The sequence below is a fragment of the Symphodus melops genome (assembly GCF_947650265.1).
Source record: "Symphodus melops genome assembly, chromosome: 22".
Taxonomy (NCBI): Eukaryota; Metazoa; Chordata; class Actinopteri; order Labriformes; family Labridae; genus Symphodus; species Symphodus melops.
Window position 1 is genome coordinate 13918128 of NC_136712.1, and position 121149 is coordinate 14039276.

General features: G+C 39.0%; 2 protein-coding genes across 4 annotated transcripts; both read right to left on the minus strand.

Annotated features, from left to right (window-relative positions):
- Positions 1 to 2038: 2038 nt before the first annotated feature.
- On the minus strand, positions 2039 to 69335 carry LOC306817726 (copine-8). The gene is made up of 20 exons (XM_079334840.1): positions 69151 to 69335; positions 46312 to 46352; positions 45033 to 45079; positions 43860 to 43963; positions 39095 to 39134; positions 32915 to 32991; positions 25309 to 25372; positions 23321 to 23424; positions 22481 to 22585; positions 20865 to 20906; positions 20352 to 20427; positions 19085 to 19138; positions 18885 to 18946; positions 10060 to 10106; positions 9540 to 9721; positions 8453 to 8580; positions 5924 to 6026; positions 4620 to 4677; positions 4415 to 4488; positions 2039 to 3062 (listed from the first exon to the last, which is right to left on the minus strand). The coding sequence occupies exons 1-20, from the start codon at positions 69246 to 69248 to the stop codon at positions 2874 to 2876; spliced, it is 1695 nt and encodes a 564-aa protein (XP_079190966.1). The 5' UTR covers positions 69249 to 69335; the 3' UTR covers positions 2039 to 2873.
- Positions 69336 to 75808: 6473 nt separating this feature from the next.
- LOC306818092 (kinesin-like protein KIF21A) lies at positions 75809 to 117922 on the minus strand. 3 transcript variants are annotated; one of them, XM_079335464.1, is made up of 36 exons: positions 117605 to 117922; positions 104263 to 104485; positions 102297 to 102479; positions 101712 to 101861; positions 101169 to 101303; positions 100932 to 101096; positions 100483 to 100598; positions 99942 to 100137; positions 98940 to 99129; positions 98133 to 98196; positions 97672 to 97872; positions 94372 to 94432; positions 94174 to 94285; positions 93877 to 94065; positions 92746 to 92945; positions 92557 to 92664; positions 92300 to 92368; positions 92032 to 92177; positions 91090 to 91234; positions 90609 to 90803; positions 89728 to 89829; positions 87812 to 87977; positions 87530 to 87550; positions 86672 to 86729; positions 85567 to 85621; positions 85126 to 85337; positions 84755 to 84922; positions 84230 to 84262; positions 83934 to 84070; positions 83146 to 83230; positions 82951 to 83040; positions 82700 to 82858; positions 82495 to 82612; positions 82242 to 82412; positions 76845 to 77041; positions 75809 to 76672 (listed from the first exon to the last, which is right to left on the minus strand). In XM_079335464.1, the coding sequence occupies exons 1-36, from the start codon at positions 117646 to 117648 to the stop codon at positions 76615 to 76617; spliced, it is 4722 nt and encodes a 1573-aa protein (XP_079191590.1). In that variant the 5' UTR covers positions 117649 to 117922; the 3' UTR covers positions 75809 to 76614. The 3 variants fall into 3 exon arrangements, with proteins under 3 accessions (XP_079191590.1, XP_079191592.1, XP_079191591.1); XM_079335466.1 differs by having other exon boundaries at positions 76845 to 77044; XM_079335465.1 differs by lacking the exon at positions 87530 to 87550.
- Between the last annotated feature and the right edge of the window lie 3227 nt (positions 117923 to 121149).

Below are 121149 nucleotides of genomic sequence, written 5' to 3' on the forward strand. Positions count from 1 at the left end.
TCAAGTTAAAAAGAGATGTACAAACAACATAGCACATGCAAGGATAGTACATTTCTTTAACTTTCCCGAGGCAAAAAGTTAAAGATGGTTTAGTTTTTGATCTTTAAGGTGAAATATTTTTACATTTGAAAAAAAGTCTGATTTCACTTACAAATGAAAATGTTAGAAATCCCCTTCATTGATTTAATGCACGCTAGTTGAGTTCTGTGGTTTCTGCTTGACTTGGTCTTATATAACCAGTCGAATGGCTTATTTAGCTGACAGATATTTCTTATAATCAATAGAACCAACAGGTCAGAGTAATAGGTTAGAGAAACTAAATTAAGATCGAAGAAATCTACACTTGTTAGAGCAAATACAGTGTTTCCCCTTTTTTTCCGTTTTATTTAGGAGCCTGCTTTTAATCAGACATGAGCCATTGTTTTAGGACAGTGTGATAATAGGCCTCTTAGTAACTGGTAAAAAAAATGTATTTCTCTATCAGCAAACAACAATATTAGAACAGCTGAGAAAGTATTTACCTAAAATGTTTATAATTTTTTATCTAATTGATAGAAACCAAAATTTCATTCATGAATGCAATTTTGTTTACTACACAAAAAAGACGGTGTCTGCCATATTACAACTTACAAGCTGGTATTAAAAAAAGTATTTAAAATGGAATGTCATGTCATGTTTCTTCTAGTTGAGGACTAACTACGTTCAAATCACTGCAATGTTTTAAATACTCTCTCACTCTTTTGGTGGCTCTTCGAATTTTTCAAACTATCCATAAAATTTAAATATTCCTGTAGACTTCTAGCAACATACAAAATGTCATTCACATTCAACATTTTCACAAATCATTGAAACACAGCCATTACAACACCAGACAGTCCTTCCTAACTAATAACACAAAGTTCCCATTCTTCAAAGAAATACTTAAGACAGCAATCACACATAATCCGTCTACAAATGATTTGCTCACAAAAAATATCCATCACAAATAAATCAACAACAAAAAAGCTTGAGATGTAATACAACACAATGATAACAGAAAATCTATACAAAAAAAACATTGCAAAAGTGTGTTTTTTATCTGCATTTTTGACCACTGGGCTCTTACGTTCAAACACCGTTTTGTTTGAGATCAGCTGCTGTTATATGACACATGTAGGGATACGGTGTCAAAAAGACAACATGAAATGAAATCCTTGGGTATGAGGGCATCTTTATGCCAAGGCAGTTAGGATGAAAATAGAGAAAGAGAGAGATAAAATATATTCCCATTCAGAAGTCAAATGAATACATAAATACAAGAAATACTGGAGATCAGAGATTTGACACATTTGTACACATCTTTGTCATCTCGACAGATAAACTTCTTATTTCTCAAAAGGAAAATAATTGTATGCAGATGTGGATTTAAGCTATACATAATTTTCTTTGGATTATAAAAACGTCTATAGACATGCTGGCAACTCCAGTAAACTGTACATTGGTACAGCAATGCTACCTTATGAGCTTGATGCTACCGCTGGTATTCTTACATGGTTACGTTCAGCAGGTAGATTGATAGATAGGTTGTCATTTGCATTAGCAGCTTTATATGAATATATGCTAAATCTGCTAATTACAGGCAGAAATAATATATGAGGCTGATGAATCTCAATCACTTTTTAGAGATCAAGGATGCTACGCCAATTATTATTATAAATTTTTTTTTACGTTTTTGAGAATTGTTTTTGGTGTATAGTAGTACAAAAGGGGATATTTAATATTTCCTAATAAAACTGTTGATTTGATGAAGTATTTATTAAGCCAATTATATCAACTGGACCAAAGAAAATTCATTAGTTATTATCCACATACTTTAATTAAAGTCTAACCTCTATAGATGAGTATAAAAATAAGATCCAACAAGTATTTTCTGTTCAGCTTGTCAATTACAACTTCAAAATCAATTAAAACAAAAATATAAAATATGGTCAAGGCATTCGAGAAGTAAAAGAGAGACAGCGTGAGAGAGTGAGAAAAAAAAAAGCTGCAGGGAGGCAGATACAGTCGATGGAATCCAAAGGCCTGAGAGCAGTGAGGTGAAGTGACAAACGTAGCTACAGGCAGAATTAACTCAACCCCCCACAGACAGACGCACACACACACTCTGAGTAGATGAGGCAGTGCAGGGCCACTATTTGCATGCACTTGACTGAGGCTACACTCATGCAAAAAGTTAAAACAAACAAAAACGGTACAGTACAGTTCAGTACTGAAGGGCTACCAGGACCTGCACTGTGCTACTTGACTAACTAACCAGGAGAGAGGGGGAGAGAGAGAGAGAGTGAGAGAGAGAGAGAGAGAGAGAGAGAGAGAGAGAGAATATTACAAGCTTCATTTCGAAGCTTTGTGGATATAAAACACATCAACAGTAAAAATCCTTGTTGTTGTTTGCTGTAAACATGAGTTGGAGAGAGACAGAGAAAAGACAGAAGTTAAGTTATATACAGAAAAATAACATGTTTTCTCTGTTTTGTCGGGAGACATTCTCTTTTCCGATTTTTCTAATAGCTGTCCTTCATTTCTTCTTTCCTTACTTTTGCTCTCCGTGCTTCTCTGCCATACTCGACATCCGACCTTTAAAACTCTTTAAAGTCTGCCTTGGTTTCCAAGGCCAAAATATTTCCCAGACAGTAAAAGGAATGCTTGACAGTGGAAGTAAACAGACTCTCATTGGCTTTTCCTGTCCTAAAAACATGTTTCTGTCCCGTCAGACAGCCTTCTGAACACGAGCAAGCTACCTTAATCTACAACGGCAAGGCATGTAGAGCAGCTTTGGGGACATGGAAGTATTTTGCAAGTTCAGCTCAGGTCTGTTAAACCTGTACCCTCTCTCCTCATATCTGGGTTTGTATAGGTTGGCTGGGCGGTGTGTAGGGAGGGGGTGCTGGTGACGGCTTAATCCCACGGGTCCTCATGTAAGACAGGAACTGGTCGGGAATCTCTGCCAAGACGTCTTTGGCGAGTCGTGCCATACTAAGGATGTGGTTTCCTGTCCGGTCGATGTAGTCCCTGAATGGTACAAACTAAAAGGATAAAAGAAAACGACATTGGTTCAAGATACATTTAAAAAAAGGAGAAGGAGTTTGCAAACAGATGTTGAAAGTAAGGAGACACATATCCATAAGAAACAGAAACTGTTACTAAAATCTATGTCACCTAAAATTGATTGCCTAAAGGTGCACTTACACTAGGAAATCTGTACCATGCCCAAGCACGCTTCAGCCCTAAAGTCCAGTTTGTTTGATGAGCACGGTTCCACATCATTATCGAGACATCCTGCAGTGTCATGGCTTTGTCTGACTAAGAATAAGCTAAAACATCAGCAACTAGCCTTCATGTTGTCTGTGTTCTTAAATGTGCAAATGGGAGCTAAAACCTTGAATTTTCAGTTGTTGTTTTTTAACCTGTCTGCCTCTTGATTAGAAAAAAAGCTTAATATGTTGTATTAAAACGTTACGTACAAGAGGTAACTTTTCTCAGGCCTGGTTAGTCCTGGAGCAAAATCGTGCTTGAGCTTAACTTTGCAGAGTGTCAGTGTGTCCTAATGAAATCCTTGCAATCATAACAAGGCGCAGTAAAGCCTGAAAGCTTTCACCTTTATCACTTTCAGTAAACAAATGACATTGTGAGTTCAGTAAGAAAAGAGGAAAGATGAGAAAAATCAAAGAGATGAACAGGCTGAAGATAAAGTAAGCAGAAAAAGTAAATAGAAAATGACGAGTAGAGGAATAAGGGTTATAAGAAGAGTCCCAATTAGAAGAAGCAGATTATCTTTAATAAAAAGCCTGCTGCTCCGCCCCTTTACTTCAATCAAACTCTCTTTTTTTTAGTGAACATAAATAAGATGTGCAGAAAATGTAATGTTAGTTTTAGAATTTCAATAAGATTAAACTCTCTGCATGTTGATCATAGTTAAAGTCATACACGGAGCCTCTATATGACGCTGCTGTAAACTCTGTCTGTGCTGCAATGTATCGAAGATTGATCTTGTGCTGTGACCGTTGTGCCTCGTCTTGTCTCTTGGAAAAGACATCTTATCTATCATGTACATTTTGAGAATAACTTCAAATAAGTGGTCATTATTTTACTGATAATACTCTGAATTTCTCTAAAACATTGGGAATTTGGTGGGAAATATGTGGCTCATGGACTATCAATATTTTCTAAATGAGTTTTATTGTTATCTAGAATAATTCAGAGCAAATTGGCTAACTAGGATATCATTTTAATAAGTAGTGGAATTTTACTTCATTTCTGATTATACACAACAAATAAAAAATAGATTGTTAGGACACTTCATTATCCTGTTTTTCCTTCTAAATAACTGTTTACTTTAAGCAAAACCTGGAAAAATGGTGTCTCGTTGGTTGTGTACCTGAACAATGTCTCTTTCAGCATATCTTCCTCTGGATGAGATTCTGACTTCATCCCCGTCCAACTCAACCATGGCTGATAAAAATGAAAACAAAATATACAATTTAACATTATGTTGTACTGTTGTCTGATTTGAAAACAAATGGACCCACTGTGTAACAATAACAAATAAAACACAAAATTTCAAAGTTTACACGTTATCTTACCATCAAATTCAGCAGGCCCCACTCCAACAATGATGATTGACATGGGGAGACAAGAGGCCTGTATGAAAGAACAGAAACAATGAACCTTTGGTTAACTAAAAAATATGAAAACATGTTTCAATGTATAAATATCTTCACATTACGATTGTTAAGATAAATATGAGCTAAAAAGGGCTTTGAAGACAAGAACAGTTCGACACCAGCTCAAAGCTATGTACCATAATGGAATCAGCAGTCGACTGAGGATCTTTTGAATGAATTGTTGACAACAATTTGGGGTCATCTTACTAACTTATTGCTAACAGTTGGACAGTTATGAAGTTTAAACAAATAACACCTAATAACTGACCACATGGTGGAGCTATGGTATCACTTATTAGTATTTTAAACATAGTACAATTATTGACCATATGAAGCTTGAATACTTAAACACTTTTTGTTTCTGGGATTTCAGGTTTAAACGATTATTTCTTATATTTCAGTTTTTGAAACTTTTCAAAATATTTATCATGACATTCTGAAAAATATCACACCATATTCTGATGGGTTCATGAAGACCGCTAAAAAATGTGTGGAACTTTGACCAAGGATTTAGTAAAAGAGGAAATAATTTGCCGACAGTAATAATGACAGTAACTCATTTACTGTCACTACGGGCACATCGTTTCATGGATCTTCACTGAATCAGATATGTGAGAAGTGGAGTATGTCAACAATGTCTCAATAATCTGGGGGTGTGATTTGAGTCAGGACTTGTATTAAACATTAATCATTATGAACCATATTTGACATTTTGAACATGTGTAGATATAAAGCTATCGACTTTCAAAAAATGCTTTCTGGGATATCAGGTTTAAACAGTTCCTACTAATTCATTCCATTATAGTTTTTAGTATTTCCAAACATAGAAAATCCTCAACAAGATTTATGATATTAGTTGGAACCAAGATCAGAATTTTAACTCAGGATCAATCAATCAATCAATCAATCAGTCAATCAATCTCTATTCATAACAGATGTTATCTCGAGACACTTTACAGAAAGCAGGTAAAGGACCTTAATGTTTGTCTGTTAACATTAACAACAGAGCAGGTAACAAATGGATAAAATACAACCTAAACATTAATCATAAGAAATTAAAGCCAAGTGTGTGTGTGTGTGTGTGTGTGTGTGTGTGTGTGTGTGTGTGTGTGTGTGTGTGTGTGTGTGTGTGTGTGTGTGTGGTGTGCGTTTTCTTAAACACACACTCACGCACACATTAGAATAGGTGACTGTATGTTTGGAGCTGCAGTGGATGGACTCACGTTGACGATGGACTCCTTTGTCTGGGCCATGTCTGAGATGACTCCATCTGTGATGATAAGAAGTATGAAATACTGGGAGCCATCCTTGACTGAAGCAGCATACCTGTACACAAAAACACACCCAAACAACATGTCATGATAATTCATTACTCCAGCATGTTAAGCATCATTCTCTTTGGTCTTTTTTTAAAGAGGAAAAGCCATTGCACATCTTTTGGACTTGAAATAAAACTCCTGACTTCATATCACTCACTGCAAGGCTCTTAATCACTATCACGTATTTCTCTCTGTACATCTCTTTTCTTCTTTCATATTTCAAGCTCAATTACAACTTTCTATTTTTCTAGCAAATGTGACCTTTTCCTCCTATATGAGTATTGCACATTTTTTCATTTATAGACACAGATATATAGAGCTTTGGTCTCTGCTAAGTGTCACCATTTCCATCCCTTGATTTTAACCGATATTTAAGTGTCTCTCACTGCAGTAGATCACAACAAATCAAGTAGAGGCAGATTGAGAAGCAACAAGCAAAGAGTAAAAGAGACAAGAAAACCGTTACTAAGCTGCAAGTGGGAGTGAAGCAAGACATTCTCTATTTTCATAAAGAAAGAAGGAGGAAACATTAGAGAAACATAAGGGTGTAACCTAGTAACATACCTACGCAGAGCTGATACAGAAATGCATGCACATAAATGTACTTTTACAATTGTCCCCGGAGGGCCATGAAGGTTCACCGTTAAGAGAATGTAATGAATTTATACTGTATTCTGTGAATGAAATTGAAGTCAGCCAGGGGGTGTAAGATTTTTAAGAATGTGGCTTTATTATGTTCAATATCTATATTATGGAATAGATTGGACTGTTTGAGACTCTCCCCTCTGGCAAGAGGCTGCAGACCAAAACCTCTCACCACAAAAAAATGTTTCTTCCTCTGAGCTGTCAGCCTCATGAACAATGTCTCTGCCCTCACACTACATACAGTAACACTGACTGATGTTCAGCCCCACAGTCACAAGTCGGATTTTTATGCATTTGCTCTCACTGGACTTTAAACTTACACTTACATATGCACATGTAAGAATTTGAATTTTCACCTACACAGCTCATTAAACCTTTAGTACATATTGTGTTTTCAGATTTTTAAATTCTATTTTGTATTCTTTTGTGAACTGTTTTACACCGAAACACCAACAAAAAGCAATTCCTATTCTTAAAAAAAACCTGTTGGTACCACGAACAGTTCCTCTAATAGTGACAAAACAGATGCAAAAGCTGCATCAGAGAAAGAGGAGATCATCTAAAAATAGAAGACAGAGAAAGAAAACCGAAATCAGGAGTAGTTTTCTATTGAGAACATAATTATTAATACGACTGTCAAATATGAAGCTGCAGCAAAGATAAAGACAGTTGATCTTTAGTTTCAGACTTGGAACAAGTCTAAATCTCCTTTATACAATTTGAACCCTGAATGAGTTGTGATTACACATACACAGTGTTTCTGTGCTTTATACCAAAAATGATATTTCTAATGATGGACTTTCAAAATAGTCACTATTAAACTTGACTCACAGAAGACTCATCGTTTTTTCGAATCCTGGTTTCAGCTCTCTTTCCTTACGGTTGTGCTTAGATTAAACAAATAAATACAAAAAAGTGGTGTGCTTTAGAGGTGATAGAAGCTGCATTTTAAGTCTTGGCAATTGACACCTACAGTAGTTAGCTGTTTATCCCCTTCTTTTAAACATTGTTATCGTTTCTCTTTAGTTTCAGCTCATGAAGGAGAAACATCCTATTTCCAAAAAGTGAAACAAAGAGTTTTAATGTATTCATGGTAGACACAGATATATAGAGCTTTGGTCTCTGCAAGTAGCTCATTGTGAGAATGTGTAAAAAAATAGGATCGAAGTCAATGACGGATGTTCATAGGTTGATGAAAAGGACACGCGTAAGAAAATTAGAAGAGTAGATGAGTAGAGGTCTGTCTCTGTATGGCTGCCTGTTGCTTGACATCGCCTCAGAATTATTCTGCCTCTTCATGTGTAGCAGCATATTTAACAGAAAAGACATTTTCCTTGTTCATCAAGCATGAACTCAGTTTTTTTTTTACTTCAAACTGTTGTCTTAGTCATGTCTGTCTGACCTTTCTGCTGCATAAATGATGTTCTCACTCACACAAAGATGAAGTGAGCTGTCAGGCACTTTCTCTGTTTGTGTATTTCTCTCCCCCTCAAACTCGTGCTACCTGGCAACACTTGTGCACAGCTCTAATTACAGCAAACCTGAGGACACCTGCTAAGTGTTAGTTACAGAGTTATACTGCATGTATCCGTGCTCTTTCATCTAAACTCACATGAGACAATTATTATATCAACATTTACAGCAGATACTCGTGCATAAAACATGTTATATTATTCAAATAGATTTAGAATCAAACCTTAACCAAGGAAATCAATAACTACACAAGGAAAATTAGTAAATAAAAAAACATTTATATTAACTCCAAAAAAGTAGGATTATGTTTGTAACCTGGCCACATGGTTGATGACAGGGGAGAAGTTAGTGGGTCCGTAAAGCTGAACTGACTTCAGACTCTGGTAGTAGGCTTCCATCACTCCTTCAATTCCTGCACAGTAAGGGTTCTGAGGGTTCCCATTCTACGTTAAGGAAAACCAAATGAAAAAAAAGCAGATATAAGAAAAGAGAATCATTTAAAACTCTTAACATTAATTCAGATGCCTTTGCATAAAAAGATGGGGGAAAAAACCAGGGCCTTTTTGTGTGCCTATTTTAATACATATTTTGGAACAATTTAGGAATTGATCCTGTAGATCTTCTCAAAATTGATATGGGTGCAATAGAAGGAGGAACGGTTTGTCTAATTGACAAATAATTAAAAAGAGGGAGGCCTTTTTCTTAAAGAGTAACACGTTTTTGTTTCAACAGAAACAAGAAGTCTTGCAGTGAGGAGTTGCAAGATGGAGTGGAGGTCAATAAATACTGCTATTGATCAATTGTTATACGCTGGCAATTAGGCTTAAACTTGTTATACCTATAAGCTCATTAAGACTCCACTTGGGTAATGTCTGGCTAATTGAGCTCTGTTGGATGGTCAAAGCTAACATGTAAATCTTGTGTTTTGCTCTTATGCTCAGGATTGCAAAAAAAAAAAAAAAAATCTAAGCTCTTTATAATTCCATGTATTTTTTGAACTATTGTATTTATGGCTTTCAAGGATCAGTCACTCTTCATATAGAAGTATTTTATTAAACTAAGTACTTTCTGAGCCAGCAACAGTCGGGCCATTTAATTAGTCTACTTTAATAAGCATGTGCTTATTTCATATCAATTTAATTCTGGCAGAATGAGTAAACTTTAAATAGCCAATATGCCTATTCTTTTTGTTGGGTTGGAATATAATACATGGGGACAATACACATTTTATTAGACATGGTTAAGAATATGTATATACTATACATCTTAAACCTTTTTATGTCAGTGGATGAGATAAACATCAATAGTTCTGCAATATACTAAAAAACAATAACAACAAAGCACTAAACCCCCATTGAGAAAAAGTTCATAAAAAACACTATGATGAACATCTTGATCTTACCAAGGCAAACTCATGCGACACTCGCCCGTCAGGTGGCAGCTTGGCTCCAAATCCAAGCGCAGGAAACATCTTATCACTGTCGTAGTCCTGGATGATTTCTCCAACTGCCTTCAGGGCCATTGCATAGGCATTTAGCTGGTAGGGACTCATGTAGTGAAGTGAGGTGGGCTGGGCAGGGTTACCTGTTTGTGACAAAAAGGAACACAGAGTCAGAGCACAGTGAACAGTAATAAGATTGGGCTACAGACGAGGTGACACGTCGCAGCTTCAAAGTAAACCCACTAAAGTCAGTCTCACACATCCATTAAAGCTAGGTGAATTGTTTCCTTTAATCTCCAGTCAATTATACTTTTTAAAAGAACTAGTAATATAACTGAATATAAAGGCAAGATTGTTTTCCAAATCATGGGTAAAGTGGTTTAAAATAGCTAACTGCTATTTAGCTGCTATTTACACACAAGTACATGGTATTCATTTTGCTTATTGAAACTGCTTTTAATAAACAGCACTTTAGACTCACCGTTGGAAGCTGTGAAATCAATGGCCACGGTAAAGTTAATCTGAGTCCTGAGAAGACAAAAGCACAGAGAGGAAAAATGTCCCCAAGGGGATAATAAAACAATAATGGTTTATTAATCCACAATCCCAAACCCCCCTTCTCATGTTGACCCCCCCTAAAACTCACCTAATATACAAAGAAATATATATTCTAACAAGAAACAAGAAAGATAATGGAACTGCAGACATAATCAACTTGTAGTTTTCTGTCAGCTTATTAAGTCTGTGTTCCTTCTGCCCTTTGGCTGAAACAGTGATAAGAAATGACAATGAGTTTTTAAACATGGCATTGCTCAAAGGACGTACAATTATTGTAAAAGAACACAGCTAGAGTCTCCTTCACATCTGCACACGGCAGGGTTGCATGTATGAACCACACTTTGCTGCAAACTTTTAAATGACTGTAAAACGTCACATAAATAAAAGCCCATCGAATTTAATGCTTAGTCCCTTGTACAAGCCTGGTGTTGCTACACATTATAACAAACAAAGAAAGGTCTCAATTGCAGTATAAGCTCCTGTGCATTTAGTGGTGGTTAGTTTACAGATATGAGCAGTAATCCACCGACAAATCTGTCCAACAAAGACAAAATAATGGTGGCAGCAAGTTGGTATACTGTCATACAAAGTGAGATAAAAGTAATTTATTGTGTTATTATGATAATATGATTATCAATATTCTCATTTTGGAGAAAGCTAAATATTCTTTATGGTGAAAATTAAATGTTTTATTACAGATTTTCCATCATTGCTGTACAATAGATGCATTGGCTAAGCAGTTTGGTTTGTATGTATTAATGGACTGTATCGTATTGAATCCTGAGGTTACTTCATGGACTGAAGCAAATAAAAGCCTGAGCTATTAATTTAAGTTTTTATGGTATATTTAGTATTCTATTGTGATGTGGATCACTTTAAGTGCCCAGCCATTGATATTGTTGTAGACAGCAAGTAAACATTTACAAATACTTAAAGACTGCAAAACAACTCAACGTGCTTTACATTCACCCTTTCAAATACATGCATTCTTCTTTTACAAATCTTTACATCTTCACACACTGATAGCTACAATAGTTGAAGTTCAGGCGTTCGGTAACTTGCCAAAGGACACATCATGACTTACAAAGGCAGACATTTGTCAGTGTCTGATGCTTGATGAAAAAATCTTTTTGTTTAGGAGAGTAGTGCTGGGTAGTGCATACAGAACAAAAAGGACCTTCATATCAAGGATATCTCTAAAAATCCTCAAGAGGCAATTTGTTTTACAGACAGCAGTACCATACAAAATTAACTGGGAAGACAAAATTGCACACACCAGATAACAAACACAACATTGGTTGAATGGACAATGGAAATGAAATAAATATTATAAATAATTATCAAAATGAACTTATATTTAAAAGTCTGAAGGCAATCAGATTGTAATAGCACTTGTAAAAGTATTTAATTATGAATGTAAATTATATCCTGGCACTTTTATTTAACATATTGTTGATAACATAATATGGGCCTGATTTACTAAGATCTCAATCAGACAGTACTTAACACTGTCACAATCACCACAATTTTTGCCTGGCTTGGTAAATCACAATGTGTGTACTAAATTAACTTTGCATTTTCTCCTCCCAGTATTTTGCGCGCTGAGGCAGAAGCGCCTCGTGTTGCATATTCAGGGAAACGTACTATTTGGACAATACGAGTTGTTTTGCTCATATGAAAGACGCAATCCTCACTGCACGCTGTTAGTAGATCAGATAGAAAATTTTTTGCTGGTGGTATCAAGTTTGCACACGTTTTAATACACGCAAACGCTTAGTAAATCAGGCCCTATGACGTCGATAGCTTCTGGACAGGTAGGCATTTCTATATTCACCAGCAGGTGGCAGCGTGAGGTCATTTGTTTCACATGAAAGTGAAACTTAAACAAGTGGCTTGAGTAAACCCTGTGGCCTGGTATTGTGGCGTGGCTGCTGAAGTATGTGCATGGTGCTGACAGCTTCTATGTTTTGCCATCATTTCCTGCAGAGTAATAAAGTGCATGGTTTTTAAACTAAAAGTACCGCTGTGGACTGAGTGATTTAACTGTTCAAACCTTAGACATCACTCGACAGCAAAGCATGAGATAACTATGATATGAATGCAGCCTAACGTTACTTTGCAATCTGTTATGAACAATAATGCTTGCTTGGTCACTCTAATCTTTCTTCTTATTTAAGCTACACTATTATTTCTTTTTCTTTTGTGTAAATGATTTCCATGGAGCCGTATGCACTTCTCTCGAGATGTACTTGGCCTCTGCTAAAGTAACATAGTAAAGTAACCAGGCCATTGGGTGGAGCTATGAACATGGGAGAGCTGTCATTTTCCATTGAAAATTATTGTTACATTTAGGCAGCCATCTACTGTCATTAAAGGAGCAATATGTAACTCTGACACATAGAGTTTAAAATGGGTACTGCAGTCCAAATTAAAAAGAATTGAAGAGAGCTGTTGCCTCCTCCCTTAAGTCGATGTGCATGCAGGTTGCCATGTCGCAGCCACTCAAGCTTCAGTGTTTAACCAGCTCTTCATTGGTCTTAAAACCTTTCTGCTAACTAATGTCTCTCCATTTTTTTCAAAAGCATGTACAATATTTATCCTAGTTTTACCACTTTTCTGGTTGTGGAGCTTTACTGAAAAATTACTGACCTCCTTTATGTCAGTGAGAAGGTCATTTTGTAATTCAATTCAGTAGATATCTTATAAATTTGTTCCTTTAATGTAAATATTAAAGTCAATGTTCGAGCTTCATTTGTCTCTGTAATTAAGGCTGGCCTTACTCGACAAGGATCTGAACACAAACTGCAAAAGTGGCATTGCGTTCCACACTTTTTATTCCGCATTTAGACGAGAGTCTTTGAGTGGAAATCTGCGTGCATACAGTGACGCAAAAGTGTATGAAACAGGATGTAGTATGCATGCTAGGTGGTACTGTGAGCACTACCATACAACACCACCAAGAGTGTTCAGACTTCCTTAACTGGGCTTAACTGCTGAAATGAGTCCTGGATAGATGTTGTTGTTTGCCTGTACTGCCCATGGATGTGACATCAATGCGTACTCGACGAGAGCCAGCATGAGCAGCTCAGAGCACACTTTGATGTTTTTAACCCTTTAGACGGTAATGTGAGCATTTTTAAGATTTCCACTCAGGAGGGTGGGCTTAAAAACTATTTTATTGCATTTTTAAGCCCAAAAACAAGTTCACTGTCTAAACAAAAGTTACATCTGATAAAACAGTTTGACTCTTTCTCCCGGGAGCCGTACTGTGTAAAGCCAGGCTAATATAATAATAATAGTCCTCCCTGTTTTATCGTCATTTTGGTTACTGTTAATGTAAGACTGACCTGACCAGTCTATTATTATACTTTACTGTTGCTGCTAATACAACAAATACTTTAACCATTATTACCGACATTGTAGCTATGAATCAATCTTATGTATGTATTCATTTGTCAAGCTTGACATGTTTGCAGCATGCTCCATTGAAAACAGCGTATTTGAAACGGAGCAGAGCATAGTGGTGCTGTTGGCACACTCTAGGTACAGGCCGGGACATTGCTGTGGAAACAGGAGCAATGACTAGAGTGGCAGTGAACAAGGTGTATGTGGAAACTGGCAGTTAATTTTGCATTCAAATCTTGTTTTTTTTACTCGTAATCATCAAGTCAATTTCATTAAATGTGCTTGTCTCGGGGGACAGTTAGAAGGACAAGGCTGCATGGAAGGTGATTTGAATGAATTCTGGTCCAGTTCCCCACAAGCTTCAGCCAAGCAGCCTAAATTATGAATGCCCTCTGTCTTTCCTTCCAAATTCCTCTCTGTCACGCACATAGACAAAGTTTGAGAGAGGAACTCCAGTTTTGTTCGTGGGAAAGAACAGCACAAGAAACGAGGTGGGGGACAGAGAACATTACAAAAGACAAAAGAAGAGTATAAAGGGAGGGGAGCAGTGCTCAATCAAGCATGTCACTCTGAAATGCCAAGCCAAATGAACAACTATGTTACATTTCATCAGCAGTCTGAATAACGTTCATATAAATGTCAGCAAAAGCAGAAACTGGCAATTACATAATATATCCAGAAATAGTGCCAAGTGGATGAATACTTGTGTTGCACTACTGGTATTGATCAACATTATCAACCTGTGCTGTTTGAACCTCTCAACAGTCTGTACTGTGGCCAACCCTGTTTGACCCCAACAGTCTGGTGTTTGACAAGGTAATTGCTCCATACACTTTCAGTCAACTTTAACAACAGGCTGAGAGCAGAAGCCCTTCGACAAAGCATTACATCAAAAACACTTGTCAATAACACGTTCTGTTTTTTGAAAATCAAAACAGAGGCATTTTTTTCAAATATACCTGCCTTACAATGTGTGCCAGTGATCACAATACCTAATAAGACCCATTTTGTTTTTTGTACCAGGCTGTAAAAATGCTTATTTATGCCATAAAAACTGCCTTTCTGCCAGTCGTGTGTATGTGGAGCCAGACTGAAGTGGACTCTATGAACTGCAGATTTTTGCACTTTCACATTGGATTAATTTTTTTGTTCTGCTTGGGAACAATATAGTGCAGGCTAGGGGGGACTGGGGAGTGGGCACCTGCTCCACAGGCTTTGGAATGACGACTGGACCTAGTGTGGCCCTTAAATTGCAAGCTGGTTGTTGCATTAAAAAGTGAAGATCACCACAAGTGTCTCATGTAGTCATTTAACTCCGGAAAGACAATTTCACTGTAAGTCGTTTTCATGTAAAAACTCCTGAAAATATTTAGATCATTTCAGGAGGACTGCTCTGGATATTCTCTTGATCTTGCCTTGCTCACATATGTTGGAAACTGCCATGTGTTGGTCAAGCCTGGAGTGAAATGAACAAAAGCCCTGCAAAAACGCTTAATCCCAGCATGCCCTGCAGCACCTCACACCTAGGTATGAAGTGTAGGGGGAACCCAGACTCAAGTACCTCTTTTAAGCAGATCTGAAGGATAACAGCAGTGAGTCCCTTGATATAAAAAACTCTGGTTGTTCATTCACTCTCATGTGCTTATCAGAATTAGAGGACCCTTTTCTACTTCCATGGCATGTTTTTTTTTAAGATTTTTGGCACACAGTCCAGCACAGAGAGGTTCTTTCTTTATATTTTCCTTGACATTCTTGAACTCAACTGGACAGCAGTGCTGCAGACAGCACACAGACAATCCTGCTTCCTGAAGAAGAATACACAATAAATCTCATCCTGCAACTAGAAAGGCAATAGAAAATAGCTCCTGTCAAAGATCTGACTCCTGACATTGTCCACTGTTACGGATAGATTCCCAAGGAAACTAGGTCACAGGTTTCATTGCTTGTCAGAAGCTATCGACTGCACCTGCGATGCTCTCCTCACCTAATGGTTGTTGACAATCAGCTGGGCTGGGAGGCTATATACAGTAGGGAGGTGGAAGGCTTCTTTGCTCAGCTGGTTGAGAGTCAACAACATCAATTGGCTTTCTGTGATTTAGCTTTTGAATAAAGCTCCCAGTTGAGGTTTGAAGTTTATACAGTATTTCCCTCTGTTCTTTGACTACTTTTGTTTTGAACTCCAACTGTATGTTTGTCTCTCACTTTGACAGAATTAATGGGTGCTTTGAAGGGTGGTTCCTCTTAAAGAAACCAACACCTGTGATACCTTTTTGTAAAGCAACAAAAATAAACTTCCACATCTGTTGTCTAGGACATCGGTTTTAAAGATAATCTTCTGGAAGGAGATTCTGTGACACGTGGACGATTTTATTTTCGATTTTGTATTTTGTAAGTTTCCCAACTTACGACCTCTGATATTTAGATGTTGGTTACTGTTGTTTTTAAATGGGTGTGTATGTGACGCAGACCCAGACGCATGTGGAATCTTAAGAAACTGCAGTTTGTTGCACTTATGCATTGGGTTCATTTTTCAGCAGATACTTACAAACACTAACAATACATAAAGTAGTTTGAAGGTAAGGATTGTCATAAAAGAATAATCTCCCGAATTTGAGTGAGTAACCCTTTTTGTAACTTGCACATTGGACCTCACGTTTGGGGTGAAGTATACTTTACGGTTCTTTTTATAGTCCCCAACTTTTTCACCTGAAAAGTGAAAATGTTCTATTCAAGACAAAAAGGCATTTCAAAATGTTCCCAAAAAGTCTACTTTCCCCTTATATCTAAGTGCCAGAGGGAAACATGCATCATTGCACTGAGTGGCCTAAAAAAAGCATCACAGGTTGTGCGATGCGACCTCTCCTGATGATATTTAAACAGATGTTGCTGGTTAAATGGTGTCCATCTGGCATAAAGAGAGGAAATGATAAAAAAAAGTAGCAGGGAGTAAATAAACAGATTATATTTGCATTTAGTCTTATTAACAGAAACATTGATATCGGTAATCCTTAGTAATTTGATTTTACCCACAAAGTAAACTGTCTGAGTTTCTATCAGAGATCTTTTTTTTTCTTTTTTTAACAAAGCTTTGCCTGCATTTTGAGGGTTTGCTTCTCTATCAAATGATAACCTCTCAGAAAGATTTCAATACAAGCAGACACCCCTCATGCTTCTATTCTGGTTTCAATACTCAATTCATCGAGCAAACTAAGGGAAAACAATATATGTCAGTATGAGTGACAGGCCTTCCTCTAAAGACTTGTCTAAATATGAAAGATATAGCCACCAATTCTTCATTTCTATTCCAATGTTCATGAATAGAGACTTCTTTGTTGAAACCTATGGGGGGTTCAAATGCTTTGTCAAAGTACTTGAATAGAAAAAAAAAGCAGCAATGCTTGGATTGAGTGGAGGCTTCTCAAATCAGTCATTTATGCTAATGCTGCCTGTGGATCATGTTCTGTGTTAGATTCAAATGAACAATTAGCTGATTGGGTTGAAGCTGCAAAAAGAGCTGTCAATCAGAGAATAAGATAGCAATGAGGAAGTGGGAGAAGCTAAGGTGATGTACTAGCAAATGGAATTTCAAATATACAAAACACCTGTGAGACATTCTACTAAGACGCCATGGATTTCTGGGAAACAGAAAGTAAGAAAGTACCTAGGATGTGTTTGCTTGTGCACGCACTGCTGTGTTAATGTTTTGTTTGCGAGTGTCTCCATTAGTGTGTTTGTGCAAAACTACACAGTCTGCCCATTATGCAATTGGAGTGAGTGCAACTGAACCATTACAGTCCATTTAGGTTTCAAGCAGTGAGACAGCACTTGGCACCTCATTTAGTCACACAAGCGTGTAAGAGCACCCAGCTCACACTCTCAAAGTACTGCAAAAAAAAAAGAAGGGGAAAAACCCTCTCTTCCGGGGAGTTTCCATGTGCTCTCTGACTGACAGTGCAGCTGAGAACTCAGTCTGTATACGTGGACTCATTGGTGGTGATTTTCCATTAGTGAAAATATGCATGGACAAATGGTAAAAATAGATAGTCTCTTAGATATGTTCCCTACCTAGTCATTTGCTATTTCTGATGTTTGTCCAAGGTCAGGTCCTGTACACAAGATTTTAGGAACCTTTACAAAACTGCTGTGCTGTAACTGGTCTACTGAAGGCAGTGACAGCTTACAGCCTAGAACACAACAGTGAGCAGAAAAGATGCTGAATAGCTAATATTTAAAAATCTGATATTTACATTTCAATATTGATTATATCTCGGTGGATCCTCACAAAGATATACAATAAAAATAGATTGTTACTGTTACGCAATAAATCTGTTGTTTGTTTCAAGACAGCAAGACTTAAACCAGGAAACAGTGTTTGATGGTCAATAAATATTAAAAAGATAAAAGTCTAAACTTCTCTTTGAAATAAAATTGTGCTTCAGGTGTGAATTGAGATTTATATGCGTTTCTTTGTACAGACACCATCAACACTTTATTCATCAGTGTATTACAGTAAGGCAGGCTTTTATCTGCCAAGTATCTAGCGCAGCAAGTGTTGTCTTCTTTGATGCACCCTCAGTTAATCTAGCAATTTTGTGCCTGCCTTTTAAACATCTGACAAGAGCAATGCAATTTCAACCCCCCCTGAAAAAGCAACATCCACAACTACAGAGGGATAAAAAAAGGCTTGAAATGGATTGTGTTGCTTATTAGGAGGTTGTTACTGAGGTGAAAATGTAGCTTCTGTGTTTTCATGTCAGAGAGTTGTTTTTGTATTGAGATAAGGGTAAACTTGAATGCCCTTTGTAATACAAGCTGACTTTCGAAACATATACAAGAAAAGTGGTGATTTTTCTTTCTCCAAAGTTGCACACACACACACACACACACACACACACACACACACACGTACAGATTCTCTTTCTCTGACTTGACAGTCTCCCCCTCTGTGAGTTTAATTAAGGCAGAGTGTGTAGGCGAGCAATCGCACCATGCCTGGTAGCACACAGTCAACCCTCCTGAGCAACAAATGTACACAAGCCCATACACACAAGCACACGAGATGGCACATAGCACGAGCAAGTGCTGAGAAACAATTCAAGATAACAAACAGACAAACACAACGCATAGTCAAGGTGTACTTGACTTCATGTCGAGCCACCAGTCACTCTCTCTGCCTTTCACCGCCCTTTTTTTTCTCATACAAATGTACACGTTTCCATCTGATTCACTCACACTGAGGGATCATTATCTTTGGCACATTACAGACACTGTGTCATGGTGGGGTTATTATCAGGAGAGGAGCTCAGCTTATCAGTAAAAAAAAAAGTTGTGGTCTTAACTTACCCTCCTTTGATGTAGTCCAGAAAGGTAACTTCAATATCCACCAGAAATGAAAGCAGCGTTACCTATAAGGGGTAGAGCCACAATCAGCTTAGTGTCAATGATTATGATTTAAACATGTTATTTCTAATGGGACAACTTCACTGAGACAACTGAACACTGACAGGGAGGGGAGAAATAAGTCTGAATTGATGTTTCCTCACCGTTCCAGAGTTGAGGTATTTTTTCTTCTTCCCTTTCTTCTTTGGATTTACAACCTAAAAAGGACAGGATAAATCAATCATTCCTTCGTTTGCTGATTTTGTCAAGGGGTTTAAAGGAACACTTGAATACATCACCACAGCAAATTATAAAAGTCAAGTATTCTTTAATTTTGCAATACCTAATTTTCTCTTACACTTGGGAGTACAGGAAACATTAAATTGGAAAATGACATTTTCTCATGAAGTTATGTTCAAGCTCTGTTTTTCTGTGGTTCTGTCATTGCCCACTCCTGTCTGTTTTAGTAATAGCTTTATAATGTGCACCACCTAACTTCTAACTTTGCTGTAACCAACATTAACCCGTAAATATTGAAAGTTTCGGGGCAGAAATGTATGAACTGTTGTAAATCTTCCTTTACTATGAGAGGATCCCAGTGAAACTAAAACAAGCTTCAGTGAATGCTTAAAGATTGTGTTTTAAAAACACCACTTTTCAGCTTTCTGTTTTCTACAGAGTTCAAAGTTCATCAGAGGAAACAGTTGCTTTTGTAATGTGGGGATCAGCATGAACATTCAACTTTGGCCCAGGTTACAGTTGCTATAGAAACACTCAATGACGGTGAGTTGCAGTGATTGAAACAAGGTACCTACAGTATACCAGAACACTCAGGTTCTTCACCTCTCATGAACAGACAGCTTTAAGTTCAGTCAGTCAGTGTGTGTTTTGTCCACCTCTGGGTGTTTCCCTTATTGTCTGTGACTCTGTTTGCACATTAATGCAAACAGTAACTGTTTAAAATGACAGTTCCCAGCATGCTCTGCTCTCTGTGTTGTTCTCTGTTAATCAAAACGTGTTGACTCTTCCTGGGGAAAGATAAGCCAGTAATCCATCACAACTGCCAGTGTGTCTCTCTCTCTGTGTGTGTGTGTGTATTTGTTTGTGAGGTTTAAAAAAGCTGAAGTTTAGCCTCAAGTTTGGCCTCTTTAATGCATAACTTCTGAGTTTTGGAGCATGCATGTGATACCAAGTTGACCTGATCTGAGTTGACCTGCATACTGTTTGAGAACCATTGTGAATTTAACACAGCTAAACACACGTACACACCAAGACACAGACACAGACACAGACACACACACACACACACACACACACACACACACACACACACACACACACACACACACACACACACACACACACACACACACACACACACACCCACACACACACACACACACACACACACACACACACACATAAACCCACCTCATAGACGTTAAACTGGCTCTGCCCTCTGGATAGTTCTCTGTAGCTGGTGCTGAACTCTCCAATGAAGTCATGACTACAGAAAGAAGCCAGACAGTGAAATAACAAGAAAGGAATGAAAAAGGATTTCCTAATGCATTTCCTTGAATCTCTACTCAATGATCTAAGCCCTGCAAACACTTTTCAGCAGTTGTCAAACAATGCAATGTGTTCTTTTGAAGACATGGTAAATTAACAATCCCATCCTGTATATTAGCTCCACGGAGTGTTCATTAGTAGCTGCCACTTTTTTAAGCTCTCTTATGCTCTCCAATGAGCAAATGAATTAAAGCTATGAATTCAAAGAAAACTGGCTCTAAATAGCCAGAAATAATCAGGTAATTTGTGAAGTAGCTGTTGACTTAGTAAACTTGAAAAACAGATTGATACAGTGTGTGTTTGCAAGCTGTAATCTTACAGGTTGTCTATGAACTCCAAAAGGAAGTGAGTAAGCAAACAAAAGGGAGGAATTACCTGCCATCTCTGTCCCAGTCATATACTTCTACCTTGATTGTTCTGTTGAGAAAGCAATGAGAGGATCAGGTCAATATTCTATTATAGTCTGTACATGAGCTTACTTTGAAGACCATTGATGTTTCTCAGCATAGCAAGCTAATAGATCATCTGACCTGATATTTACAATAGAAGGCAATGTGGTCCACCCTCCTCCAATTTACTGAAGTTAGTTCATATGTTAGAGTGCTTAAGTCTTTTTATTTATTTGTTATAAATGCAATATTATTAGAAATCATACAAAGTTGTTGTGCCTAACACTGTTTTTCAACAGTTGTCATGGAGCTACTCCATTCTGTGGCTTATCTTTATTTGTTGCCTGCTTGTCACTGTATTTGTAACAGTCGCTCTCATCTCCAAACATATCCATTGAGGCATCCCTTCGCTTGCAAGGAGGAAAGAAGGGGTAAAGAGCAGCACCGTCTGCAAGAGGCAGATATGCTGCAGTATCATGCTATCTACCAATGTCTTTAAGAGAGGTGTTATTTATTTCTGATAAAAGTAGGAGAGCAATGAGGTAGAGGGCTGAGGAAAAGGGATAACAGAATAGAATCTAAATTCAAGCAGAGAAAGCAAAAGGCACTTTGCTTGAGAGAACGCTAAAGAGGGAGTAAAAACAGAAAGATTGTGTGAAAAAGAGACAAAAGTGTACATTGCGTGGTTCTTTTTTTGTAGTTTTTGGTAAACATTCCTTCTAAGACGGACATAGTTTATTCATTTAGTTTGACTTACTCATGTAGACACACAAATGGTATCTAATTCATAATAGGAGCTGAAGCTGCACTTTCCCTCACCCCCCCCCCCCCCCCCACACACACACACACACACTCTCTCAATATGAGAGGAAGTGGAGAAGAAAAAGCAACATTAATGGACCTTAAAGCTGCTTATAGAGATGGATGCACATTAGAGGAAAAGATGCAATGAGGATGAAGAGTGGGAAGGGGCTGGCCGCTTGCCAGAGCACCTAGGAGCAGAACTACACGGCTCTCTATTGTTCGTGAGCCTTCTTATCTCCCCTCGCAGGCTGCAGAGACACAATGTGTGAGTGTGTGTTTGTTGCGTGTATACTGTATGTGTGGTCAGCCAGGACTCTCCTCACTCACCAATTGATAAGGCACGGTGTGTGTCTCAACTCAAGCTTATTGGACCAAACTTCAGATCAATGCTGCTGTCTGCTAGATATGCTTAAACAACCCCTCTTTTCTGCTTTTTTATGCAATTTTCACCATGAGATGATATCAACATGCGAGATGACATCAGAGGGACAATTATATACTAATTTTCTTTTGTCCCTCCGACTTTTACTCGAGATTCAAGGCAAACCCTGTTTTGAGCCTCATTCACACATTTTTTCATACAATTCCTTCCACAATTAACATTAAAGAACTAAACATCAACGTATATTCCATTTTACCTGAATTAACCATTTAATGTTCGTGAAATTATGCATTGCCAATGTGATTGCGCCCTTAGTATGCCTGATCCTAAAATAAACCTGGAAATAAAAATTCTAGCTAACGATATACTTTAGTCGTCTCCGTATGTCGAACAGTATGGGCTTGAGAAATACTAACCTGTCGTGATCACCGTTGCAAAGAGTCCGGACAGGAATCTTAAAGGCTTGCCAAACAGGGTTCAATGTGTTTTTTATCACTTCTGTCTTGTGGCAGATGGTGAACCTGCGGAAAAAGAGGAGAAAATACTATTAGCGAAAAAGAGAGGAGGGGGAAAGGATTTGTTGCAGTGAAGAAAGGACAGAAACGTGAATGGGTTAAGAGAAGGCAGACAGTACATCTTAAGGGAATTTAGTTGAAAAATCTATATTCGTAAATAAAGTAAAAATACATCCTGTGAATAGAATTGCAGTGTAGGTGAACAGCTTTGAAAGATGGAGTTCTGGCCCAACACACACACACACACACACACACACACACACACACACACAAAAACCCACGTACACACTACAAAGAGGTAATTTCATTAGTCGCTGGCTAGCAGGTGCACTTGATAATCTTCGGCCCTCAGAGCACAAGGTCTTATCTAACTTGTCACACTGCAGGATGAAAAAGAAATGCTCCGAGTGGTGGATCGAACTCTCTTGTACACACACTCACACTCACACACACACACACTCACACACACACACACACACACACTATTTGAGCATCCCACAGCACTGCACTTGTTAGCGGTATCTTGCTTCAACACACACATTCAGTCAAGAGTTGTGCATATGCCAAGCACAAACATTTCCACGTTATTCAAACACGTGCCGAAAACAGGCAGCCCTGTTTTTGATGTGTGATGAATCAATGAAACCAATTTCCTGTGGATGCAGGGCAGGAATAAACCTAAAACAAGGAGAAAGAAAGACGAAGGAACATAGCACAAAGGAAGAAGAGAGGAGAACTTACGTGCCATCCTCATTGCTCCTGTAGAAGACCATGAAAGGGTCAGACTTTCCAAAGAAATCTTTTTTGTCCAACTTGTTCCCGCAGAACTGCATCATCACTGATTCCTAATAAGCAGAGACAGAGAAAGTGAACTTTTTAAAAGCACATATTTCAAACTATGGTAAAACAAAGGTACATTTACTGTAGCTCACTATCACAACAGAAAAACGTGTATACCTTTGAATGTAAAATTTTGGGAAGGCTCTCTGGTGTGAACAAAGAACATAATGACTAACTCAAGCCACAAGGTTCCTTTTCCATGTTGGATTTATTTATTTATTTGTATACAAACCTGAGACATGCACCGAGTTATGCTGCCAAACACGAAACAATTATATCCCAATCTATTACGAATACTAATGCTGTACTGGGATCAGGGTTTATGTTTGGTCCAGTATCACATGCATGCTCCAACTACCTGTACACACTCGAACCCAGCACGCATCTCTAAATTCAACAGACTTACCTTCTCTTTTACATACCAGGATCTGAGGACTCACACTTACAACATACATACTCCCATTACAATGATAAATTACTTTGATAACTTTTGGAAATTTAATATAATTTAAGTACTCAAATAAAAAATATATAAGATAGGTTTCCCCAATTTTTTTAAGTTAGATATTTTAATGTAAACATTAGCTACTATTCCTTTAACATATTTCATGTCAATAGGCATTTTACTCTTATTTATTTCTTTCATTGCAAATGCTCTGCACACCTCACAAAGAAGACAAAGCCTTAGTAGATATCAGTACATGTGTGATGTACAATCAGAGGAAGAAAGGGATAGACAGAGACTAGTCCCACTTTTAATTATTGTCTAACAAAATGTGCACACATCATTGATGGAAAAGATTTACGCTAGAAAGAATATTGAACTGTGCAGAAAATAGGGTTATGAATAAAACAATTTAATTAAAAATCACTAATTGGATCTTTCTTTGTAAGAAGACCATGGATGCCAACCTGTTGCATTGTCGGAGAAAGAGAAAGGGACCACCGTTTGTATAGTCACTAACGAGTGCTGTGCTGGCCTATGGAGCTGTGCCAACATATTAGAATGTTTTTATTTGTCTAAGCAAGTTATAGTGTTAAAAAGTGTAAATGTTATCGTGATTAAACGTCCCATAAGAGAAGGAAAAAAACATTTGTTTTTGTAATTTCAACATTTATTTCCACTTCTGAAGCCAGCACAAGCAGTTGAGTGCTCCTGGTCTCTCCCGTCGCTCATTTTCTTAAACCAGATCACCATGCAAGAGACTCGGGGAGGAAGTGCTCACATTTTGTGACTATCCATGGACTGTATGTTGAATCACCAGTTAATCTTTAACCTTTTCTTCCTCACTATCGAACGCATACTAGAACTGGAGCTGTCTTTCTTGGAGAGATGTTGAAATAATAAGTTTATCTTTATGATTTGTGCTTCGGTAATTTTTGTCTGACTTTAATATGCAAACTATTTCAACACTAAATGCATTGGTGCGTATAAATGAGTCCAAACAGGCAGCAACGCAAGTGAAAGGGACAAAAGGCCTCAAGTTAGAACAGAATGTTATTCAAAGTAAGAGATAGATAATAAATTACACTCTGTCTAACACACACATAGGCCGAGATACACACTCATGCACAAACAGGGTTCTAGTGACATGCATTAATGGAGAGGTCTCAGAGTGAGGGGGCTGCCCACAGCGAGCGCTCCAGAGCAGTTTTGGGGTTCGGTGCCTTGCTCAGGGGCACCTCGGCAGTGCTCAGGAAATGGACTGGCACCTCTCCAGTTACCAGACCAGTTTCCGGACTTGGTCCGTGCCGGGACTTGAACCGGCGACCCTCCGGTTCCCAACCCAAGTCCCTACAGACTGAGCTACTGCCGCCCGATGATGTAGAACGAGCAGAGCAAGAGCCATTAAAACAATAACATAAAGAAGATTTACACCGATCCTCACCCTGCAGTTGTTCAGCTCCTCAGCTTTCACAATAATGGTCCCACATTTTTTCCCTGGAATGCCTCTGTAAACAAAACACAAAGACTTCTTAGCTGTGGGTTATTCCCAATAGATATTCTATTTGTTGTAAACACATTGTTAACAAAACATGCAATCTGCGTTTAACACAGAAGAGTGAACAGCAGAACAGCGAGTACAAAAGGAACCAATAAAAACAGTGAGCAAGTTCATCTGAAAGTGCCTCGCCACACTGATCATGTACTGCATGTGAAGGTGTCTATTTATTGTGTCACTTCTAAGCAAGTTTATTCAGACCACAAAATCTTTCAGCAATAAGTAAAAAAGGAAAAATTTTTTCCTTCTCACCAACACCCTCAGCACTGTGACATGTTCAGTGATTTATTTATTCAATTCTGGAAGATGATCAAGAGGTCTTCAGAACTCCACCAAATTATTTTGTTGTTTTCATATTTTTGAAAAACTTAAATGTCGTACCTAGTGCCTAGGTAAAAGTAAAATCATATATTGTATTATTTCTCTTAATGGTTAACAAAAAGGCCCTGAAATTTTATTTTGACTGTTTACTTAGACTTGGCACTACTCTGCTGTGTCGATATGGGCTTTGAATTCACCCTTCTGCATATTGTTAAAGCTGTACATGAATCGATTACAGTATAAAATATGCATCGGTCTGGTCATTGTTAAGAATTTAGTGTAATAAAATATTTAACCTTTCAATACAGACAAATTTAGCGAACCTCTTTTCCGTCTTAGAAGACTCTCTTCACAAAAGTGGAGGCATCTGCCATGGCTACAACTCTTTCTCTTCCAACCGCTCCTAAAATAAAGAGCATTTACCTTCTCACCCACACAACACATTTAAAGTTAACTTGTTGGAGACAGGCGCTACAAAGCTCTGCGAGGAAGCATTGAAAGGGCAGTTAGACCCGAACCGAAATAAGTGCTCAAAAGCCCAGTTTTCACCAAGCGGTCTGCCTTCGTTGACATCAGATCTGGTAGGCACCAAACAGCCTAAGAACGGAGGCTGTGGTTCTCTTTGCAGCAGCTGAATGTTAAAATCCGATAACGCCCTTTGCTGCACGTCACCATTCCCTCTCTTCTCCCAACATTTCCTGTCTCTCTTTAGCTGTCTCATCAAATAAAGACAAACAGCCCAAAAATAGTAGACCATAATGGTGTGTGTGTGTGTGTGTGTGTAAGGAATGTCTGAGGGTCTATTGTTTTTAGAATAAATATGCATTTTTACTTACATATTGTGGGTTTGTATTTATAAAGAATTGCCATGAAACAATTAAAATTTGTAAGACAGATCAAGGTTAAAGTTGTGTTAGTTTTTTTTAATTTTTTTTATTAGTTTTCAGAATCCCTTAATTAGTTGGTTTTGGAAAGCTTACCGTGTGTGAGGAAAAGCAGAGCACCATAATTTGAAATGACTTTTGAGAGGCCTTGCATTGTGATAAAGGGGCCTGTCATCTGGTGAGCTCTGATTTGAGAGAGACCCACCTGGCAGAAATCGACTCAGCGCAAACTCATTTAGACAGCAGAGAATTGGGGTCAAGGACCTCAGTGTGAATGCAATTCAAGTCTCCTTTGCTCGAGCACAAGAATGTTTTTAAACTGGCGGAACTATCAAAATGAAATAGATCCTAGAACTGAAACTCTGCATGCGATAGCTGAAAGCTTTAAATGTGTTTTCTTACAAAAGCAATTCTTTTCTCAGAAATCTGAAATGGGAAAACGCTTTAAAAAACCTTGAGTAAGAGGAGACATTCTCTGATCTAAAAGCCTAAACCCACAGCACTGGTTAAGCGCCAATGCTGCAAGTCCAACAGCAGACGTCACCACTGACAAAGTCCGAAGTCTTTTGGAAAGCATTCCCAGGATGGCTGCAGAGATGGGTCTAACTCCATTTGAATTAGTGATGGGAATTCCAGTTCTGTTAGAGCGCTAGATCATTTAGCTCAGCTTAAGACGAGCCTCTTTTGGCTCCCAAACAGCTCTTTGTTTGACCACTTATACCTTTTGCCTGAGGTGTCCGAGGAGCTTGTTTATGGATCCTACTTGATATTACACATTCTGCCTTTGTGTTTTCACAAACAAGCACCATCAGTGCAGAGATCATATCATACAAAAACTTTCCAAAAAATTAAAAACGGCTGGCAGATGGGAGCCGGCTCCTATCATTCAGCTCTTTTCACTGGCCCGTTCGTGACGGGCCAGTTCGTCACTAATTTGAATGTCCTTGGATATAATCTGGTTTCTTTTGACTGTTGCTCATACAGTGTACAACATCAAGGCAGATTTAAAAACGTGGTTAAGTTCTTTCAGTGTCTCTTCCCTATAGTATCCTCACACTTTGTGTTGCAACAATAAGCTAAAAGAAAACTTTAAAGACATGAACTTGTGTCCCCATGACAATCTTTCAAGCTGGGGTCTTATCGTGGAATATTGAATAGGATTTCTCTGCTCATTATTTTCTCAAATGCCAGCTCTCGCTGTTCTATTTTTCATCGAGTCCTGGTCATTATTCTGGCAGAGAAATCTGTCTTAAACTGATATGTGGGTGGTAACCAACAGGGTTGCATAGTTACTGGATGAATAATGTATCTCACAGTTTTACCCCCGTGCATACAGGCACACTATGTGGCAAAGACAAGAAAAGTCAGCTAAAAGCTCAGGAATGTACGTCATACAATGATGATTTCAAAACCCTGCTCTGCAATTTACAGAACATGTATGAGTGCAGTCAAACTTCCTATATAAAAATGTGTATTTCTACTTGCAGTAGAAAAAGAATGAGAGCACATGGGTAATTCAAAACGTTATAGTGTGATCATCATGAATCTTTAGTTTTTTATTGTAGTTAAGCACTTGCATATCAATGTACAATTTAAAGGGATACTTCACCCATTTACATGAAGCTGTGTATCATTAGAAACATGGTAGTAGTGTTGAATGGTTGTGAGTCCAGCCCTTATTTTGCCCTGAGACGAGAAAAATATGTTTTTCTTTACCTGGAAGATTTCTTCATGTGATGCAATATGACACATTTTTGCTTCACATGAAGAAAACTTTCAAGCAAAGAAAAACACATTTTTCTCGTCTCAGGGCAAAATGAGGGCTGGACTCATAACCATTCAACACTACTACCATGTTTCTAATGATACACAGCTTCATGCAAATGGGTGAAGTATCCCTTTAATAATCAATATAGAATAACGTACATCATGATAGTTCTAAAGGTAGCTATGAAATTGGGTCTATAAAAGCAATATTTTCATGTTTGGCTTTAACTGTGTAGTGAATTTGCTGTGCTCTTTTGAATGAAAACTCTTGAAAATGCAGTCTTTATACATAACCCTAACCCTCACTTAAAGGTAAATGGCTCCTAGATTGTTAATGACACAGAAGAGGACTCCAAAGTTGAAAAGCGTCTCACAAATATTTCTGGCTCTGCCTCTGCCTATGTGTCTGTTGTGCACACGTAAAGAAACACTGTGAATCATCTAATCAAGGCACATGGTTTTGCAATCAGTGTCTGGCGAAACGTGTAATTAAGTCTGGGCCACTTCTGGGCTTCTGCCTAACACACATGCACAGATATGGGCTCAAACTACTACGGGAAGAATCTCATGTCCCGCATATACATGTCATTTCAATTTATTGTTTCTTGTTGAAGGAGATCAACAGTCATTACAACCACTGAAACAAAATCACACTTTTTTTTCCCTTCAAAAGAAAAATCCAAACCATAATATTACGAGAGGGACAATGACATCAAATCCATTTCACACATAGTTTGTGCAGAAAAAAATAAAATGACAACGTCTCCACAGATAGAACTGTCACCATACCAACGGTGTGATTTATCCAATCACACAAAAACAGAAGAAAGCGTTCAATAAACACTACTATATTTACAGCTTTAACGTACGGTTGATGGGCGTAGCAGCCATGTTGGATTCTACAACTACATTTTCTCAGACTTTCCGAATAGTAAATACGACTTTGGGATTGTTCCAATTGACACTTCTGACTGGGATCTCAAAATCATCCTCCCCCTCTATGCACCCTCAAAAGCCGCGCCCCTCGCTTACACGAACAAGTGCCATTGGTCCAGAAGTGGACCTCAGCTCATGCTTTGAGATTGTGGGCATGGACTAGAGGACGAGACGTGATTGGTTTATCAACCTTCTTGGCAGACATTGGTCAAAGTTTTTACAGGCTTAACTCACTGTCTTTAACTCAGCGAGTTTTGGGAAAGACAAGGGGGTATGTGTGATGTACAATCAATCTTTAGCAAGTCGACCTGCTGTAATGGAAATGCAAATCTGTGCGATTACAGAGTCAATCCTATCGGGCACGCAGCCTGTCATTGTTGACTTCCTCTGACAGGAGGAGGGGAAGCCCTGTGCTCAGTTAGCATGTCGGACCGTCTTGCTCTGCTCTTAAAGACAGAGCCGAAAAAGCAGTTGTTTTCTGTCACCAAGCACTCTATCTTTATTTACCCGCCACTGTGGCCAGTAGGTTGAGCAAATTCATCTGACACTTCACAAAATCACTCCCATATGTCAGGCGGTGGGTGCTAAATGGTGTATGTGTGTCTTCCTTCTTCATGAACTTGTTTATAAAACTGTAGATGACTTATCTATTTTTAAGTTCACTAGGGCTTCACTCTGACCCTCAAAATGAACAATTACAAGTACCACTTAAACTGCTTGAACCAATAAAGGTTTAATTTGTGTTGTAAAAAAGGTTGTGAGTTTCAGAGAGGTGAAAACAGAAATCCTGATAGGATACAAAGAGAAAGTAACAAAGAAAAAATATAAATAGAGAGAGTGGAATAAAAGGATTGAGTCCCCGCCGACATTGAATAATCAAAGGCCTCTCATAATGAAAACCAGCCTGTGGTGTTCACCTAACCTGACTGTTCTCATGCACGTACAGTATAATCAAAAACATAGTCGGTGCTCATTTATTCATTTTTAAGAAGAGCCCTTAAAAGATGTGTTAGCATAAGGGACACTGAACTGGTGGTTATTTATTGTTTACAGAACTTCCTCTAATTAAAAAAGTTAAATATAAAAACCGACTGTCAATCGAAAGGTTGAGGGTTCGATTACCAGCCCCAGCGAACAACATGTTCGATGTGTCCTCGGGCAAGACACTTGACTTCATTCATGACTGAATCAGTTTCAGGAAGCTTGCTGTCAAAGGATAATCTGAGGATGTGTGACATCTAACGTGTGTTTGAAAGAAAGACGACAGCAAAGGAAACAGTAATTCAAAGTTAATGTGTGAAATAAAACATGCATTGTGGCATAGTTTTCATGCCATTGTTTTGCTGCCTACTGCTGCTCTTAAGTCTCTGTAAACACACACACACACACACACACACACACACACACACACTCCAAAATGCCCACAGGGGTTTGAGGGAACAATGTAATTATCTGTAATTAGCACTCATTAAAACTGTTAAAGATCCCCCCTGCCATTTCAAACTGCAGGTGTGTGTCTACCAAAGTCCTACACACACAAATACACACACTCGCCCCAAACACCACAACTCAAAAATACACATCCTCAGCAAGACAACAACTACAGCAACAGCTGTGGCCTCTCTCCACCTTTGATTTTAATTATTTATGCCAGCATTTCTATTTCTGCAACAAATCACTAATGACAGCTTTAAAAATATGGTCGAGAAATGTTCTGTATCTGTGGTTCTGAGACCCCAAAACAGACCAAAAGTGGATCCTGATTAGATGGCCTATAACCATCTATGAAATTTCCTGTTTCCCCTTGTGTTTCAATTACAATGTTAAAAGTTGGCAGGTTTATACAATTGTCTCTGTATGTAAACTGCTTCGATGAAATAGACTATCTTTCTAAAAGAAACCAATAGAATGTGGTATATGATGGTAAAAAATGGTATGAGAAAAGGCAACTTCTTCAGATAAAAGGCTCAGCCAAAATGTATATCATGGCATTGCATCGGACAAAAACCATCAAGGATATGTGTCAGTCGGTGTGACCGTGTCAAAGACAAAAACTCGACCTGCGTATGAACACATGAGCAGAGCAAAACATGGCTCAGGACAGCGAAACTCATGAAAGATGCCAATGCCCTTCTGTAATAAAACAAATACACACAAATTAAATATATAATAATAGTAATTCCTCCTCACTCACTCCTCATTATTGCACTATTCCTTGTTTGTGTACATATACCTTGCTAACAAAGCTAATTTTAAAATTGTTCATCTGTATTTATATGTGATTACAATTATATGAATAGTGAAAGTCCTCATCATTAAAAAAGACTGACACCTTCTTTATTTAGTACTACTTACTAATCTTTACTTTTGGTAAATAGTAAATAGATTTGAGATTGTAAAGTGCTTACTAGTCTTCTAACTGATCAAAGCAGTTGTACAATCCAGGTAACACCTACCCATTCGCAACACTTTCATAGATTAGATTGCAGAGGCCGCAATGTTTAGTGTCCATCAGTATTGATTAATAAAAACCAACATTCACGTGCTTCGGCTGAAGCAGCAGGAACAACTTGGGTTTAAGCTATTTCTTTTCTTCATGGTGCACTCAGATACAAATTAGGTATGTACACAAAATCCAGATTTCACTTTTTCTAAACGAAGGAACTCTGCAAGCTCACCTCAGAGATTATGTCTGGTTTATTACTCTTTCCATCATTTTTATACACCCATTTGTTTTTACAGGTATTTTGTAGGCCTTTTTGCCTGTATTAGACAGCTGAAGGGTGACAGGTCATCGTGGAATGATTGGTAGCTAATCTGCAGCAAAAAGTAGTGGTCAGATTTGAGCCCATGGGCGATGAAACAAGGACTATAGCCTCTGTTCATCATGGGGCACGCAACATAACCGCTTGATTATGAACGCCTCATTTCCATTCACTCATTACTTAAATCAAAGATTTGTACTTTTTTCCAAATAGGGACACCACTGCCAGTTTCCACATCAACAACAACAAGTAAGTATAATTAGGCTCCGAGCATCACGCCATCATGAAACACCTACAAATACCTGCATAAATTAAAAAATTGACATGTACTGCAGCAAAGACTTGATTGTCTAACAAGCTGTAGAAGACAACCTCTGTAATGGGCCCCTGTGTGTACAGTATGTGTATATCCTGTAATGTGTGTGAGTGTGCACATTCTTTCAAAGGTCTATGAAATGTCTTCCCAGAAACAGAAGTCAGGGATATTTCCTTAGTTCGACTCGAGTTGTTCCAATAACGAAGCTGTGGGTTTCACTTCATACAGACCAAATATATACAAATATATAAATTTTTTTCAGGAATGCTAGACCACTAAAGGGTCCTCATTGAATGAAAAGAAAAACCATTCCTAATGCAACAACTATGTAAAATGCTAGCACGCATGCACTGCTTATTCATTGCCACTCACTAAACAATTGATTATCATTTAAATTCTACTGAGAAATGATTCCAAAATGTCCTGAGAATCATTTGATGTTATTTGCTGTTATCGTCACTAAACATTAGTCAGCTAACTACTTAAACATGAAACCTACTCACCCGAGGGCTTTGTCCAAGCGACTGCCCAATGATCCAACTATCTCTCCGAGAGTACAATGAGCCTGGCCCAGAAAATCCTGCAAAGGTACAGAAAGAGAGATAATGTTTAAATAGGTATAAATGTTCACTTTCTTGACACAAATAGTACAAAACATAATTACATAGTATACATTCAGTTGATACGACCAAAGTGATAAAAAAGAGAAACAAATATGAAGCTTGTCACTGAGCTAGAGAGCATAACATAACATATGAACAGGTAGTCAGGTGAAGTCCCTGAATAGACGCGCATCGTATTTTGATGGGGCAGTGTATTGAATGGGGAAATATAAGCGTGAGAAATGTTAGGTGTGTCTTGTGGTGTGAGAATGGGTCAAATTGCGTGACTGTCACACTCAAAGCGTGACGCTTGGCAGCTCTGCAAACATGACAGGAAATTACATCATACCAGTTAAAACTTTAAATGCCAGAACTCTAAATTAATAGAATGAAAACGATAAATCGTTCAGCCTTACATGATGAAACTCTACAGCTGACACCGACAGGTAGGCAGAAACACAAAGTTAATGGAACATACAAAAGAAAACGTGCATGACAAATTTAGAAAACTAGTAGCCTGCTAAGTATGTTTGCAGGTATTTTTGCAACGTAGAATTTATAGCTGTCTGTCAGATCAAAAGAATATCAATCAGTGTATTTCATGTTCAACACAAAAGAAGAGTAAGTATGTGGTACAACTGTTGTAACACACTTTATTACAACCCACTTCTCTAATTGTGTGAAAGCTATTACACAATGGAGCACTTCATTGAGAGTGTTATGGACAACGTCTCTACCTGACTGAAGCAGCTCCAAGCAGCGCCTATTGTATATATAGTAACGGATACTTTTTGCTTAATTGATTAGCCTTTTATGTTCAACTTTAACCAATTATATCAATCTACCCGCTATAATTTCAATGACATCACTTACATTTTTTATTGACGAATTGAATTAAGCCAAAATCATTTCTTAAATAATACTTAAAAATGATTATTTTCTTTGAATGATGATTCACAGTGTTTGAGGGAGAGTCCATACAGTAAATGTCCCTTGTAACGGAGGTTGTTGTCGAGGGGCATGCTCCGTCGTGCGTGATACAGAGAGCGGAGGCAAGTTGTAAACACAGAAATGACATGACATTCTGTAAATATGATAAAAAAGGGCTATTTTTTTTTTTGTCAATTAAAAAGGACAAGGTATAGCTTATAGGTATATGCCTTCAAGGGGGCTGCCGTTGGCGGGGGAAAACTTCCTTCAGTTTCAGAATTATCTCATCGCCTGTATTTCACCATGAAATACTATAAACTTATGCATCCCTCCTCTCAACACCTTCCACTCTTTTTTTCTTCCACCCTTTCAGACACCATTTCAGTTGCTATGCGCCATATTAAATAGCAACAAGTCCTTGTACCTCCAAAGTGAATATGTTCTGCCACATATTGAGCAGTTGGTCTAAGAGGATATTATGTACCTATTGAGTTCTCTCACATCGTTGCCATTGTTGGTGTAATAAAAGTTGTTTGTTCAGCCTATGTATTTTGTTCAGCTATAAACGCAGAGGGTTTCTCTGTACATAGCTTGCTTCCATTTGTCCACTTTATCTACAACATATACCTCCCTATCTCCTCCACACAGCTGACTGCAGACTCCCCCAACACCTGGCACCCTTCCCCTGATCTTCACAATGGGTATAATGAGGTTTAAGCTTCAGAAACCGCGTCCTGATAGACTGCACATCCTGGGTGGCAGAACCCCTCTAGTGAGTCTTCAACTTGAGTTTACACCTAAAGTAGGCAGTCTAGACAAGAAACATTACTTTAGGCAGGTGGCTTCCACATCACACACCATAAAGACATTGGAACGACTTCTTCTTCGCAGTCTTGGACAACAGGTTGGACCATTTACAGTTTTCATATACCAGCAGCACATTTGAATGGTTGATGCTATGCTTTACATGCTCCACAAGTTTTACTCCCACTTGAAGGAGCTGGGGAGTTATGTGAGGAGCATGTTTTTTAATTTTTTGAACACAACACAATACAACACAACATCATCCGCCCCCCTATTCTAACACACATAGATGGGGGTGGATACCTCCTATCAATCTATCTGTCTGTCTGTCTGTCTGTCTGTCTGTCTGTCTGTCTGTCTGTCTGTCTGTCTGTCTGTCTGTCTGTCTGTCTGTCTGTCTGTCTGTCTGTCTGTCTGTCTGTCTGTCTATCTACACAATTCTCAACTGGAACACGGTTAACTCAAATATGACAGCCTTTCCAGCTCAAGGAGTTCTAAGGTAAATTGACTCTTGCTCCTTCCATTATATTTTCCACTGTAAGTCCAAAGAAGCTCAATTGCATTCATATTCCCTGCTTTCATATTTTGCCTGCCACCCTTTCTTTTGCTCGCAGCAAAAGAAACTTAGGGGTAAAGAAACAAAAATGGAAGTGCTTATAATTAATAGGTTTCACCTCCAATAACTTCTGAACTTTTAATATTATTTTCTTCATACCTTTATATTGTCTTGCCATTATATTTTTTTTGCTTTTTAAATCGGCAGGTGAGTTGCACTTACTGTAAAATCTGGAATAGAAGTTTCACTGGTATATAAGATGCACACAGTGTATTTTTTTAAGGTCTCTCAGAGAGAGAGAGAGAGAGAGAGAGAGAGAAATGTCACGTAAAATATGTGACAGCTAAGTTTGTTTTAACAACAGAAAAACTACGAAAAGAGGGGAATTTGTTAGCTCTGTCATACTCAATTAAAACTGTTTAAATGTATACAGCCATTTGCAAATTCTAAAGCTGCACTTTATTATTTTTGCAGTATTAAACATTTTAATAAAACTTACAATACAAAAATATATGTACCCAAGCTTAACAAAATACATGGAAATAAATATTTAAGATGTGTTGCAAAGAGGTCGCCAGACCTGTATGAATTGAACTGAATTTAGAGTGATATTTAACATTGTTTTTTCTTCATCTCTCGACCTGTCCAGATGAATTCCACGCCCATTCACACCAGTTTCCCAAGTGTGCCTGAAGCCCAATGTCAAAAACACCATAATGGATTGGCTCTCTGGCTTCCCTCCAGAGACCTGCATCAAGGCTGGTACTCTGCCTCCCAGTGTACAGGCCTAGCTTTACTTGTATGAGATTATTGATTGAGGCAAGAGGAGAAAATTGAAAGTGATGGACGGAAATGAGAAATTGAGAGATCAAGACAGAGAGAAAATAAGATGACAAGGATACATGGGTGTAAGAAAGAGAGCAGATTCCATCGTTAGAGGAAAAGAAAAAGGAGGAGAATAAAAAACAAGGAGCCTTTATGCATGCTATAACAGAATGATGGCTTTCATTCAGCGATCTTAAAATTGCATCAAATCATTTGTTTTGACATACAGCCTATTAAAAATGTGGTTTGTTATCAAAAACCAAAAAAGGAAAACCTACCAATATTGTTCCTTTTGCATTAAATTTACCCCAATGCCAACTGCACATCAGTTAACAAAAATGGAATATATCTGCTGTAAAAATTGCTCTTCGTTTCAAAAAGTACACAGAGGTGCCTCTACAGAGGTTATTCAATTATACCTTTTGTATCAACTCCCCAGAAGTTATTAAAAAATTGGTCCACGTGGAAACCTAATAAAGATAAATCAATGAAAATGTTCCCAGTTTCAAGGTTACTTTTGACCAGGTGTAAAGCTTATTAGGCTTCAACCCATACTTACAAGAAACAAGTAAAAGCCAAAGACACAACCTATGTGACACTCATGTAGTCAACTACATTTCCTCTCTAGTCCATTCAAAAAACAAAAGCATCACAGTTTCAAGTAGGTCATGGTGCATTTGAAAAGATCATTCACTTAATAAGCTAATTTAAGCCTATGTAAGCCAATCCACCATTTATCCTTTGTAAACAGCAAATGACATACAGTAGGTAATGCATTAGCATAATTGTGACTTCAGGAAACAATAAAAAGGAAATGTTCTCAATATTACAAACGATTCTATCATTGAAACTAAAATATAAAATTATCCATTTTAATTTCCCAAGGCACCCATTTCCTAGTTCTATTATTTTTCTTCCAGTAATCCCTTCCTCTTTGTATTTGTTTATGACACAACTGACACACTCTCTTTGAAAAATGCGGGCAGACCGGTTGGGTTGGATATGAAAGTGCAAACACTGTTAAGAGCTGGAGTGAGTTGCCTTGAGGCAGAACAACAGTGACTGTCTGCTGCAAAGCTTGAGGAACTTGAGAAAAAAAAAGTCAAGTGGAATTAGTTTTTGCAGACATACAAAGACATACAAACACACAGGCAACTTATATACACACTGATTGCTATTTTCAGCCTGGCGGCAGCCAAGAACTACTGACTAGAGGGAGGAAGCTACACTTTATTGCACTCTGACTATTACTGACACCACAGCTATAAATGTGAGAGTCCAGACAGCACTCACAGTTTATGAGAGAGAAATACAGCAATATCAGACTGTGCATTGGATGGTCACAGACCAGCTTGGTTTTTGCCCTTAACAAAACACCTGCTCAAACATATTACAGATATCAGGGAAAAGCAGATTTGATAAAAAACAAACAAACAAAAAAAAACATCTCCCAAAAAAACATTATAAAGAGTGATTTAAAAGAAACACACATGGTCCAGATCAGTAAATGTCCATTTAATGTCAAAAGTTGCCAATTTGGCAAATAGTCAAAATATTTCTTGCCGAAGTTGGATAAGACAACTGATAGACTTATGTTTGTAGTCTGTAATGAAGTCAATTACAGCTAATCAATAATCAATAGCCAGCTAATTGAGTTAGTATAAAGGCTAGAAACAGGGAAACAAATGTCCAAATTGGTACATATACAGTTTGCTTACATGAACTACATCAGTTTAAAATAGAGGGGGTTATGCTCAGGACTATATACCGCAAAGACCAGCAATCCATTGGACTCCTTAGCTGGTTGTTTGGTCCAGGCCAAGATAGAGATCAGCTAATTATCCCTTTATTGTTGCTTTTATACCAAGATGGAAGAGTTAATTATTTGTTTATATTTGGACAGAACCTGGCTGAACCTTGTCCATCCGGCTAAGATGCTAAGCTAAGTAAATGGTTTTCTGCTTTTGCCATCAAACTCAATAAAGTGTTGTTGTGTCTTGTTTATGTTCAGAGTTTTGAGTTATCTTTTTTAAGTTTTGAATGATTCTTTAGCGGTGATTGTTTCCTTTGTGTGTTAATGTTTCCTAGTGGTGTTTATTCTTTAGTGTTTCCTGTTTTATTGAGTAATTTCTCCCTATGATATGTTCTAGTTACATTCTTGAGTGCTGTGCGTCTTCAGCGTTTCATGATTTGGTTTGTATTTGTCCATAGTCTTTCTGGTCTTGCGTTCGTTCCTTCCTCTCTGTGTTTTCCTCAGTCCTGATTGCCCTGATTGTCTTCACCTGTGTCATTACTTTCACCTGTTGTCTGATTAGCTCCGTGTCGATTTAGTCTCAGCGTTTCTTCCCCTCTGTATCAGTTCTTTGTCTTATGTCCCTGCTCCTGTTAGTTGTGATTCCTTGTGGTTTGTTTATATTTTGACATTTTTATTTTTGAGTAGTAAGATTTTGTTTTGCCTTTTTGGTCAAATAAATTGTTATATCTGCTTACTGCAATTGGGTCCACCTCCTTTTGTTCAAATGCATGAGAGTTTTTAACATGTGATATATTATTAAGTGACTAGATGCTCAGAGCTGCGTTGGAATGCATTTTCAGAAATAATTCTCATGACAAAATACACAGAACGTAGCCATTACTGTTTTAAAACAAAGAACAGTAATCGCACTGTCCAACTACTGTTTTTCCTATCGCTGCAATCAGTGGGGAAAACAAAAGGGGGGGGGGGAATATTCATTTAGTTTGTGAAAGTTATTTTTATAGAAGAAGATGAACACACTAGTAATGTGCAGATTACTGTTTAGTGGCTGAAATGAAGCTAATGTGATGTAATAACAACGAGGACAGCAGCCATGCTCACACAGACACTCACACACAACACGGACACAGCCAAACGAATAAAGTAGACATGAACCTTTATGTTTAAATGTGTAGGCATAAAGGTAATAAAAACCAGTTTTGGTACTTACATGTTTGGACAGGTTGGCACTCTTTGAATCAACATCATACCTGTGTGAAGAGAAAAAGGGAAACAGAAAGCCAGAGTCAGAGCAAAAGAAACTGATGAAGGGTGACAGTCGCTCAGCTGGGAACACATGGAGGAAATCAGAACTGGAGCCAGTTTGTCACCAACAAGCTCACTAAAGGCTCTGGGAATTTTCCTTTCCTGTATCAAGTGTTTACAAGCATCCTCCATGTAGCTGACACATTGTGGACACTATCACTGGTAATGCATGTATTTGGGAGGGGAAGTAATTAGCCACAAAATTAGTTTGCTTATCCCTAAATGAGCAAATTATAGTCTTCTTTTAGTGAACCATATCATGAACTCTTCTTTTTGATCTTTATTATTTCTCCATTTCAGCTGCAGGGGTGTCATATGTACAGTGCTTGCAGCAAGAACAAACTGTCCAAAAAGGACCCTTAAATGAAGAAACTATCAGAAAGAACGAGAGTCAATCACACAAGCCATTCACTCAGCAATTTTGGTCATTTCACAGTTCATTGTCATTTCATCTATAAAGGATTGTCCTTTGCTGGGTTATTATTTGGAGAAGAAATATTGAGCAATTTCTTTACTTGACAAGACTGAACAGTAAAACTGACTAGTAAAATGCAGTCTGCATGTTCCTGTGTAAAGGTTTGTGTGTGTGCATTTTATGTAATTAGGGTGTATGGTAGAGGGTCAATGGACTTGAGCTTGTATAGTGCTTTCAAGTCTTCCGACTACACAAAACACATTCATACACTGCAGGTCACAATTATTCATTCAAAACAAAGCAGTACCTTATAATATATCTACCTCAGACACAATAAATCATTATTTGGAAGCTTGGCAGGCTGATCTAAATATAAAATATACAGATGTTGCCTGTGTCAAAGATTAAGCCATGCGAGTCCAAGTACAGGGATGATACAGTGACACTGCGAATGGCTCATTAAATCAGTTATGGTTTGTTCTACTTAGATTACACTTTTGAAGGTGACTTCTATAATTTCATCTTTGTTTTTTTTAGGGTTCTCCCTCACCCACAGCTTTGAAGTCACATTTAGACTAGCAGCCTTCTCTTCCAGATATATTGTAAAGAATACAGACTTTTGCCAAGACAAATGTTTGTTTGCTTCAGCTCCTTTAAACACTGGTTCAAAGATATGACAATATCTAAATCTAGAAAATACAACACTTTCATTGCAAGGATCTAAGGATAACTTTAATCAAGTTATGGCAACGTTTTATATCCGAGGAGCAGCTATGAGAAAAAGTGTCAAAAATATATACTATAGGGATCATTACTGGGAATCACAAACATATAAAAAGTCTTTTTGTTTTTGCTGTTCATCTTTATTTTTTTCAGTTCCTTGTTTATTTTGTTTTGCTGTCAGTTTTTTATATCGGGGGGGGGGGGGGGGGGGGGGGGGGGTTAAACTGTATATTTGTGACAGAAAAAGTGCTGTGAATTAAAAAGACCTATTAACAACATACAAAGGAACATGCATGTTTCGCTCACATTATTGCGCATAATTGAAAAATAGTAGCAACAACACACACACATCCAGAGTAATAAGCCAATACATTATTGTGGTTTTTCTACAGTACTCTGTAATTCCTCCTTGTATTCAATTTGAATAATGCAGGGGGGAGTAATAGATTTTCACTTGTCAATTACTGAGTGATAATACTTGGTCCCATGGCATATGAGTCGAGCAGAAAGATATGAAAGGTTAAACGCTATTTCTTCCCTCAAGGGAGTCTGTCCACTACTGTACTACACCCACCATCCCCTGCAGCCACGGTTGTTATGGTTACTGTAAGACTGACCTTCTGAGCACTTAAAACCATCTAAGGAGGCAAAATCCAGAATCTGGGAATATATCTTTCATAGGTGTACTTAAATTGAAATTGACAATGCCAATAAAACACAGGACACTTGAATAGCACCAAACCCTTTGACAGAATATGATAATTGGCAGGCAATGCACACAGGCAAAGCGAACCATCAAAAGCTTTTCTTGAGAGTTAGGTTAATCAGCATCAATAAATAATATCTAATGATTTACTTACAGTAATCAAATTAAGAAAACCTAAACAGTTTTTTCGTTTTAAGCAGAGGACTAAGCTCTGCATTAGCCTGTATGTTATGTTTCCACAATTTCCCAGCTTGGGATCAATAAAGTAAATCTCTCTGACTGAGTTTTGGAGGACTCCCTTGAAAAGGAGGTTTTTAACCTTAATGGGACTTTACCTGGAAAAATAAAGGTTAAATGAAAAATAAAATAAATAAATAACAAGGACTTTTTATGCTCAGGTTTTGCCTTATTTTAATTGTCTGACTCTTAGCTATTGTTTTAATAGAGTTTTATGTTATATGTAGCACTTTGAGATGTTCTTTTGACTGTAAGGTGCGTTACAAATAAAATGTGTCATATTTTGGTCCTAAAAGGATTTGAACCAGTGACCCTATGGTTCCCAGCCCAGGTTCCTTCATACAGCTGTAGTCAGAGTGAGGCTGAGACAAACAGGAATACGTCTAATGTTCGCGCCACCATCTAAGTATATTCCATGCGCTACTGTTATTTCATCGAAACAGTCTAAGGGCACAACCCGGTCATCCAGCAGTAAAGGTGTTTAGCACGGCGCAGTTTAGCCAACAGAGACTCATGCATCATATATTTAAAAAAAAAGAAACTTCTGTGTCGACCAAACGAACATACTGCCATAAGGTGAACTAGATTAATGAGAGCTTGCGTCGCAGATTTAACCCCGCACCCCACAATTATTTGTCATTGCAGATCTACATGAATCACACAAATGACCTACTTTAGATTCAAAATGGCAAATTTAGCCAAAAGGTGTTCAGATATCTAGGATATTTGTTACCACTTTGTGTCTTTGTTTATAAAAAAATGTGTAACAAAAGAAAGTTAATTATAGTGTGAATATGCTGCTCAACAGCTATTGTAGTAATTACACAAGACTGATGCTCATATGGCATGAGAATAGAGAAACCCCAAGGCAAATAGGCAACATTTTTAATTACATTGTTGAGCTAAGAAACTATATAGTCGCTTTCTTTTTTTCAATCCTTCATCTTTCAATGGCAACGGCACACTCACACACACACGAAACACAGATAGAAGTTAACTCCTCCTCACAGAGTATAACTTTCAGATCCCATTTGGGTGGTTGGCATAGCTCCCTGGTTTATAGATTATAATGTAATTAGTCTCCATCTAATAAAATAAGCCTCCACAATCCTCTCTGTGATTCAATGAGAAATGTGATCTGAGAGCAAATTAGGAAAGAAAATCCCCTCACCTACACGCAGGCTGGTGGCTTAATAAATCCAAATACCTCTGTCTCCTGATAGCATCAACGGAAACAAATATTAATACCTACAGGTACCCTGAGTAATGCAGAGATCCAAATGTACATAGTCAGAGTTCATTTGAAATGATATAGAGAGGTGAACTTTAAGTAGCAGTAATAAGAGAATGAATGCCAAGTTCCTCCCCTTTAGGAAAGAAAGCAAGGGGTGTATTGATGTCTGTTTTAAAGCCATAAATCAACAGCAATTACATGACATGCCATAACATTAAAATTGTGTATTTAAAATCACTAAACATGTATAGAAGCAAGGCTGTGATTGGAAGAAAAATATACACTCTTGCATTTTTCTGTGGAGACACGTTAGAATTTAACCTATTAAGTATTTTAGTCATTTTAATTTGTGGCTCATTAAGAGGATGCACTTAAGGTCGGCATGCCAGCTTAGCAAGTTGCATTGATCAGCAGTAAAGCTAATATTGGACCATTACTAAGAATACTTTTAAGTAGCTTTAGACTGATATCAACATAACACTAATTTAACGAAATGAATGAAGCTGTCTCAGGGCACGAATCTAAAAAGTCACTTTTAAAGTTTAAAGAGATAGACTGTTTCTCATGTAGAGGAAATGACATGAATATGCGTTACATTGTCTTAAAACATATTTTACATTTTAATAGATAGTTAAATACGGACTTAGGCAATGTGACAGGAACACTTTGTCACATTTTCACACAGATTGAAGCGTATTGAATTAATCAAATGTTTTCTTGATTGGCATGAATGAATTAAACCAACGTGCACATCCACCGTGAAGCCTACATAACCTTCTAGTGATCTACAAAAAATGAGAGTAAAGCAGTGTATAACATTTTAACACAAACCTGTTTTGTATTACACCTCAAATCTATACAACAAAGAAGATAGACAAGAAGATAGATATACAACAAATAAAATAGCTCTTTTTGTCACTCTAGAATAAACCATTTACAAAATCAAATATTTCCCTTTCATCATTAATCCCTGAAACCTCTATAAGGTTTTAAAGTTTCGTCATAGAGACTCTTTGGGTGGCTATGGCGCAGTGGTAGAGTTGTTATCTCACAAAGGTTGGGGGTTCGATCCCCAGCTGCTGCAGCAACATGTACTTGGGCAAGATACTTAACTCTGAACTGCCCTTGCCGCTTTGTCAACAGCGTATGAATGGTAACTAATGGGATTAGTTACATCTGAAGGTCTTACTAAATAGCGTCCACTATTATCAGTGTGTGAGAGTGTAGGTGTGACCTGCTGGGTAAAAGAGCTTTGAGTAGTCCGAAGACTAGAAAAGTGCTGTACAAGTTGAAGTCCATGTAATCTAAACACTGAAATGTGAATGAGATGCTTCTAGATTAAGGTGATAACTTACAAGTCAAACCGGAGGTTCTGTCGCTCTTCAAAGAAGTAGTCCAACATGAATTTCTGGACAAAGTCTGGGTTTAGCGTGTTGTCAATGACCTCTGTTCTCCCAAACTATATCAAATGAAAGCACATAAAAGACAGGAATTAATACATTTTACATGTAAGGCCATCAATGTTGTTCTTGATGTCGTTAGCACTTTCTATTTCACTATGTAGTCACAAAGTTGGTGAAAACAATATCACTTAAAATATTTATTCAACAGAAAAATTGTAAAACTTTTATGAGACATATCACACTCTTTGTGTAGTTGGGTGACTCCTGCAAATAACTCATCACCAGCAAGTTTATAACCTATGAGACATGTCTGGGTAAATGCAAGTTACAATGATTATTTACAGCTTTAGGCTAATGTATGCAGAGCAGCCGACATATCAAGTCAAAGGGGTTCAAGTAGGTTCCAGTTTGGCATTTAACTTAGCATTTTAAAAATGCAAACTGATGACAACGGCAACTCAGAACTATGAATAACTGCACATAATTTGAGCTGTGAGGTTTACCCCTACTACATTAACATTTATGAATGTACATTACATGTGAAACACAGTGGTGATAGAAGTGCAGTCATACATGAGTGCACACATGAGTATCGCAACGAAACTGTTGCAGCTGGTTTACAATCTGTTGTTTATAATCACAATTATCATTATTATTTCAGATTTGTAGAGAAAGAAAATAACAAACTTCAAATGTTCAAATGAATGTATACAATTAATCCTTTTATTTCACTTTACAGAGAGACATAAATAAGACATTGTGTACCGTTTCTAAAATATACAGCTTTAGTAGTAGACAAAATATTTCAGATAAAGTTGCATTACATAACTCAAAATTCAATTAAGTAACTTAACTATAATGCAATGCTGATTGGATTATTTTTACATTAACACTATGCACTTTTTAAGCAGTGTTTTGAAGGAAAAAAGTGTCCAATGCCTTGGTCCAGATTTTTCAATACTGCATCACAATTTGCATCAAAAATTCCTTTTCAAAATTAAAATTCATGCTCGGTGAAAAATAAACCAGTTTCTCACTTTTAACCTCGATGCAGATTGTGATGCAGTTTGAATTGACAACTGCATATTGGGTGATACTCTCTCTCTCTCTGTCTTAACTTCTCACCTCTCTCCACTCCTTGTTGCCCATGCCTTGTGTGTAGAGAACACAAACTGAAAAACAGAAACACACAACGTGATTCCATTACATTAAAGGTCAACGAGTCAAAAGGACGCTCTCAGCAATACAGTTGGCCTGGCTTTTTCCCTGAAGAACTTACTGACCCTGACAACATTGACAATTAAAAGGAAATTTACTGCACTCCCACTTACAACAAGCAATTAAAAAAAGTCATTTGTTACATTGGATAGATCAAAATAGGTCAAAATTGCACAGATTACATATAAACTAATCTACATCAATAGCAACTAGCCCCAACATAAATATTATGTTCCACGTCTTCACATGGTAGAGGACATCATTTTAGCCCATTATGCAATTTCCCAAAACAAGAGATTCACTGAGCTGACTCATCATACACTTCATTACTGGAGGCTTTTGATGTTCTTTTCAGATAAGTGATGGAGAGATATGTGTGCACACTCATCACACACCGTGGGGTTTCTGCACAAACATAAATAACAGACCATAAGACTATTTTCGGCATTTGTATCAAATAGCTTTTTTAATAAAAAAAACTTGGATCACTTGAATAACTGCCCTTTAAGACATTCTATTTTTGTCCTCCTTCATTTAGCTCTGTACTCTTAACCTCATAATGGGGGTTTATATAAGGAGCCAAAAGTCACTTTACTCAGCATAGCTATAAGTTCTACTCAGCACAATAGCAGGTCTACATGTATGGGTTAAGCCTGAGTTCCTTCCAGCTCACCATGTTAATCACTGTCATCCTTGTCATCCTGCCCCTCACTGTCACTTTCATCACCTTGACTCATTTTTATCCCATGCTCTTATTGATGTGCTGACACACTGTGTTTGCCAAGTCTTCAAGTGTGTGTGTGTGCATGCGTGCGTGTGTGTGTGTGTGTGTGTGTGTGTAAGTGTGTAATCATGGCTCCTTATACAGCTAAAGAAGTTTTCCTGATCTTTGGATATTTACAAACACTTTACTGGAAAGACTTTTTTTTTATTCAAGCCTGGTAAATACTTTTTAAATTTACTGAATGAGAATTACTGCATGAAATTCCTTCTTATTGCACTTTTGTTTCACTGTAAATTCCGTTAACATATTCCTATTTCTTCATACTCCCTCCCCGACTTTCTCAATGTGAAACTTAATTATGATAAATAGCAGAGTTTAAATATTTCAGTCCACGATGCACGAAGAGAAACAGAATCCTGTTTACCATGCGTTATATTCAAACAAAAAGGTGGTGACTCTTACTTGGGTCTGATTTAGAGAAAGTGTCCTTGTCTAGCAGGTTTCTGTGGAGACACAAAGAGGTCAGTTGTTAGAAACACAGTTCCCTCGGTGAACCAAAATAATTCATCATCTAACTATGAAGGCAAAACATTTAAAATTGCAGTTACCAACAACTCAATGTGTAAACTGCCGCATTAGCCAATTAAGCGTTTGTACAACTGCTATTCATTAAATAATTAATATTTAAATAAGCAGACAGACTTCTCTGGAGAGTTTTGCTGAAGGAGATAAGATTAGTAATGTCAAATATTTCCGTGGGTTGTCTCTCAACTAGAAAGATGGAGGCCCCTGTAGCCAGATGTTCAATGTGTCCTTGGGCAGCTGTAGGTGACTTTGAATGAAGTTCATTTCATGCCAGAGTTGGAGTGGGGACAGTGCAGTTTAAGAGAGGCCCCTCGATGAAACGTAAGGTCTTTGGTAAGAGTTAGGCTTCTGCCGAAAGCACATTAATTCATCTTAATTCCCAGAGTGAGCAAAAAAAAGAAGCCTGACATTAAAATACCAAATATTGTGTGATCAGGATTCCACATCTTTAATCACTTCAATCCTGAAGCATTTCAAAGTTTACAAAATAAGCAACACAATTCAGACAGTAATCCCCTATCACATCTAAACAGCAGGAGCCAAAACAAGAGTACTGGCAGACTATACATACACTAAAACTCTGGTCTGATGTAACTAAGTAAGGGCTGAGTTATATTCAGAGACCTTTTATAGGGTTGAGAGATTTCATGGCTTCTAATTTCATGCTTGAAAAACACTAGGAGTGAACATTAGAGTCTCTGTGACTGGAGATATATTGTGAGACCCTCTTTCTGAACAAACCACTCAAACGGGGCATAAATAAAACTGTGAGATCTTTATGTTTCACATTGAGAGGATAATAAATGGCCTGATGTGCAAATGGTACCAGACTATCAATTATACTGATTTTTTCAATAATGAGATTAATTACAGTGATGATGACGATGACATCTAATGGTCTAAGAAGAAGTGGAAAGGTCAGAGAGATATAGTATTGCTAACGTATCAATTAGATTAAATCACCTTGGCCTGTTAAATGCCTTGGTCGGAATTTAGATGACCTGGAGAATATCCAGGATGCAAACTGGTTTTTAAGCCTGAGGCACAGAGGTATTCATCATCATCAACCTTTACTTAAGTTCTCGGAAAGATCATTAAGGGCAACCCTCATTTACAATGATGATGAGAAGACAGAAATTAGTTAAAGCTACCACAGGAATAAAAGCAAAAAGACCAATAAAATATATAAAGAAATCATTTAAAAGCTTGAATTACTCTACTTCTATGATTAGTCAACAATTAATATCAAAAAACACTGGAAGCCCTCTGGACTGAATACGGGCACGGGACACTCCCAGTCAAAAAAAATCATATAAAACAGTAACAGTCATGTATTGGGCACTGCAAAAGGATAGTTACAAAGTGTCAAAAATTAATAAAAGTGCTCAGTTTCAGGTCATGTTGTAAACTATTCTAGGAGTTTGCAGCACTAATGCTTAAAGCAGTTTCACATGGTCAATCCTGGCATAAGGAACCTCGACACTCAAGCTAGTTAAAAACTAACCAGGGTTCAGATGTAACAAGGAATTGATATATGATGGTAGCTTTTCCGGTAAGTGCTTTCAAGATAAATAGATGCCAGTGGTTATTGCACCTTTCAGTGAGAGAGCCCCAGCCAGCTTTGTCAGGTGAAATGCAGTGGTGAGTAAGGCTGAACGATTTTAGGAAAAGATTGAATTTCGATTTTTCTGGCAGAAATTGCGATTTCGATTTTTAGCACGATTTTCTTCAAATCAAACTTGTGCAATGTTCTCAATGTACAGTAACATTTACAAACACAGGGCTGCCAGGTTTCAGAAAATGACAAGAGTGAGACTTTAGTGTCATGATATGTTTGGAAAAAATGTGGCCTTTTTTAACATCGATTTATACCTTAAGACTGATGTCCTCACCTCCATGCCAGCGGCTCTCACTGCACTGTGGCCTCCTAATGCTAGTCTTAATTAACCAGAAATTAGAAATGAAAATTGTAAAAAAAAATCACAGGGGTAATAGTCAGGGCCCTTGGGTACCAGGATCCACTTTAATTTTCTCAAAAAGTTATACAGTAAAATCTGCTGAAAACTAGAGGGTTAATATTCAGGTCTATCAGGTACAATGATCCATCGAAAGATCTGTGTCACCTTTCACAGATTTGAAACATTTCAATATGACCAAAATATCATATCTCTCCTTGAAATTTGAAAACTTGAAATATCTCTAAAACTGTTTAGAAAAGTACATATCTCTGTCCAAAGCCATAATAATTGTTGTAATTCAGTTTTTATTTTATTGTCATGTCATATTTCGAAAATAGCGGCCGTTCTCCTGCTTTTTGAGTTCTCCAAGCACCCATACCGTAAGTCCCTGAATAGATGTGCATCATATTTCGATGGGGCGGCTGGCTTGACCGATGTTTTGCAAATGACGGCTCACTTGAACGCAGTGTATTGAATGGGGAAATATAAGCGTGAGAAATGTCAAGTGTGGCGTGTGGTGTGAGAATGGGTCAAATTGCGTGACTGTCACACTCAAAGCGTGACGCTTGGCAGCCCTGCAAACATGACAGGAAATTACATCATACCAGTTAAAACTTTAAATGCCAGAACTCGAAATTAATAGAATGAAAACTAAAGTTAAGAATACATTTTTAAAGTGTTGATATATTTTGTGCCTTTGGGTTAGGTGACTTAGTTCACATAAGTTATGCAACAAGAGAAGCTAACAATGTCTCCATATTTTCTTCTAGCCATACGGCTGAAACATTTGCCTGTGAGCGTAATTTCATGTTCAGGCCTTGCATTGTTTCTTTTGAGTATGTTTAATAAGGTTACAATGTGAGATAACAACAATTGACACATTTGCGATGTTAACCGCTAGCATTCCTATTCAAATTCTCATAGACATTAGCATCAAGCTCGCAGACTTTTCGGTTGTTTAGCATATTATGAGATGAATACCTTATGTTTTGATGTCTGTTAAGTTTTACAGTGCTTCCTTTATTAAAGACTGGACAAAGAAACTTCAGCTTCTTTATTGGAGGAAAACTGTTAGCTATCTGTCGAGCTGTGTATCAGGCTAAAGAAGTCACGCACACACCCAGGGGCAGAATAGACGGCGTGTGTAAATTGACACAACAGCTCCTGGGTCAGTCGGGAGACGCACTGCCAAAAACCGCGGCTTTGGCGATCACGTGATCACGTTTTTTAAAATCGCAATTTCGATCAGAAAACGATAAATCGTTCAGCCTTAGTGGTGAGTAATTTAAAGGTTACCATAAATTTCAAATCTAGCTCTAAAAATAACATATTTAGTTTTCTGATCATTTTAAACCAATTTCATATCATTAAGTGCAACTTTGAGAACATTAAAGGAATGTTGCAGGTTCTCTATGGCAAGCTGAGAAATACTGTATCATCCACATATAAGTGAGCATGTGAATGGCTGCTAGACAAAGATGAAACAATATTATTAATAAAAAGTGTAAAAAAAAATTTTTTTAAAAAGGGCCTAAGATTGAACCTTGTGGAACACCCTAATGATCGTGATAAAGTGGATGGTTCCCAGGTTCACTGATTGCCATTGGTCGCTAAGGTAGTTCAGAAACCCAACACATGCACTTGTACTAAAACCAATAAAAATAAGAATTTGCAGAAGCAATGAATGGTTAACATGTCAAAAGTCTTGGAGAGGTCGACAAAGATGGCAGGACAACGTTTTTTTCCATCCAAGGCATTGACAATATCATTCATTACTAGCGTGACAGCAGAAACAGTGCTGTGCATAGACCTGAACCCAGACAGATGTGGGCTCAAAACAGTCTGCTTAAAGAAATTCTTTGAGTTGATGATTTACGAGAGACTCTAATCTTTTTGCTAAGCAGGGCAATTTGGAGATTTACCAAACTATTATAGTCACTCTTATGAAAAGGGAAAACATAGGCAGTTTTTCATACTTTGGGAATTACACTGGATGAAATAGAACGATTAATTATGTGAGTAATTTGCTCAGCAATCAGAGAAGCTGAGAGACAGAAAGAGAGGATCTAGTTTGTCCACTAAAATAGTGTTAGTAATTTTAGATGAGCACTGTCTAAAGACACCATATTATCATCATTTTAATTTAAAATGCCTTTATGGTTAGAATTAGTGGCGTGCAATATAACGATCTGGGACCCTGAAGAATCTGAACGTGTTGACCTGCCAAATCAGAGAGATTGTAGAACCGGATTAATGTTTATTCCATTATGCAGTCTGTGCCCTTTGCTTTCAAAAAAGTTTATTGAAATAACCAAAAAAATAGTGGTTATTTGATTTTCGTTTTAAATTACAAAAATTTTATTTTCTATTTCATTTGACAAAAACAAAACAAGGCCTGTTTTTTCATATCCTGAGACCGGATGTGCAGCCGACAAATCTGTAGCAACTATGTGATGTTATCATGTCAATTTGGACTAAAATATCTGAGGAATGTTTGCTAAATCTATGCCACCAAGAATTAAGACAATTTTACAGGCAAAAGGTTGTCCCACCAGGTACTAGCAAGACGTACATAATAAAGTGGTCAATGAGTGTATGAGTCCACAGCCCACGTTGTATATAACACACATGTCCCTCCACCTATTTTTGTGTCCATCGTAAACTTTTCTCTAAACGACGTTCAGTGAGGAGCATAACTGGTACATTTATCTGACCGCATGCACAAAACTGTGACACCCACACCGTAACAGTTCAGGTAAATTACAAAAGCCGTTACAGGCCTTTTTGCTACACTCATTTAACAACATGCACTTAATGAAACATTAAGTTATTCTGTTAATCAGCTCTGTTTTGCATGCAGAGTTTAGGATTTTTTCTAGAACCGTTTTGGAAATGCGTTGATGTCAAATGATGAGCTGGTTTAGCATTCTAATATGTTATTCAGGTTGTGTTTCTGCTCTGTAAAAGAAGTGTTAACAGCTGTTTTCTGGCTTTTGTGTTTCCTCGGTCAGATTGCATTTCCCAGAGCAGTGCCCTCTGTGGTAAGAGTTCATTTGCTCAGCATGCAGGTAATCAAACTTGACTCATAGCACATTATCTATTGCCATGGAGAATAATCCTTGTGTAATTCACTAATGTGCTGCACTTTAGCCTCCAAGTCCAAATATAACAAAAGCAATGCATATTACCGCTGGCTACAAAAGTTAATGCTCAGACAGACTAAAAAACATGCAACCATTAATTTGCTTTTGCTACAACATGGTTGATCAATGAACTCCTTGCCAAACTATGACAATCCTAAACACGTCTGATCACAGCTTATAAATGGCTGTCAAACTCGGCATTCTCCTCCCTTTGGGAATTAACCATGTAGTTCACTGTCATCCTGGTAATGCCTCTGATGCATCACCGCTGACAGCTGTCAATCACAGCAACAGGAAGCAAAATCTGACACCACATGGGCAACAAACACATACTGAGAGGCAGACATCCACACTCATTAGGTTTGTAAGATTCCCTTAGAAAGAGTAAATACAAGGGAAACGATGGAACTAAACACTGGCAAAAAAAAGGGTGGGAAAGGAAGAGCAGCATAAAAAGACAGGCAGAGCGATGGTGAGGAAGCATCCTCAGCTGCAATGACATCTCTCTAATTATGTTAAATACCTGTCTGAGCACCAATGTGGGGTCAGGGGGGAGGGAATCTGTCTTTCACTCCTAACAACACACAAACGGAAAGAACACCTCTGCATAGGAGGGAGAGAATCACAATAACAGCAGTAACCATGGCAACTGCTGACAGCCAATTGGGGCCACTTGACTGACTGTTGACTGATGTGTTGTTTTTCCATCTTGACAGGCAGGGATGCCATCAGTGCTGAGGTTTTTGAACGTGTGCTCACCTTTTCATTTCTTTCCTCAGTTCCAGTTTCTTCATCTCCGTCTCTCTGTACCTTGACCCGACCTCACCTTTCCTTTACCATCCTACACTTCCAGTCATCTCATCTCATTATCTTCGCTCTCATCTCTGGTTTACACATTAAGCCTTTCTTTCCTCTCCCTTTGGATTAATGAATTCATTCACTGTGCTTTTTGGACTGGCTCCAGAGGCCAGGTCCCTGAAAGTGTGTAACTTTAATGAGACATCAGCAACAGCATACCAGGACTCTGGCAGCCCACTGAAGACATTTTTGGCCACTGGAGGAGGGTTATGACAGCAACAGGGCAAAAAAAAAAAAAAAAAGTATTTGAGGTGAGAAAATGAGAACAAATCTACAAAAGAAGAGGCAGGGCATAGCAGTGTAATAACAGTGAGTGTAGCTTTTGAATGAGCCTGTGTTAAGACTGTGTGTAAGATTTCTGTCATGTTAGACTCTATTTATTTTAAGTTTATGAGCGGAAGAAATAGAAAGTGCTTTAAAGTCCCAACCTCCAACAAAGACTGGCTGGATGGATAACGTGGCTGAAATAGAATGTATGGATTGAATTGCTTTCTCACTGAATCGGAGGGCCCATATATTCCTGCTGTATTCCTGGAGACTGCAAAGGGAAGGCTGAGGCACAAGGCAGTGATGGGGGCAGTTGCAGTGGGAAGATCAGGCATGGGCACCTTTTCAATGCCCCAGTACAAAAAAGCCCAGGGCAAGGTGAGAAGAAGTGGATAAAACAAGATCAAGCAGGATGAAATGCAGGAGGTAGCGGGGGGCTTGGGTGAGATGGGAGAGTGGGAGGGAACTGAAGCTCTGTTGGACTAAAGCCCCGTTACCACAAAGTGGTCAAATATGGATCAGTACAGTTTGGTACAGTTTGGTTCGGTAAATCCTGATCCTGTTTGCATTTCCACAGCCAACCCTGCCATATTCGGTAGGCGGCGTGTAAGTTGGATGCTGATAGCGCAACACAGTGTACCCCGCTAATAATTTCAACAAGGAAGAAAAATGTGAAACAGTAAACAAAGACCAACATCTAGCAATTCATCTACTTTTTTTTGGGGGGGGGGGGGGTTGACAAATTTATTTAAGGCTTTTTCAGTTATAGAGACAAAGGTAACATACATATATACACAAACATATCAAGTCCTGTAAACAAGCAATTTATCTACTTTGTCATTGGCATGTGGTTCTTTGTTAAAGAAAAATGCAATCCAGCTTTGTGTCAGAGAAGCATGTGAGCCGAGAGGGAAATACATACTGTTTGTCCATCAGTCTGGTATGCTACTTCTGATCATATGCCAACAATTCAGATGATCTTTCAACAGATTCATAGAGGAAACTTCCGCCTCTAAAGTTTGGAAAACCCCAACCGTATATTAAAAAAAAAAAAATCTATCTGTTTCCCTTTACCTGCTGATTTGCATGTTTTGCAGCTTCTAAGCAAACTGTTAATGATGACACAAAATACACACACAATCACACACGCACACAAATAATATACATATCCTAAAGGCTCTCCCACTAGGCAATCAGAACTGTGTCAGACCTTAAGCAATGTACCTGCATCCCAGCTGGGGAACAATCTTGCTTCTGCATGGTATGGGGCGAGTGTCGCAGGGCAAGTCAATTACAAACCTGAGTCCTGTATCTCTGCTCAGAAGAACACGGGTGTTCTCACTGAGAGCCTTCAGCATAATTTCCTCTTCGGTTTGACTACTTTGTTTTACTCCTAACTTTCTCTCTCTCTCTCTCTCTCTCTCTGTTTGACCATGACCTGAATAGACTCTGCAGGGATTAAACCATCTCACTGAACTAGATACAGTAACACACATGTAGACAAATGCAGAACAACATGTTCATGGTCTAATGATTTTCCAGTTCAACTACCCTGTGGTCCACCATATTACATGCACACATACACACATGCAGACACACACCAAAAAAAAATAAAAATAAAAACATGAATTCAGTCTGCCCAAGCAATACGTCTCCTTCAAACAACTGATATGAAATAGTGTATTGCTAGTTAATTTACAATGCTCAGAAGCTAAAAGCTTTACAAACACTGTCGTGTCACTGAAGTAAAAAAAATCATCTAAAATTGAACACAAAGACAATCTCTATGACATACAGTCGGGGTCCGAAATGAATACCTGCCAAGCACCAAATGCGGTTAGATCCTCCGTTTGGCGAATCCATTTCAGAGGGCTATCCGCCAGGAACTACCGTAAATTCCGTACTATTGAGCGCACCTGGATATAAGCCGCACCGGCTAAAAATAAGTAAATAAATGTATTTGTACATATATAAGCCGCACTTGATTATAAGCCGCAGGTGTCCACGCTATAACAAGAGCTATTTACACAGACGTAGGCTACCGGTAACATCCGCAAATACTGTAGCGTCCGTACGGACGTTAAAGGACGACGAGAGCGTTCAAATAATAACTTTTAATAACCCGATCACTGTCGGCCGTGACCACGCCGTTTACAGCAGAGAGCAACACATAACTTGCCGTAACAATCCAACTCTCTCCCCCAGCGTTCTCTCATACAGCCACTCAACACGTTCTCGCTGGTGCATTCACTGACTCTCCACATAATCGGAATTATGAACACATTATCAACTACTGACTTTACAACATGAACCGTTACAATACGAAGCCTAGCCGACGGTGTCTGTAACACGGCTGATGAAAAAGATGACCGTAATATATTTCACAAGAAAAAGTCCATCCATTCACTGCCTCAGAATGACTTCATTACTCACTTCCTCAGTCTCTGTTGTCGCTGTCAGTGTCATCTTAACGTGCAGCAGCTCTGTTAGCTTCTTTGACAGCCAGGTCGATCGCCTTTAACTTGAAAGCTGCATCATATGCATTTCTCTGTGTGTTTTCCATCATGAGGGTGCGTGCATGAAGCGCAAAATGACTGATATTAAGATCCGACGTGACGAAGTCAAATGTTTTTGCGGCAGAAGCTCATTGTCCCCCATAAAAAATCCATGCATTAGCCGCACCGGAGTAGAAGCCGCAGTGCTCGAAGTGTGAGAAAAAAGTAGCGGCTTATAGTCCGGAATTTACGGTACCTCATTTAGAAAATAAAAGCCAGCTAATATTTTTGGGAAATTTCTCAATTTCCTGTTCTGATAAAATAATGACATCTGTGACTTAAATCTGTGATTGATTCAACAGAACATAATGCTTTCTTATTTAAATTGACTAAGTGTATCCAACACAAGTGATGCTGGTAAATCTGTTTCTCGATGAAGCTGATGAAGGCCACGAGTCTAAATTGTTGAATTTGGGGTGATCTTCTTACTTCAAGTGTTGCTGGAGCATTCTGTCCTCTTCTAAGCCGTTCACTCTTTATGAGTTGGTGAAGTTTGCGCCAGAAAATTCTCTGCATCAACAGCTGCTTCCAGCAGGACACAACACTAAACAAAAGTAGCAAGCATACAACAATGTAGTGACTGAGACTAACTCACACGCGCCCTTTCCCCTTGGAGCTGAAATTCTCACTGATAGTCTTTTAAAAAAATATTTGTGCTACTTAATTTGAAAGGTATTTGGCTATTTGGTTCAGTTTTGTATGAAAAAAGGAACAATGTTTATGATTATCTACAAAAACATAAATAAGGTGAGACCTGGCTGGTGAGAAATTGCAAAGGAGAGGGACGTTTCTGATAAGAGAGTGGGCGAGGATAAGATCAGGATGCTGAGAACATACTTGCTGCAGGCTATTATTTACATCAATAATAATAATATCATTTAAAGTTAAGTGCATAAAAATCAGATTCACTGTGAACATATTATCCATTAATGCACTGACTAATGTCACATTCAGCACTGTAGGATTCTTAGCTGTAAAGTGTGAACTGTGTACCCATGCTTAGCAACAGACCAGGAATATTCTTGGTAACGTGGAGCGAGAAGAGACAACTGGGCATGCTCAGATATTCTCAAAACACGTCGCTGAGCACAAGTCTGTGGTACCTGCATGTCTTCATTTTGTCTCATGTGATGTGCTTCCCCATTTATTCTCAAGCAAGTCTTCCCTTACGCGCATTTGATTATCTATCCAATATGCTCATGACCTTTTTTTATATATCTTCAAGAAAAGCATGTTTACCCAAACTCTTTCTCACCTTTACACACACACACACACACACACACACACACACACACACACACACACACACACACACACACACACACACACACACACACACACACACAGTGGATCAGCAGTCTGTATTGTGTGTATTCTGTTTCTACTTCTCTCAGTGAGCTGCCCTAATTCTTCTTGACAATGGCTGAGAGAGGCGAGAGAGCATCTCAGCACACTTAGACACACACGCGCACGCACACACACACACACACACACACACACACACTATGAAATATGTCATGCCACCTTCCATTAACAGACAGACATGCAGAAAATACAAATAAATCTGTGCAAGTGGCATTTTACCTGAACTGCCTTTGTCAACACTGTCACTGCAGTTAAGTCATTCTTTTACACTCCTTTGAAGGTCTTTAATGGCCAAATACGGACAAAATCAGCAAACACAAACAATATACTTCTTCTTGTAAATATGTGAATATAAGTTATGTCTAATCCACACATTTTTACTCGACAATGTTTGCATGCCCAACATTTGCTATGCTCAGATTGGTCAAGCGACCAAATTGTGTTTTTCAGCAGTGCATCAGTGTGTGGCTGGTTTATGATTGGGTCTGCACTCTTAGAATGTGGGTTTGAAGCATGTGCACATGTTTGTGCTGTTTTGATGAGACCAGCCGAGAGGAGAAGGGAGGGAGAAGATTGAGGTGTTTTTTTTCTCCTGACCCCCTCGTACGGTATTAAATGAGTGGTGGCCTTGCACAATGTTATCAGAGGCACACCAACTGTGCATTTGTGCTTGTGAGAGAAAAAGAGCCACACGCTTGGGTGTGCATGGCAGAGACCAGGGGGCTTACACATGAGAGAGAGAGAGAGAGAGAGAGAGAGAGAGAGAGAGAGAGAGAGAGAGAGGCGGCGAGGGAGGCAGCATCCCTGGAGGAATTCAAACAGCCTCTGTGCTATGTGACATGGATGGAGATGACTTCATTAGGCCGACCAGAGTCTCTCTCGCTCCTCTCTGTCTGTCTCTCTTGGCCGTAAAGAGGGCTGTGAAGGTGAATTACTCTATGTCAAGTAATCCTTCAAGTCTAAAAGTACAAATCTGCATCGCACTGACAATTTGAAAGCTAGGTTTTTTACATCGTGTGTGTGTGTGTGTGTGTGTGTGTGTGTGTGTTGCGTGCTGTGCTGAAAATGTCACCTGTTAGACTGAAGGGATGTATAGCAGCAAACATGCACGAGTGTTTAAATGTTTTTTTTTTTATGTATGCATGCACACACAATTGCATGTACAGTAGGTGTATCTACTTCTAGTGTCCTAAAGTTGAATTGCTCTCTGAGTCTTTCAGGTGACCATGTATCTATTGATGAATCCACAAAAGACTTTGGCATGCCTCAGATTGCTTGTTTAGCTTAGCTTTCAAACTTACCCAAGAATTGTGCCTGCAAGACACGTATGATGAAATACTCTCCTTTCACTATGCATGTCAGTGAGAAATCCTCATGATATACACTTACATCTGTTACATCTTTGTGTTAGCAGCACTGACTGCCGTTCTGCAACTGTCCCGCCATCATTACACCTCAGTACACATAGCATCTATAACAGCATGATATTGGTGTCTCAGTGTGTGAATTCACATTGCATTGCAGTGTCTTCAGCTGGTCCAAAATGTTGCAGCTTGTGTACTGACAGCATGGAGGAGAAGAGATCGAATGACTTCTGTGTTGGCTTCTCTGCACTGGCTCTCCATAAAATCAAGAGCAGAATTTAAAATCTTCTCACTTACAAAGCTCTAAATGGCCAGGCACCATCGTATTGCATCTTAAGGAGATAATAGTGCTGCATTACAACTATGGAACACTCCCAGATTGCTGGCCTGCTTGTTTGATCCCCAGCTCCTGCAAGCAACATGTCCAATGTGTCCTTGGGCAAGACACTTAACCCTGAATTGCTCCCCCTGCTGCGTCAGGGGCGTATGAATGTGTGTGATTGGAATTAGTTACTCGGTGGGCCATTTAACCAGCCATCGGTGTCAATGCGTGTGACATGGGTGTTGAGAGGAGTCTGAGAGGAAACCGATTCAGGGGGAAGCTGGTGATCATGTGACGCCATCGTCCACTGAGACATAGGTGACATAGGTGACATAGGTGTAGGTAGGTGTTACCTGCGGTGTAAAAGTGCTTTGAGAAGTCCGAAGACTAGAAAAGCGCTATACAAGCTCAAGTCCATTTACCATATGTTCCTTTTTGATAAAGCTTATGGTTGTGGTTGGCTCAGATAAGGACCAGCTCCCAGTTATGCTGTTATCAGTATAGACTGCCAATGGAACTGGCACTTTGAGCCTCTCCTCTCTCCTTCTCTTTCTGTGCATTCACATCTAGGCTTGGGTGGTATCTACTTTTGCGTCTTGGTGTAATACCAGGATATTCGGTATATGATATATGATGGTATTTGAGAAAAAATAATTAAAGTTTTGTAAAAGAAAAAAAAATCTTCTGCTGTCGTAGCAACGTAATTCACAGTTCATAACATTTTTGCAGAACCTAGATTTCGCTTTAGCTAGCATTCTTTTTCTCATAAATAAATGTCTTTTACTATATTGCTTTTAAATCAATAAAGCCCGTCTACAACAGTTTTTTCTAAATGCACACTCAATATCAAGGTTTATTGCCATGAAGAGTCGGCTCCACATGTTCCTTTTTGATAAAGCTGATAATTAGGGTTGGCTCAGATATCTACATTGTTCAGTTTGAGTTAAGAGCATCACCGTGTTTCCAGCTGAAGATTCGCTCTGATGCTGCACTTGAAGCACTGATGAACAACGGCAGGCGAGTTTCTTTTACCATAAAATCCGGACTGTAAGTCGCACCAGGACATAAGACGCACTTTGCTTTTGGAGGTCTCTCAGAGAGATAAAGAAGTTTAAACTTTTTCTCTTACACTCATCAACTACATTTTTTTGTTTTAGTGCAGCTCTGTCGCTCTTTTAGGTCCGTATGTTTTCCCTTTCAGGAGTTTGCACCCCTACTAGATACAGTACGCTAGTTGAGCTCATGCAATGAAGTTGTGAAGCACAGACACAGTCCTCTGGTTTGTGAGCTCACTGCCGTCGCCGGTCACTCTTCAACTTGAACGTAGGACTTTTTCAATCAAAAGAGCACCAAGGTTTCTCTATAGAATAATATATCCCCCTCAGAACTTCACACTGGAACTCAGTAAGCATATCCACGAGACAGTGAAAGAGCACAGGTTTGTCTGGGAGTGGGGCTCGTCCGAGATTTGAACCCGGGACCTCTCGCACCCTAAGCGAGAATCATACCCCTAGACCAACGAGCCACAAATTCCTGACTCCAATAAATAAAAAATAAAAATGAGGACGGATCTCTATAATTATTATAATTATGTTCATTTCCAGGGTGGAGTTCAAGCCGTCGGAAAGAGCAAAAACTCGGTACTGTATCTATGAAGTCTGACAGTTAGGAGTACAGGAACTCAATAAATGTATCCATGGGGCAGTAAAACTTAATGAGCACAGGTTTGTCCTGGACTGGGGCTCGTCTGGGATTTGAACCCGGGACCTCTCGCACTCAAAGCAAGAATCATACCCCTAGACCAACAAGCCACAAATTTCCACTCTCCATAGAAAACTTGACAAATTTCTATTTTTAAAAAGCTAGCATGTTGAAGACCAGTGACCACATCCAAACTTTTTCTTGCACAACTGTCAACTGAAAGTGATCAATTGCTATGACTATCAGTGAAATACAAAGATGGATCAGAAAGTTTGTGATTTTTGAAGATGGAAATTCATGACTCCTAAACGGTGTGGTGAACAGCAGAATATTGTAAGCTTCACTTTGCTAAAGGTCTTTTTTCACGTAAGGTCCTTTACCTGCTTTTTGTAAACATAACGATGACCGTGATCTTTTTACCTTCTCTTTTGTAATGTTAACAGGCAAAGAATAAGGTCCTTTATCTGCTTTTTGTAAAGTGTCTTGAGATGAATTGGCACGATACAAATTGTTCATCTGGCAGCTGTGGTTACATGCTGCACGTAAGGCATAACAGGGAAGTAAATTCCGCCTTCAAATGACAGTCTGTAGGAACCATTTGACTCAGGATGGCTTCCCTTTAAGGTTACCATTGTGAATTGTTTGTGCAAGTGTGTTTGTGTCCTTGAGTCCATGTTTTATTTCCTACGTTTAAAAAAAATAAAAACCCCACAGCCGCGTAACCTTGACAGGAAGGTCAATGTGAACACCCATTACCCTGCCACGTATGAGTGGTATATGACTGGTGTGTGTTTGTATATATGCAAAGCCCCTTGACCTTTGACTTATACAGCCTGATGTGCAGAGGGTCGGCATTGTGTCAGCATGAGGTTGATGTAGACTACAATTAAGTACGCAAAGACACACACACAATACAACACAGTTCACATATAAAGGGCCCTCAACTTCGGAGCTGAGTTAGAGCAGTGGTTAGTGCATGTGTCCTCATATGTGGAACCTATAGTCTTCAAAGCGGGTGGTCTGGGTTGAAGTCTGCCTTGTGGCTCCTTTTCCAGCATCTCAATCCCAACTTTCTCTCCCTAATTTCCGTCTCTTTCACTCTAAAAAAGGTACAAAATGCACTGAAATCTTTTTTTTTTTCCTTTTTTTTTAAAATAAAATAACAGCAGAAATCTCTCTCTGCTCCACTTCAGGGTATAAAGTCCTGTGACCTACATGAGGGGTGTAGAGTGAGGGAGGTCAATGACCTACTAGTTTACTGATAAACCTATCATGATAAATGCCGATCATGTGGGTAAAAAAAATATTCCAAGACGGTAGCATTGTGTGCACCGTGGCTCGATCCCACAGCTCGAGCGTTGCCAAAACTCGCCCTTCTCTGTTTCTGATTGGCTATTAACGTTTGTTAGTTTTAGAACGAATGCTGCGTTACTTGCAGAACATTGGTAGGTAAACTGCAACTGGAGTGCTGTGGTAAATTCTCTGCGTGAGAAATGCAAGGTGTGAACAGGTTGAAATGTGTGTGCTTGAGAGCCCTGCATACTTCCTGGTGACTTAAGTAGAAAACCAACAGCAGAGCGCCAATAACAGAAGGAAGGAGATCGATAGTAACTCTCTCCAAGTGCATAAATCTTTACTGATGTGACGAGACAAAGTCCAAATCTGATAGCAGAAAATGACTTTGGATTCAAACACACATAAAACTCACACTGATGCACATAAACCCAATCTGATATAAGCCAGAAACACACTTCCACAGACAGAGTCAGTAATGGGGTCAAGACAATGGCATCAATTCATGGCAGCTCAGTGATGGTTTCTTCAATATAGCTTTGTCTCCCTGATTGCCAGCACCACTGTGCTCTCATCCAAAATGATTTGCACTCCCCGCTGTTCACAACCCCCATGTAAACAGACAGGAAAAGTTAGCAGACGTTGTCATTTCTTGCACATCATTTTGTGCTTTTCGCTGGCATTGAACCAGCGCAGCGGGCAACCCCTTCTTTCCTTCAAAGCGATGGTTGTCAGTGGCGTCTTCAATAAGAGAGCCATTATGTGAGCTCTATGGGGCCACAAAAGGTCAATGCAATCACTCCCTGTAGACAGAGAAGGAGTGAGCGACCTGAAAATAGATAGCATGTCGGGCACAACGAGTGATGTTAACGGACGGGGTTGTAGGCTAAGGGTTTCACAACCTAACACTGGCGGGGTGAAAAGACTTTTTTGTGATTGCTTGGCGAGAGAAATAGCTGTTTCAGGTTTTAAGATGTGAATCAATACAAGTCAATGAGGTAAAGTCCAGAGGGAGTACAATCAACAACATGGGACCCTCAGGAATAGTCTAAAGTGGAAGGCTCCCATTAGTCTCACTTTGTCATCGAAAAATACCGTACAAGAAAATCCGATGCTGTCTTTCAATCACCAGAACAAAACTAATTCTTAGAACGACATCTAATATCTGAATTTAAACATGTTTCAGTGACAATTTTAGATGACTATGGATGTGTTTGGAAATAACCATTAGCTTGGAGTTACTTCCTTCAATTTTGGTTTAAGTCATTATCTATATGTTTAAGAATCACATTACACTGATTCAATTCAGCCAACCTACTTTTCATTCTTTTTTTCGTTGTGGCCCAATAACCTATAGTGTTTGTCCTTCTCTGATTCCTGTTATAAAATTCATGCCACACGGTAAGGGTCTTGCCTTGAAGTTTTGTAATAATATCCGCTGGCTTCACCGGGAATTACAGACTAATTGGCATTCTTTCCCCAGAGGGAAATATCTTCAAACAGCCAACGATGTGCATACCGATGAGTTCAGAGATGGTTAAAAAGCTCACTTCATTGTCTCGTTGTCTTGTACAAAAAAGAAATACAGGTTGGCTACCTTTTCCATGATGTAAAAACTACACAGGTCGAGGTCATTTATTTATTTAAATAAGGACAGTGCGCATTCATGAACAACAACAGATTACGATTCCCAACTCCCGCAATGACTTAAAAATGCGTTAAGCCTTGCGACAACACCAGGGAAGTGGGTCCTATCAAATTCTGTATTCTATTCTATTTTAAAAAAACAGCAGCAAAAGTACTGGCTTTTAATATATGTCACACCTCAATAAATGTGTTTCACTATTTCACTGATTCCTTTTGCAATTCTTCAGCATTCAGTCTGTGTTCACTGCATGTAGTGAACTATTTACGTGGTATCTTAGTTGCTAACTGCATGTTGTCCTGGAAGCTTCTGAGCTCTCAGGTCTTGTAGGTTCCTCGGGACTGTTGGTGAGGGCGGCCTGTTGCTATGGACCTATATAGCCTAGAAAATGCCCTCATGTGCAGCGGCTTCTTCACATGCTGAGAGTTTCATTAATTAGTGATTGGATGCACCTGTAGAGGTGACCACATGTCCAGAAAATCAACATGCATGTCTCACTTTGGACAGAAAAAAAAGTCTGCGATGGACTGACATTTCAGCGCTGGATCTGTTCTGCCCAAACATGAGTCGTTGTCCCAGGAGATGAGCCTACATCACTTCTACGTTACGATTATGCTGCTGCCATCATGACACATTTTTGGAGCGCTCATGGTGAATTAATATGTGCCCCAGCCTTGAGGCATGCATACATATGACCTCTTTGAAATTTGGCCTCACTCCCTATCTTCAAACTCGCCTTCACTGAAATAAAAAATAAGATATATGAAAATGAAGACTTTTGAAGTCCTTGACCTGAACAAGAAACGATCTGTGATTTAAAAATAATACACCTCTAGACCTTCATTGAACTTGAAGATCATACTAAATTTCCTACATATATAATTCCTGACACGTTATTCTTTTGTTGACAGTTTATCTTTGGTTACGTTTTAGTATAGTTGCACTGTCGTTCATTTACTGCTGTGTGCCTTTGAATTGTCCCCCGGGAAAGTTTTTTGAACTGGTTTGTATATATACCTGCCAATTGTAAAATCCACACTCGGGCTGGTACTCTTTAGTTGTCTCGTAACTTGTTGTTCAATTTGATTTTGATCCTTGGTTTCATGATTCGATTCAGAAACGATTTTCGATTTTTAAAACGATTCTGGGATCATGATTCAAAGCCTGTTTATGTATCTGAGGGCGGCAGTAGCTCAGTCCGTAGGGACCTGGGTGGGGAACCGGAGGCGGTCCAAAATTTGGAAATTGGTCTGGTAGCTGGAGAGGTGCAAGCTCACCTCTTGAGCACTGTCAAGATGCCCTTGAGGCACCGAACCGGCCAGCTCAGGGCGCACTTCCATTCTGAAACCTCTCCATTAATGCATGTTGACGGGTGCTGCTTATGCATGTGTGTGAGAACATGTCTCTAAATTAACACAGTGTGAACCAACATTTTCCCCTCAGGAATTAATAAAGCATTTAAAATTAAATTTAAAAAAAAATCAGTAAATACTTTAGGATTGACTTGAGTCATCTGTGAGACTGTCTGAATTTATTGTTTTTTCTATTTGACAGTCTATTGAGCTAGCTTTAGCACTTAGCAGGGAGTGAATGATTAGCCCACATTTAAATTAAAATTTAAAAATTAAAATGTTTCTTTATTATTAAGGATTTTTTAAAGTTATGAATCCATTTTAAATCTTTTAAGAGAAGAAAATAAATTGGTTTCCCCCCTCTAATCAACCATATTAAATACTTCCTGATATTTTCTGATTTTTGGAAAAACATGCTTTTTTTAAAATGAATATTTAGTAGATGGTTGCTGGAAAATGAAGTTGCAAGTTATTAGTGTCAACAGTCAACAGTTCTTGTTGACAGCACTGGGATGCATGAGGAAGCGAGAGAGCGAGAGAGAGAGAGAGTGTGTGTGTGTGTGTGTTTCTGTGGGGGGGCTGAAAAAGACAGAGGAGGTTATTTTTTTTAAGATTTATTTTTGGGCTTTTTTTGTCCCTTTATTGGAGAGATAGGACAGAGGACAGAGATGGAAATCAGGGAGAGCCCGCATTGAGGACTGTAGCAGAAAGGTTATGCTCATGTGTCTCTGTTTGTCATTGTTATATGTACATTTGTATACATTTGTACCACCAACCTGCCTAGGGACAACAGATAGGAGTTATCCTATGGCTACAATCTGCCATCTTTAGATGATTCAGATTATTTATTGTCAAACCTATTCACGTTCATTAACGCACACTAAATTTGTATTGTTCTAGGGAGTGAGAGACAGCAGATAGATAGATAGATAGATAGATAGATAGATAGATAGATAGATAGATAGATAGATAGATAGATAGATAGATAGATAGATAGATAGATAGATAGATAGATAGATAGATAGATAGATAGATAGATAGATAGATAGATAGATAGATAGATAGATAGATAGATAGATAGATAGATAGATAGATAGATAGATAGATAGATAGATAGATAGATAGATAGCCGGGTTCACATCCATACTTTAAAAATGAATCGCAGTAACAGCGTCTGAAATCAACACCAGCCAAGTACCAAACACAAGTAGATTTTATGTTTGGTGAGTTCATTTCAGAGAGCTATCTGCTTCAGACCGGGTAAATGTTTAACCAACTTGTTTAGTGGAAAGATAATTTATTATTCTCTGATGAATGTTGGTTTTTAGTCTGTAATTTGGGGGGGGGGGGGGGCTCTGGCTTTAACAAATAAAGGCAAGCAAATATATTTCTTAAATTTCTCAATTTTCTGATCTGATAAAATGAATGAATCTTTGACTTTAATCTGTGATAGATCGAACAGAACATAATGCTTTCTCAATTAAATGTACTGTAACAGATATGTAGGCAACAAAAAAAACACTCATTAAAACATGTTTGGCCTTGGCTAAATAGAGCAACAAGAAATTCTGCCAGTCTCACAGACGACTGAAGTAGATCCTGAAGTATGTACTAATTCATGAATAGACCTCGAATCATAAATCAATGAATCCAGAATCGTTTAGAATGGAAAATCGATTCTGTATCAAATCGTGAGACACCAAAAAGATTCCCAGCGCCAGTAAATATTATTATCATACCAGCACCGAATGTAGTGGTGGTGGGGGGAGGGAATAAGACTTTGTCAAGAAACACAAATGTTTTGAAAACAAAGAAATGTTTGTCAAATATCACTCATTTGAAACATGAGGAAACTGCTTTTGTGCAGCCTGTGTGATGATATGCAAAACAAAAATGTCAGGTGACATTTTGAGTTCTGGCCCGATCAATCACTATAATGGAAGACTTGGACTTAAGGCCATTCACCACAGAGCCCTGTGGCTACAATGTGTAGGCGGTAAGTGCATCACTGTGTAAGTGTATTTCTGTGGGAGAGTGGGTGACGGTGACGGTTGGTGCACATGGTCATTATACAACGAGTATGTTTGAACACGTGACGCAGAAGATAGAGCTCGTAGCGTATTGATCCTGACTGATACCTAAAGCTTGTAAACTGATCAGCAAAGTGTCTCCAGCTTCCTACTGAGTCTGACCCAAGCTCTAACTTCACAGCTCCATCGCATATCAGAGCATTATCTGAATTAGCAGGAGATGCAGGCCAAGAGGATCTATCAATACTCTGACACCAGTTAGAAGAGGAGAGCTACTTTAAATGAGAGAGTTCCCCACATAGAACCATTCTCCAATTTAATACACCGTTCAGTGTCTTCTAGAGGCTTAGTACTTATCAACACATACTCAAACTGAAGACAATGACTGATGATCAAACTCATTGGCAAATAGGTTTTGGGTGATGATAAAAATGTAAAACCTGAATGTCTCCAACAATGGAAGTAATCTAAATGGACTGATTCTTTCTGCAGCTCTTTACAATTGTTTCAACAACAACTTAGACAACAAATAACCCATTGAGATGGAAACCTTCGTCTTTACCATCATGGATAAACTATAATTGACACTATTGGGGTGGCAGTAGCTCAGTCTAAAAGGGACTTGGGCGGAAAACCAGAGGGTCGCCAGTTCAATTTGCCTGTTAGCTGGCGAGGTGCCAGTCCATTTCCTGAACACTGTCGAGGTACCCTTGAGCAAGGCAAAGAACCCTAAAACTGCTCTGGAATACTTGCTGTGTGGAAAGCCCCCTCACTCTGAGGCCTCTCCATTAATGCTTGTCCACAGGATCCTATTTGTGCGTGTGTGTGTGTGTGTGTGTGTGTTTCGGTCTATGTGTGTGTTTATTAAACAGAGAGTAAAATCGATTTCCCCTCATGTTAATAAAGTATACATTATTATTATTGGTATCACACACACAGACACACATGGGAACTTTTAGAAAGTAGTCACCATGGCAATGTTTTGCACGGCCTCATGAGTGAAAACCAGAATCCTTTCATATGAGTTCATGCAGAAATATAAGCATGCACACATCGGATGTATTGACCTAACTGTCTCAGGGGATGCCTGCTCTCAGTTGAAGAACAACTACTGTACTAATCCTCCCCCTTTGGATGCTGAGAAACTGGGGGACTGAGGCATTTAAAAGGCTGCCTCAGTGAAGTTCGAGCAGGAAGACTGGTTAGATTCTCTCACACGTTCATTCAATTTCTTCCTTTCAACTTAGCCACTTCCTCTTCCTCTAAAAAAACTGGTACAGTGTGTGCCAGTGATGACAAAAACTAATCAGACTAATTTATGCAGGGCTCCATCTGCTTACTCAACTTTACCATTTGGACTGAAAATAAATGGCTTGCAAGTGTTTCTTTTTCGCGTTCATTAAATTTCTGGCAGGCTGGCCGTCTTTTGCTGCATATTTGTCACACATTTGTCACACGTACAGTAAATGTGCAACGGGAAGATTTTGTTAAGTTTGATGAAACCCAGTGCCGTAATGTAAAACTTCACAAATTTGATTTGCGTTAGTGTAAATATGTGAATCAATAAAAATATATGTGCATAAAGATGAATATCATTATGAGCAACCTCTTCTTGACAAAACACATCAAAGTCAAAACACAAAACATGTGACCTATTTTACATTTGAGGGTGGTGACACATGCAGTCGTTTACTCAACAGTGTCTCCTACAAACACGATTAAACATGCAGCCTGGAGCCCCATGGCTTTTCGTCAGTCTACCATTAAACAAAATCCACATCCTTTGAACGTCTCACCCTGCACTGTATGCAGAGAGGGAAACCCTCCCTGACTGTGACAGGAAGCATCCTTTCTACACACCTTCTCTGTCCCCTCTGCATGCTGTCTGCTTCCATCATGTCACATAACAGCCCACGCTGACAGGTCCACACATAGAATAACTAGCCTATATGCAGGGACAGTCATGCCTTTTTTATTTATTTGTTTAGCCTACTATCTATCTATTTGCCTATTTTTTTAGCATGTGACAAAAAGCAACAACAAGATGGACAGATTACACTTTTTTACAGTTTGAAAAATATAATGAGTTGTTATAAACTTATCAGCACCATCATTCACCATCCAGGCAAATCTAGGAATCTAGGTCTAAAAGTGTCATGGCTATGGCCTTTCTGAAATAACAGATGAGTTTGTGGGTTATTCTATGATTTCTACTTCATATAATTGTGTTTAATGATACTGAAACCTTTACAGTCAAGCTCATACCGTAGCCTATCTCCGTAGCCTATTGAAAACGAAAGTGTCATTTGATAGCCAATTTTTAAGTTTTTATAAGGCTCTTTAAAAGTTCAAACAAAACCAATTTATTTATTGATAGATGATTGAAGATTTTGGGCATAGTTTAAAAGCACCTTTAATAAGTCAGAAGACTAGAAGAGCATTTACAAACCCAAATGAATTGACAGTTGGCATCACTGTGTGAAAACATGTCTATAAAACTTGACTGGCTGAGTTGTAAAGTATGAACAAGGTTTGCAGTAGCCTAAGTAAAATATTCTATTTGAAATAGTCTGCTGTTTATTTTCATGGTAAGTCTCATTATAATGGTGGAATTGATCCTAGCACGGAAAGATATGACGTTCCCTTGTTTAGACAGAGACGCTGAAGGTAAAACAACATTTCCAGCGTTAAAGTGACGTTTTCACCTCATCTTCTCGGTACCATAGACACAGTTGCCCGCACAAAACACGGAAAACCAAAACAAAACAGACTTCCACAGAGTTGAACTACACGTATTCCTGGTTTCCCCCCCTCCTGTAATCCTGTTAGACTGCCTCAAGATTCAAGAGAAAAATTCCCCTACCTGCAGGACACTGTGATTTCAACTTTGGTGGCAGGAATAGACGCGTTAAGCGGGTCGAAGTCCCCTATCGTCGCCATGTTAACAAAACTGTTGTTCATTTCGTAAAAAAAAAAAGTCCTTCGGCTTTCTCTTTCCCCGGTTTCCGAGAGGTCCAGCCTCTTTTTTTCCCGACGTAAGAGAACCGTGAGGGAGAACGCCTCCGTGGTGAGAAGTGGAGCAAAGGTGCCAAGAAGAGGAGGGGAGAGAGAGAGAGAGAGAGAGAGAGAGAGAGAGAGAGGGGCTGTAAGATGTGATGTCACTTGTCTCTTTCTCCTCCTCTCTGTATGAGAATAGGTCGATTTCTCTCTGGCTTCCCTCTTTCTTAAAGCCCCTAAGCCATCTCCTTCCCACCTTTTCTGTCGCTCAAAAAAATCCATCTGACTTATGTTCAGCTCATTTTAAATTCACTTTCTCAGATATACTTTGCAACACTTGAAGTGTTACTGTACTTTTCTGGGCATAATGCTAAAACAAAAATGCTCCTGCTGCATCTGCAAGAGTCCAGGAAAAGTTCCAGTAAAAGATTTCAACCAAAACACATTATATCCTACATCATCAGATTGCTTCAAACACAGGCTTTTACATTTCAATCTAATCTAAACAACAATTGTTACATCATCTAACTAATAAAGTAAAAATGATCACAAACTAACCACTGAGCCACCGATGACTCTGGAAGACTTTTGTTTAAGCCAAACAGACATTTTTATCAGTTGTAGTTTGCATGTTTTAATGATTTATAGAAGAGTTTAAATATACTCTGAAACTACTAGCTTTTACAAGAGACCTTATTGTTGCATGTAGTTCATACAGTCCAAAAATAGCATGAACTTTAGTCACAACATGTCTGGATCTACATTTTACATTTTTAGGCCAACTTTCTCTCTCTCACTGTCTTTCTCTGCCCCCAACCTGAACTGGAAACAAATAAGCACCAAAACAATGAGCACTTTTACACCAATGCCACTTTATAAAGACGGTTCCTCATCAGCCACACAGAAGCATCAGTCACTTTAAAAAACAAAAGGACTTTTAAAATACAATTTTTTTTTTGATATTTTATATTATATATATATATATATGGACCCCAGGGGTCCGAGGACCATAGTGGAATCATTTACAACATTTTTTAACATGCACCACAAACCGGCACTTGCACTGATAAAATCAGCTATTTTGTCCAATACTCCCACCCACTTTAGTTTTGTGCCAGTAGATCAACTCTGTTTTGAGCTTGACATTTTTGTGACTTCATAGTCACAAGGACTAAAAAAAAATAAAAAAACACCTCAGAGCCAACATTTTCTTAAAGTTTAGAGAATGAGTTATTTGAAAAGTATAAATATAGCCTCATTCTATGGTGGCAAAGTACTCCTTAATACATAAATACATTGTATTAATATATGCTGATCGATGTTTCGATAATGAGGGGATCCTTGAAAAAGTTTCTCACCTGAAAGGGGTGCATGGTCTAAAAAAGTTTGAGAACCCTGCTTTAGAGGATTCTGAAAAGGTGTCGACCATTATTTTATATGAAACGGAGCTCACGACTGATGGTTTGTGGTTTGCACATAGAGCTGGTCAGCTGGACTTATGTGTTTGGTGAGGCTTCTGTCAATACAAATTTTTCCTGAAGACCAATTTTCTTGTTTTCCTCTCATTGCTTTGTACACAAACAACAATAAAACATGTTCATGCAAAAGGTATTATTATATGTAAAAGTGTTTTTAATGTTTTCAAAGGACACCTTCTGAATATAGAAAAAGGGCATATGTTTAGAGTTTGTCAGCAGCAACACAATCCTTGTTTCGCTGTATGTGTTCTCGCTTATGAGTGCCAAGGCTTTTTTCTTCTTTTTTTTAAAGATTTGCTTCCTCAAAAGTATCATCAATCAAAGCAACAATCAGTAGTAGTGAAACAACACATCTTTACACTATTTGGGAACCTTGAAATGTACTGATGTGTGTGTGCCTGTAGGCGTGTGTGTGTGTGTGTGTGTGTGTGTTTGTAGATGATGGGTTCAGAGGAACTGAAAATGACGCATCTTTGTATCACTCAGTGTGTTTACTGGAAAACCATGTCTGTAAAAATAACAGGCAACCATGTTTCTAAATATAGCTTCACACACACACACACACACACACACACACACACACACATGCATGGTGGCAAAAACCATTCCACCATCCTGTTTCCACATTGGTCGGCAAGGTTGATAGGTTCATTTATACACACATAATGTAAACATGCTGGGAAAAAAACAACCACACACACACAGACATGAATATATACTGGAAGTAGAGGCATAGATACAGAAGCCATTAGTGTGAGTAACCATGACATCATTACCACCTGACGGTAGCACAACTCAGGGAGACACCAGTATGACCATTTTCTCCGCCCACCTGCTGTGTGGACACATATTTTCTGAGCTAAAGGTTGTTTTTGATTGAAACATAAGAGCTGCAGCATACAAACAATTGTCAGGAATTATAACCATTTTAAATTGTGTAAATATTTGAAATGAATCAGTTAATTAAGTTTTAGTACTCAAATGGTGTACAGGTTAAACATTCATAGCAACAAAAATAGTTTCACCCAAAATCTGCCTTGATCAATGGGGTTGGTAACTCACGTTTAGATAATCTGTAGAACAAAAAAAAAACTGTTAAATGACTAAAGGAATGTGCCTCATCTCTTTTCAAAACCGAAGCCTTTTTTTCTTTATTTTTTTTCACTATTTTAGTTTCATGCAATAAATCCATTTTAGTCTTGTACTAGCTTTTGTTCCTCTCCCATGGTTTATTAACCAAACTCAACACATTATCACATCACCTTCTTTAGCAGTTTGCATTGCCATAGTATGGAGATGTGAACACTTCTTTTTTAAAAGCTGAAGTTCAAAATTCATTTTGAACTCTAGAAACAGCAGCCATAGAAGGTCTCACCACAAATTCTGTTCAGTGTCGGTTTGGAATTTTCCACCATCTCGTCTTCATCTGTTTTTTTCTTTGTAATAATTTAGCTTTTTTTATTTCATTTTTTTTATACCTGAAAGTGTTCTGATAATGTATTTCTGAGAGTCTGTATTTAGGCTTTGAACTAAATGTTTATATAAACATAATGATTGGGCATGTTTGAATGGTCAACCAAACAGTGCTTTAACCTATTAGAGTGAAGGTCTTCAACTACATGTGTTTCTCCAATACTTTGTCTGAAAATGCAAGCCCTCATTTGTCAGTCTGAATTAAATGCAATGTATATGCCACCTGTTCAAAGACACTGCACTCTAATTTCACAAACCCTTTTCTGCGATATTAAACACACGGCCCTTTCCAATCTGTTTTGCTTGGTAACTGAGAAACTCTAAGAGGGGAATAGGTTCATTTCTGTAGCCGCATTAAGAGAGCAAGCAGCAGCATCATGGCTAATCAGTTCTGGTCATAAAGCAGCAGTGTTGGTATTTTTAGCCGGAGGATTCACTCTCAGAGATAGGAGCTGGGGTGGTGAATATTGACCTGGTCCTCCTGAGCCTCATAAACGTTTTTAACTATCACTTGGCTGCATCTGCTCCTTTTCAGTGCACCTTATCTCTTCCTTTTTACCCACTCCGGTTTCTATCTCAATCAACTTCCAGGTCTAGTTTTTCCAGGATCACGTATTTATTGCTGAAAGACTCAGACCTTTAGATTAGAAGCCTTCAGGTTTTGTCCGAATGAATTTGAATTTCTTCACTCTAAACACAGTATGCATTTGATACAATATCCAACATTATCATGTTGAAATATTTTGGCTATGAATACAATACAATCAATTAATGAATCTTTATTTGTATCGCACCAATTCACAGCAAATGTTATCTCAAGACACATTCGAAAAGAGCAGGTAAAGTACTTCACTTTTTCTTATATCATCTTCAAAGACCCAACATTTATCCATCATGAGCACAGCACTGGGAAACAGTCAGCAACATTACAGTGGCAAGGAAAACTTCCTTTTAAGAGGCAGAGATATCAAGCTAAACCAGAACCATGTTGAGCAGTGATCTACTGAAACTGTTGGGCTTGAAAAGTGAGATAGAGGGAGATGCAGAAAGAAGGGGAAGGATAGAGACTGACAGAACAACAACAATGAGTAAGATGGATTTGTAGCTACAGTGACAGTTTCAAATGGTAAAAAGTACGTTTGGTACCAGCAGTAACAGCTACATTCAACGATAAACTAAGATCAATTTAGATTATGCTCCATCCATTTTTCCACTTATCCAAGGTCAGGTCAAAGGCGAGCATCTGGCATCCAGGGGGCCTGGTCAAGCCCAGCTCGAAATTACTACATGGAGCCACCACCCACAAGGAGAGGCATGTGTGTCGGGTACACGCCAAGCAGGGTGGCAGGCGTAAACCTGGACGCACTTATATCCAGCAGCTCAGATTTTAAGGCATTTTAGGGCCATGTAGCAAATTTGAAACACTGCAACATTGGATTACCCAAAAGGAAACAGTGCTGACAATTTGTTTTGACTAGTATGAAGTGAACGCTTTCTCTGGACAAAATACTTTAGGTGATCATTTATGTGACCAAGAGAACTGGCTGAGCAATTCAAATAAAAAAAAAAATGGGTTTAGAGTTTAGTCTCACAATTCATTTACAAAAATGAAAATATCAAAGAAAATCTTGAAATAATCTTAAACTGGTTCCATGAATTGAATGCAAAATTTCCATGATAATTATCCATGCGTAAAATATTTTAAGACATTCAGTGAAACCAAATGATCTCAAATCTGGTCGTAACTTGTTTCTTATTCTTTATGTAAAGTTATTACTATGCATGCAGTGCATTTATTTGTAACAGATGTGAGGTTATGAAATCCAAGCGAGACTTATGTCATTAAGCAGTACTGCCCCCATGTGGTCATCAGGCATGGTAAAAAAAACAAACAAAGACACAACACCTTTATTCTAAAATTTATTTGCACAGTGCATCTGATACGTTTATCAGTTGCAATTTTGCAAAAGGAAATCAGCAGGAAGGAAAAAACAGTTGTATTTACAAAAGAGCAGATTTACAGTCAGTAACATTTGGAGTAGTTGCATCTTACACTTCTCTCTATTTTGGGATTAATATCACAATTCAAGTGCAAGTCAATACCAATTTTTCAAACTAATCTTTCGGCGTGACAATAGGGAAAACAGCAATTTAAAGTTTCTAACAATCCAATACAAAAACTGCCAAGCTGCCTGCTATCAAAGCTAATGACAGGCACTGATAACTGATGACATTGAAGAGCAGACGATTCCATCCACATATTCTGAGAAGTCCACCATCTGTGAAGCTAATAAATAAGAGTCAATGACATCAACACATATATGATAGTTCAGGAAGACTTAGCAGCAAAAACAAGGACAAAAATAATCAAAAGTATCAATTTACCCCCATTTAAAGTTTGAATGATGTTTGATGTTTGTTAGAAACATCTGTGCAGTCTGCAGGTACTAAGAGAGTAGACAACAGCGATATTATACATGGACATACACTGAGAACCGGATGAGGCCTTATCCCAGCATTTGGATTTCAAAATACACAAACACGTTTTAGGAAGAGACACCTTAACAAATTCAGAAATTAAAAAGGTGTTTAATTCAATGAACATGAATGATTTATATTCACATTATCCAAATCACTGCCTCTCATTAACGCGTCTTCTTGTTAAAGTAATTGCATCAAAAGTCAATCAAATTTTTCCCTAATAGAAGTTGCTGCCAGAGCCAAACTTCGGCTTAAACCTTGATTTGCAGATACTAAGGTTAAAGAAGGGAATACTGAGGAGGTAACCATTTTAGCTAAAGAACCAAAATCCTGATAATGAAAAATGGTCTACTAGACAACTAAGATGCAGGTAAGAGAAACCACGGCTGAGCATGTGGATAGAAAGGGAAAACCTTTTAGTAAGGAAACTAAAACTCCACTTAAGACTACAAAGCCTGAAGGAAACAACTGAAACCAGAAACCTCAGTTTGGGTACTATTTTTTACCACATACAAAAACAGCACAGATTGAAACACTGAATCTGTTCTACAGAGTTCGGGTAACATCATGACACAACTTATAACGCTGTTGTAAAAAACATTGGTCAAAATTTGGTACAGTAAAGGCAGCAAGCCCACATCTATCATCCATTTTTTTTTTTACCATCCATGCATTTCTTTAACCATGAAAGCGACATCTGAAATTAGGACCCAGTCTAGCATGATAAGGCTAGCTGATGGTAGCTACTGTAAAAATGACATGGAAAATTTAACCCCTTGACGCCTATTGTTGCGAATTTGCATCAAACCACTTCTGCTCCAAATGCAGCCAAAATAGCGTCCGTATTCCTCCACTGCCGATTGATGCACTTTCAATACATACCTAGGAACCTTTTGCAAGCATTAGTTTGTCATAGGACAATCCGTTTGATGTGCTATTTATGTGCTATTTTTACGTAATATCTATTTTATGTGCTATTGTTAAATTAACTTTCTCAACTTAATTTAGCATCTACTTGAAAGCAGAAACATGTTAAAATTTTTTTTAATGTTTTAATACTTGGAGACAAATTCAGGCATCAAGAGGTTAAGGGGACCCTGTCAAAGGATTGCAGAATGTTTTGTTTTGAGGCAAGTTCCAACAGAGGAATTGGCAGTAGCAGCTGAGGAATAAGACCATAAGCAATTTAAGCAGCTGTAAGGTCGCTGGTTACAGACAACATACGCACACACACTCAAAATGACCTACCGAGCAAAAACAATCAAAACGAACACAGAGGGTTGACTCAAAGTTATCGCTGGTGAGCAAGAGATCTCCATGACTTCTCTTCACACACAGACTCTTCAGCCTCGCTTTAGTTTTGATGAACAGTAATTGACAAAAGGAAGCAAGACATTTCATTCAACTTTTCTCCCCAGCAGCTCGGAGAAAAGTCACAGTGTGCATAGAAGGTATCCATGTTGTCTTGGACTGAACTGGAGATAGGAATGTTCAAAGCACAGCAGATAACCCTGGATTGCTTATTTATTTATATTTTTTACTTTCAATGTACTGTGTTTGTTACAGGTATGAAAGTTGCCGTCCATAGCAGCGGTCTAGTGCTCGAAATGAACCTGGGTACCTCGGAGGATCCACTGTGATCTGTCCTGATTCAGCTAAAAGAAAAAAAAAGATCAGTTCCATCTCATTTCCTGAAACTGATCAACATGGAGCCTCAGGTAAGGATCAGTGACGTTTATAGGTTATTTCTTCAGTGCAAGATGCAGTCATTCAGGCTCAAACACTTCAGCGAGTCAGGTGAAATGAAGTAGCCTCTAATAGAAGTTATTTTGATTCAGTAAAGGCCAACAGATGATGCTTTATTTCAGGTCAGTTTGATGATTAGAAGAAATCGTCTGTCAGTAAAGTCCTTCCTCGAGAGATCCCTTGGCTTCCCAAATCTTTACAGTGCGATCGCTGCCAAATACACAAAAAGAAAATTCAACAACAAAACAAAACACGACACATAATCATGATCAATACCGGCATCAAAAGTAAATTCATAAATTTAAAAATGGCTTAAACATTATGGAATTACAGACATGAAAAGTATGAAAAAGCATTAATTTGAGATTTTTTTTTCACTCACTCAGAGGCAGTAAACAGTTGGCTGCTGTTGGTGGCCAGACCATTAATGGGACTGTCGTGTCCCCGGACTTCACCGAGGGTTGCAAGCGAGTCGGTGTGCCAGAGGCGCAGCAGCCCTCCTCTGCAGCCGCTGAGTAGCACTGGGTGGCCTGGTACCACCCCAAGAGCACTGACCCAGTCTGCCTGAGCATTGACAGACTGCTAAAGGAAATAACAGCCAGTTAGATGGGGCAGTTTAAATCAGCATTTCAGATCACATTATTGTTTTTAAGATTATATAAACTGAAATCCAAAGAACAGGTTTGTAGCAACCAACAGCCAATTACATAATAATTGTGGCCATTTTAAATGTAATAACGCCAATTATGAAATAAATTGCCAATAATGTAATAAAGTTAATATATTATTGGCTGGTTATTTTGTTATTGGACTAGTATTAAAAAAATTAAAATCCTTTGAAAATGAAGTAACTGCAGCAGACAGTGTAATATTACATAAAAACATTTCTTGGAAATAAATGACCTTTTTTTGCGTTTAAATGGCGTTTTTGTTTTGTTTTTTTCCCCAAGAAATGAACATTTTTCCAAGAAAAAAATGTGGTAAATTCATTTGAAAATGCAACACCTAGGAGAGACACTTAAATGAAAAAATTAATTTACATATCTAAGCAAAATTAACAATATTCTAAATAAAGATTTTGTAAAAACCAATAATTCTCAATTTGGCTCTCACAAGCATCACTAGAGAGAGTGCTGCACGCATACTTGAATGTGACGACTATGCCATCCACTATACCTTCAGTATTTCTGAGGAGCAAACTGCACAAAATCTGTTTAGGTATTTTTACATTATGTGCTGCAGTTTTTACATTTTTAAAGGATCTTTTTTTAATACCAGGCCAATAACGTAAAAACATTTAGCCAATAATGTAATGAGTGGTATATACAAGTAACTGTAAATATTGTTTTGTGTTCCATCTTTAAGTCATTTGCACTTTTACATAGCTTATTATTCCACCTGCTACTTATTGCTTATTTTAGTATCTCTATTTTACCTTATTTCAAAGTTTAAATTATTTCTTTAATTCTGTACAGTGTTTTTTAACCAAAGGTAACAACCAAATTTCCCCCTGGGATTAATAATACAGTATTTCGGAGTCTGATTACATTATTGGCAAAATATTATTATGTCATCTGCTTAAAAACTTTATTTCATTATTGTGAAGTTATTACATTATTGTCTCTATTACATTTAAAACGGCCAAAATGATAATGTTATTGATAGATAGATAGATAGATAGATAGATAGATAGATAGATAGATAGATAGATAGATAGATAGATAGATAGATAGATAGATAGATAGATAGATAGATAGATAGATAGATAGATAGATAGATAGATAGATAGATAGATAGATAGATAGATAGATAGATAGATAGATAGATAGATAGATAGATAGATAGATAGATAGATAGATAGATAGATACTTTATTGATCACGAGGGAAATTCAAGGCATCCAGTAGCAGTATACAGACAGGCAGGACACAAGACATTAGTTACAATACACACCCGCTGTCCCCCCTCCCCTCTGTATACAATAATCCCCCAAACAAGATTTAGCAGCCCCTATGTGACTAAGAGTAAAGATAATTATATGTTAAACCTGTGCAGTTAGCAATAGCAATTAGACTTAAAACTTATATAGCATAATGTACATAACCTGTGAGGAGAGAAAAACATGTGTTGGTTAAAAGAGACCTGTAAACAGTTAAGGGACCTGAGAAACAAAGTGCTGGCCTTCTAGAAACTAGTTACATGTGCATGTACAGAGGTGTTTGAGGTAGTGCCAGAGGTGTGAGTACAGTCGTTAAACAGTCAATGCAGGAATGTAAATTGGCTCACCAACATAAAGGAGCAGTGATTAGCATTAAGTGTCCAAGACAATATGGTGAAACCAGGAGTGATTAGGGTGATTATCCTCATTTAAGTACCCAACTATTGAGGAGCAGATTAGCATTAAGTGTTGAAGACAATAGAGTGAAACTTGACCTAATTAGGGTGATCATGTCAACCATTACAGATGTAGCTAAACACAACAGTAGGATGAAACCAGACATGATTAGGGTGATTATCTTTAAAGTGACCAGTGCTCAGTAAGGTGACTATCAATATGCATTAAAGTGTCCAACTGGGGGCTGACTCTGAGGTCAGCAGTGCAGATGAGGAATGAGAAAAAGTGAAAAAAAGAGTCCAGGGTTCACCGTGTGCTTCTTCCCTGCCGTGACAGTGAAGTGTTGTACACTCTGATGGCCAGGGGGACAAAAGAGTTCTTGAGCCTGTCCGTGGAGCACGACTGTGACAGCAGTCTGTCACTGAACATGCTCCTCTGACCGGTGAAGGTGCTGTGCAGAGGGTGGTGTGTGTTGTCCATGATGGAGAGCATTTTGTCCAGAGACCTCCTCTCTACCACTGTCACCAGTGAGTCCAGCTCTGTGCCCACCACAGAGCCGGCCCTCCTCACCAGCCTGTCCAGGCGTGCTGCGTCCCTCTTCTTGCAGCTTCCTCCCCAGCACACCACTGCGTAGAAGAGGACGCTGGACACCACAGACTGGTAGAACATCTGCAGCAGCTTTTTGCAGATGTTGAAGGACCCCAGCCTTCTCAGGAAGTACAGACGGCTCTGTCCCTTCCTGCAGGTAGTGTCCATGTTAGGCGACCAGTCCAGCTTGTCATCCAGCTGCAGCCCCAGGTACCCGTAGGTCCTGACCACCTCCACGTCGACCCCCCCGATGGAAACAGGTTCTAGATGTGGTTTGTTCCTTCGGAAGTCCACCACCATCTCCTTGGTCTTGGAGGTGTTTAGCTGCAGATGGTTGTCACTGCACCACGACACAAAGTCCTCGATCAGGCTCCTGTACTCCTCCTCCTGTCCATCCCTGACACAAGCAACTATCAGTCCCCTGTGGTGCTCCAGTGCTGCTGACCACAGTGTCAGATGTGCAGTCCTTCAGTCTGACGTACTGTGGTCTCTCTGTGAGGTAGTCCGTGATCCACCTCACCAGGTGCGAGTCCACCCTCATCTCGGTCAGCTTGTCTCTCAGTAGGAGGGGATGGATGGTGTCGAAAGCGCTTGAGAAATCAAAGAACATGATTCTCATTACGCTGCTCCCTTTGTCCAGATGAGAGTAAGCCCTGTGTAGAAGATAGAGGATGGCATCGTCCATGCCCACCTTTGCCTGGTATGCAAACTGCAGGGGATCCTGTGCGTGTTGGACCTGGGGTCTGAGGTGTTGGAGCAGCAGCCGTTCGAAGGTCTTCATAACGTGGGATGTCAGAGCGATTGGTCTGAAGTCGCCTGGCTCACTGGGGTTTTTCTTCTTGGGGACAGGGGTGAGGCACGAGGTCTTCCAGAGCACAGGAACCTTCCCGAGCCGCAGGCTCATGTTGAAGATGTGCTGAAGTGGCTCCCCCAGCTCAGCAGAGCAGGCCTTTAGCATCCTGGGACACACCTTGTCCGGGCCTGCTGCCTTCCTGGGGCGGAGTCTCTTCAGCTCCTTGCTCACCTGGTCTCTGGTGATGGTGGGGGGGAGGGGGGATGGATTGTCACTGGAGGTTGTGTCTGTCCTGGTGGAGGTGTTGGGGGGAGTGAGAGGGGGGAGGGGGTGTGTAGAGGGGTGCTGGGGGGACAGGCACTGGCTGCAGCGACGGGGCTGTCGAACCTGTTAAAAAACAAGTTGAGCTGGTTTGCTCTCTCAGGGTCCCCGTCTTCTGCGTTGTTATTTTTCTTTTTGCAGCCTGTGATGGTCTTCATTCCCTCCCAGACCTCCCTCATGTTGTTCTGCTGCAGCTTCTGTTCTACTTTCCTTCTGTACTCCTCCTTTGCCTCTCGGAGTCTGACCTTGAGTTCCCCCTGCACACGCTTCAGCTCTGCCTGGTCTCCCTCCTTGAATGCCCTTTTCTTCCTGTTAAGGATCTCCTTGACATCGCTGGTGATCCAGGGCTTGTTATTCGGGAAGCAGCGCACAGTTTTAGTGGGAACCACAACGTCCATACAGAAGTTCATGTAGTCAGTTGTGCAGTGTGTGACCCCCTCAATGTCATCACCATGAGTCTCTTGCAGGGCACTCGAGTCAGTGGTCTCAAAACAGTCTCTGAGAGTGTCCTCTGCCTCAGGAGACCACTTTCTGAAGGTGCGAGTAGTTATCGGTTGTCTCTGGATCATAGTTTTGTACTGTGGCTTTAGTAGGACCAGGTTGTGGTTGGACTTCCCCAGAGGTGGTAAGGGGGTGGCAGTGTAGGCGTCCTTCATGTTTGCATACAGGAGGTCTATTGTCCTGTTCTTCCTGGTGGGACAGCTTACAAACTGGTGAAAGTCCGGTAGTGTGGAGTTCAATGTAACATGGTTAAAGTCCCCTGAGATGGCGATGAAAGCATCAGGGTGCAGCGTTTGTAATCTTGAGGTGGTCGCGTGGATGATGTCACACGCAGTCTCGGCGTGCGCACGGGGTGGAACGTAAACAGCAACCACGATCGCGTGAGAGAACTCCCTGGGCATGTAGTAAGGACGGAGACCCACCGCCAGCAGCTCGATGTCTTTGCTGCACGTTGTCTCCTTCACCGTAATATGTCCATGGTGGCACCATCTGTTGTTAATAAACAGCGCGAGTCCTCCTCCTTTCCGTTTTCCGCTGCGTTTCGTGTCTCTGTCCGCTCGCACTGTAGTAAAGCCCGGTAGATCCACATTAGCGTCCGGGGTGTTTTGAGTCAGCCAGGTTTCTGTGAGGCACATTAAACTGCACTCTCTAAATGTCCGGTTGTTCCTCACGAGAGCAGCCAGCTCGTCTGTCTTGTTGGTTAGACAGTTTACGTTCCCCATAACTATCACCGGAACCGAGGGCTTGTACCTCCATCGCTTAGCCGCTAGCTTAGCCCTTACCAGAGCCCCAGCTCTACAGCCTCTGTACCGCCGCCTCAGCTCCTCTGGTATCGGGTGAACGATGCCGGCTTGTCCCGCTGACCGGAGCGAGAGCAGCGTTTCCCTTGAATAAGAAAGTTTTCCGCTGCTATTTCCACGAAAGCACGAAAAAGCATCCATAGGATACATAAAGTTATACACTGAAGGTGTACTATAAAAACTATATAGTATAGTACTATAAAAACTATAAAAGTAGAAGTTGGCACAGAGCTACAACAAACGAAAAACATATCAGACGAGTACGACAGGGACGGAGCTACTGAATGTGCGGCCACTCACGTCGGCGCACAGGTATTACTGTACTTTGTTGGCCTTTATTACATTATTGGTTGGAACAAGGGTTTCTGGCTTATGAATGAACTCTGCTGCTGTGTTATCAGATCACAGCTGCAACAGTTGTTTACTTGCATACGCAGCTTACCTGAAGCAGCTGTTTACTTGCTAAGTCCCACTTCTTGACGTGGTAGTCCCTGGAGCTGCTGTAGAAAACATCCCCATGCAGAGTCAGAGACTCAACACTGTCCTGATGAGCAGGATCAAACATTTGGCTGGAGCTGATGCTCCCTTGAGCCCCCTCAGCCACCTCAAACATCTATGAAACAAACACATTTATCAAATTTACATTTCATAACAGAGTCGTACATTGCATTCATACTTACTTACTGATCACTTACTTTTATGTGATGGTCTTTGGAGCCAGTGAGGACAACATCTTGTCCAGTACCAAATTTGCCAACAGTCAGGCACATGACAGGTCCCAAATGGCCAGTCAGCTTTCCTGTGGACACAAACCTAGAGAAAGGCAGAAAATAAAATGAGATTAATAATCACGTAAATTATTTGTTTGTACAGTACGAACTCTACTGCTTGGTAACGTACTTGCGGAGGTCCCACATGCGTACAGCATTGCCGGCAGCAGCGTAAAGAAAGGAGCCATTTGGGTTGAGAGCGATCTGGTTGATCTGACTCTCTCCAGGTGGGATTGTTAAAGTCCTCGCAGATGAACAGATGTCACCTGAACCCACCTGACCTGATGACCTGACATGCAGAAAATAAAAAAAAAACGTGCTATTAGCATTATTGTTTTAATATACATAAAAAAAAAGTCAAAAAAGAAACGGTGTATTTACGTAAGTGTGCGGATACACTTGGCTGAGTCTCGGATGTCCCAGACCTTAATGTAAGCTGTGGACACTGTGAAGACGAGACTAGATGTGTACCTGTAAAATAAACAAAAACAAGAACAATTAGCTTAAAATTAGCTTTATTTAAACCAAAATACATGTATCGCTATTTCACACATCCCTAATGTTGTAAACTGGTACCTGACAGAGACAACACTGCTGGGATGGTCTGTCAGGGACATGATCTCCTGGCCAGTAACCAAGTTCCAGACTTTACACGTACGGTCTGAAAAAAAGCAGAGAATAAAGCACAGTGAGCTCGATAGAGCATTTTAATTCTGTGTTTACACTTGACTTCTTTTTTCAGAAAAAAAAAAAAAAGCTGCCTTTAGCGCCTCTTGCACAATGGCCCGAGCAGGATCGCATAAATTCAGACAGAAAAGAACAAGCAGGATGGGAAGTCATCCTACAACATTAAAACTTCTGGTTTATTTTCAGAATAAAACATTTGTTTTTGCTGTTTCAGAAAAATGACAGTATGTGTGTTTGTGTGTGTGTTTATAAGGTTTATATAGAGCTTTATATCACGTACATCTAATTATCTCGCACTGTCGCCTGTGAATCTTGAAAGCTTTGGAGTTTTAAGGTGGAGGATGCACCTGAACAACCAATGTGCCGTCATCAAAGGTGTCACGGGTGCATGAAATCTTTTTGGGCACCGGTAACTAGGGACGTGGGTTACTAGGGAAGGTACACACGCACCTACTCGACTCGTCCTATTTGGTCAGCTGTCAGAAAGGCGCTTGACGTCAAACAGCACTTCTCGAAAAAGTTCAAACAATTCAACTGAAAAGGGCATCAGGCGCAGCGCTTTTTAAAAAGGCGTCATCCTTTTTCCACGTTGTATGTAAAACAGGCGTCATCCTGGCAGTTGAAGAAAAAAGTGTGAACAAGGAAAGAGTCTTTGCAATTTAGTTTTTTTTTTTTACCTTTGGAACCTGTGAAGAGCAGATCATCTGTGGCATCGACACAGAGAACAGGCTTGGTGTGCCCCTCTGCGACATAGACACACTGGAGTTTGGCTCCTCGGCTGTTCTTAGGGGCAGTCACAGGATTGATAACACCTCTGGAGAAAAAAAGAAACTCAAAGTGATTTCTTTTGTCTTGTATGTGTGTGACAGCTTAATATAGGAGCGTTTTCAACGATCAGTTGGTTTTGAAAAGGGACGGGGGTAATGGATGCCTATTCAGAAAGCAGACTTTAGAGAGAAGGTAGAGGTGTTACCTGTGTCCTTCAAATACAGCCGGCTCATCCAACCTGAAAGAGAATGAACAAAAAAGCCCATCAAATTGTTTTCTAAGGACAGGGAGAAAAGAAGATCACTGCACTCAAACAATAATATCTTTTTCTCTTTCTCTGTAATTTTTTTTACAAATTTTTTTTTTTGTAATTGATTCTCAGTGTTTCATATGTTGCACACAGTGAAGAATTTGTCAAATAGGTTGTGGCGTTGAATGACAATTTTTTTTGCTGATTTGATAAGGATTTCAAAAAACTTGATGAGAATGGAGCTACAACTGCAAATCACTGAATATTCCCTTTAGAATCATGTTTTTTTGTTTTTTTTAACTACTTCTCATGTACAATAAGTGTTGAATCAGAATCCAATCCAATCCAACTTTGTTTAATTAAGCACTTTAAAAAACCACAGCTGACCAAAGTACTGTACAATAAATTAACGAAAAGTTATGTCAGCTCAGTCAATGTCTGTGACTGTGATTCTTGAAGTTTAAAGTGTTTCTGACTCACTGTGCTCTGTAGTCGTTGCCTTTTGTTTTCGCCTCTGCTGTGCTCGGTGTGTATGTGGGTGCTGGAATGTGTGTCGCTGTGGCTCCTCTCTCTTGCAACTTTCTTCGGGCTAGAGGTGAGCGCTCAGGTTGCCTCCTCTCAGTCCCTGTTGGGGACCTGGATCCAGAACTACATTTGTTAAAAGAGACAAGGGTTAATTTACTACGTTGTCAGAGTAACCTAAACCTTAACAGCCTTTAAATTCTAAAGTTTTGGCATTGGCTGACGAGCTCATGATTGCATCCCTCCACCAACATACACTCAACATTTAAAACTGAAAAATGTCTAAAAATAATTGTTTTGCACTTAAATATGCGGCCTTTAATACTTACAGGCCAACTGTCCTGGCAGAGAGTGCAGAAGGGGAAACAGCTTGCTCACGATCAGGGGTTTGACCAAGCATGTGACCCTGCACGTCTGACCCTTCCAGGCACTCTGAGACGGCCAGCAGAGGGCTTGGGAAGTCTCCAGTTGGGGATTCACATGACGGATCTCCACTGCTGGCATAAAGCAGCTCCATCTGGGTGGTGGTTCGCCTGCGAGCCTGAAGGACCAGAAATGTTTGGCTCAATATCGAGCTGACCCATGAGTCAATGGACCATTAAGTTAATGATTTAAGTCCTACAAATAACCGCGGTTGAATTGAAACAAGTCAAAGTCAAAGAGAGTAAAATAGCAAACACATAGTTTATATTAAGATCTGAAGTATATAATGTGTACTGTGATGACTAAAGCTGGGCCTTTAACTGTAAATCAGATGCATAGTTAAGTACCTTGCTTCTTGGTCTGGATTCACCACATAGCTTCATTAGATCTGATGCCAGTGTGCTGAAAGAAAGTGAGAGAGATTTTTTTTAAACTAATTTTAATTATTAACCCCCATTAACATGCCAACTCTCATGATGAGCGATAACAAAACAGTGAGAATAGCATTAGTTGAGCAGAAGTTGTATTATTATGCCTGTATACAAATTGCAGAGTTGGCTCTAAAATATGAAGAGACAAAAAAACCTTTTGGCAAACCGAGCATTTGGCAGTAACAGCAGAAAATGTGGTGCTTCTTCAGACTTTTTATTGGGACAGTATGATACACCGCCTAATCTGTTTGCAGATTCTTCAAAAAGATGCATAATCTGTAAGTATGGAAGAGGCAGAATATGATGTAATTTGAGTGCAACTTTAACTTCAATTTCTTCCTGGTTATTCAAGTTGCTGGTCGTACTATAAACAAAGGCAAAGCACAAAAAGGGACATCAAGGCCACAAGTCCTGCTGGCTAAACTGGAAGCCATGGAAGGTAGTCCATTAGTTCTGAGACTCTATACTTCCTGATTTTATTGTAGTGTACTAATGTATACATACATAGATTGGTATTAATACCTCAGTAGCCAATACATCACACTGTATATTGCTGACAACTGTTCCCCACACCACCACATCAGAAAGCAATCATTTCTGTTTTCTATTGGCGCGTTGTGTCATGTGACGTAAACAGAGTTTCTGTCACGACATATGAAGTATCACCCTGCAGTACTTATGAATTCTGAATGTTTCACGATCCATAGGTTACAATCTCCCTTCAGTGTTTTTTTTTCTGACAGATGTTTTGAATGTCATTATATACATTTATCATTTATAAAAAATGTTAGCCAATAACTGTGCATAAATGTATAATGTTCACAATCACGATTTCTATTTAAGTGTCCTGTCTCGTCTGTGGAAGGCTTCCCTGTAAAACACCAAGTCACTGGAAGATGGAATCCAGCATTTTAACTGCCTTTACCACTTTGACAAACGTTTATTCTGCATAAGTCGGACAGTTTCTAAAGTCAAATCTGCTTGGTAACCTGAAAAAAGCATATAGTGTTTTTGCATTTACCTGCCCTCTGTGGCTGGACTGGGAGAAGACTCGTCACTACTGCTGTCGTCTCCATTTTCTGTACATTAAAACAGATCAACAAGTTTAGTGAATTATGATAAATCATGACTTTAAAAAAAAAAAACTCACTTTGTAATTTTTTCTTAACTGTACAATATGTATTTTTAACAAAAAAAATACATATTGTACAGAAAAATTAAGATAACAAAATCTATTCACAGAGCTAAAAAAAAATACAGCATGACTGATTACAGCTTTAGCAGGTCATAATAAGGTCAGGGGTCACCAGGTAAACACAACGGGGTGTTGTCAGTGTAATGTGGCCGGAAGCTAGTATTTGTCATGTAATGGAAAAATAGTGTAAGCACAAGAGACAGTAACACAGACAAACTGCTTTACACATTAACTTAAACTGCAACATGGATATTTCTGCTGTTTAATGCCACGACAACAACCTGAGTACGTAGAACAGTAGCAGGTGGGGTTACAAGGGAAGCTTACATCATGCACTTCATGGCAGAGTTACTTCAGCTCAATTAGTTTTTCAAAGGACCGGTTGATGCACACTAAAAGATTTATTAATCTATGTTACAAAAAGTTAACAGCTACTCAGGTAATGTCTCGAAAATAAGAAAACTAAAGTCAACTTTCAATATTACTTTAAAGTAACTACTTCATAAAAAAGGGGTTTTGGCAACAAAAGATATATCTTTTAAAAAAGAAGATACTATTACGTAGGTATCTCTTTCGGTAATTGTAGAGTTGTCTTTGATCGGGATCGAATTATTTTGAAATCTTTTAGAGTGCAGCTCCCACACGTCTCAAACACAGCCACATAGCTATGCATTCCATACTCACCTGGCGACAGGTAACCTAACTCTGAGTTCACACAACAAACAAACAAAACAGACAAATCAAAGTCAACTCAAAGATGAAAAAAAAAAAAAAAAAAAAAAGGTACTCTTTGTTTTGCAGGCTAGCTTTTTGTGTCTGAGGGGATTCGTTAGAAGTCAAGTGTTTTCTCATCTCAAATGCGGCCTACAAAATAAAGTGTAGCCATAAAGTAAAATAAATGATGATCTGAAGATGCCATTGTGCCTGACATGTCGAAAGTGGCATTGATCTGTCTATGTTTCCTACCCTGCAGGGCGCTGCCCAGCAGAGCATCCAGCTCAGGGTTGATTTCAGCTTTTTCCTTCAGCATGTGGAACAGAAGCTGGTTCTGCGTGGCGCTGTTGATCTCTGTCTGCTTCAATCTGCCCTCCATCACCTTCAGCTGGGATTCCTTCTGAGACGCCTGTAGACCCTGTAAATCAGGATGTTGTGGACAGATTTTGCAACAGACCCAGCAATTAATACTTTTGTATCTATATTTTGTTAGATGAGACAAAACCTAATGAGAGCTCTGTGTCATTACCTTAAGTAGCCTCTGTTATTGTAAGTACTACATTTATTTTTGTCTTGAACTAACACAAATTGAATCAAATTGAATCTTATCTAATTTTAACTTTTTTTCATCACTTCAAATGAAAGGTTCTTTAGATATTTTTAAATATCTGTTTTTACAGTGCTCTACAGTAAAAATGTTTTACAACTTTGGAGCTATCCCCAGTGCAATAATATGTGAATACACATCTGTATATGCAACCTTTATGCAATAGGGCTTTGTGCAATAACATCAGCACTTTGAAGTTACAGACTCCGGGGCAAATGTGCAATTACACCAGTAATTCATAATCATGTGCAATACTCCAGCACTTTAATACTCAGACACTTTACCTCCTGTGCCAGCACTTTAACTCTGTATGGTACCTTATCCTGCTGTTGACAAACATCACGCAGCCACTTATTTTATTATTCTACAAATGTGTCTCTGTCTGTAATGTACAGTTTATGTTGTTGTTTGTTTTTGCTTGTAATTGTGGATTTATGTAAATTTGTGTATCTGAACCCTCAAACCTGCCAAGGGACTGCAGATGGAGATTAGCCTAAGGATAGAATCTGGCATGTTTCATTAATGTGCACTGTCCATGTTTCTAAATAAAATAAAGATGTCCATATGAAGGTTATAGACACAAAACTAGGATTTCAACGAGGCTTTCAAGCAGCACTTGATGGGCCCTTGCACGTTTGTGCACATCCGGTTGTGGTGCATGTTGGCAAAATGTCCAACTGCAGAGTGTGCTGTAATGGCAGTGTTTTCAGCTGACACAGAACAGGCAAACAGGTTTGAAATGATCTTTTGTTTTGGACACAAAATGAACCACCTCAGCCATGTCAAATCGGGTAGGTGGGGCTATGTCAGAATTGTACTTATATCATGTGGATATGGGTAAAACGTCAAATTTAAAGTTTGTCTAAGTTTGGAACAAGATTTTTTAAGTTAAAGCCACATCCTGTTGCATGATGTGAAATTGAATTTGGCGAGCTGCCATGGCCACCCTTTAGGTAATGTACTGTAGTTTGATTTCTTTTCAGCATAAAAGTCTCCTCTATTTGTTTCCTAGTTCACCTCCTTGTTTTATTGTGTCCTAAGGTAGGTTGCTCGTTACCTTTGTTACCCCTCTTATTCCTTTGCAATCCAAGCCTGTGTGCTTGGTTCCTATTTTGTTTTCTTGTTTCCTAGTTTGTTTCCCAGTTCCCTTTTAATTTCCTTGTTTTCTAGCTTGTTACATAGTTTCCTAGCTCGTGTCCTTGCTTGAGGGCTTTTTTTCTTGATTCCTAGCTGCTTCCTTTTGTGCGAGCCTATGTCCTTGGTGAAAAGATAATTTTTTTGTTTTGTTGTGTTATTTCCTAGGTTGTGACGTTTTCGCCTTAATCAATTGCTTGTTTCCTAGTATCACGTCGTTTTCTTGTCACTTTTTTTCATTTACATCAACGCCAGTTTGTTAAGTAGTTCCCTAGCTCATGTACTAGTTTTGAGTTCTAGTTACATATTTTGAATCCTAAATCTATCCTTGTTTCCTAGACTCTTTTTTATCATGTATATCCAAAACAAATAAAACTCCAATTACATAGAAGACTAAATAAGAAGTCAAAAATTGGGAGGCAGTTACCTTACTGATGGTCATGGTCATGAAATGGTCCAGAAGGAAGCGGGCTTCTGATAAATTACAGGAGCTGATTACTGCATTAACATCCACCGTGTCTCCCTCCTCCTGCATGCCAGCAGAGAACACATCCATTTAGTTTGCAAGAAACTCAGTCACAGGTCAATGGAAACGACGACAGTGTATACACAGGAAAATTCAAGAAAATATAATGTGAACTTGTGTCAATTTAAGTAAGAACAAATTTTAATTTAATCTGTCAGCATCATCAACACATTCCTGCAATTCCTACACAACAGTGTTGTTTACTAAACATTTACCTATAGTAAGTGTCTATGAATAAAACCAATTTACTAAGGAAACCTTAGCTAGGTTGTACACTATATTCATTTAGACTGAGCACTTAGAATGGATTAATTTAGGTAAATTGTTGAATAGATAAAACGCTGTGTTTGACATGCAAATATTATGATATTATGATTTTGCTCCTCATAAGCAAAATCATACCAAGCTATGTTTAGCAAAATAAAGGTTGTAAGCTAAAGGCCTAATATGTAGAAATTCCACACTAAAATAGCAAAAATAATTAAAAATGTGAATCTGGAATATCTTATATATATTTTTTGTGGAGTACTTATATTACCTCGCTTTCAACAGCTATCATAAGCAGAGGTATCCTTTATAGAGGTATCCAATAAAGTTATATCCTATCCTATCCTATTTAATAGTTGTAAGCATGTCTATCTTGGCGGCTGCCGAGAGAGCCGCCATCACAGAAATGTCATGTTTATCATTACCATGGAAATACCAGATGTAACATCAAAGACTTTATACTGTAAAGTTTAGAATTCTTCTTAAAAGAGTAATGGGATTCCCCACCACCTCACCTTGGCTTCCTCCAGCTGCATGATGTTTGCCTGGCAGTCAGCAATGCTGTCATTGATGTAGTCTATGTTAGCACTGAGAGATTCCAGTTCCTCATTCAAGGAGGTCAAGGAGCGGTCAGCGTCTGCACCATCCACAGCCATCTTTTCTCTCTTTCTGGACACCCGCTCCCTCCGCCTGGTTAGCTCCTCCCGTTGCTATAGTGATTGGCAAAGACAAGGGAGATGTAATCCATAGTAGAAAGAAAGAAGGACAACGACAATTTAAAAAAAAGGGTAAAGGAAGTTCACATAAAGAACAATCAACTTCCAAAATGTACATTTTGTTAACATCTAACTGAATGTTTGGTATTCAGAATTATCGACGACATTTCACAATACATGATAAAAATTAAAGGTATACAAAGGTTTGAAATTCAAAGGGGAAAAATAACAATTCAGATGAAAAATAATTCTTCTATTTACAAACCCATAAAAACCTTACCTTCAGTAGTCTGTTCATATCAGTCTCCATGTTCGAAATGGTCATCCTCTGCATGATGATGTCGCTGATGCGTCTCTCCAGTGTCTGCCACTTAGCCCTGGCCGTTCTGTTGAGGTAGATACTTCCCATCCGCACAGGGGAACTCCTGGGGAGAAAGCTCTTTTAGAAATCTTAAAATAAAAACACATTATGTGTAAAAAAAAAAAAAAACCCACACACACATCTACACTGCAAAATGCCAAAACTTAGCAAGCGGGTTTTTTTTTCTTCATTTATTTGTCGATATCTCCTGACACATAATATAAGCCACATTCATCTGGCAAGTTCAGTGATAAACCTCCCATTTCAAGATATTCCTGCAAAAAATAAGACCAACAATAAGACTGAGGAAAGGAGATGCCTAAATAACTGTCACATTGTCACAAGTCACATTTCAATACGCACAACCAGCACACAAACATTGATGGCTCTGCAGCGCGATTTGGAAAGCATTTCATTGTCTGCATTGTGAATTCAGAAGAAGAAAATTGGAAAATTCGGCTCAACACTCTGTTATTGAGATATGCTACACGCGTAGGCTGAAATAAACACACATGCACAAACAGAATCCTACGGACATGCACTAACGGAGAGATGTCAGAGTGAAGGGACTGGACATGGCAAGAGCTCCTGAGCTGGTGGAGCGACGTTTGGAAACTGGCAGGATCGGTCAACACTGGGACGTGAACCGGTGACCTTCCGGGTCCCAATCCAATCTGCTGTAAGTCAGCTGCTTATAATGTCTTGAAATATACTAATTTATGTTTCTGGATACGTCCGATATATGAGACTCAAATAAGTATAATGAAATCTGTTTGAAAAGAAAATTAAACTAAAACACTGACACGCTAAGATATTTATTTAATGCAGTGTAGAGATACATCCATGTGTTGGATGGAGTACCTTGCTCCATTGGATTGCGACGCTCCAGAGGTGTGCAGCCTTGCTGGTGTGGCTCTTTGTGATGGCTCGTGGTGGGGATCAGGTATGCTTACCCTCCTGCTCACCTTTCCGGACAGAGGCCTCACTTGCCGCCTTAGCGCTGTGACCTTGGATAGTTCAAAAAAAGAGGGACACATTTTGCACTTTCTAATAATAAAAATAAGTACCGGTAATAACAATTCGATTGATAGTCTCCGTACTGTCCCTTTTATGACTGTGCATGTCTCACCTCTTCATTCTTCCTGCGAAGAATCAACTCTTGTTGTCTCTTCTGGGCCTCCATCTGCTTCAGTTGGTGCTGTTAGTAGACATTAAGAAAGAATAAAGGAGTGAGTGGAGAGTTAGAAAACTAGGACCTTGAATTAGAAGTCATTACAAATCAAAATATTAAAAAACATATTTTCCAAAAATAGTTTACCAACACTGCGCAAACTCTGATTTATATTGACTTTCCTTATCCGTTATGTAAACAAATATCCCTTTTACCTCTGCTCTGCGCTGATCTTTCTTCAGAGAGCTGATCTCCCTGTTCCTCCTGCACTCCAGGGCTCTGTTTCTCTCCTGCTGCTCCTTCATTTGACGCATTAGTACCACCTGGTGGACAGATATCACAATATGATTAAAAAACTGCAAAAAGTGTGAGAAAAAAAAAAAAAGAACATAGAAAATGAATACCTTGGTCTTCTTCATCTCGGTCACGTCCGTCTGCAGTTTCTTGAGCTGCTTCTCGTACTGTGACTGGTTCTTCAGTAGGCGGGCGTGCTCCTTCTGAGCTGACTGGAGCTTCTGCAGCTCTTTGTTCATGGAGCCCAGCTTCCTTTCATACTCAGCTTTGATCTTCTTGGCTTTCTCCTCAGTACCTGACTCCACCGAACCTGAGAAATGAAAAACATATGAAGAGAGCGGTCTTTTTGTTGTTGTGTATTTTGAGCTTTGATCTTCTTTTGTTTTTTGTTTAAAATACACAAGTACTTTTGCTGCTTTGGTGCAAATGGCCTGATATTTTAAAATAGATATATTTAAAAACGTGCTCCTCAATAGGGTTGTAAAATTCCAGGAATTTTCAAAATTAAAAACTTTCCATGTGAAGTAATGGAATTTTTTTTGGAGAGAAACAGAAATAAACTGGTAAAAAAACAGGAATTTACAAAACTGAATGTTGGCCCTAAACTTTACTTTAATGAGCTAAAATATAGTTGGGGAGAATGCATTTTAGCATAATCTTGATAAAAACAACCAGATTTCATTTAAGTATACTTGAACATCTATGCTACTCCTCAATCACATGCACAGAGGACACTGCTTACTGCAGGGCTGTTGAGGACACGCCCCCTACAGATGATTTCTCAAACCCTGGACCACACTTTGAGCCCAGAGCACAAGACTACCGAAGCCAACACATTTTAGATGATATTATGGGTAATATATTTTAAAAATGTGAAGTAAATCTGTTGAAAGGTTTTTTTATTGCACTTTTGTTTTGCATGGACGTCTGCTTAGGACTAATCTAAATGTTTATATTTATGCTTGGATATGATACAGTTCGATTAAACCATCCTCAAATTCTGTTAATTCACAATTCCCAATTTGGAAAGTTTCCAAAAATGTACAAGAAATTTACCAGAAACGTTTCACCCCTTTGCAACCCTACTCCTTTGTAGTTTCTGGAAAAATGATTTTGGACAAAAACACTACAATTTCACCTCCAACTCCGCCTATTAATTTCAGATGGACGGATATTTCCGCACATCACTCCTGAAGACGGTCCAACAGTCTCAAAACCAGTCTTGTGCATGTGTCTCTTACCCATATTATGGAGCACCTTGTCCCTTTCAAGCTGCGTGTCTTTGATTTTGTTCTGCAGCATCATCAGCTTCTGCTCATACTGCTGTTTCAGAGTGTGCAGACGCCTCTGGCTGTTCTCCAGCTCGTCTATCAGCTTCTGCTTGATTGCGATTTCACAGGTGATGTTGGCAAGGTCCGCCTGGACGTTATCTGCACATAAAAACACCTCATTGAATAAACAACTATCATTGTATGCTCCTTTTTTTTTTCTTCATCTGATAATGTCAACGAAAACATGGCTGTGTGGTGTAATCTCACCTTTCTCCTCGAGTTCTTCAGAGTCGGACTCATCTGATGTCTCATCTCCCGCCATATCAAAGTCCTCCTCCTCTCCATCTGCATCCTCGCCTTCTTCATGGTCACTGCCCTCCTAGGAACAGGATATACACGGAAAATCATCTATAAACAATGTTGAAATAGAAATTTCAAAGACCTGTCGAGAGAATGTCCACTTACCACCTCTGCATCATCGTTGCCTTGCTCCTGCTCGTTGTCTGGCACTTCTTCTTTGACAACACTGAAGGAGAAAAGAGCGTTTGTAGAATAATGAAGCCAACCCAGTGCTTGTTGTGCTGATGAGTTTGTACTGAGTGCAATTTGAATCAATGGATTTGGTTTACATGCAAATGACTGCACACTTGATCAGGTGGTGAGTGGATGCAGAATGAGTGTTGATGAATGAAAGATTTCAGTGTGGTTGCATGGGGGAAACATTGATGAAACACTGGGAGAGGCAAAATGATCACAAGAAAACAGTTGTTGCCATCTGATTTCATTCAGATAAGGGCTGCTGCACTCTGCAAAGATGTGTTGACCATACTTTTAAAACAGGGCTCTCCAACGTTTCTTCATCTGAGAGCTACTTTGAAAAAAATGAAAGTGGCCAAGAGCTACTTGCATCACATCGCTTGCATCTATTTACATAGCACACATAGGCTGAATTAAGCTCTTATTTGTACAAGTGTAAAATTGCAATAAGCCAAAAAATTGCTTATCAATAATCTTACATCCACATCTAGGTCCAAGAAAAAAACGTGAATATTTTACACTTCTTATTGTGCCACACAGTTAGCTATGTTACTGAAACATCACATCAACGGCCAAGAAAACATGACTACATTACACTTGTTTTTAAGGGCCAAATATATGAATAGTGGGAAGAGATTTATTTATTTTTATTGTATTGTATTGTAACAGTCAATCAACCTACAGGTGAGCTACTGAAAACCTGCCAGCGATTTACCAGTAGCTCCAAAGCTACCAGTTGGAGACCCCTGTTTTCAAACATTTAAAAATCAAACTGAGAGACATTTTCTCAACCTCAATTTCAATTTTAATTTTTTCAATGTAAAGAAACCAATTGTGATGTGTTCTGATCAACATATTGCCATGTGCAGGAAAGCGGGAGAATAAGAGAGGGAACAGAAGGTTACGAGAAGGAGCTAAAAGATGGTTAAAACATCTGCGTCGCTCCAGGAGTGTGTACCACCTGTCATTGCAGAAGAAGTTCAAGATCAGTTAATATGGGAGCTTAAAAAGAGAGGTGCGGGTTTTGAGCCAGGTCAACAACCAACTGAAATCCTTTCAGTTACTAAGTGCATTTAAGGAGAGGATGTGCACAGCTGGTAATTGAAAAGGTTTCAGATTTGACCCAGAAAGGCTGCAGCAAACCTGTTTTGTTCAACCGCCTGGTGGTGATTTTCGTCATATCGTCTTAGTCTTCGTGGAAAAAAAGTGGAAGGATGGGGTTGAAAATGAGGAGAAGGTAGAGGAGGTAGAAAGGCCGAAGTTGGGACAAGAAAGGGAAATGTAAAAAAATGTAGGGAGAAACAGAGAGTGAGAGAGCAAACATATGCGAGTGTAGAGACTCGAGAAAAAACGGTTCAAATGATGACCCTGCTTATGGAGATAGAGATAATGACCTCATCTATCCTAAAAGTGTTGTGATGAAAAATCAATAGACCCCAACAATATTTCCTAATGGAAGCATATAAAGTTGTGACATTGCCACATAATGTGTAAGTGGAAATTCAATAAAAAAATATGTGCAATATATATAATATATATTCAGTGCAGTGTCAGGTACCAAATCAAACAAAATAATATTTGAATGTTTGATATCCTTGAATTATGTGAAATGTGAAGGGAAGTGGGCAGTCTGGGTTCAAATCCGATTTGTTACTCCCTGCCCATTCAACTTTCTCTGTCCCTAATTTCTCATTCTATTCACTGTCCCATCTCTAAATAAAGGCAACACAAGTCATAAAGAAGGTGAATCAGTGTGAGTGTTTAATGCTTTGTTTAAATGCTCAAAGTTAACGCAGGATGTGGTGTATGTTTTTAAACAGATTGACAGGTTGCTTAAGTTGACCTTTTCAAGAACCTTTGAAAAGAAGTTTGGAAATGGGTCTGTGATTGATTAAGGTCGGGTTTTTGTTTTGTTTTGTTTGTTTTTTTTAAAAGGGCTGAATGCTTGCTTGTTTAAAATAGTTGGGAAAATAACCGGCAGTGATAGAACAGTTAATGATGTTAAGTAAGCAGGTGCCATAGCACCAATAAGGTCATTCAAGCATGAGTCGGGTAAAATGTTAATAAGTAGAGAGGCGGTACGCTTGTGAGACACAGTATGGATAAGCTTAGAATGAGAAATTAAATGAAAACGGCTGGGAAATTCAGAACAGATGAATTAATTATATATTTCCCGAATTTCCCCATTGGGGATCAATAAAGTCATATCCTATTTCCCATCAACTGGCAGTGTTAGCATCCAGCTACTGCTAGCAGGTTAGCTTAGTTGTAGCAAACGTTAAAACTACCCCCAAAAACTGAAAGATTAATTTTCCCTTTTAATAACATTTAGTGAAAGCTAATGAGCAGATTAATTTACTCCTGTGTTTGTGTTGCGCATTAAGCTAAATGTAAGTATGTGCTGCAGTATTTGTCGGTACAATATGAGATGTTTTTGCTGGAAAAAAAAAAAAAAAAAACGATAAATTTTGTTTATTTGAAGGAGCTGGCAGAACGGGGGGGGGGGGGGTATTAAGTCAATTAATGGAATTAAAGAGAAATCGTGAATAATGGTGATTATTGTTATGTTCTTTCACTTCCTTTCTGCTCTTCTACAATATTGTTATTGTTATTCAAGGCCAGGCTTCTTTAAATGATTTGTATTTAATTGGATCTAAGTTGGTTTGACAGAGATTGTTAAAGCTGTATTAACTAAATCAATAGGTTGAGATAGTACAGATGGAGTTTCCTTAAGTACTGTAGGTCAAAGCAAAAAATGTTTTGAACATTTGGAAACACCGTCCATTAAGGATACAGGAACGTATACTGCTGAGTAGTTTTGGGGCAATATGGAACACAGCACTAAAGCAAACAGGTGATGATTTTCCATTGAATTAACGCTCAAACCCAGGGTACAATTTAAGTATAATGTGTTTGGCCAGTCAAGAGTTGCATTAGATTAAAGGATTCTGGGAACCATAACCAAAACCATTAGGTGGTAGATCACTAGACAGAGGAGGGAAACAGTTCCACAGATTTTAAACATTGAGAGCTTAAAACTAGATCATTTTTTCTGTAGCATAAACACAGCTACACCTCGACAGAGTTCAATGTTTCTGAGAGAGATTAAATAATCACAATCAGTAAGGCGTAGCTCAAGCATCTGGCTATGGTCGTCGCCAAGTCAGATAAGAGTAAACAAGAATTAAAAGGTGTATAGAGTGCAACAGATGATTATTTTTTATTTACCTCTTCTTCTTCTTTTTCTCCTTTTTTTTGAGCTTTTCCAGGTCTTTCTTGGCCATCTCGATGACATCACTGGCCTCCTTCTCCGGAGCCAGGAGGGAGGAGAAGGAGCCAGGGCCGCCGTACAGCGAGGAGCGAGTCGAGACCCGAGACAAATTCTTCCTGAGATTCTCGCTCACGGCCTCACTTTCAAGAAGTTTAGCTCTGAGAGAGGGTAAAAGTTACGGTCAAGTGCGAATACAAGCTCACATTATAAGAATATGTTTTTAATTCATAAAAAATTGTGAACAAGACTTCATTAATTCTTCTTTTTGTCTGTAGTTTGCCCTTAAAACATATTCGTTTTTAATTATGTAAACATTGGATTGCAGTATGAGTGCTTGTGCTTAGTCATTTGAAAGGCTTGCTCACAATTCATAATCATGAACATTTTATTTAAAGTCATGAAAATAAGTCAAACATACCTGAGCTCTTCAATTTCTTTGATGTAGTTCTGAATCATGTTCCCGATCTCTTCATTGCCTTCGCCTAAAAGCAGAAGCCTCACTTTAGATTTAACAGGAATTTATGACCTTTAAGCAGTCTTAGTAGAGAGGAAGACTTTTATATGTTGTTTTAACACTTTTCTCCATTAATAATCTTTTTTACAGTTTAAATTCTTAAAATCAGTTTAAAAATAATTTGGTTTGTGAAAAAAACAAGCTTGGTTATACTACTGTGTGTATTTAAAAGGCAGGGTTGGTAATTTATTCAGATACACTTTTTAAGATTTTGATTGAAATTGTCTTTAGGTCCTGACAGAAATTAAGAGTTCATACGCTCTAAAAAAGAAACATCTACAGTACTAGCAGTTGTAATCTCGGAAAAATTTCGACCGACATCTGGACTCGCTACAAGTTTCATAAACCAATCACGCCTACCTGTCTCCCTGCTCGTTCTCTACCCCATGCATGCACGAGCCTACACTCAAAGCATGAGCTGAATCTGCTTCTGGACCAATGGTGCTAGTGTATGTAAGTGAGGGGGAGTGGCTTTTGAGGGAGCACAGAGGGAGGAGGTGGGTGAAGATGGAGCACGGAGAGAATGCTTCTTTCAAAATCACTCGAATTTTCGAGAATGACCAACTCTGTCTTTAATTCTAATCAGAAAATGCTATCATACGTGTATGCTGACTGAAGTGACAAGTGCATACAAATAAATGTGATTATATGACCTTCCTATATGACATTCAAGACATGTTTTTAATCAGACAGTCTTGTCCCATTACTTACCTGCTTTAGCCAACACCTGGTTGGCCTGGTCGCTGAGAATCTGTGTGAGTCTGGCTCTCTGAGCGTCGATGGTCTCCTGCATGGCCTTTACTCTCACCCTCAGGTTGTCATTCTCTGTCTGCAGCATCGCGTTCTCGTGGACCAAGTCATTGATGCCCTCCATGCCGTCCTCACCCACCATACGCTTTCCCTGGGTATCAGGCAGGGCAAGTAATGTCATGATAAAAGTTTCATTGAATCTGTTTTGAATGTTTGCATTGTTACATGGTTTGGAAGCCTGAATTTGACCAACAAGAAAAGACTTGTAAAAACCAGCAGCAGGATTTTAGGGGGGTGTCAGGTTGGGCTTTTGACATTGTATAACCAGCAGGTCCTGAGGAAAGGTAAGGCCATACTTGTGCTCTCAGATCACCCACTTCACAGTGAGTTTGACCTTTTACCCTCAGGTCGTCATTTTAAAGCTCCTGTGAGGAAGACTAAAAGACTTCAGGTCTCATCTAAGCCAAGTGCATTTAACATGTTAAACAACAATTAGCAATTTGTTGCTCTTTTCTTGAACTTGAATTGCACATTTGCAAACCTCCACTTTGCAATTTAATAACTTGCTACACATTCCCATTTTGGTTTGTGCTCTTGACTGATATTATTGCGTTGTTCTATTTGGTTTTATATCTTGTTGTGTTGTCTGATTTTTTTTATTTTATTTCTAACATGATGTTGTCCTTGCGTTTCTCGTCTTCTGTGTGCTCCTGCTGCAAAAAAAAACATTTTCCCCTTGTAGGACAAAAAAGAATCTAGTTCATTGAGATTTCTGCCAATTAAAATGAGGTTTTTTTTCTGGCCATTGTTACTTTGCTAAATATTGCCAAGGGTGTTTCACTCATGGTGAATTAATGTTAGGTCCCAAAAAATAATATAACAAACAGTACATTGGTTGATATTATATCACTGTTTCAGTTATTTGATCAACAAGTGTCCCTTCTCTTTCCTTTGCTTTCTCACCGTCTTATACTCCATCAGCTCCATCTGAAGTCGAGCTATCTCTGTCCTCAGGGCGCTGATCTGCTGGCTGGCCCTGTCCTGGTTCACCATCACCTTGTTCTTAATGTTCCGTGCTCTGTTTGCATACTTCAGAGTGTTCAAGGTCTCCATGAAGTCCCGGTCTGATGGGCTGATACAGGCGATCATCATTGTTTGACTGGGGAATGCACAAATGAGAAATGAGGTTTGTCTTTCTGGTCTTCTGAATGCTTTTCAAATTCTCTGATTAGTAATATTTGTAACAGCCCAGTGTTTCTCATGGTTTAAACCAGTGTTTCTCAAACTTTTCCCAATGAGCACCATAGAAAATCTTTGGCTCTTCAGCTACCCACCATCATGCTCAACATTGAAATCCAGTAGCGCAGGGCAATTTAACTCCCAGTGTACCACAATAGGTGGTACTCGTACCACAGTTTGAGAATAAGTGGTTTATTATTTTAAAGAAAGCATGTCAAACTTTTGTAAAACTCAAGTGAAGTTTGGATGAGTCACTCCAACAAACCTGTTGCCACCCAGTGAATCCTGTAACAGCCGGGTCAGTTTGGAGTCTCTGTAAGGCACATGGGTGGAGCGCTTACTCCGGTCTCCCAGAGCACTGATGACATTCCCCAAAGCAAGCTGAGGTAGGACAGGAGGAAAACAATTATACAAAGATCTGACAAAGAGAATTAAAATAAAACTACAATGTTAAACTTTTACAAAATCAAATTAAGTTTGTGCCCCAGACATGGCCACCAGAGGGCTCTGTTGAGCCAACAAAATAAACTACCAGATTCTGACAATTGTTGATATGAGAAATGAAAGAATGACAGATTTATTCTTTGTAACGTGCCCAATTCATGAAAAATTGCAGCAGATGTAGCAACACAAACCTTAATCACAAGTACAATCTTTGATTTCATTCTTCTGCGTAATATTCAAATCTATTTATTCTACTCGCAGCATCCTCACCAGCCCACAGTTGATGGAGATGCCTTCTTTAGCTCGGTCACCTGTCGCTCCGGTTCTCTTCAGTCTCTCTGAACCAGCCAGGTCCACAAAGTGAAACTTGGCTGTCAGTGTCTCAAACTCATTGATGTCTGAGTTGTTAGCTAAACGGTTGTCTGTCTCATTATCCTGAAAGAGAGAGGAAAGATCAAAAAAAAAAAAGAACTTAAGTATAAACAGATTTCAGGGTGAGGCACTTACATTGTTTTCAGATGAGCAGATTCGAACTTGGCAAAGGTGGATGGTGAAAATGGCGTGGGAGCGTGAACTCTGGACGTTCATCTGCGTGCTGGCGGTGGTTCGAGACAGAGCACCGAGCTTAAGACACTGTATCATCTGTAAAAGTAGAGGTGAAGAGATAGCATAGCAGGAGAGGAGGACAAATAAGAAACAAGAAAATATTTCCAATCTCTCTCACTGAATTCTTTTTTTCCTGCTCTATTCATCACCCTATCCGAAAAGGACTCCCCTAGTGGTGGTTTAAAGTAGAACAAGTATAACATGTTTTGCACTTCATTATACTACAAAAACCTGCTGATTTGAAAACAAAATTATGATTTAAATAAAAGTATTTGTTGATACAAAAGCAAGTGGCATGTGCAATATTTACATTTCCAACAGCAATATTCATTTATATGTCTGCAATAATTTACATTTAATGATGTGCAATATGTATTTATAATTTATTATGCCTGTACTGTAATTTGACTCTAGTGTAAGTTATATGTGGGGCATTAAGCTGACCTCTGCTGCAGAGTTGACAGTGCGAGTGGTGACCCCCACTGTGTAGATCCCTCCATTTGCGTCCTCGTGGATTTTGATGTTGGATCGCTGCTTCCTGGCTTCGATGTCTCGAGTCGAGTCGAACAAGTCCACCACTTCCTCATTGTACAACTGAGAAATAAAATCAAACACAGAACAGGGATCGAAAATGGATCTTAGAAACCGATTTCATGAACACAAAACAATTATTACAATTATAAGCATCGTTTTCTCTTCCCAGCTGCTCCCTCACCAACTGTTAGCCGCTACTTGATGGTTGTTAAAAATAAAGGCAGGAGCTGACCACAGAGACAGACTAATGACAGTTTAATGGCTTTAAGGTCATCTGGTTGTTTTTAACAACTTTAAATCACTACACCCACTGGTGACCTTTGACATCTTGCTGTCAGCACGTTCTAGCGTCATCTAACTAATGGACTCGAGTGGGCAATTTGTTTTGAGTTTAGACTTTTAAGTGCACTTTCCCTGAGAGTGAAAACACAGATTTCTTGGTTCACATCCTGCTGTATGAACTTATTTTGCTCCGTCTGTGGATGTTTTATGCACCTCCAGGAATTGTGCGTTGATCTTGAACTCAGGGACTGGTTTGCCCTGCTCGGTGGCGGCCTGTCTGCGCTCCTCGATCCCTTTGAACAGGTGGTTGACAGCCCGAGGAATAATGCCCAGCTCTTCCTCCCCGATGTTGACGTCGAAGCCGGTTCCCATGGTGTAGGTCTTCCCTGAACCTGTCTGGATCCGGGAGAGAAAGACAGAATTGTCAGCGACTTTACCAAACGTGTATCGCTTCATTCTTCTCCGATGTGCTCGTGAAGTTCATATTTCAACATACATAGTCAGCTTTAGTTGCTGAATCTTTCAAGCAATTAACAGTCCCAGATATTGGGGTTCAGCTCTGAAAAGTTTCCCTAGCATGAGGGGGGGGGTCAGAGGGGTTGCCATGGCGAACAAAAGGGGAATGCAACATTGGGCTCAAAATCACCCGTCATCCGTTTCCTCCCAGCTGAAACTCCATGAAAGAAACTCTGACAGGACTGTGTGTCTGCATGGTGATAGATTATGGAATGTCTTCAAGCTAATCTGTGTGAATGTGAGACATACAGCAGTATGTATTTGGCCATTTTATTTTATCCTATCAGTACGCACCTGTCTGGTAACTATGTGAACATACAAATACACTGTGTATATTGTGTGAGCTTGGGGTTGTGTGTGTGGCCTCAACTGTGGACCATGAAAGGCTCTTTGACAGGAATACAAGAGCTGCAGGAACAATGTGAGGAGAGAATAATAAACAGAGAGGAGTGTGAAGGGTAGAATAAGAAGAGGGAAAGCTTCACTAGTTCAACGAAAGCCTCAGCTGCATCAAGAAACACAGAAAACTCCCTCAGTGCAAAGTAGCTCAAATGGTTTGGTGGGGGAAACGTGGACTTATCCTGAAGAAAACTACATTTAAAAAAAAGAGAAAAAAGGAAATGATGAGAAAGCAGTAGTAACCTAACTTTTACAAAAAACACATTGTTTCTTAATTTTATTGCCAGAGAACAATAAAAAATGTTATGAGAAGCTTTGCTTTTTTTGATGGGCTGAATCCGAGGCAGAAGGTTTTTTCAGGTAGAGCGGACGAATATCGACACAAACACTTCGAGGAATCGTTGCGTTAATGCGTTTCTTTTAATGACAGCTGTCCTGTTCTTCTGTTGCAAAGGGTAATGACTTCAGTTGTGACGTGCTATAGAGAAAATTAAATTCACTTGGGGCACAGTGGTTGTTGCGTTCGTCCCATGTGTGGAAGCTGTAGTCCTCCAAGCGGACGGCCTCGGTTCGAATCTGACCTGTAGCTACTTTCCTGTACGTCATTCTCCACTCTCTTTCCCTGATATCCGACTCTATCGGTTTGGTATGTTTCAATTGTCCGCCACACAAGACAACTGACCCAATACTTGGGACATTACGACTGTAAATGTAATTGATGGACGTACTATTATTACCCCATGTATGTACTGTCGTCTGAAATTAAAAAAAGATACTAGCATATATCTGTTTAACCCGAATGTTAGCTTAGCCTAGCATTTATACCCAGGACAGGGGAAACAAACTACCTGGCTATGTCAGAGTTAGTAAGTTAATTAATTAACACGGAAAAAAATGTAATAACAATATTCCTTAAACTACATTATTAACTATTAACTGTACAGATATGACTTACTACAAAGATATCAGGTCGGTTTTTCATCACTTTTTGCTTTGACTGGGTAATAAACTCGTTTTCCCTTCTTCCCCCCGGCTAATCTATCAGAGCCAATATGAAGCTTGGTGATGAGAGCAAGTTGGAACACGTCAGCTGCCTGTTCCCTCCCTTCTTGCTTGTCTGCTGATATGAAGCCAAATGAGCTTCACATCACATGCTGCCATAAATCATTGGATGTTGGAGGCAGTTTTATCCCCTCTGTGTGCCTAAGTACTGTGCTGATACAGTAGGTGCAATAAAAAAATTAAATAAAAGCAGTTGACCCACCTGTCCATATGCAAAGATTGTGGCATTGTAGCCCTCAAAGCAGCCTTCTATAAGTCTCTCTGTGCAGTGGGAGTAGATGGCCTCCTGCTGGGAGTCCATATCGAAGACATGGTCGTAGGTGAAGGCCTTATCCTTCCCCAGCACGAGCTGCGGCTCCCCGGGCATCACATACGTACAGATGTGACATCCCTCGAGCTTCTCTTTGGCCAGCTGAGGACGGATCCTGGTAGAGATGGACAGAAACACGGAAACTTAACCAACATGAGCTGAGATTTCTTTAAAAGTATCAGCTGCTTGGAACATCTATACAACTGATCGTTTTTTTCTGCTATTTGAGTTGGTGACAAATATGTCTAGAAACACAAACTTAAAGTACAAGTATTAGCAAGTATAATGATTACTGCCTTTTCTATCCATTGAGCATATAAGCATGGTAACACTGAAGATTTACTTCAATGACCCCGTAGGGAAATAAGAATTTAACAGAAATAGGTAAAAAAACAAGATTAATAAAAAACAACGCTGGGAAAAAAATAAAAAAATACAGCATCAAATACACTTTAAATTCAAACGTTATATTCTGACAAGGAGCTTAGCAACTCCTGTAGTCGGATGGTCAGGCTTGTGGTGGTACAGAAGAGTCAGGGCACATTTGTCTTTGCCTGAATCTAAAGCCACATAAAGGATGTTTTGGTTTGCAGCTGCTGTTAATATAGGTTATATTTTTACTGAGCTGAAGGCAGATGTGTGCTTCTACTGTTTAGCGGGCATACTGTATGTGAGACGGACCAAGCAGTACCAGCACTCTCTCCAGGCGTCACCATACACAGTACAGTGCACTCACTGTTCAGGACACAGCCAGAGCGAAAGAGAGAGCTCTGGGTAAACAGTCCCACCCTGGATTTCATTAAGGAATCACTCACATCATTACTTTCCTGCAAATAAATACACCGTTGTTACATCATTTCCTCCCATGATGCACCTCTGCCTGTCATCACAAAATTCACTGTCCACCTGAAAAGGAAGTGGATATATTGGAAACAGACTAAGGGAAATGTTTTTTTCCACATCAGAAGCATGAAGAAAAAAGAAAAGAAATCCTGCAGCTTTGACAAAAACTTGGAAAGATTTGAACGACGATAATCAAATTCTCATCGATAATAAAGGGCATACACTCGAAAACAAAATACTCTGGGGTTTCTTTTTTATTTACTTAAAGTATGTTCCCCAAGGTTATGTCAACATTGACACCTGAGAATCTTAAATACAAATGTAAACTGTTGCATTTTTTTTCTCTTTGATGCCGAGTATGTGGAGTGTGTGTGTGTGTGTGTGTGTGTGTGTGTGTGTGTCTGTCGTAGATACACTTTGCATTCAATGTGCTTTACACCTTTTTTAAATATTGTATACAATACCTAAACAAAAATACACAGCCAAAAAAACTCACACAAACATCACACTATATCATTTAACCACAAAGTCAAAACGCTTTCTACCTCATTTCAGATCAAGAACCTCGTCAATAAAATAAAATGACTTTGTGGATAACATAAGATACTCATACCTCTGTGTCACATGTTTTTGAAATGATCAGAATCTACAATTCAATTATTTGATGTTTTTATTTTCACCCATAGTTTCTCTTAAGATAATAATCCTTTAAGGGTAAACTATTTAGAAAAATTCACCACATATCATACATGTTCTTAGTTTAAGTTTAGTTAATGAGTTACTTGAATCAGGGACATTGTACAAAAATCCATTGGTCATAAAAGAGACTAAATATTTTGTACCAGATCAAGCCAACGAGCAAATTTCCATCTGTTCTGTTTTTCAGGGGAGATCTGAGATCTTTTTTAAACTTGTTGAAAAGGCCATGTTTTCACAATTTTTCTTTCTTTCCACAAATGAATCACTTGGAGAAATGTTCTCCTTGGATGAACATAACTACTTTCCTTTCATAAGCTTGAAAAAAGGGGACATGGGGAAGAATGGAACTTTATTTTAAAATTATTATCCTTCAATGATCCAACATCAAGTTTTCCTCATAGCGGAAAAATAAAAAAGATCTGCTTTCAGATAGAAGGGCGCATCTTCTGCATCAAATGAAGATTTTGACTCTAATCCATTCATCACTAAAAAAAGTTATGGCAGCATTATTTGTCATTTTTATGGCTAATATTGCTAACATAAGGATGAACACATGCTGAAAGTAGCCTCATGTGTACACTTTGTGAACTTACAAAAAAAAAAGAAACTAAGTGGTTAAATTTAGAGTCAGAAGCATTTCTGAATGGCCTGGAGATGTCAGAGTGAACATGCCTGTGTGTGTGTGTGTGTGTGTGTGTGTGTGTGTGTGTGTGTGTGTGTGTGTGTGTGTGGGTGTGTACACACACGTGTTCACGTGTGACATCTGATCTAAGCTATTTGGTAGACTCTATAAGGGATTACAGGCCTGATGAGAAAAGAGAACAGACACAGGACAGGATGGCTCCGGGCTTGAGGAGTCCTGTCTGCAGTAACTGTACACCTGTATGCTGTGCTACACAAGATTAATGATGCATAAATATGCTCTTAATAGATGACCGCCTAAGTAAAAAATCCTCATAGAGTCCAAGTTCTAAGGTCATCTCAGGAGACTGTGGTTTAATGGCAGGGTGGTTTCAGGGCATTACTGGAGTGAATCTGCAGTTATCTCTTTGGCCACCATCCCAAAACTTGACAGAGAGTGATTACTGTAATCCAGTGTAACAATGGAGGCTCTCACTGCAGGTTACATGACGGGCATGTCGTCACTGGGTGATTGTTCACTTTGACAGTCTACTAAATATGAACTTAAACATGAGACTCAGAATGTCACTCAGTTGAATTTAAGGAAACTAGCCAGGGGAAGAAGGGAAAAAAGGAAGTATTACTGTGGACTTTTTTGGAATAGGCTAAATAGCCAGTTTGTGTCATGCGATGTTTGTTTTTTAAATCCCCAAAGCACTGCTTGCAGCAACACCGAAAGTGGGCTTAAGAGGAAATTAAAAGGTCTGAGTAAATATCATGAATAGAGACTCGAGCATTGTTAAAGCTATCTGGCTTTACAGAATGAAAGAAGTTGATAACACAATAAATTCAAGCGAATGGCTGCACTGACACAGCTTCTATTTGCTCTGCAATATACGGAAAGTGCAGATTGCATTTAATGATCAAAGTTGTTCATCTTTGCTTGGGTTGCAGAGGGGTGGAAACTTTCATTTCATCACATTTCTGGAAACTTTCCATGGGAAGTTAAGCTTGGGAATTTTGGAAATATTCCAAATCAAAAACTTTTCATAATGTGGGAATTTATGGAAATTAACTTGTTATTTTAGGGTCATTTTTAATCAAACTCTATCATTATCCAAGCACAAATAAAAACTTTTTTGTCCAAAACAGACATCCATGCAAAATAATTAAATTAAAAAAACATGACATTTCAACAGATTTACATCACATTTTTAAAATATATTACCCATAATATCATCCAAACGTACTTCCCTTTACACAGGCTAAAATGTGTGGCTTCAATAGCCTTGTGCTCTGGATTCAAAGTGTGCATCATGGAGGAGTGGACAGTGCATGGAGGGGGCGTGGCCTCAACAGCCCTGCAGTAAGCAGTGTGCTACAGTCTGTGCATGTGATTGATGAATAGCATAGATAGATATTCAAACGTACTTACATGAAAAAAAAAGGTTATTTAAGATAAGATTATGCTAAAATACATTTTCCCCTACTATATTAAATTTCCCTGTTCAGGGCCAACCGTTAATTTTGTAAATTCCTGGTTAATTCCCGTTAATTGCCATGGAAAGTTTCCAACTTAAAAAATCTGAGAATTTTGCAACCCTTATCTTTACTGATATTGTGTTAAAGTTCAAGTGTGCCATACCCTGAGGTCAGAATGTGTCATCTCTGTAGCACAATGGACTTTTAGTTTTATTCTCTTCTGTAAACAGGTGAGAGATAAGCTCGGTGTGAAGTGTGTCGCGCTGGTGTATTATTAGTTTGACTGACTTGTGATTAAGATCTGGCTGGCTTCCCTCCGAAGTTTAACCCAAAACACACTTTTCTCCTGGTTGAATAAGGGCTGCCCTTTCAGCGTTGCAGAAACCTATCATGTTAATACACCTTCTAGAGTGACACACACAGGCTCCACTTAAGCTGTTTCTCAGAGAAATGGAACTCCACCACTCCCTACATGTGCACAATCACATAATTAGATACACACATAAAGAAGCATACACTCAACACATTCAAACTCTTCACAGGCAACAGCTATTTCAACCTGTTTAAGCACTGGTTGGAAGAAAATGACTAAGAAGTGCCGTGTTGAATGGATTAGTGTGAGATGTTAATACAGCCTTTCACCTTCCCTTCAGTAGCTGCTTTGGTTTGTCAAGCATTATGACATGAAAACAGGATGAAACGATGACTGCACCTCAGAGATAAAAACGACAGAATCCTTCAAAAAGGACACAGACACAGTAAAGTACGTAGAATCCGTCACACACACACATCCACACTAACCACATTATAGACTCTCCTCATGTGACAGGGTCTTTTAGGCTCTTGCTCTCAGTCTCATTACTGCGATTACAGTGACAACCTGAGAAACAGCGGGGTCCTCATGCACACACACAGATCTAAAAACTCTGAACACACACATTCATGTTTAGAGAGAAAAGACCTCAAACACAAACCCAGGTACACAATAATAGTACTCTATCTTTTGTTTGATAGAGACATTATAAAGTAGAAATGGATGCAATTCTTTGATATTTCCATGGCACTTGGAATTTGAGAGTAATTATTTAATTACAGGCCATTTTTCATCCTGGTTGTGAAAATCTGATTGATAATAAACAAATCAAATCATGGTCATCAGTTTTATCCATCTGCTGACTCAGTACATGACGTCAGATGATAAGAGGAAAGTAAAGATTGGATGCAGATGAGTCAGTCCCTTGACACCATTCCTCCTTCCTGTAACACCAATCGAACCACATGCTGACATCACTTCTTTTTCCAACAGCCAATCTAATCTCTCTCAAGATGTGGCTGATCATTATGCCTGGTACCAACAACATCAAAGCCAAATGCCTTGTTTCTTCCAATCTAATCAAATCCTCAGTAACCTAAGTTCACGTCAAATACATGCGCAGCAAATAACCGGCAGCACAGAGTGAATCAGCAGAAACAGCCACAGGCAGCAGACAACAAGAATCATTTCTGCACATGTCCCACTGCTCCCAGAACACTGACTCACTGCCTGACCTCATCCTGAACAGTCACATATATATTTTTTTCTTCTTCCAGGACTTTGAAGTATTAAGGGTGTGACATGAAAAGACCAGTCTTCCACATTTTTTGAAGACTTTTGATCAATACCAAACAAGTATGTTGTCATGAACTAATTTATTAATTTTCTGTATTAATAAGTATTACTCTGGGATGTTTTCCTGTAAATATATACAATGGCTGTTTAGGCCATCTGCTGTTTATTCCTTCCTTTAAAACATACCTGGTGACAGCAGTAGCAGATATAAAAAAAAAAAAAAAAGTAAACGTCACTTAAGATCTTGTTTGCTATATTTGTTTGTTTGTTGTTTGAAATATTAATATGAAGAGATTTATGCTTGTGTTTTGTGACAAATAATCTCATCAGGCTTTATTTTAAATTTCTATCATGTAATGTTGGTCAGAATCACTTATATCTGAGAGGACATCTGTTGGACTGTGTTTACATTTGATGAAAATGCTGAACTGAAGCTGTTTGTCAGCTGCACCTTTTTGCCTGTTACTAGGTTGACTGAAACTTTGGTTGAGTCAACATTACCAATATGGCAACTCTGCCATTGTTGTGCTTCAGAAACCGATGGGCGAGGTCCCTGACATTTTCAGTCTATAATTCAGCCACTGCGCTACAGGCGCCCCCATCCGATAGATTTCACCCCTGAGCAGCAGTCTTAAATCAAAAACAAACTGCTGTTTGGTGACACCTCCCCACTTTCCCACGAAGGAGTTATCTATTAGAACGCACTACAGTTAGCACCATTAAGCGCAGGTGGCGGAAAAAAGTCTCCCTTTGGTCTGCATCGTTGTGTTAGCAGGCTAATGTTAGCATGCTTTGGTTAACTTATAACTTCACATTGGAGACCTTGATCTAAAACACACTTACCCACATCCAAATAAGCAGTTCGTAGGCTATGTTATTCTTCTTTCTCTTGTCCTAAAGCAGCTTTATAGACAGGGCTGTCCTGTCCATTTAAACACGGTATAAACATGGCCGACAGCAGTGCAGCTAGCGGGACTCATGCTTCTCATTCATTGTGTAGACAGTCATGACAGAGACATTTCCATGAGATTAGATTATTTCTTTAGGGTCAGTTTGGAGAAAATGTAAGGCAAAGTCTAATAGGGGTCAATTTAAACACAACACACCTGCTTCTGTTCATCTGTATATTTGTCTTACCTTGTTTTTTTTGCATATTAAGGTACAACACAAATTAACGCAATTACCTGTGAAATAGAAGCTCATATTTTTAATTGAGTAGAGTCAAAAGTGAGATTACAACAAGACCTGTTCTCATAGTGTCACAAGCTTCGGTTTCAATAACAACTGAGGCTAAGCAGCTGAAGAATGTCCATCTCAATGTTTTGATGAAGATGTAAGTCGACTGTAGTCTTCTGAGAGCCTTAAAACGTGGACTTATGACAGTGATCCTTTTCAACAGGGGTTAATGAGGGCCCCATAGAAACACACAAAGTCACACATGCACACAAGCAGGTGCCTAAAACACGTTTAACAGAGCCAGAGAAGTTCAAACAACAGAAGACAGACAGACAGACAGACAGACAGACAGACACATCAGTTTTTTTGTCAGAGGCCTCAGTTCAATTTATATAATGAAAAGCGGCTGTATAGCTATAATAAACATGCTCAGCCCAATGCTATTATGTATCATATATGATTTCACAAACATACACACATAACAGATTTTTATTGCCTCAGCCAGTAAGTGCAGTTATGCATCTGTACCTTTGTGTTTGTGCACCGCTTGGATAGCATGTGACTGTCGCTTAATGGTTGCCCAGGGCAAGATTATGAATTTGAAGAAACAGAAGAGACAGAAAGGGTACATTAAAGAGGGGAAAAGGACGTCATGGCCAGTGAAAGTGTATTCAGTAAAGAGTCTCTCCATTGTGTAGCAGCTGCTCTTGACCTTAAGAGTCACTTCATTGTGTTTCTCTCCTCAGTGTGCTAATTTAAGCTGCAAGCTCAAACAAGTCCTCCACTTGTGACAGGATCCAAATCTTATTTCATAAAAGGACACAAAAATGTCAGAATTAATGCAAATTACAAAATTCCAATTCTCTTCCCCCCTTATATCCTATCCTTCTTTCTGCACCATCTCCCCCTATCCCATGGATTGCGGTGAGTCCTTGTAATATTGCAATACGTAACGTTTTTTACCTGCTTTTTGTAAACATAACGATGAGTTCTTTTACCTTCTCTTTTTGTAAAGAATAAGATCTTGAAGGTATAGATGACCATGGTCCTTTTACCTTCTTCTTAAGTGTCTTGAGATAACACTCGCTGTTAATTGACACGATTAAAATAAAGATTGATTGATAATGTTTACAAGCGGGAAAAAAAGAAAGAAAAAGAAATGATAATGCTTATCCTCTGTCATGTATTTTCAATAGTTTTGATCAGGAGGCTGTACCCATCTTGTTGTAATACATAAATGACTGTGTATTTGTTGTTATGCAGTAAACAACTCATTAGATTAAATAATTTATCTAATTTTCCAAATTCACTTTTGCTCCTGATTTTTTCAAAATGGAAAAATAGAGAAAGGTCAAAGAGAAACAGTCTGCACAGAGTCGTGTGTGAAAACAAAGAGGAAAGTGAGAGTGATCTGCTGACTCAGAGTTTCAGTCTCTTGCTTTTGTCTTTGGATCCCTGACACTGACCTCTGTCCTTTTACAAGTCAGTCACCGCACGCCCACAAACCCTTAAAAAGAACCAAGGTAACCATGGTGACCAGTCGAACATTAGCGCTAGTGGAGAAGTTCTGACTTAGTCACTGATCAGTTGTGATTGCTTTCTTTGCCAGGAATGAAGGATATACTGCAGGTGGATTGGTGACAGAGGACAGTGATTAGCAGCCAGAGAGGTTAAATGAGGACACACACACACACACACACACACACACGAAAATCAAATAACATTATCTAAAACAATAAAAATGGATATTGAATTAACCTCTGTCTGTGCTTGTCAGACAGGAGTTATTAAATATCTTAGTAAGCACTATCACATGACAGCAGCTGGCAGATGGCTTACAGCATACTCTGCTTTGTGTCTCAGTTCACATGAATTGGTTCATGAATATTTAACACGAATATGCATGGAGAGACATAGGTTTATATGCACGGTCACACACACACACACACACACACACACACACACACACACACACACACACACACACACACACACACACACACACACACACACACACACACACACACACACACACACACACACACACACACACACACACACACACACACACACACACACACACACACACACACACACACAAAGAACACCAACAATGCTTTTGTATGATGGCAGCAGGCGCACAACCTTTGCCATCACACATAATCACCATAGGTCAAGGGGTAGGAAAAGTGTTTGACAGACACCTGAAATTAGCCAATAGGAAATAGACCATAGATTCTGGATACTTGTTAAAAGGAGTAAAGTTAGTTAGGGGTGATTTGACCATCGTCTGCAATCTGCAATTACAAATGTGTTCTTTGAGCAGCCATATAGAATGTGACACCATTTTTTGGCATTTACTTCTTCTGGTATTAAAAAAGTAGAAACCTCAGGTGGTCAAGACAGCTCAATATAAAATAATGATAAGACAATTTAAATCAATTTGACAAGAGAAGAGAGGCTTACAAACATGAAGCAAGTGAAGATGTTGGGGTTTAGAAGGCATCTTGTTTCGAAGTGAGAGTGTCAATGCAAGGTGAGCTGATAAAGGACCAGAAAAAAATGATGCACGTGATACAGAGCCACCAAACTTATTAACATGTGCTTAGGCGTAGATTTATGACCCTGCCTGCCTAAATGACAGCTAAAGAGATTATGTTTGTACAGCGGTTTTAAATAAAATTTAAGAAAAACATTTCTACACTGACTTCCCCCACATGAAAACAGTGTTGCGATATCATAGACTGTAAATATGAATGGTTGAAGCCCTGAGTGACGTCAGCCATCTGTGACAGCAGAAGGCTCCAGAGGCTCATCGGCAGCAGCCGCCATGCTTTAAATGCTTTCTCCACCTAACTTTTAGTGAACCTAACGACAGAGCTGAGAGGTTCAAACCATTTCATGGCGACCACCTGTCAATCACGTCAGCAACAAGCGACTGCGGATAACTTGTATCAATCATACAATCAAAACAGGCTCGTTCAGGAAGAATTCAGCCCCTGTTTAGTGTGTGCGAGTGATCACAATAACTAATCACAACTTGTATGTTTTTGTACCAGGCTGTAAACATGTTAATCTGACTGTAAAAAACAACTTTTTTGGCAAACTGAGGGGCCTGAATTAAATTTTAAAAATAAAATTAGATTTAATTATCTCAGTGAAATGTTCCAAATGTGTATCATTAATGAAACAAGAAAAGCTACCTCTTCTAAATTCATGAGCACAAAACCTGACTCCTCACTGAGGCTAATTATAAGGCTAAACCTGCTAAATAATTCAATCTGTAAAAGGATATCGACAAATTCATCATTCACTGGACTGGCTCCTTCAGGCAAAGACTGTACGGTCTTGCTGGTTAAATAGTTAACTTAATGTTTTTCATAACATAACAGGCATCCAGTATGTTCACTCAGACAAAACAGATGGGGAGTTACGTAAGGGATCAAATCTGGATCACAGCCCTTGAAACACTCGAGCATGTTTGCACAGGGGATAACCCCCGTAACACTAAATAGTAAGTGTGTGTGTATTTTCAGAAACACCCAACAATGTGCTACTGAAGTGGCCCATCTGTGTTCTGTCAGGCGTGACAAATAACCTTCAAAGCCAGAGACAGTAGAGAAGCGCATAAAATTCATGTTTGTACTCTTACTGGAGATCCATCAAGAGGTAAGTACGCCTTTAAAGAGCGTATAGATATTTAAGTAACAGCATCAAAATCAACATGAAAAAAAGCCCTCTTGATTATCTTCTACCTTACACTGGCTATGTAAAAAAAATAATAATAATAATTTAGGTGTAAAAAGTGTTTCCTGCTCTGTTGGGATTGGTGGATTAGGACCGCGCTTACTGACTGTATTAGCCTCACAGGCTGAGGCAGGTAGTGGTTGGCAACCTTCTAGAAGGTTTCTGCAAACACAAGCACACCGCTACCTTAACTATTGCAGAGTATAGGGAGAGGCTGCACGTTGTCAAGTTCATGTTCACCACAACCTGAAGGCTCCAAAATAATTTCTGTGTTTCCATAGCGATTAATCGAGATAAACGCACCAACAGTAAGCTGTGGTTTGGTGTTCAAAGGGATGAAGTCAGTGACTTAATAGCGGATGAAAAGTTGTGCCTTCCAGTTATTACTGAACTGACACATTTTTGTTGATGATCTATCGTCATTGTCTTGCTCGGATTTTTTTAAGAAAGCCTTTATTCCTTAGAAAGGATATCTATCATGTATTTTTAACTTATAAGGCAAAAGTCATTTTCCGAGCCCATCCTTATGTCGTTTCACTGCGTAGGACATCTAGACAGACAGATGGGGTTAGGAGGAAAGGAAAGCATCACACCAAGGGAGTTCATACATTGTTCATTAGTGGGAAGAAATATTACAAATAAAAAAGTAATGTCTGCAGATCTTTGCTTTCAGTGGCTTATCACATACATTACACAGCATTAGTCTGCAGTGCAGCAGTCCATCAGATGAAAGTCCAATATTTACACATCCTTCACTTCTGTATTTGCTGTCAACAGAGGTCATCATTGCGTTTCTAACATTTCCTGTCTGCTGTTTGGTGCTAGACAGACGGCACACAGCGAGTTTAGAACGGCTTCAGTGATCAACAGGAACAAGATTAATGCAGGTGGTGAGGGTGAACCAGACACACAGCTCAGGAGAGCTAAGTGGGAACAGAGTGTAGAGAGAATTACCTGTAGGTGTGTCAGTGAGGGTAACACCTTTCCTGTTAAACATCTGTATTTACCTATTGTTCGTATATGTACGTGAATTTGTGCAGCTTTCATTTTAAAATGTGATGGCCTTACCGATGAGCATGATGGCACACCACTAGTATTTTATTATCCATATCATTTTAAATAGATCCTATGGTGCTTATACTGTAGATTGCCAGTTAAAGCCGGGATATTAAAACCCCCGTTCTGCCTCCTCAGCAATGTGTGACGCACGGATGCAGACTGCACTGGCCAAGTTGTTCCCCCCCAGATCTACCATTAGACAGATCTGGGGGGGGGGATAGTTAACAGAGGCATTAGAGAGGGGGGAAAAGGGAAATGCAATCTGTAAAGGGCTTAAGATGTTTGATTCTGTAACTGGGCCGTAACACAGTGCTGTTGTCACTTTGCTTTTGTACTCAAACATTAAAAACGCATCAGTGTCCCAGTGTGTAGTTTCATGTTGCGTTACAGCGTCGCATCGGCCTAAGAGGGACAGACACAGTGGTAGCTCCACATATGATAGCGCTGTCACAATCTGTAACTACAGAGGCGTATACAAGTACATGAATTGTGCCAAGTGTGCTGACTGAAAGTATGTTGCTTAAAACCACACGTGAAAAGTATAAGCTCTTCCATTAGATACTGTAATGAAGTGCATAGACTAATAGACGGACATAAATAAAGAATGAAAGTATATAAGCACAGCAGAGCTCTCTGAACAGCCAGAAGTTTGAACTTAAACACACACACACACCTTTCTTAAGCCGCTGGTTCGTTTAGTTGTATCAACAGCCTTTGTGTATGTGTGGTTGTGTGTTTGTGTGGCTTTAAACTTAGTGACTGCGTTTTTTGGCATTCTGAAGAAAAAACACACCTGAATCTTATTAAAATCCAATGAGACTGTATGGGGCTGGTGGAAAAGAGCGCATGATGGGATATACTGACAGATTATTTATTATCTAAGTCCTGATCGTAAAGTGAGTTGGCTCAGTAAACACAGTTCTGGGTCAAAGTCTGAATGGATAATAACAACAGAGAAGAAAGGGACGGAGAGAGGGAGAGAAACATGAGAGGAACAAGCTTTTGTCTTCTGTATTCTTCTGTGGCCCAGTGATCCAGTTCATGTGACGAGGCAGGTTTTGTTTCCAATACACACGCATACAAAACACAGACAGAAAAGCACCTGTCCACTTCTTTAGTTCCTGCCCTTTATGTCGCTCTATTGATGTGTGTTTTGATTTGTTTTGTATTTTATTGTTCGGGCTGCTTTTTTCAGTCCTACCTGCACACACACGCACGCACACACACACCTACACACACACACACACACACGCACACACACTAGAAACACTGGTGACCAGACGGAGACTATTTCGGCTTGTCTGCCGTGTAGGTGACAGCCTGGCTTGCCCAAGAGTACAAGGGTCAGATCAGTAAGACGCGGCAAATGCAAAGTGCCCTAAACTCAGCACATGACACACATGACAGTATGCTATACAACCCGGCAACTAACAGATCAAATTCAGTGTTCCACAAGACACCTTTGACTTGTCATAACCTGCAATAAGGGGGAGAGTATCCTTAACATAAATGTGTCAGGATTGTTCTGAACAAAAGAGAAGCACTCAGAGAAGAGCTATAGGCTTTTACTTGGCCTAATCCCTCAGCCGTGAGATCTTCATTCATAAATCCACCACACAGTATACAGCCTATACATGCAGCGCAGGTATTAACAGAAGCAGCTCATGTAATCTGGAGCCACTGGTGTACATTTGCATAGAGAACATGCAAACTAGCTGCAAGTGTAGACCAACATGCAACATACATAGCTCAAACCCTATAGGGTAAAAACACACTTATAGAAAGCATTGTTTTGAATGCTCAGAAGGAGGTTGCCTCCTCACTCGGATTTCAATGTCCGTTTACAAGTAGCTAAGATACATATGTAGCCAATGGTCAACGCTGAGGGCCAAAATAAAAACATAAACGCATAACATGTAGTCTATGCATGGTTGCGTTGTGTGGCAGGTGTGTCATAGGAGCATCTCTGGAGAGGAGGGTCCGCCGCTGCATCCTTACCTCAGGGCGACGCGTACCGAGCTCTCATCGGGCCCGGTGCTCATGGTGTCACTGGAGGATCTAGTCCAAACGGCCGGCTTAAAAATAGCTCGTTTTCCCTTTTTCTTGATCCTCTTAGACAACAAGGCGGCGTGCCCCCTCCTTCCCTGCACCTTCTATTTTGAGCTTCCACCACCGCCGCTCTCACCTCCTCTTCCTTGCACGACCGGAAATAAAAGCCATGTTTTATTACAATGAAGCAGGCTCACGTAGGCTATATCATTGTTAGAGTAAAGTGTGCTTCGGGATCCGATGGTTGGATCCTCTCTAGATGCATGGTCCTGGTGGAGAGTGTGGTGTATGTATGGGAGCCACTCTGCGTGTGATGCCCAAGACACAAGACGTAACCTAACTCCGCCCACTGAGCGCGACCAATCATGACAGGGTTGTCTACAACAAAAACCACAGCTGAAGAGAACATATTTCGAGAAAATGTAGTTTGTTTATGATTAGATAATTTTACGAGATATTAATTTATCTTGCGTTGTTCATGACGTTTTTGTTAATTAGGCTTTTTTTTTTTATTTCGATAAGAAACCCGTCACCAGTTTTTTTTTATTCTCTTATTAGATCCTATATCTCTCTTAGCCTTAATATTCTACAGCATAGCCCTCTATAAGACTAAGATAAGTACTATAACTATTTATTGTGTTAAATGCAGTTTTTATTTACATTTTTGTAGCCTATAATTGTTTAAAAATGACATTAGAAGGGAAAAACTCCCTAAACAAATGTTGCTAAAAAGCAATTCTTCTGTAAGCTGCTTTGATTAATTTTTTTAGACTTTAATTTATTGCTTTTGCTGTTTACAACAGTGTCATTTTGCCTTGAAATGTCTTCTTAGATTACTCAAGTTATTTGTTGTCCTCTTCATGATTTATTTTATTTATTTACCTTTTTATCTAAAATGTCTGTCTTTACCTTTGAAGACTAAACCATGCTCACCAGTCTTTGAACATTAAGCTGCAAGCATATGCACACTTTTTCCAATATTCAAACTTTTGTTTATTGTACTGTTATTCGTTTAACACTTCGTTTGAGTGTGAGTTTCTGGTTTTGACATAAACACAGTTCCTAGACAAAGTGCCCTGTGTGTCAAAAACTGAACATTTATGAATAAAATAGATTTCAGGTTTCTCTCCAAAAAAGCATTACCGTACATTCGAACATATCAACTCTTTCATCTCTATCAAAACTTTACACAAGTATGAGGGCGCGAGTGTGGAGAGGTAACCATCTCAGAACAGCATCAGGTGTGTGTGTGTGTGTGTCTGTGTGTCTGTGTGTGTGACTGATTGGCCCTGATTTGGCCACACTGTGTTAAAGTATACCCTTGAGTTACAGCAGTCTGTGCTTGCTCATTGTCTCACCTTCAGAGATAGAGAGAGGTTCTCTCTGTGGTTTTTGTGTCCTTTGAAGTGTGGGATTTTGCATAAGCACCACTTGACTTTTCCTCTGTGTGTTTACTTACAGTCTGCAGCTGATCTATAGTGTAGCTTGTTGGTGCTGGGATTTTCTGAACCAGCCTTTTTTGTTTTAAGGTGTTTCTGGGGTCTTTCCTTTAATCTAGATTCTCGTCAGCTGCTCGGCAGTGGTGGTTTGGCTCCTTATTTTAGTTTTATTTAAAATAGGGAGCCTTGATGTTTGGCTAGCAACTTTTAAAAAAATCTTTATTCCCCTTCCCCTTCAATGCTTCTGCATTTGCATCCAACTTTCCCAAACCCTTACACACAAGCAACAAATAAAAAGTTCATTATGCCACTAACATCACAGCTATGCAATTAAAAAAAAAAACACCTTACGAATTTTCCAATGAGCTGAGTATAAAAACACTGTTTCTGTTTCTTTTTTTGTTTAATTTGAAGCATGCTGGTAATTAACCACAAATGCAATGGACAAAGAGAATCTCTTTATTCTGTTATTGTGGAAATCTGGGGTGACCCTTTCTTTTCCTGTGTCGAGTTTTCTCTGGTCCGTGAGATTTACTGTAGTTCAAATGACTGAGTAATCTAATGTAAAGATAACAACTGGTTTGCTGTACATCTAGCTTCTTGGTCATGCTGCCACCTTGTGGTAAACTATGAGTAACTATGCACCTTTGTTTTCATCATTAAAAGTCTTTACAAATTAGGTTCCTGGGCACAAACATTCTGAAAATTCTCTCAGAGAGCTCCTTAAGAATTCCTAGTAAGGTGTCTTTTCCTAGGATGGATCTAGGCACATTTTCATAGCAACTCTGAGCAAAGCAGAGACTGAAACTTTTATCTGAGGAGGTGGGGCTGACCCTGTTTTTTAAGCTGTGAATTGTTGAAAAAAAAAATGGAAATAAAAATTCAATCATAGAATCTAGTCAGAAATTGTGAAATTTACTCTTCTTGACAACTCCCAGGAGCTCTTTATAGCACTGCTTGTCAACCTGCTTTGAGTTTGTGTTTATGTACACTTCACACACAATGAATATTTGGCAACTCTAGTTTTCTTAGGTTTATTATGTCTGCTACAAACAACAAAGATAGATAGATAGATGGATAGATAGATAGATTTACAAGATTTATCAGCCCCTATTAGACTAAGAGTAAACATAATTACAGGTTAAACCTGTGCAGTTAGCATTAGCATTGGACTTAAACTTATATAGCAAATGTCAAATAAAAACAGTTTTCAAGAGTCATTGACACCATTTTGTTTTAGCAACGCAAAGAGAGTCCTTATAGCTATAAAGGGTGGGATATCAAAACAATTGTAACAACGTCTCTATGATGTGTGTGTGTGTGTGTGAGTGTGTGTGTGTGTGTGGTACATGATGTACATAAATGTGGACATTCAAATGAATATATACCCTGTTGTGACATAATCATAACAAAAACAAATCTGATAAACTTTTCTTTATGTTGTTCCCTTTATTGTGCCTAAACATGACAGTTATATTATGTTTAGTTGATATTAATATCATTGTTAATTTAGTGCTTCGTCCTTTTCCCAATACTGCCTCCACAGCGCCCCCATTCTTCCCACAAACCTGTCCAAATCACATGAAACTAATCAATAGCTTATAGATCAAAGTATGATAAAGAAAATAGATAATCAACCAATTTATTCATTCAATTTGTCATTTGTCATTGTTTCCAATTTTTATGAAACTCCAAAGTCATGTCTCTGAGGTATGTATGTTAAGAAATGCAAGTATAACAGAGTTAATGCATTTAACCATTTTTCCTGCTAACAGGAATATAAATGAAAAGAAACAACAGAAAAGAAACGGTCCAAGAAAGAAAGTGATGGGGAAGAAAAAATGACACTTTCTTTCTTTGCACATCATTTTTTATTTGCAAGAAAATACATCTTCATCTTTCAACATAAAGTGACCTTAGCACATGTTTCTGCTCAGATGACCAGTCAATACATGACACGATGTACCTCTCTTTATTCTAACGGTAAAGAATACAGTTTCCTACACATGCACAATGAGAATGCAATAAAGTACTTTACTGTCTTTGCAGGAATTG

Bases quoted from the DNA above. Each gene is read 5' to 3' on its own strand.
- LOC306817726 (XM_079334840.1), bottom strand. From the start codon at position 69,248: ATGAACAACAGTTTTGTTAACATGGCGACGATAGGGGACTTCGACCCG. The intron at 20,428-20,864 runs GTAATTCCTCCC...TTCTTTCTGTAG, and splicing joins GACTGGGACAGAGATGGCAG to TCATGACTTCATTGGAGAGT. The intron at 6,027-8,452 runs GTTACAAACATA...TTTTGTGTACAG, and splicing joins GTCATCAACCATGTGGCCAG to GTATGCTGCTTCAGTCAAGG.
- LOC306818092 (XM_079335466.1), bottom strand. From the start codon at position 117,648: ATGAGCACCGGGCCCGATGAGAGCTCGGTACGCGTCGCCCTGAG. The intron at 92,946-93,876 runs GTAAGAGACACA...TTCATTTCTCAG, and splicing joins CAAGGTGCTCCATAATATGG to GTTCGGTGGAGTCAGGTACT. The intron at 84,923-85,125 runs GTAAGTATTAAA...TAACAAATGTAG, and splicing joins TCTGCCAGGACAGTTGGCCT to TTCTGGATCCAGGTCCCCAA.